This window comes from Heptranchias perlo, chromosome 11 (assembly GCF_035084215.1).
Source record: "Heptranchias perlo isolate sHepPer1 chromosome 11, sHepPer1.hap1, whole genome shotgun sequence".
Lineage (NCBI taxonomy): Eukaryota > Metazoa > Chordata > Chondrichthyes > Hexanchiformes > Hexanchidae > Heptranchias > Heptranchias perlo.
In genome coordinates this window covers 22,048,598-22,192,776 of record NC_090335.1, presented here as the reverse complement: position 1 = coordinate 22,192,776, position 144,179 = coordinate 22,048,598, and the positions used below count along the sequence as shown (strand labels likewise).

The window sequence follows — 144,179 nt, the reverse complement described above, 5'->3', positions numbered from 1 at the left end:
GGACTGCTAATCAGCTCAAAGCAGTGGGGATTTAGGGAACATCTTAGGAAAAGGTAAGAAATTGGCTGAAGGATAGAAAGCAGTCAGAAGAGTTATTTTGGGGTGGGGGGAATGTGGTAAGTACATTGCCCCAGGGCTTAATGTTGGGACCATTACAGATTCTAATTTACATCAATGACTTAGATTCAGAAACTCAAAAAAATTGGCTACATTTGCAAATGATACCAGACTAGGAGGGGCAATGGAATCTGAGAAGACAGGTCAGAAGTTATAAGAGGCATTGGACAAAATATGTTACTGGACAAAAAAATGGCAGATAAAACTTAATGCAAGCAAGTGAAAGATACTCTAAGATCTGTCACAGGCAGCCATTATACTATAATTTTCTCGTTGATACACATTGGAAACTGCTTCATGGCGATGTAACAACAGAAAGAGTAGCGATCACCTGGAACTCTCTCCCCTGGAGGCTGTGGATGCTGGGACACTTGGAGCTATCAAGGCAGAGATTGGTAGATTTTGGTTGGGTAAGGGTATCAAGGTATATGGAGCTGAGGCAGGTAGATGGAGTTGAGGTGCAGATCAGCCATGATCTAATTGAATGGCGGAGCAGGCTGGTATCGAAGTGGATCCAGACAGTACATATTTGGTGTCAACTGCCATCTCAGACAGCCCTTCTCTGCTTTTGCTTATCCTCTGCTATGTCAAGTGCCAGGGTGGGGGGCATTAAGAGCAATTTACAATGTAATGAACACTCTGGCAGCAGAGAATTTGTGAGACAGCAGCTTCTAAAACCCAACAAGTGAGAACCTTCCTCAGTTTGTCACTGGTGGATCACACGTATGATATGTGAAGATTGGAATTTCTGTGCCTGCCCCCCAAACAATTAATAGCCCTGAAAATAATGAACACAAAAGATTATGCACAATATAAGTGTTACAGCGCACCATGAACTGAACACTGCAGCAGCAATTCCAGGACAGGTGGAAACCAGGCGAGAATTGCCAGACTGCCCAAATTGATGGCAACTCACACCCAATTCCTGGCGGCATTAACCTTTACACTGACAGTTATTTCTAAAGCACCACTTGAAATATGCACCACACTGACTGATAGGTTTTGTCGAGCCTTGAATACAGCGAGCCAGAAGCAAAGAAATTGTAAACTAATTTGCATTTGTGAAATTCTGGCTGTTGGTTTCAATCTCTTGAATTATTCATCCACACCCTCCTATCATTCGGTTCCTTTTCATCGTAAGTTCCAACTTGTTCTCTCCGCTAGGCATTCAAAATGCTATCATGTACAACAGGTTTCATATCCACAATTAATTAGATCAAATCAGTGGTCCTCTTCCTGAAATACCATTAGTCTCCTTGATATTTAAAATAACATTTCAACAGCTTAAATTAATAGATTAAATGAGACAGTGGCCATATAAAGCTTGTATGCAATAAAAATATAACCCACAAATTTTTTAAAAGACATGGTTAAATTAGTAGAAACTCATTAATTTAGGAAATTAAAGGATATGATAGACAAATACTAATTTCACAATTAACCACGATTGTTCCAGTCCATTAAGCACTGCCACTGCACAATGCCAGGCACAACCTGCAATGCTGAACTGGATGAGAATGAAAGGAAATCAGAAAGGTCAGATTTCTTTGTGATTTGATGCACTGAAGGTGATACAGTATGCTGTGAAGCAAGACAGCCAGGCCATTGGTTTGCTCTGAATAAGATGGAATTTTACACAGAAAAGGCTGAATGAGAGGATTCTTCTAATTTAAATTGTAATTGGCAACACCATTAGTACAAGCACCACACAAGGCAATTGGAACTTACCCAAGCAGCACGTCCAACATTTCATTTTGTTGATGGTTGGGTCACTGACTACCATTACAGTCATATCTTTTCTCACTTAGGCTTCAGATGATCATATATAGTCAAATCACCCTGAGTACATGGGGGATGGAATTGCTCCTACTGATCATTGTTACTGGAAAAAGTCAGAACCAGGGACAAAGCAGGATGACTTTTTTCATGAAGTTATCCACGGGAAGCATTTTCCTTCCTGCCCCATAATACATATTTCAGTTATAAAATGTGAATCATGTAGGCATTAAGTTGCTATCCCATTATATAGAACAAAAAGCAAAATACTGCAGATGCTGAAAATCTGAAACAAAACCAGAAAGTGCAGGAGACACTCAGGAGGTCAGGTAGCTGCAGTCAAGAGAACACAAGTCAGTTGATGTTTCAGGTGCAGACCCTTCCTCAGAACTGAAAGATATCCCGTTATATATAACACTCTCTACAATATGAAGAGAGACAAAGATGGATATTGGGCATCATTTTAGCACCCGCTATCGGGTGCGTTCCTGGCGGGGGGGGGGCTCCGAAAATCGGAGAATCCCGGAGCGGGTCAGGAGCCCGGCTCCAACCCGCCCACTTCCGGGTTCCCCACTGACGCGCCGGCGTGCGCGCGCAGCCCCCGCTGGTGGGAATCCTGCAGGCCATTAAAGCCAGCGGGGTTCCACTTGAAGGTATTTATTTTGCTTGTTCAGGTCATTAACTGACCTGATTAAGGGATTATGTGAGGAGGGGTGGGATTTTATAGCAAACTGGGACTGTTTCCCACACTGGGGGAAACACTCCCAGTTGAAATGGACGTGTTGCAGCTATCAGCCTGTGGCAGTTGCAAAGGTCCATTTGACAGGTGGAGGAGGGAGACCCTCACTCATTGCAGGAGGCCACTCTGTCACTTGGGACAAAGTTTGGCCTCCACCACCCTCCCCCTGACAATCAAAGTCACCAACTTGCACACTTACCCCGGTGTCCAGACACATGTACCTACCTTGCGGACCCCCTCAGATGTACATCTTCCGGATGGGGGCCGCCGTAGCTGCAGTCATGACCTCCTCGGAGGGCGAACAGCATCACCAGCCTCACCAGCCTCGCCATCCACCTCTGACACGTGGAGCTCCACAACAGAGTGCTGTGACACATCCACCTGTACAGCAGGAGGGAGGGCTACCGCAGAGAGAGATGCATCGCAGAGGGCACTACCCTCGCCACAGGGTCCACAGACCGAGGCTCAGCTTCCTGGACCTCTCTGAGCAGCAGTGCACACGGAGGCTCAGAGTCACTCGACATGTAGTCGTGGACATCTGCAGCCTCCTTCATGCCGAGCTGCTCCCGGCTGGCCCGAGCACCATCTTCTTACCTGTCGCTGTCAAAGTCACAACTGCCCTCAACAGCTTCTCCTTCGTATCCTTCCAGGGTGCCACCAGGGACATCGCCGACATCTCTCAGTCGTCTGCACAAAACAGCCCTGCAAATACACCTACACCCACTCTGCAGTGACACAATGGGTGGCATCAGTTGTGGGTCTTCATAGTGATCCTCAGGAAAGGGCATTATTGCACAAACCAGACAAGGTTCGCAAAGACATGGCAGTAGTGGTGACAATATAATATGTAATGTGAGTTGGTCAGAAATTCAATATAAGTAACAACCATGACAAACCCTCAAACATCCTTGTGCATCCCCTTCATGCTCACGACACGTTTGCCTTACACTGCCTACTGCACATATGTGATGCATGCCCTGTGGCTGCAGCACAGGTAGTGGCAGGTTGAGTGAGGCTGACCGTGAAAGAGATGCACGAGAGGGTGAGTATGAGATAGAGCCATGAGATTGTATGAGGATTGGGTTGAGTGGTAGTGGCGGGATGAGTACTGGCGAGGTGAGTAAGTGCAGGTAAGATGAGGATGAGGTTTGAGTGGGTATGAGGGGTGATGTGACAGAGTAGTGTTGGCAGTGCAGAAGGAGGTGTGGGGTGGGGGCGGTGATGTGGCAGACAGAGTGTAGGGGAATGAGTAAGTGTACTGACTTTGGCTGACCTTCTGAGGTCATTGGAGCGCCTCCTGCATTGTATGCAGGTGGGCGATATGTTGGTGGTGCAGGTGACCTCCTCTGCCACCTCGAGCCAGGCCTTCCTGGTGGCAGAGGCAGGCCGCTTCCTCCCGCCCGCCGGGGGGGAGATCTCTGTCCTCCCCCTCCTCCTCACCCCATCTAATGATACCTGGAGTGAGGCATCATTAAACTGGGAGCAGCCTTCCCCCGGGGCTGCTCCATGCTGTAATTTTTTTCTATTTGTTGCAGCATCTGTCAGAGGAGGACTGCCCCTTTAAATAGAGCTCCTCCAGCTGACAGATCTTACTGCGCATGCGCAGCCCGCCCGACGCGCAGATCAGCAGCGGGGAACCCGGAGGAGCAGGTAAGTGGATCCAATTGGGCTGCGATCGCGCGCGGGGCAGACTAATTTCACCGGGCGGGTTACCCACGCGCCCAATAGCCCCCCCGCCGCGAACCCGCAGCCCTGCTAACATCGAGCCCATTGTTTCACATGCAGCACATATACTCACAGTCATAAAGCAGGATCTAAATAGTTCCAGGCTCTCTTGTGGTATTCTTGTGCTGACTGGTGACACCACTTTAATTTTTGGACATTTTTTCAAAGATAAAACACAGAGGGTAAATAAAGGATGAAAGGAAGATGGACAGAAAGGTCAGTGTGTGCAAGAGAGCCTCACCAGGGGCTGTGAGTTATGGCGAATAGTGACCAGTTGAACATAGGCAGCATTACTCAAAGGTTGTTGGAAGGCAAGAGAAATGTGGATGTAAACGGCTAGATTTTGGGGAGGTGGGGTTATTGTGTATCCACATTCAGGGGGAGTTATCGAACAAACAATGATTTGACCATAATACCAGGAGCACTGAACTGCAGATTACAAGTCATGTAGGTCATTGTACAGACCTATTGAAGGGTGCTTTGTGAAACATGGCTTTATAACAAAGTTTTACATGGGCAATCATAACATGACCACTTGCACATCAATGCAGAAAAAGCATCTCTGTTCAAGTAATTCTGCCTAGGGACCTGGATGGTCACATGGGGCCAATGAACCGTTCCCTGTACTTGGGAAATCCAGCAGTGCAGTGGAATTGGCCAACCCTGTCACACTTCTGCTGCTGTTAATTTTGTGGGAAGGCAGGCGAAAGAGTTGGCCTTGCTGAGCAATGCCTTAGTCATAAATCAATGGTAGTCAAATTGATTGATACTGCAGATGTCTCCTGTGCTAGTTTGTAAGAAGCCGAAGGCATAAAGGCTGAAAAAGTGGGGCTTGAACCCACAGCCTTCTGACTCAGAGGTGAGAGTGCTGCCACTGAGCCAAGACTCAGCCCTAGTTAACTATACAGGATGCCGTTTCTGACAGGCAGGAACCTTGTTGGTCTTTAACACCCATTATAAAAGGTCAAGCTTAGCACCTTGTATGTGCAGTGTGATAAAGCAGGAGTTTTATCAGCTCCCCCATTATCATGTGATTTGCACTGGATTTCTATTTCAAATGAAACTATTGGAAACACTGAGGAGGGAGTTTTAACCCCAAGAACAGGTGGGTTGGGAGGGGGCGGTGGGAAGTTAAAATAAATGAATTTTCCAGTGCGACCGCAGCCCGGCTCCAACATGCCCACTTACGGGTTTAACTGATGGGGTTTTTGGATGCATGTGAGTAACCCACTCGCCGCAGTGGAGTCGCTAATTAGTGCAGGCGGGTGGGTAATTATCGCAGCAATTAACATCCTTCTGAGACGTTAATTAGGTCTATTTAAATTGATTTTAACAGGCCTTCAAATTTAACACCCCCAGCGCCGGATTCCCAGGGCTTGTGAATCTCGCCAGTGAAAAGGAGGCGAGAAGGGCCCCCCCGATGTCCGAGATCCCCCCAATGTCCGTGACACCCCCGGTGTCCGAGGCCCCGGATGTCCGAGAACCCCTTGACGTCCGAGACCCACCCCGATGTCCAAGACCCTCCCCGATGTCCGAGATCCACCTCGATATCTGAGACCCCTCCCGATGTCCGTGAAATCCCCGATGTCCGACACCCCCGATGCCCAAGACCCCCATCCCCACCGATGGCCGAGTCATCCCCCACCGATGTCCGAGAATCCCCCCCCCCACAATGTCCCGACCCCAAACACTAACTGTATAAATATAATTATTACATTTCCTCACCTTCCAGCCCTCCAGCATTTCCTTGTAGTGATCTCCCTCTTGGCATCTGCTCCCCGGCTGCTTTCCCGCCCGACAGGCAGCCAGTCTGTCAATCAAGCTGGCTATCAGGCAGAAAATTAAAAAGATGTCCTGCAGTTAAATTTTGCAGGACATCTGGGAAACCCATACTTCCGGGTTTCCCATCCGGAAATCCTCCACCCCTTTACCCCCCCCGCGCCCCCCCCCGCTCTCTTCACAGCCCTGATTACATATCGGAGCCTAAGTTCCTGAATTTGTCTGTTTCCAGTCTCTGCTTAAACAGTTTCTGGCAATTTTTCTGGCAGGAATTTTCAGTCAGTGGAACTGTCTGAAAGACAAATTTCACAACTTTATCTCTGGTTGCTAGAACTTCTAAAATGGCTGGGCAAGACCCATACAGGCCGGGGATCAGCACAAAATAAAGACTATGCCATGTCACATCAGTGGATCATCTTACTTGACTTAAATGAGATGTCTTCTAACCTTTTTTCTCTCACCAAAGGCCCTGATAGCTCTCCCTTTAAGCAAGCCGCACTGCCCTTGTAGTGCTCTGTTTACAAGTCTGAATCTAGTGTCAGGTGTCAATGAGATTGACTATCTACGCTCCGCCAAACACAAAATCCATCAGCGTAACTTGGCAATGAACTGAATTCAAATGAATGTATTTGTTGCAACAGCAATGAGTATGAATGATCGCTAGAATGGTAAATTATCTTTCATTGTCCCAAGCTGGTTCAGACATCCCATTTGAATTGTTAACTACATCTCCCAGTTCTGCTGCCAATCGTAGCCAGAGAATCACCTGAAATGGCTTCTCTTCCCTCTCCTGCGTCGCTGCCTTTGGTGTCCCCCAAGGATCTATCCTTGGCCCCCTCCTATTTCTTATCTACATGCTGCGCCTCGGCGACATTTGAGAGTTTGAGAGGATCTTGGGTCCGAAATTACTGTATTAAACTTAAATGAGGGCAATTATAAAGGAATGAGGGCAGAATTGGCTAAAGTGGACTGAGTAAACAGATTAGATGGTATGATGGTGGATAAGCAGTGGCAAACATTTAAAAAGATATTTTATGACTCGCAACAAAAATATATCCCTGTGAGGAGGAAAGACTCCACAAAAAGGGTGAACCAACCATGGCTAACTAAGGAAGTAAAGGATGGTATCAGGTTAAAAGAAAAAGCATACAACATGGCAAAGATTACTGGTAAGCCCGAAGATTGGGAAAACTTTAAAAACCAGCAAAGGATGACTAAAAGAATAACAAAGAGGGAGAAAATAAATTATGAGAGTAAACTAGCAAGAAATATAAAAACTGACAGTAAAAGCTTCTACAAGTATATAAAAAGGAAGAGGGTAGCTAAAGTAAACATTGGTCCCTTAGAGGATGAGACTGGGGAAATAATAATGGAAAACAAGGAAATGGCAGAGGAATTGAACAGATATTTTGTATCTGTCTTCAGAGTAGAAGACACTAATAATATACCAATAATAGTAGAAAATCAAGGGGCAAAGGGGAGGGAGGAACTAAAAACAATCACTATCACTAGAGAAAAAGTACTAGGTAAACTAATGGGTCTAAAGGCTGACAAGTCCCCTGGACGTGATGGCTTGCATCCGAGGGTCTTAAAGGAAGTGGCTACAGAGATAGTGGATGCATTGGTTGTAATCTTCCAGAATTCACTAGATTCTGGAAAGGTCCCAGCGGATTGGAAAACCGCAAACGTAACACTCCTATTCAAGAAGGGAGTGAGACAGAAAGCAGGTAACTATAGGCCAGTTAGCCGAACATCTGTCATTGGGAAAATGCTAGAATCCATTATTAAGGAAGTAGTAGTAGGACATTTGGAGACTCATAATACAATCAAGGAGAGTCAACATGGTTTTATGAAGGGGAAATCATGTCTGACAAATTTATTAGAGTTCTTTGAGGAAGTAACGGGCAGGGTGGATAAAGGGGAACCAATGGATGTAGTATATTTGAATTTTTAAAAGGCATTCGATAAGGTGCCAAATAAAAAATTACTGCATAAGATAAGAGCTCATGGTGTTGTGGGTGACATACAGGCATGGAGAGAGGATTGGCTAACTAACAGAAAACAAAGAGTCGGGATAAAAGGGTAATTTTCAAACGGCAATCTGTAACTAGTGGGGTGCCGCAGGGATCAGTGCTGGGGCCTCAACTATTTACAATATATATCAATGACTTGGATGAAGGAACAGAGTGTCTTGTGGCCAAATTTGCTGATGATGCAAAGATAGGTGGAAAAGCAAGTTGCGATGAGGACACAAAGTGTCTGTAAAAGGATATTGACAGGTTAAACGAATGGGCGAAAATTTGGCAGATGGAATATAATGTGGGAAAATGTGAAGTCATCCACTTTGGGAGGAAAAATAAAAAAGCAAAATATTATTTGAATGGAGAAATACTACAAAATGTTGCAGTACAGAGGGATTTGGGTGTCCTCGTACATGAAACACAAAAACTCAACATACAGGTGCAGCAGGTAATCCGGAAGGCAAACAGAATATTGGCCTTTATTTCTAGGGGGATGGAGTATAAAAGCAGGGAAGTCATGCTACAACTGTACAGGGTGCTAGTGAGACCACAGCTGGAGTACTGCGTACAGTTCTGGTGCCCTTATTTAAGGAAGGACATATTTGCATTGGAGGCAGTTCAGAGAAGGTTCACTAGGTTGATTCTGGGTATGGAAGGGTTGTCTTATGAGGAAAGATTGAACAGGTTGGGTCTATACTCATTGGAGCTTAGAAGAATGAGAGGAGATCTATTGAAACATACAAGATTCTGAGGGGACTCGATAGGGTAGATGCTGAGAGGGTGTTACCTCTCAAGGGGGAATCTAAAACTAGGGGACATAGTCTCAGAATAAGAGATCGTCCATTTAAGATGGAAATGAGGAGGAATTTCTTCTCCCAGAGGGTCATGAGTCTTTGGAATTCTTTACCCCAAAAAGCTGTGGAGGCTGAGTCATTAAATACATTCAAGGCTGAGTTAGACAAATTTTTGATCAGCAAGGGAGTCAAAGGATATGGGGAAAAGGGTGGGAAAGTGGAGTTGAGGTAAAAATCAGATCAGCCATGATCTCACTGAGTGGCGGAGCAGGCTCAAGGGGTCAAATGGCCTACTCCTGCTCCTATCTCTTATGGTCTCTTATGGTCTTATGGACATCATCCGAAAACACGATGTCAGGTTCTACATGTACGCTGACGACACCCAGCTTTACTTCACCACCAACTCTCTCAACCCCTCCACTGCCTCTGATTTGTCACACTGCTTGCCCGAAATCCAGTACTGGATGAGCCGAAATTTCCTCCAACTAAATATTGGGAAGACCGAAGCCATTGTCCTCAGTCCCCGCCACAAACTCCGTTCCCTAGCCACCGATTCCATCCCTCTCCCTGGCCACTGCTTGAGGCTGAACCAGACCGTTCGCACCTTGCCGTCCTATTTGACCCTGAGATGAGCTTCCGACCACATAGCCGCTCCATCACCAAGTCCGCCTACTTCCACCTCCGTAACATCGCCCGTCTCCACCCCACCACAGTTTATCTGCTGCTGAAACACTCATCCATGCCTTTGTTACCTTTAGACTTAACTATTCCAATGCTCTCCTGGTCGGCCTCCCATGTTCCACCCTTCATAAACTTGAGCTCTTCCAAAACTCTGCTGCCAATATCCTAAATCACACCAAGTCCCGTTTACATATCACCCCTGTGCTCGCTGACCTACATTGACTCCCGGTCCAAGAATGCCTCATTTTAAAATTCTCATCCTTGTTTTCAAATCTCTCCAGGGGCTCGCCACTCCTTATCTCTGTAATGTCCTCCAGCCCTATAACCCTCCGAAATCTCTGTGCTCCTACAATTCTTGCCTCTTGCACATCTGGAATTTTCATCACTCCACCATTGGCGGCCTTGCCTTCAGCTGCCTAGGCCCTAAGTTTTGGAATTTCCTCCCTAAACCTTTCCACCTCTCTACCTCTCTCTCCTCCTTTAAGACACTCCTTGAAACCTATCTCTTTGACCAAGCTTTTGGTCACCTGTCCTAATATCTCCTTAGGAGGCTCAGTGTCAATTTTGTTTGATAACACAACTGCCTTGAGACATTTTATTACGATGATGGTGCTAAATAGATGCAAGTTGTTGCTATTAGTGTTTTTTGAGAGTGTAACTAGCAGGGTAGATAAAGGGGATGTAGTATATTTAGATTTTCAAAAGGCATTCGATAAGGTGCCACACAAGAGGCTGTTACACAAGATTAGGGCTCATGGGATTGGGGGTAATATATTAGCATGGATTGAGGATTGGTTAATGGAAAAAAATAGAGAGTAGGAATAAACAGGTCATTTTCGGGTTGGCAGGCTGTAACTAGTGGGACGCCGCAAGGATCGGTGCTTGGGCCTCAGCTATTTACAATCCATATTAATGACTTAGATGAAGTCATTACACTCGGTTCGAGTGTAATGTATCCAAGTTTGCTGATGGTACAATGCTAGGTGGGAAAGTAAGCTGTGAGGAGGACGCAAAGAGTCTGCAAAAGGATATCGACAGGTTAAGAGAGTGGGTGAGAAGGTGGCGGATGGAGTATAATGTGGGGAAATGTGAAGTTGTTCATTTTGGTAAGAAAAATAGGAAAATGGAATATTTTTTAAATGGTGAGAAATTATTAAATGTTGGTGTTCAGAGGGATTTGGATGTCCTTGTACACGAAACACAGAATGTTAACATACAGGTACAGCAAGCAATTAGGAAGGCAAATGGTATGTTGGCCTTTATTGCAAGGGGGTTGGAGTACAAGTGTAAGGAAGTAGTGCCGCAATTGTACAGGGCTTTGGTGAGACCACGTTTGGAGTACTGTGTACAGTTTTGGTTTCCTTACCTAAGGAAGGATATACTTGCCTTAGAGGCGGTGCAACGATGGTTCACGAGATTGATTCCTGGGATGAGAGGGTTGTCCTACGAGGAGAGATTGGGTAGAATGGGTCTATACTCTCGGAGTTTAGAGGAATGAGAGGTGATCTCATTGAATCATATAAGAGGGCTCGACAGGGTAGATGCTGAGAGGATGTTTCCCCTGGCTGGAGAGAACTAGGGGACAGTCTCAGGGTAAGGGGTCGGGCATTTAGGACTGAGATGAGGAGGAATTTCTTCACTCAGCAGGTTGTGAATCTTTGGAATTCTCTACCCCAGAGGGCTGTGGATTCTCAGTCATTGAGTATATTCAAGACTGAGATCGATAGATTTTTGGACTCCAAGGGAATCGAGGTATATGGGGACCGAGTGGAAAAATGGAGTTGAGGTTGAAGATCAACCATGATCTTAATGAAGGCTCGAGGGGCCATATGGCCTACTCCTGCTCCTATTTCTTATGTTCTTATGTTTTGTTGTTGTTGTTGCTGCCCTGTGTTGAAAGTAACCCCTTAAGTTTAGCTCAGTGGTAACATTTTTCTTTCTTTCTATATATTACACCAGGGTCCTCCTCCCTCTGTGGTGACATAACCAGGTCACAATGACAAATCACAAGATTTTGAACCCACTGAGCTAACACATCTCTAAATGACTGTAAATTACTTGCTTGTATTTTGCACTGAAATGCAACATTTTCATAAGTAAGACATGTGAATGACGATGGGATTTCATTTAAAATCAACCTCTGTGGGTTGTACATGCAGTGAGCAAACTGCACCAAAAGTCCATGAATGTTCTCCCATATAACCTACATATCGATATCATTGGTTTAAGAAATAGGAAACAATTTGAAATTCAAGTCAACAAATCTGCTGAATTAAAGTCCCGTTACATACGAACTGAAAGGAAAGGTTTTAAAGATTAACTCTATTTCTCACCAGTGAAGGATTCCTAACAGCACACTGGCATATTTTTGGATGGTGCCCTTGAGGTGCTAATGCATCCATGTAGAGTGTTCTGGCCTAGGGCAGGACCTAACGAGTCTCACACATGAGATTCTTGAGCCGCTTACGAGATAAGAGTAGCTGAGGTGATCTTCCGTCGCCATCCTCATTGTTTTTATCTTTGGAGTTCCTTCTCCCTAGGCGGGCTGCAACCATGGCTAAAGAGCCCACCTGCCCTTTACGTTGCGGGGTGGGGGCGAGGGGCACTCACACCCGTCAGATGGAAGTCTCCCCACTGAATGTCAACGCAGTATTCAGAGCCGGGGCCCCGGTCTCTGCTCACCAGGGCTGTCTGGAGTGGGGCCTGAACCCAACCCTTCTGACTCAAAGATGGGAGTGCTACTATTGACTAAACATTTTTCTTCTGCAGTCTCATTTTCTCTGTTTACCCCAATCAGTCCTTTTTCTATTCTCCCTCTTCTGTTTTTATGATAGTGACTTTAATTTTTTTTCTTCTATCTGATCGATCAATTCTTATCTTTATCTTTTCGTTCTGCTCCTTTTTGGCTCCCGATATCCATTTTGGAGCGGCGAGCAGGTTGCTAATAAATTGGGTTTTGATTGATTAAACAACAAACTCCAAAGGGCTGTTTTCAGCTAATGGATAGTCTAAAGTTTGTAGATTGACATGGCTGTGTGACAGATCAATCCCTGGCATGGAGAAGCATGTCAAAATAGGAAGATCTGCCAACAGGTACATAAACCCAGCAGTGTCCCAACAGAACCCTACTGTGCTTTGGATAGGTCTACTAAAGGTTAGAGGACACACTGTTATCAGCAGCAACATACGGCACTTCTGGCTCTGGAATATTGAATATCATGACAGTGCCACTGGCATGAAAACGCAGCATAACATCTATACATCCAGCCTGACGATACAATGACCCAGATATTTAAGGGGAGGTGGCGGGGATGACTTTTAGCAGCATTTAACGGCAGGACCTCATTTGAATTTTTTTTCTCTGTTTCCTGCCCGGCTGCCGGCCAGATTGAAAGGCTGTCAGGCTGTCGGGCAGGAAGGCCTGCGGTAGAAGGCTGCAGCCGGGGACCGGAAAGGGGGAGGGAGGGCAAGATCGCGGGAGGTGGTGGTTGGGGGGGGGGGAAGAGATCGCGGGGAAGGGGGGAGATCGCGGGTGGGCCTGGAGATCAGGGGTCGGCATTAGATCGCGGGAAAGGTCGGCCTGGAGATCCCAGGGGAGGTTGTTGGATTGCAGGGAGGGAGGCCGATCATGGCAGGTTTGCTTGGAGGGGCCGAGGGTGAAATGCTGCTGTTCCCCCCGGCCCACATACAGTGCTAGAAAAGCATTTACCTATTGAATCTGGCCATTCACTGTCCCACCTCTCGAGAGCAGGTTACTCGCCCGCTCCCCAACCCTCCCCAGTTAAACCAGAAGTAGGCGCATTCACGGTGGGTTGGGGTCGGGTTTCACATCTTAAGAATTTAACCCCCCCTCCGCCCTTCTCCCTCCCCCGTCCTGGGGGGTTAAAACTCCCCCCAATGAGTTGCTCCACAAACGTACTGGACCACAAAGTGGTTCATGCCTGTCCACTTGTTCCCAGTCACAGAGAAAGATAAAAGAAAAAAATAGAAAGACTCCCATTTATATAGCGCCTTTCATAACCTCAGGGCGTCCCAAAGTGCTTTACAGCCAATGAAGTACTTTTGAAGTGTCGTCACTGTTGTAATGTAGCAAACGCGGCAGCCAATTTGCGCACAGCAAGATCCCACAAACAGCAATGTGATAATGACCAGATAATCTGTTTTTAGTGATGTTGATTGAGGGATAAATATTGGCCAGGACACTGGGGAGAACTCCCCTGCCCTTCTACGAAATAGTGCCATGGGATCTTTCACGTCCACACGAGAGGCTGACGGGACCTCGGTTTAACATCTCATCCGAAAGGCAGCACCTCTGACAGTGCAACACTCCCTCAGTACTGCACTGGAATGTCTGCATGGATTTTTTTTGCTCAGGTCTCTAGAGTGGGGCTTCAACCCACAACCCTCTGACTCCGAGGTGAGGGTGCTACCAGTGAGCCATGACTGACAGCACCATTTAACCAATGATATTAATAGTGAATTCTTACAGTGCCATTGGCAGAAAGCTGGGAGCATCTCACCTGCCTGTGCTCTCAGCTGAGAAATGGTGTGTGTTACTACGGCAATCTGCAATTTAAAAAGCCAACAAATCTATCTGTAGCACTGAAGGCCTGATTTTAACTTCCGTCTGGGAGTCATGCTGGCGGGGGCTGAGAGGGTCTGTAAACCATCCAGACCTCTACTTTTAATGATTTTAACTTCCGGGCCTGATCTGCATAGTCAGACTCCCACCCAATCCTGGCAGAAAGTGCTAGCTGGCCAGCGGCCGTGTGCAGGTTTTCGGGTGCCAGGAAGTCTCCGCCAGGGATCCGAAGGAATAGCCCATGACACTCAGGTAAGTCGTTGGGAGGGGTTGGGTCAGGAGGGCATTGCAGTTGGGGGGAGGGGGAGGGATGCCCTGGGTAGTGGAGGCCTAAAGTTTCCTTATGAGGTCCAGAAGAGACCTCCTGCTCCTCCTGGCCCACGAGAAAATTTTTAAAAAGATAAGTACCTTCCTCGTCCACCAGTGGCCCCGGCTGCTCTTGCCACCAGGTTGGCCTGGCGAAGAGTCCACAACAACAGTCATGCCCCAATAACGTCAGCAGAGCCCAATCTGAATATTTAAAGAAGTATCTCACTGGCTTCTGGCGGGTGTCCCTTTACACCTGCTCAGAAGAACAGGTTAAAATCGCAACCCACAGGAAGGCAGCGAAATCGGTGCAGGTAAGTGGCACATGGCCATTTTAATTGCCCGCCTGTCTGGTTTCCACCGGGCGGCCTGGCTTGAAATCGGCCTTTAATCCCTCAACCTCCATTGTCGAAACCCGAGGAAAGCTAAATCCCAGATAAAGCTAAAGCTGAAAACAGTGGAGAAAAGCATCGCGAGTAACCTCCCTGCCGGCAAGCTTTCGAGTGAATTCCTAGGATTGAAAGAAGTTCGCAATAATGAAATCCCAAATTAAAGTTTTCAAATCTTCTGTTTTGCTGTTGATTGCAGGCAGAGCACAGAGGAATGCTAAAGCTGTATAGACAGGTGCATTCAGGCACTTCAGTAGACCTGCTGTGCATAAAGAAGAAATGTGAGTGTCACTTCAGATAACTGCTCATTCCCCATCAATTTGTCTAAAATTATAGTTATATGTGAGAGTCAAGGCATGCAGTAGTTAGCTATAAGTACAACTGATTTTAATCTGACAATTCTTTTACAAGGGAGGAGTGGAATTTACAATATTATCAATAATTAAAACAATAAACAGTGATGTCTTTCTTTGGTAAAATGTATAATTAATTTCATCCACTAAACATTACTGCAGCTGTGGCTTTGAAAAAAAAGCACTAAGTGTTCCTTAACCTCATGTTGTGTATTCCTTCTATACCAGTAATTACGAATCATTGCCTTTTATCTTTCAAACTCCAATCATATTAACATAGGCTGGACAGTACAGATAGATAGAGTGAAATCTTAAGACTGGCCACTGTAATAGAGAAAGTTTTAAGAATATAAAAACAAAAGCCTTACAAGAAAAAGAAAAATGTTTTACTTATCAAGCCTGTCTCTCCCACAGACAACATGCAATCTGCTCTATCATGGACTCTATGCAATTCATTAAATCTTCAGAGGGACATTCTGCAAAGTGTCTCCTTGTTCGCCCTCCCTCCCAAATAAAAGGGAAAATCCAGAATATCTATCAAAACTTACTCATCATTATCTTGCTGCCTTCTTTGGGCGGAGATGTTTCTCTTACAGATTTACAGATATGTAGAATAGACTTCAGCTAAAGCAGTTGCCTTTAAAAAAGAGCTCAATGATTATCTGCTGAGGAGTGGGATTGAAATTTATGAGGAAAAGTGCAGGTAGAAATGATCAAACGCTCTGTGCAACTTAATGGTCTTTAAGTTGTGACCATGGAGAATGACATAGAAAGTACAGCACAAAAATGTGCCTTTTGGCCCAGCCAGTCCATGCTGGTGTTTATCCTCCATACGAGCAGTAGTTCTAATTGCATGTGCTACCCTGTTCCCACATTCCTTTATCCCGATTTCCTCCAACCACCCATCTTAATCTATTCTTAATTGTTGACCAGGGGCCCGATGTTAGCAGGGCTGCGGGTTCTCGGCGGGGGGGCTATTGGGCACATGGGTAACGCGCCCGGTGAAATTAGTCAGCTCCCCGCGCGATTGTAGCATACAATCCACTAATTAGATCCACTTACCTGCTCCTCCGGGTTCCCCACTGCTGATCTGCGCGTCGGGCGGGCTGCGCATGTGCAGTAAGATCTGTCAGCTGGAGGAGCTCTATTTAAAGGGGCAGTCCTCCACTGACAGATGCTGCAACCAACAGAAAAAATCACAGCATGGAGCAGCCCAGGGGGAAGGCTGCTCCCAGTTTAATGATGCCTCACTCCAGGTATCAATACATGGGGTGAGGAGGAGGGGGAGGACACAGATCTTCCTCCCGGCGGGCGGGAAGAAGCGGCCTGCCTCTGCCACCAGGAAGGCCTGGCTCGAGGTGGCAGAGGAGGTCACCTGCACCACCAACATATCGCCCACCTGCATACAGTGCAGGAGGCGCTCCAATGACCTCAGTAGGTCAGCCACAGTGAGTACACTTACTCATTCCCCTACACTCCGTCTGCCACATCACCGCCCCCAACCCACATCTCCATTCTGCACTGCCAACACTACTCTGTCACATCACCCCTCATACCCACTCAAACCTCATCCTCATCGTACCTGCACTTACTCACCTCGTCAGTACTCATCCCGCCACTACCACTCAACCCAATCCTCATACAATCTCATGGCTCTATCTCATACTCACCCTCTCATGCATCTCTTTCACGGCCAGCCTCACTCAACCTGCCACTACCTGTGCTGCAGCCACAGGGCATGCATCACATATGTGCAGTAGGCAGCGTAAGGCAAACGTATCGTGAGCATGAAGGGGATGCACAAGGGTGTTTGAGGGTTTGTCATGGTTGTTATTTATATTGAATTTCTGACCAACTCACATCACATATTATATTGGCACCACTACTGCCACGTCTTCGCGAATCTTGTCTGGTTTGTGCAATAATGCCCTTTCCTGAGGATCACTATGAAGACCCACAACTGATGCCACCCATTGTGTCACTGCAGGGTGGGTGTAGGTGTATTTGCAGGGCTCTTTTGTGCAGACGGCTGAGAGACGTCGGCGATGTCCCCGGTTGCACCCTGGAAGGATACGGAGGAGAAGTTGTTGAGGGCAGTGGTGACTTTGACAGCGACAGGTAAGAAGATGGTGCTCGGGCCAGCCAGGAGAAGCTTGGCATGAAGGAGGCTGCAGATGTCCACGACTACATGTCGAGTGACTCTGAGCCTCCGTGTGCACTGCTGCTCAGAGAGGTCCAGGAAGCTGAGCCTCGGTCTGTGGACCCTGTGGCGAGGGTAGTGCCCTCTGTGACGCATCTCTCTCTGTGGTTGCCCTCCCTCCTGCTGTGCAGGTGGATGTGTCACAGCACTCTGTTGTGGAGCTCCACGTGTCAGAGGTGGACGGCGTGGATGGCGAGGCTGGTGATGCTGTTCGCCCTCCGAGGAGGTCATGACTGCAGCTACGGCGGCCCCCATCCAGAAGATGTACATCTGAGGGGGTCCGCAAGGTAGGTACATGTGTCTGGACACTGGGGTAAATGTGCAAGTTGGTGACTTTGATTGTCAGGAGGAGGGTGGTGGAGGCCAAACTTTGTCCCAAGTGACAGAGTGGCCTCCTGCAATGAGTGAGGGTCTCCCCCCACACCTGTCAAATGGACCTTTGCAGCTGCCACAGGCTGATGGCTGCAACAGGTCCATTTTAACTGGGAGTGTTTCCCCCAGTGTGGGAAACAGTCCCAGTTTGCTCTAAAATCCCACCCCTCCTCACATAATCCCTTAATCAGGTCAGTCAATGACCTGAAATACCTAAATAAATACTTTCAACTGGCATCCTGCTGGCTTTAATTGCCTGCGGGATTTCCACCAGCGGGGGCTGCGCGCGCACGCCGGCGCGTCAGCGGGGAACCCGGAAGTGCGCGGGTTCGAGGCGGGCTCCGGTCCCGCTCCGGGATTTCACGATTTTTGGGGCCCCCCCACCAGGAACGCACCCGATAGCGGGTGCTAAAATGCTGCCCCATAATCTCTGCTTCATTCACTAACTCCGATAATGCATTCCATGGCCTCACAATCCTCTGTCTAAATCTTTGTCCTAAATTTCTTAAATTACAGGCCAGGTGGCCTGGCCAATATTTATTCATCAGCCAACATAGCAAAAAAAAAACATATTTTCTGGTCATTATCTCATTGCTGGTTGTGGGACCTTGCTGTGTGCAAATTGGTTGCTGTGTTTCCTACATTACAACAGTAACTACACTTTAAAAAGTACTTAATTGGCTGTAAAGTATTTAGGGACGTCTTGAGGTCATGAAAGACGCTATATAAACGTAAGTCTTTCTTTTACATCTCAGTATTTTATTGAATTAGAGACTAAGGCCTAAATTGTAACCCGGAAGAACGGGTGGGTTGGGGGAGGGGAGGAAGTATAAATTTTAAAAGTTTGGAGCGGGAACAAATCCCGGCTCCATCCCGCCGATAAACGCTTTTCGCCCAGACGCATCTGGGTGCACGCGCACTTCAGAAACCCTGCCGGCTTACATTTAAAGGGGCAATTAAGATCGTTCAAGTAGTTAACTCAATAAAATTTTTGTGGATTGAGGCAGACGAATGATTTTAACTCCTACGTTATCTAAACGTGTCTCCCATGGCCTCTGAACTACGCCATGGAAACGGAGGCGAGTTGCAACCAGCAGCCATTTGGACATTTAAACCAGTGATTGACATTTGTGAAGAAAAGGTGAGTTTTTGGAGCAGGGCAATCAGTTCTTTCAGACAAACCTTTGGCTGGGAGTTCTTTGTGTTTAGACTGAGATTTCCTTGTTCACACTCAGAATTTTGTGTTCACACATATTGGGCCCCTTCAAACTGACACCATCAGGATGGGGGGGGGGGCGCAATGGATTATTCAGCAGCACATCTGAGGTGGAGGCAAATCAGCATCCGCTGAGAGGGCACTGGATTTCCACACTCTGGCTGGCTTCCAAAGGGTTCAGGACGTGCAGTTCCACAAGACAGAGGTGCGCCACAACGACTTGCAGAAGAGCAGAGAGGACCAACGGAGAGCCTGATGTCGCAGGAGGCACTACCCACGTGAGAGGGTCTACAGATGGAGGCTGAGATTCCTGGACCTCTCTGAGGAGCAGCGCCTACGAAGCCTCAGATTGAGTTGCCAGGTGGTCGTAGGCATCTGCGGGCTCCTTCATGCAGAGCTGCTCCCGGCTCCAGGGTGGCCACACATTGCCCGTCGCAGTTAAAGTCACCACTGCTCTCAATTTCTTCGCCTCCGGATCCTTCCAGGGCACCACCGATGACATCACCAGGATCTCTCAGTCATCTGCACATAAGTATATACAACAGGTCACAGATGGCTTGTTTGCCAGGGCATCCGACTACGTCAACTTCCCCATCGACAACATTTGCCAGACTGAGAGGGCAGTGGGTTTCCACTCTCTGGCTGGCTTCCCACGGATACAGGGTGCATTTGATTGCACACACGTAGCAATCTGAGGACCTGTACATGAGCCAGGAATGTTCATCAACTGAAAAGGATATCACTCCATCAATGGGCAGCTGGTTTACGACTATCGGAAGAGGTTTTTGTAGGTGTGTGCCAAATTCTCTGGCAGCTGCCATAATTCCTTCACTCTGTGCGAATCCAATATCCCGGCCCTCTTCCAAGCATAAAATAGACTTAAGGGCTGGCTCCTTGGAGACAAGGGATACCCCCTGCAGATGGGTCTCATGACAGCTATGAGGAACCCGACCAGTGAGGCACAGCAGAAGTACAACTGAGAATCCCTACGTGGTCAGTTTTCGGTAAAATATTAAGATGCCTATGTGGCAAAGAAGCAGAATGCAAAATGGTTAGAAAGTGTTAATTAGTTAGTAACTGAGATTGGTACAGGTGGCCTGGCCTCCTGCTGGGCCATATGTTTGCGTAGTCAGCAGGTTTGCATGGTCTTAGCAATGTAGAGTCTTTGATGTGATTCAAGGACTAGTCTGAATGTCTCCATGTTTATGGCAGATCAATATAGGTAACGAGCTTAGCCAAAGTTGAAAGACATTCCAGGTTGGGAGATAAGGAATAGAAGGAACAGGGAAGAACATTCCAAGTTGGAAGGTGAGGAAGTATCCCCTTTGATGTCTAACAGCAGCATGATCAGCACATGGACGATTTATGATTGGCCGGAAATAATGTAACCTCGCATGGCAACCTATGCCCGGCTTATGATTGGTGTTGACCCTCGTTAAGTATGTTCCAACCCCTATTGATTGTATAAAAACGTGTGGAGTTCTGTATGTTTTTGTTCTTGCTCTGCCAGCATAGAGGGACTCTATCAGGAGTCCAAATCAATGCTGCAGACTAAGAACCCTGCTATTAAAGTTGTGCTGAACTTTAAAATGTATTCGACTTCAGTTTTTACTGAACCAGACTGAGGGGAAAGAATCCGGATCGTCACAACGACAGTCACATCAGCACCAGGTCTGTCATTGAACAAGACAGAGGAATGCTGAAGATGTGCTTCAGGTGTCTGGATCGATCTGGAGGATCTCTTCAGTACTCACCAGTGAGGGTGTGTCGAATAATACTCCTGTGCTGCGTCCTGCACAACATCGCTCAACAGAGAGGGTTACTGGTGGATGAAATCCCATGCGCTTCACAAGCAGCCGCACCTGCCATCAACATTGAAGAAGAAGATGATGAGGAGGATGAGGAGGAGGAGGACGATGATGTGCGACCTATCGGCAGAGCAGCGTCTCACCTGGCTGCTTGTGATGCCTGGGAGACACTCATATTTGATAGATTCTCATAGGGAGATCTGCAAAGTGAAGATTGTGAAGTAGTCAGACCACACATGCACCCAATGTAAATGCACCCAATGGGTGGCATCAAATCTCGCCATTCATGATGAAGTACATGAAAGGGCGTTTTCACAAAAGGGGCTCAAGAATGGGCAAGACGTGGCAGTGGTGATGAGAATCATAACATTTAATGTGATATTAACATAAACCAAATAGAAATGAAAAACATGACAGTCTGTCAGTCACCCTTGTCCATACCCTTCGTGATTACAAGACCTTCAATTTCTTCTTCCTGCAGCTTCTATATGGTGCATCCCCTGTGGCTGCAGCAGAGATAGTGGCAGGTTGCTCAGATTCATGCGTAGACTGCTTAGGTGCTCTCGGCCTACAACCTCTGGGTTTTGGAGCCCGTGAGGGCCCCTCCAAAGACGGCTCCACCTGCACCTGTGCAGGGGCAGACCAGTTATCTGGAGAGGAGGCAGCATTGTTGGTACCGGTTGAAGTGGGGGAGGAGGCAACGGGTGAGACGTGGGAGCGCTTTGAGTGGCGTCCCCACTTCCATATCCACTTTCGCCATCATCCCTGTCCTGGGCCACGGTCACATCACTCCTACCACTCTGCTGGATAACAGTTTGGAGCAGATCTATGACACGTTCTAAGACCACGGCTAAAGTATCTGTCTGCCTGTTTAAGGTGGCAGACATGATTGCATCCAGAGTCCTCACGGCCATTGTCAGGGCCTGAATGAACTCATTTGTGAGCTGTGCTTGAAGCTCAATGGAGGCTGCCATTCCCTTCATCACAGACATTCCCTCACTTACCTGTGCCACCATTCCACTGATGCTGGAGGTGGACTCCTCCATCCTCTGCGTCAATGTGGAGACTGAGTGTCTTCCAGTACGTCACAAAGGTGCGTTTGTATCTCTATCATTCTCCTTTTAAAGGATGGCCCTGGAGATTCAGCATCTGTGTCAAGCTGAGCCGAGCTCGGAGAGGAGTGCGCCCACCAATACAGACTCTCCACCACTGCCCCTGCCACCAGTGTCTGCTCGTGCTCACTTGTGTGTGTTGATTCACCAGGTTGCAACCCAACAACCTCTCTAATAGGACCCACCGAGGTGTGAGTTTCTGTGTTGGTGCATGGCTCACTAAGATGTGACGGTGCGCCTTCAGAGGCAGGGAGCTCCTCTGAGGAATCCACTTCTTCAGTCCATGACGTCCCTGGAAAAGAACATACAGCAATATTAAGAATCATCGCAGAAATAATGTTGCGATGAGCATCCTGAGGTGAGCAACAGGTCAATCGTTGATAACATCAATCCATATTGTGTGTGAGGGATGTTAAGGTTCTGTCACCAAACGTTTGCGGGGTGCCAGTCTTGGCATCCCCGACAGCCAGACACTCCACCGCTCGGCTTATCTCCAAGGCCTCCTCCTCCGCCTCTGTGAGGGCCACCACTTGTGGAGGCCCCCCTCCAGTCCTCACTCTCTCCCTTGCATTTTGCACTCTCTTTTCCTACAAAGGGAGAAAGTATTGATCTGTGAGTGAGTGAGGGTTACAGGATCACTCGATGGATGCATGGCTTTGGGTCAGGATGACAATGAAGCAGATGCATCAGAGGGTGAGTATCAGACAGATTGCTCACATTGCATCAGGATTGGGGTGAGTGGGAGAGGTGGGTGCACAAATGGGGGGGGTGAAGAAGTGCACAGAAAGTGAAAGCAACTTGACATTGAGCCTTAAGTGGGTGTGAGGTGTGATATGATGGAGTAGGCTTCACAGGACAGTGTGAGGGGATGGTGGGGGTAATGTTCACCACAGAATGCAGGTGAATTAGTAACTGTACTCACTTTTCCTAACCTTGTTAGGTCATTAAATTTCTTCCTGCATTGCAGCCACGACTGGAACACTGTGCTCCCCTTGATGACCTGGTCAGCCACCTTCAGCCATGCCTTCTTTGTGACAAAACCATATTTTCTTCCTCCTGTCCGGTGGATATAGGACCTCCCTCCTGTTTCTCACAGTGCCCAGTAATGTCTCCATGGCCGTGTCTGAGAACCTAGGTGCTGGCTTGGCTCTGAGACATTGCTTACTCATTTTGCCTCCTTTCTCCTTCAAAATGCATTGTTGAAGTAGCCCTTTAAACAGTGGGCTTTAAATGCGTCATGCAGGTGCACAGTCTGCCCGCTGCGCAGCTTGAGGACGTGAAATCCGGAAGTTCAGTTATGTGGCTCCAATTGAGTCATGATTGCTCGGGAACACTCATGGAAATTTTTTCCGGGTTTCCCACCCGCTTATTGATCCTGCTGAGGTCCCACCTCATAGTTAAAATTTAGGCCTACAATTACCCCCATTGTTTGTTTCATTCTCCATTCACAATTATTTGAGAGGAGAGGCAGTATAAACGAAATGGTACAATTTTAAAGGGGGTGCAGGAACAGAGAGACCTGGGGATTTAAAAATCTTTGAAGGTGGCAGGACAAGTTGAGAAGACTGTTAAAAAGGCATACGGGATCTTTGGCTTTATAAGTGGACAATTGTAAACAATTTTACAACACCAAGTTATAGTCCAGCAATTTTATTTTAAATTCACAAGCTTTCGGAATCTTCCTCCTTCGTCAGGTGAACGATGTGAAAATTTTCACATCGTTCACCTGACGAAGGAGGAAGCCTCCGAAAGCTTGTGAATTTAAAATAAAATTGCTGGACTATAACTTGGTGTTGTAAAATCATTTATAAGTGGAGGCATAGAGTACAAAAGCAAGGAAATTATGCTCATCCTTTATAAAACAATGGTTAGGCCCCAGTTATAGTATTGTGTTCAATTCTGGGCACCACACTTTAGGAAGGATGTCAAGGACTAAGAGAGGGTGCAGAGGAGATTTACTAGAATACCAGAGATGAAAGACTTGAGTAATGTGGAGAGACTAGAGAAACTGGGGTTGTTCTCTTTAGAGTGGGGACGGTTAAGGGGAAATTTGATGTATAATTTTCTGATGCTATGATTCAATGGTTTTAAAACATGAAAGAGGAAATGAAAGCAGGAAGAGGGAAAAGAGGAACAGTTAACAAAGAGAATTTAACAAAAGTCATTTTATGGATTGGTTCTTTCCGAGATGGTTGCCTGTTACTTTTAATTAAGACTTGAATGAAAATCCAACCTGATAGGGACTGGTTTTAGTTCATTGCAACATAGATACAAAGGCCTAGAGTTTCCGTTAGTTTGCGCTGGACTGGCCAAACCAGCACAAAAGATTACAGAAACTCGATTTACACACATAAATCGAGTGTCCGTGATCTTTTGTGCTGGTTCAAAAATCATCGTGCTTATTGCAGAAACAGAATATGAATTACTTCCAACCTAGTTATCAGATATGATTTTGTTTCTGGAACTTTACAGTTCTGTAATGTGCTCAATATTTTTCCATATTCCCTTGGAGTCCTCTAACTCTATGGACCTGATTTTAACCAAACCCACTGGGCGGGAACAGGGCAGGAAACCCGACAGCCACCATTTTAACTCCCAAGCTGACTCGGAACAGAAACACATCGACCAGAAACAGGTGGGTGCCTCATGAATAAATTCAAATAGGGATCCAATGGCGTCATTTGGATCCTGACGCGTTTTCATCTGCATTTAAAGGGACACTGAACCTGCAGAACTCAGGTCATTAGGATCTGTGTGCCATTGTGAGTAGTGCATTTCCAAGCCAGTTCTGAGCTTCCAGTTTGCTTCTTTCTGATTTTTTTCCCCCTTACCTACCCTCATTAAGCACTCACCGTATCTCATGGCTGCTATTTTTGCTTCAATCTTTTGGATGGACCAACATTTGGAGGAAGGGGAGCAGCAGCAGCAACCTGAAGACCCAGGACAAGCAGCAACTGGGCCAGTTAGAAGACACCAGCACTTCACCAGCTAGGTTGTGGCTGACCTATGCTGGCCTCCCGGTACAGGCACATGCCGTCTACACCCCACTGGTTCTGCGCCAGAAGACGAGCCATAACCAATTCTTCGGCCCGAAAGTCTGGTGAGGAGACTCTTCCTTATCAGCTTCCACAGGTAACATTTCGGAGTTAAGACCAATCGAATCCACTCTGGGCTTCTTACTATGGTTAAGTTTATAAATGTGCCAGCAACAGAAAAGATGCTAAAGGGTCATTCTAATTTTTTGTTATTTTGACCCTAGTCATTGATGATACTATCCAAGGGGGCAATAGCAACGTGGATACAGAATCGGCTAAATGACAGGAAACAGAGTGTAGTGGTGAACGGTTGTTTTTCAGACTGGAGGGACGTGTACAGTGGTGTTCCCCAGGAGTCGGTGCTGGGCCCACTGCTTTTCTTGATATATATTAATGACTTGGACTTGAGAACACAGGGCACAATTTCAAAATTTGCAGATGACACAAAACTTGGAAGGGTAGTGAACAGCGAGAAGGATAGTGATCAACTTCAAGAGGATATAGACAGGCTGGTGGCATGGGCCGACACGTAGCAGATGAAGTTTTATGTGGAAAAATGCGAGGTGATGCATTTCAGTAGGAAAATGAGGAGAGGCAATATAAACTAAAGGGCACAATTCTAAAATGGGTAGAGGAACAGAGGGATTTGGTGGTATATGTGCACAAATCGTTGAAGGTGGCAGGGCAGGTTGAGAAAGCGGTTAAAAAAGCATACAGGGTCCTGGGCTTTATAAATAGAGTATAAGAGTACAAAAGCAAGGAAGCCATGATAAAACACTGGTTTGGCCACAACTGGAGTATTGTGTCCAGTTCTGGGCACCGCACTTTAGGAAGGATGTGAAGGCCTTAGAGAGGGTGCAGAGGAGATTTACTAGAATGATTCCAGGGATGAGGGACTTTAGTTACGTGGATAGACTGGAGAATCTGGGATTGTTCTCCTTGGAGCAGAGAAGGTTGAGAGGAGATTTGATAGAGGTATTCAAAATCATGAAGGGTCTAGACAGAGTAGATAGAGAGAAACTGTTCCCATTGGCAGAAGGGTCAAGAACCAGAGGGCATAGATTTAAGGTGATTGGCAAAAGAACCAAAGGTGATATGAGGAAAAACTTTTTTACACAGTGAGTGGTTAGGATCTGGAATTCCCTATCCGAGGGGGTGGTGGAGGCAGATTCAATCATGGCCTTCAAAAGAGAATTAGATAAGTACTTGAAACGAAAAAATATGCAGGGCTATGGGGATTGGGCGGGGGAATGAGACTAGCTGGATTGCTGGTGCATAGAGCTGGTGCGGACTTGATGGGCCGAGCGGCCTGCTTCCGTGCTGTAACCTTTCTATGATTCAATGATTCTATCCTGTGCTGGTAGCAGCATATTAAAACAGTGACTACACTTCAAAAGTACTCAATTGGCTGTAAAGTGCTTTGGAACGTCCTGAAGCCGTGAAGGCCGCTATATAAATGCAAGTCTTTCAAGTATTTTTATAAGTGAAGACACAGGGCCCGATTTTACCAGGGGTGCGGGTTCTCGGCGGGTAGGCCAGCGGGCGCGTTTTCAACGCGCCCGGTGAAATTAGTGGGTTGCCCGCGCGATCGTAGCAGGCAACACACTAATTGGATCCACTTACCTGCTCCTCCGGGTTCCCCGCTGCTGATCTGCGCGTCGGGCGGGCTGCGCATGCGCAGTAAGATCTGTCAGCTGGAGGCGCTCCACTTAAAGGGGCAGTCCTCCACTGATAGATGCTGCCACAAACAGCAAAAATTACAGCATGGAGCAGCCCAGGGGGAAGGCTGCTCCCAGTTTAATGATGCCTCACCCCAGGTATCATTAGATGGGGTGAGGAGGAGGGGGAGGACAGAGATCTTCCCCCAGGCGGGCGGGAGGAAGCGGCCCACCTCTGCCACCAAGAAGGCCTGGCTCGAGGTGGCAGAGGGGGTCACCTGCGCCACCAACATATCGCCCACCTGCATACAGTGCAGGAGGCGCTCCAATGACCTCAGTAGGTCAGCCACAGTGAGAACACGTAGTCTTTCCCCTACACTCCGTCTGCCACAACACTGCCCCCACCCCACATCTCCTTCGGCACTGCCAACACTACTCTGTCACATGACCCCTAATACCCACTCAAACCTCATCCTCATCTTACCTGCACCTACTCACCTCGCCAGTACTCATCCCGCCACTACCACACAACCCAATCCTCATACAATCTCATGGCTCTATCCCATACTCACCCTCTCGTGCATCTCTCTCACGGCCAGCCTCACTCAACCTGCCACCACCTGTGCTGCAGCCACAGGGCATGCATCACATATGTGCAGTAGGCAGCATAAGGCAAACGTGTCGTGAGCATGAAGGGGATGCACAAGGGTGTTTGAGGGTCTGTCATGGTTCTTACTTCTATTGAATTAAAGAACAACACACATCACACATTATATTGGCACCACTACTGCCATGTCTTCGCGAATCCTGTCCGGTTTGTGCAATAATGCCCGCTCCTGGATATCCCTATGAGGACCCACCACTGATGCCACCCAGTGTGTCACTGCAGAGTGGGTGTAGGTGTATTTGCAGGGCTCTTCTGCGCAGACGACTGAGAGACATCGGGGATGTCCCCGGTTGCAGCCTGGAAGGCTGTGGAGCAGAAGTTCGGGAGGGCAGTGGTGACTTTGACAGCGACAGGTAGGAAGATGGTGCAAGGGCAAGCCAGGAGCAGCTCGGCATGAAAGAGGCTGCAGATGTCCACGGCTACATGTCGAGTGATTCTGAGCCTCCGTGTGCACTGCTGCTCAGAGAGGTCCAGGAGGCTGAGCCTCGGTCTGTGGAACCTGTGGCGAGGGTAGTGCCCTCTGCGACACATCTCTCTCTGCGGTAGCCCTCCCTCCTGCTGTACAGGTGGATGTGTCACAGCACTCTGTTGTGGAGCTCCACGTGTCAGAGGTGGACGGCGTGGATGGCGAGGCTGGTGAGGCTGGTGATGCTGTTCGCCCTCCGAGGAGGTCATGACTGCAGCTACGGCGGCCCCCATTCGCAAGATGTACATCTGAGGGGGTCCGCAAGGTAGGTACATGTCTCCGGACCCCGGGATAAGTGTGCAGGTTGGTGACTTCGACCATCAGGAGGAGGGTGGTGGAGGCCAAACTTTGTCCCAAGTGACAGAGCGGCCTCCTGCAATGGCTGAGGGTCTCCCCCCCAACACCTGTCAAATGGACCTTTGCAGCTGCCATAGGCTGACGGCTGCAACACGTCCATTTCAACTGGGAGTGTTTCCCCCAGTGTGTGAAACAGTCCCATGTTTATCCAAAATCACACACAGTCCCTTAATCAGGTCAGTTAATGCCCTGAACAAGCAAAGTAAATACACTCAAGTGACATCCCGCTGGCTTTAATTGCCTGCGGGATTCCCACCAGCGGGGGCTGCCCACGCACCCCCGCACGTCAGCGCGGAACCCGGAAGTGGGCGGGATCGAGGCGCGATCCGGTCCCGCTCCGGGATTTCGGGATTTTCGGGGCCCCCCCGCCGAGAACACACCCGGTAGCGGGTGCTAAAATCGGGCCCACAGTGTCAGCTTTAATTAGCCCCGCTGGAGACTGTATAAGATTGGTTTAATCAAGACTCAGTGCAACCGATTAAAAAATATACAGGTTTAAATCCAGTATATGAAGTATCCCACCAGTACCTGGCCTAGTGCCGACATAGTGCTAGTATATTCCCCAGTGAAACTATGTCAACAACAGCATACAGTGATAGCATGCAGGAGGCAATGCCTAGTGCATTTCACATCAACAGGGCAGAGAAAACTAAAAATATCTAACAGAGCCTGTTTAAAATCAAGTAATCGGGAGTGTTTTTATAATCATGACATATCTCACACAGCATGAATGTGCATGGGACAATCTTCTGTCCGTTGATTGGACCAAATTTAATGGACGGAATGGGCTGTTTAGAAGAAATGGACGAAAGTTAAATATATTTGGGGTTAAGAATAGAAAATCCAATCTATTTTATTTGGAAAATATTTAAACTAGAAACCAGGGGAGAGAAGAGACAAGAAGCATGAAACAGAGAATAAGAAATATATAAGATGATAAATAGCTCTGAGGAGGGAAGCGAAGTGTTAAGAAACTGAGTGACATTAATAAAGAACCTAAAAGTAGGGATTATTATGATACTGATGAAGTTAAGTATTTATATTAATAAAGGTGAAAAACAAGATATTGGAGCTTGAAGGCTCGGTGTGTAGGTAAAGTTTGACAATAAACGAGGATGGACATGAGTTTTATATGGTTGGTTTGAAATGTTTAGAAGAGATTAGGGATTGGCAGCACTGCTAATAAGAGAGGATTTGGAAGTAATGAAAATAAATTTGTCCTGAGTTGAGAAGGGAAGTAAATCTATTTAAAATGGAAATCTGAGACCTAGATAAGGGCATGAATATTATGATGGACAACAAAAAACAACACAAGTGAAGAAAACTTCTCTTAGAAACCAGATACCAATGGAGCAAAAGGAGCTTCCTGGAGAGGCATATGGCTGCCTGGTGGGGATTGATGGCATAATCAGATTTAAGGTTTGAAAAAGGAAATTATAAATAAATAAGTCACCACTAGAAATATTCAGCTATTTTTAATATTAAATATTTGAAAATATTTCTGAATGGAAGCATATGGATTTTTGGGAGAGCGGACAGAGAAACTGACAGTGTTTTGTTATTTCTTCATTTCATGTTAGTCATGAATCTTCTCACCTTGTTATCTGTTTCGTTCTACGTCTGGTTTTGGGTCGGTAACTTATTGTCTTTCTTGGGGAAGGGGGGGGCGGGGTGGGTTAGCGGGGATGTAAACACAAGAAGAATATCTTTTGTTTGCTGCACAAGGTAGACTTTCCAAGCTTAACGCAAACACAAACCGAAACATCGCAAGTCTGCTGCCCACAATGTTTCATTCCACGCTTGCAGAGGACCAGGCACCTAGTCGCGGGCAAGGACTGGGCAAATCGACCTTTACACGTCAGCACTGACAGGGGAAGGAGAGACAAAGGGGGAGAAATTGGTCCCCCTGCAACCGATTTCTGGGCAAAAATAGGAATTCGGGGGGACCAATTTCCAGGCGCAATCTCCAGCACCTGATCTCCCCTGGAAGTGCACGACAGCTGGCAACTTCCAACAGCCAAGGGCACCTACCTAAATCAGGCATTAGGCCTCTTGAATATGCTAATCAGGGGCCTAATGCCTGTTTTAGGACCCGATGCCAAAAACTGGTCAGATCGTGCCCCGTGTATGTGCCGCTTAGTTTTTCCAGGTCTACAGCAAGTCGCTGAAGAACAGGTAAATCCTCCTGACTCCACAGCAATACTGCGGACCAATGCTGGCCCGCGCTCGGCCCCCGTCCATTCGCCGTCCCCACAGCCCCTACCTTCCCAGGATTTACCTGGGCCTAGATCCAAATCGGAGCCAGGCAAATTTTCCAGGGTTCTGACCAGCGAGCTGAATCGGGGCACCTGATAGGCGTCTGCAGCTCGCCGCTATTATGTGGATGAGGCCCGAATTCTAATTTCCAGCGAGCCTCGGGCCTTCATCTTCGGGTAAGCGTTGCCAGCGTGCCACCCTCTTTGCACAAGTTTTCAGCGTGAGACCAATTTCCCGGCCACAGCCTTCCCCCATATCATGTCGAAGCCACAAAATAGCTATGAAAACACTTCACGGATGAATTTGAGACATTGTTCATCACTAATTAATAATGATTTCAACTAATTTACTATCTGAAATAAAATGTCTTTTTTTATGAGATACTTGTGCTGGCAGTCTTTGGCTTTATCTGTGGATTAAGCTTCTGAAATCTGATGCATGGGTAATCTGATGCATCAAGTAATTACAGGCTAGTCACCCATCCTCGGTGGTGGGCAAATTATTGGAAAAGATTCTGAGGGACAGTATAAATCATCATTTAGAAAGGCACGGATTAATCAAGGACAGTCAGCATGGATTTGTTAAGGGGAGGTTGTATCTGACTAACTTGATTGAATTTTTTGAGGAGGTAACAAGGAGGGTCGATGAGGGTAGTGCGTTTGATGTAGTCTACATGGATTTTAGCAAGGCTTTTGACAAGTTCCCACATGGCAGACTGGTCAGAAAAGTAAAAGCCCATGGGATGCAAGGGCAAGTGGCAAGTTGGATCCAAAATTGGCTCAGTGGCAGGAAGCAAAGGGTAATGGTTATCGGATGCTTTTGTGACTGGAAGGCTTTTTCCAGTGGGATTCCACAGGGCTCAGTACTAGGTCCCTTGTTTTTTGTGGTATAGATCAATGATTTAGACTTAAACATAGGGGGCATGATTAAGAAGTTTGCAAATGATACAAAAGTTGGCCGTGTAGTTGATAGTGAGGAAGAAAACTGTAGACTGCAGGAAAATATCAGTGGACTGGTCAGGTGAGCAGAAAAGTGGCAAATGGAATTCAATCCAGAGAAGTGTGAGGTAATGCATTTGGGGAGGGCAAACAAGGCAAGTGAATACACAATAAATGGTAGGATACTGAGAGATGTAGAGGATCAGAGGAACCTTGGAGTGCATGTCCACAGATCCCAGAAGGTAGCAGGACAGGTAGATAAGATGGTTAAGAAGGCATACGGGATACTTTCCTTTATTAGCCAAGGCACAGAATATAAGAGCAGGGAGGTTATGCTAGAGCTGTATAAAACATTGGTTAGGCCACAGCTGGAGTACTGCGTACAGTTCTGGTCACCACATTACAGGAAAGATGTGATTGCACTAGAGAGGGTACAGCAGAGATTTACAAGGATGTTGCCAGGACTGGAGAATTTTAGCTATTAGGAAAGATTGGATAGGCTGGGGTTGTTTTCTTTGGAACAGAGGAGGCTGAGGGGAGATTTAATTGAGGTGTATAAAATTATGAGGGGCTAGATAGAGTGGATAGGGAGGGCCTGTTTCCCTTAGCAGAGAGGTCAATAACCAGGGGTCTATAGATTTCAAGTAATTGGTAGAAGGATTAGAGGGGAGCTGAGGAGAAATCTTTTCACCCAGAGAGTGGTGGGGGTCTGGAACTCACTACCTGAAAGGGTGGTAGAGGCAGAAACTCTCAACTCATTTAAAAAGTACTTGGATATATACTTGAAGTGCCGTAACCTACAAGGCTACGGAAAGTGGGATTAGGCTGGGTGGCTCTTTTTCAGTCGGCACAGACATGATGGGCCGAATGGCCTCCATAAATTTCTATGATTCTATGGAACGGGCTAGTTAATTCATTATTCTTACAATGATGAAAGATCAACAGGAGATAATCTCTAAAATTCCCGCACAAGCGGACTTTGAATTACAGTTTGATATAATGAAGAAGACCTTATTTTTAATATGATTTAGGAAGTCTCTGGCCTCTTTTGCATCCCCCTATGCTCCACCTTAAACAGCCATGTCTTCAATTGCGACAGTCTAGAATTCCCTCCCTAAACCCCTTCTTCTCCCTTTCTCCCTCTCCTTCTTTAAGACCCTTCTTAAAATACACCTTTTCGACCAAGCTTTGCTCATCTCTCCTAATAGCTCCTTCTTTGGCTCGGTGTTTATTTTTCTCTGATTAAGCCTCTGTGAAGCGCCGTGGGATGTTTTTCTACGTTAAATGTGCTATATAAATTCTGAGTTGTTGTTGTCCTTGAAGTGAGAACACAATCTAATTTATTTTAACATCTTTCAATCTGTTCCATCACAGCAGTAAGTCACTGTCCAAACAAACAATCATTGTAAAAGCAGCTAATGCGAACTCTGGCTGATAAGACCTCACTGCAGAAAAACAGTAATAAATTATGGAAGCGAGTTATAATGACCCAGAGGTTGAATTATATTTGTTGTCACAGTTAGGAGCACAGGTAAGAAATCAAGCCTTTACCCTGTGTCTTCTGCAACCAAGCAAAATTAGCTGTGAATATTGACAATTTAAATTATCCTTGTGCATGGATTAACTGCATAAACCTGCACCTGGGGGTGCAACTCCCTGTTCATTAATATGTTTAACAGTTGTCTCCCTTCATGTGTTCAGACTTAAGGGGGTAGAAATTCATTTGTGCTGCTAGGCCAGTGTGAACTGGGCACAGAGAACGATTTCTGTGCCCAACCATTTAGGCCTGATCGAAATTGGATAATTGTGGCAAACTGCCGGTGCCTGTCATGCCTTCCAGAGGCAGCTCGCCCATGTTGAGGGATCCAAAACAGCAGTGGCCCTCAGGTACCTGATGGGAGGGAAGCGGGGGAGGAGAACAGGAGGGAGGCGATTGCGGGCGAACTGTGGGCCTCAGGAGCGCGATGGAGCCATGAGGAGCCTCCCCCTTCCGCCCGGAAGAAGGGCAAAATGAGGTCCAATTTCGACCCCAAGAGTTTATTATTGAACAGGGACTGCAGCGCATTGCACAGGGAGTATCACTGGGACTCTTATTTTCTAATGGATGCCCACTAGGAATGCAAGTCTGCAAAGTGTGGGCCCACAGACCACATTTTCCATCCATTAATAACTGTTGGCCCCAAAGGTTTGTGATAATTAGAGATGCAGGAGAAAGATACATCTTTGTAAGAGACAGCAGGAGAGGTCATAAGAGTGAAAGAGAGCTTTTTGATAGGGGAGACAGATTATAACAATGTACTAACGGTACAGAGATAGGTCTTGATAGGGAAGTTGAGTTAATGCATCATATAGTGTACGGTCACTAAACAAACTATTAAGGTATATTGAGAGATAAAGAAATAGAGGGTGATTAAGAGAAAGAATTCCAGTACTGTCTTCTGCACCACCAATAAAGTAGCTGCAGCCTGGGTATCAGTGATCACAGTGCATAATTCGAACTGCCTGTGGATGGAGGGAGAAGAGTTTATGATATCTGTTCTAATGTATTGACCTCAATAAAAGCAGGTTCAAGTAGCACAGCTACATAACTCACCAGTAATTTAATTTATTTTGGGACTTGCTGTATTTATGCTGTAATTTGTTGTATTTACACCAGAATAATCTCATCAGTTCCAAACAACAACAGCAGCAACAACAACTTGCATTTATATAGCTCCTTTAACACAGTAAAACCACCACAAGGTGCTTCACAGGAGCGATTATCAAACAAAATTTGACACTGAGACACATAAGGAGATATTAGGACAGGTGACCAAAAGCTTGGTCAACAAGATAGGTTTTAATGAATGTCTTAAAGGAGGAGAGAGCGGTAGAAAGGCGGAGAGGTTTAAGGAAGAAATTCCAGAGCTTAGGGCCTAGGCAGCTGAAGGCACGGCCGCCAATGGTGGAGCAATGAAAACTAGGGATGCGCAAGAGGCCAGAATTGGAGGAGCACAGAGATCGCGGAGGGTTGTAGGGCTGGAGAAGGTTACAGAGATAGGGAGGGCCAAGGCCATGGAGGAATTTGAAAACAAGGAAGAGAATTTTAAAACTTTCTACAGTGCTACATACTGAACTGCAAGTGGTATAATTTTTCGACTAATTCTGAACGTTGAGATATGAAGCTGGGGGTAGCTCATAAGTTGGGAGAGGTCATCCTAAAATTATATCTGGCCTTGGTGAGAACACATGCACAATTTTGGTCTCCCTGTTTTAAAAAGGATATTAAGTTATTGGTGGGGGAGGGTCCAAAAGAAGACTACTGGATTAATTCCAGAGCTAAGGAGATAAAGCTTTGAGAAGAGGTCAGCAAACCTGAGACTTTTCTCACTTGGAAATAGAAGACTGAGGGTGAAGTATTTAAAATTATGAGCAGACTTGGGAAATGGATTCAGATACATTTTTCTGTCACGTACAAAATTCAAGAACAAGGGGTCATAATTGCCAATTAAGGATAACAACAACAAAAAAATGGCCCTAGAATTTCCTCAAAATGGATTTACGCTGCTGTTCTCTTTAAAAACTTTGCACATGCCAATGACCCTCAGAGAGAGTTACACACGGCTTTCCTGGGTCTTCTCATTTGCATTCATTAGTGCAGGCGTCGGCATAAAATCCATGGAAAATGAGTGTAAGCAACTGAACTGGCTGGAAACTTCTGCGCAGCCACTCTCTTCAGCAGTAGATTGGGGGACACAAAGGTAAGACAGCAATGATGCTCGGCTCTATTACTCCACTCTCTAATCAATTCCCTGCATGTCCTAGCAATATTATTATTAGATTTTGTACAGAATTATGATTGAGTAGAAACCATCTGCAACCAAAGAGCAGCAAATGGCACCAAGCCAGAGAAGAAGAACACACACCTCCAAGCACTCTTTGAGGATATCGAAGACAGGAGGCCCAAGGGCATGGGTGCATCAAGCCACATGGAACTGGCTGGAAGATGGCGGCATTGGCACTGAATGCAAACTCCCTCACCCCAGGTCTGCAGAACAGCAATGAAAGAAGTTCAATGACCTCACCAGGGCAGGCAAGGTAGCACACTGGGCACTCTCTCCTTTTCATCCTTGCCCATCCTGGGCACCAGTCTGTTCTTCACCTTCTTAGAGCAACACTTCCACAACTAATCCTTAACACTGCACTATGGGACAGTTCTAACTGGACACCTTGCACTTTGACTACCCAACTTCCCTCACAGCAGTTACTTTCAATACACAAACCTAAAACCCCTTCCTCCACTTTAACAGCCTCATCACCTTTCCTATGCAGGTTTATGAGTTGTGCTTGCAAGTAATTGCTGTGAGGGGAAACGGGTAGCCATAATGCAAGATGTCAAGTTGGAGCCATCCTTAACTAGAGTGTAGTGTGAAGGCTCGTCTTAGTATGCAAAATTTCTCTCTTTCTTCATACAGGCTCAGAATAGTGTAATCCAGCTATTCAGTTGCTACAGTAAAAATCAGATTGGAGGACGAGTTCTGCTAGACTGGCTAAGGATACTGCTTTCAGTTTCCTGTGCCAAGGCCTTTCTAGTGAGCCCATTTGTACCTCTTTGCTTTCTTCTGCTACTTCACATCACCAGAAAACTGCAGGAGTTTCAGTGCAAACTCTTGAAGACAGCTGTTATGGTGGATCTGAAGTGTCTTTTTTGGGGCAGGCTGTTGTTGGCAGTTCTAAAAAACTAAATCTGTCCAATAACTCCACCAAATCCCTTTCAATAACAGAATGAAAGTAAATTCAAATCTACTTTGGATGTTTTCAATTTGCAGAATGCCAAAGCTTTGATGGATAGCTAAAGAAGATTAAAATGGTAAATGAGGATTTTACTATTCAAATTTCTTTTGTAAAGTTACAGGCACTGCACATACAGATGCATGGTCTGCGAGAAAACCTATACACTGGTTAATATTGGTGAATGAGATAATAGGCCTGAATTTTCTGCGAATTCATACCATAGTAATGACATACGTCATTATTAATACATAAACGTTCTAGGAAATAATGGAGGAAGTGAGTTACACCATGAGTTGCGATGCACCATAGTTTGTTGGCAGATTCACTCCGCCGTTAGTCTCACCAAAGTCGATAAATGTCTGTTCTCGCTGTTCAGGCTACCATTATAGTCAATGCGATTGCCAATTTGCTGGATTTAATTCATTATTCGCACCACAGCCAGTTAGACTGAAAAATAATGATGTGGATGACCTGGTAATGACGTGATTTATGGCCGACACAGGACCCTCAGCCTGACAGACCAACAAAAGGACCATTAATGCTATGGATCCTCACCCCAGAAATCTGGAAATTGTTCTAAGAGTATTTTTGTCCTAAATCTCTCAGTTTTGTCAGATTATTCTTGCCAGCTTTGCCATCCAATGTCCAGTTAGTGTCTGTAGGCAATTATTTTCAGGCCCCCCACCTATTTCTACGTGTAAGGAAGGGGAAAGCATTGTAATGTCCTATTGACTGGGCATTCTCCTGTTCCTGATTATTATGGACGACCTGGAGTTGGAGCAGTGGGAGCAGGCTCATCGCTTGAGGCATCAGTGTCAGAGACTGAACCGATCTCGCTACTATCCCCCACAGAGAGTGTACAGGGAATGGATGTCATTTGAGGCACTGTCGGAGAGCTCTGCGTGCTCAGATTGTGTTTCAGCAATGAAGCAATTGGCCACCTATGTGAGATGATCCATGAAGACCCAAAGCTGCGGTTCATCTCATGCGGGGCTTTGTCAGTGACAATGAAGGTGATGACAGCCCTCGATTTTTAAGGCATTGGCTCCTTCCAGTCAGACAGCGGAGACTTCTGTAACATCAGGCAACCTCAGCTGTGAGGACCTGCATTCAACAGGTGACAGATGCTCTCTTCCAAAGGGCAGCTGACTTCATTAAATATGACATGTTCCCTGCACAGCAAAGTGACATCAACTTCCACAGGATCCCTGGCTACTGAATCAGAAAGTTGTGAGTTCAAGTCCCAATCCAGAAACTTGAGCACAAAAACTAGGCTGACACTTCAGTGCAGTACTGAGGGAGTGCTGCACTGTTGGAGGTGCCGTCTTTCAGATGAGATATTAAATCGAGATCCCGTCTGCCCTCTCAGTGGATGTAAAAGATCCCACGGCACTATTTCGAAGAAGAGCAGGGGAGTTTTCCCTGGTGTCCCAGTCAATATTTATCCCTCAGCCAACAGATCTACTAGTCGTTATCTCATTGTTGTTTGTGGGACCTAGCTGTGCACAAACTGGCTGCCCCATTTTCTACATTACAACAGTGACTACACTTCAATAGAACTTCATTGGTTGTAAAGTGCTGTGGGACGTCCTGAGGCGCTATATGAATGCAAGTCTTTCTTTTTCTTTACTTTTCGATGGGACCCACGTGCCACTGAAGGTTCTACTTGAGGAACCTGTCTCTTTTATCAACAAGAAGGGTTATCACTCTCTAAATGTGCCAATTGTCTCCAATGTCCAACTGAGGATTCTGTAAACTCAGAACATCAGGGAAGCACTCATGACACTAGCGATTACTTTTTAAAGCCTTTAAAAAAATGTTTTAAGTGTAATTAACTTTTTAAAGTTGATGTAGGTTGATTTCAGAAGTTGCAGCTCACTTACCTCCCAGGGCCACACCTCAGTCTGAGTCATGGGGGATAATTTTAACCCCCAAGAACGGGTGGGTCAGGGGGTGAGTGGGAGGTTAAAATAACAGCTTTTTGGAGCGGGACCGCATTCCGGCTCCAAGGCGCCCACTTCTGGGTTTGACCCAGGCGCGTTTGGATGCGTGTGCACAACAGAAACCCGGAAGTCCCGACAGCACTTAAAGCAGGCGGGCTGATACTTAAAGGGGCATTATACTTCATTGAAATAATATGGGTCAAATTGCCAGATCGATAAGGTGAGTGCCTTTATTGCACTGCTTGTGGGCCAGGAGGAGCAGGAGTGCCAGGACTATCTGATGCTGGAGCCCCCACCGATGCTGGGCCACCCGATCATCAAGGCCCAACCGATGGCGTCCTCATGCCCCCAACTCCCACCACCCCACCTTTGATTTGTTCCATGGCCCACGTTCTCTCTCCATCTCTCCCCTCTCTCTGATTAGTGGCTCCTTTCCCTTCCAATGAGCAGCCAGCCTGTCAATCTGCCTGGCATGTGGGAAACCCGGAAGCACCCGGAACCTTCAATTCAGTTGCGATCGCAAATTGCGTTGCACTCATTTGGCTTCCGGGTTCCCCACGCGAATGTCTACCGGCGTGCTGGGTTCCCCGTTCACAGCTAAAACCATGCCCCATGTCATCTATTCTCAGCTCTTTATAGTGCCATATGGTTGGTCTGTGGGGATTGTTAGCTGTGCCCTCCACGAGGTCCCTGACTTGCCATCGACCTCGCCTCGCCGGAGATGGATTGATGCTCCAGCAGATTATGGCATAAATATAGAACGATACAACAGGGAGCTAAAAAGTCCAAATAATGGCATGCATGACTCGCCATTCTAGCAAATTCATGCCCAATATGTACATGGGGCTTTGATAAAATATTGATGGATATAAGTCCTTGAGAGTAATTACATTGAAGCTTATAGCTCAGTTTTTTATTAACCTACATCTGTTAGACTGATACATATGGCAATATCTTACTTACTTAAATTAATAGTATCCTGTAGACAGAAAATAAAATCGGAGCCAGATTTTCAAAAAGGTTGCTACCCAGAATGCAAGTGTGGTGTTAAGATAAATTTAAACTGATAGGAAGAATAACAGTCTTCTATATGAATGGCTCACTATATAAGATTCAGTCAGAATGGGATAGGGTCATGGTAGCAAAGACCTTGGAATTATTTAAGAGATAGTTGGGTGCTGTCTTGGTGGACTGTGTTTCTTTAGATGGATGAGCTAATATGGTTCAAATGACCTTCCACAGATACTTATCTAGTCCTTCCTCTTCTTTCCTCTCTAGTTGTGAATGGATGTTTCTTATTGGCATAATAGTTGAAGGAATCTATAAAAATAATTAAATTTGATGGCGATGTATTCTTAAGATTTGTTTTCATTGGTTATTTTTTGTTACTCTAGTTGTTCCACTCTTGCAAACCAGGCTGAGGAAGTTCCACCTCCTTAAAAGGGTTTGCCTTCCTCTTTAATGTCAGGGAGAAGGAAGCATCTCTAATCAAAGAAAGAGGTTGGGAAGGAGAATCAGAAGCAGGCTTATGAGAGAAGAGAAAATTAGAGGCAGTTCTAGCAGTTGAGAGTCAAAGAAAGATTGTGAAAAAATAGCATCAAAACCCCCCCAGAGAACAGCACTGGTTTCTGATTTTCTACCCAAAGTTGTGCCAAAAAGATAATGACTGCAGGTGTGAGAAGAGTATTATTCATAAACCCATTACAAAATTAATTTATTTCATAATGTAATAGAAAAAAAGTACTATTTAAACTAGTAAAACAGCACATCCTCATCATATCAGACTGGAATAATTTCCTCGGCATCCATTTATTCCCCACTGAATGCTGGTTCAAAAGTGCTTAGAGTGGGATGATGTGTATTATAAAGGAGTCTGATGTGCATTATGAATGGGTACAGCAGCCTATATGCAGTCTCAGCTATTGATTGAGACAGCAATAAAAAGAAAAAAAAGAAAGAACTTGCATTTATATAGTGCCTTTCACAACCTCAGGACATCCCAAAGCACTTTACAGCCAATTAAATACTTCTGAAGTGAAGTCACTGTTGTAATGAGGGCAATAGAGAAAAGCTAAGGTCCAGGATTTCTCCCTTACAATTTCTCCAATAGCCAACACAGTCAAAGGCTAGTCCACATCTAATGTTCAGCAAATACCCATATTTATAACAGAAGTAGCAAGCATCTAGGATCCAGTGATTTCAATATCATTAGTACCGAAATGCTTACCATCAAATGCAGAAAGAACTGCACAGATATAGTGGTCTTTAAAACAGCAGGCTTTCAGGGAATGTGAAACAAGTTTTAAAACAGATTAATTGGACTACAAGAATAGTTTGGAGATATACAGCAGAAAAGTGGGAGATAGTTAAGGAATTGTGGCTAAAGCTGCAATTAAAATTCATTGAAGGGAAAGGAAAGCCAATGTGGTTCACTAGGGATGTAAAGAGTGATGCTGGGTATGAGCAGAAGGCTTTCAAAACATCCTGGCAACTAATAGCCAGGAGTACCGGGTAAATTATCAGGCCAAGGAGAACCAAGTAAAGAGACTAAGTTAGAGAAAGCAAGAGAAGCGGTGAACGTAAGATTACTGAAAATATCTCAAGTGGGTATAATGAGCTTTTCAAATGCTGTGCAGTAAACAAAGGGTGAAGTAATATATTGGTGCACTTAAAAAATGGCATGGTGGGAGAAGAAATTCAGAGACAGAGAAACAACAGAGTTGTTAAATAATTACTTCTCATACACTTTATTCAGAAAGAGGAAGGAATGATGCATAACTTAGGTGTCTGGGAAAAGCAGAGGAAGAGTAAAACAGTCTGCAATAATTACGGTTATAAAAGGTTAGTTGCTTTTAATATATGTAAAGCACCCGATTCAGGCAACTTGCATTCTTCATATAAAAAGAGGTGGGAACTGAAATTAGTGAAGCTTATGTATTGCTATATGAAGCTATGTTTCAAAGAATATCTTACAGCAAGTATTGTAAAATATGTTTTTCATCAGTTCTCCTAAGCGCCCAAGAAGAGAGGGCAGCAGAGCCCAGTGCATAGCCCCAAGAAAGCACCACACAGCACTCTGTGCCACCCACTCCACTCCTACAGATGCAAGCAGCATCCCTAATATGCCCATAGTGTTGCAGGTGAGAGCTGGAGGCACAGTGAGTGGGGAGGAACAAGTGCAGTGGAATTTCAGGAAACACAACCTGCTGACTGGCACATAGGAACATAGGAACAGGAGTAGACCATTCAGCACCTCGAGCCTGTTCCACCATTCAATTAGATCATGGCTGATCTGTATGTCCACTCCATTTACCTGACTTGGTTCCATATCCCTTAACTGGAGATCTAGTTTGAGGGATCCTTCATCTACTGAGCCCAAGGATTCAGACCTCACAGGATCTGGCTACAAATCCACTTTGGTAACTGAAAATCAACACTTTATGGAAACATTTAAGTGTGTGCCAAGCAGCCTATATAGTTTGGGTACATCTATGGATGAGTCCACAACACACATTTGTGCAGTGCTACATGACTACTTGACCAAGCTGCAGACTATCATGGAGAACATGGCCTCTCCAGGACCCTCTGCGACAAAGCCCTAATTAGCCATGTTTCTAAGCTCACGCCTGGCTTCAATCATGAATTCCCTGACTGGGAATCTGGAGACCTTAGGTTCCAATCCACAATAATGAGTCTTGTCTGGATTCAACTCTGTTGGGAAACCAAATAACACGGAGTGTCAGCAAACATTGCTGCCCCAGCAATCCATTCACACACAGATATCGGGCCGTGTAGAGGGGATGCCCAGTAGCAAGAAAATGGGAGGAGCTGGCACAGGTGAGACAGATGGTCTCTCAGGGCGACATCGCATCAACTCCTCACACTCAAATGACTAAGTCTCTAAGCATACAGACCTGGAGGCAGACACTGATATCGAGCAAACATCCAACTCACCTCCTCCTCCCACCAGAGGATTACTTTAAAGAGAACATACCGTTAGGAAGCAAACGACATACAGCACACTCTTTCACTAAGGGGATGCACTGGGGAGAGAAACACTGAACTTATCTGCATACACAACATAAGGATTAATGTGAGGAGTTGGCATTCCTGCACCTTTTATGTATTGTTTCCATCACTGAAGTCAAACCAGAACAGAAAAATAAACACTCGGCATGAAGCACAAATATACACATGTATATATAGAAACAGAACATACATAGGGGCAGAATGGAAATTAAATGCATTGGTTCTGGGCCCAAATACACAGTGGGTGATGTGCTCATCCCTGGCAGTGTAGAGATTATTATAAAATTGTGAACCAGTGCCAGGATGTGTCAATGCTCCCTAACAATCTAGTGAGTCAAATGCATGTTGCAATTACTATTGGAACTGGTTCTTCAGATTTGAATTATTAAAGACTCAAAAGTTAGAACTTGAATATCAAATTCAAAGCCAAACCTCTAGGAAAATCAAATTATCATCACTACACTTGATAACTGTCCTCCTTTTTCTATTAACCTATCAATTTATTGAGTTTGATGAGAAATGTGAGATCCTCTAGGAGCTCCCCCAAAGGAATAGTGAATGTCTAAATCAAATATGGGCCTTGCAAACATATCTGTACCAAAACAGCCCCCGCCATGTTGGTGAAGAAATAAAAATAGCTGCCCATGCCTGAAATTGGCGTTAGACCCTTTGCACATGTAAATATAAGGAATCTTACAACACCAGGTTATAGTCCAACAGTTTTATTTGAAAATCACAAGCTTTCGGAGGCTTTCTCCTTCGTCAGGTGAAGGTGAACACACTTCTATAACCTGGTGGTTGTAAGATTCCTTACATTTGTCAACCCCAGTCCATCACCAGCATCTCCACATCATCACATGTAAATAAGGGGCCTAACACATGTTTGAGGCCCCCTCTATAAGATTGGCTTGACTTGAAGCAGGAAGGTTCCTCTGAACCCCACATTTAAAGAAAGCGGGCTGTCGCTCCCCCCTACTCGGCCTCCGATCTTCACCCACGGCCTCCTAACCTCCGATCCCCGGCCTTCTAAATCCTGACCCCTGATTCGGATCCACCCTCCGGTCTCCTAACTCCCAATCCCCGGCCTCCTGCTCCTCGATCCCGACCTCGGATCCACCTCCCGGCCTCCTAACACCCGATCCCCGGCCTCCTAACCCCTGAACCCTGATCTCGGATCCACCCCCGGCCTCCTAGCCCCCGTTCCCTGGCCTCCTAACCCTCAATCCGCAGTCTCCCGACCCTCTACCTCGGATCCTCCCTCGGCCTCCTAACCCCTGACCTCGGATCCTCGCCCGGCCTCCTAACTCCTGACCCCCGACCTCGGATCCTTCCCCTGGTCTCCTAACTCCTGACCCCCGGCTTACTTAAGGGCCACTGTGATGCTAGCAGCGGCCCGATTTTGGTATCATCTTCGCCGACTGGCTGTTTGCTCCATTGAAGAGGCCTGATGCCCAACATTGGGGACGTCTCAGACTTCGCCATTCAGGTGCAGGGAATTTCCACCCCTATATGCTAATAGAAGCCAAAACTGTAATGGGGAGACGGAAGGTTTGGGATTCTGGAAGGCTGAGCCTTCTTCTTCCAATCCCAGCCTGCCATCATCTCCAATAGGATGGAAAGATAAGTCTGGCTCATAGCAGGGAGAGCTTGCTCTCTAAGAAGTCAGCCCACTCACTCCCTCTACATCTGTCAAAACAATAACTTGCATTTATATAGCGCCTTTAATGTAGTAAAACACTCCAAGGCTCTTCACAGAAGCGTCATCAGTCAAAATTTGCCACCGAGCCACATAAGGAGATATTAGGACAGGCAGCCAAAAGCTTGGTCAAAGACATAGGTTTTAAGGAGCGTCTTAACATAGGAACACAGGGAACATAGGAACAGGAGTAGGCCATTCAGCCCCTCGTGCCTGCTCCGCCATTTGATAAGATCAAGGCTGATCTGTGATCTAACTCCATACCATATCCCTTAATACCTTTGGTTGCCAAAAAGCTATCTCAGATTTAAATTTAGCAATTGAGCTAGTATCTTAAAGGAGGAGAGAGGCAGAGAGGTTTAGGGAGGGAATTCCAAAGCTTAGAGCCTAGGCAGCTGAAGGCACCACTGTCAATGGTGGAGCGAAGGAAATTGGGAATGTGCAAGAGGCCAGAATTGGAGGAACGCAGAGTTCCTGGAGGTTGTAGAGATGGAAGAGGTTACAGAGATAGAGAGGGGCGAGGCCAGGGAGGCATTTGAACTGTCGCACTCGTGTGGTGCACCCTCGAAAACACAAACTCCGCCTCCCTATCCACATAAAACAAATTACTTGCATTCATCAATAATTTCATCGGACAGTTCCCAGTGCAGAAACACCAGACTTCCATTGCTCTAACAGCTTGGGACTGAACTGGAGATTAAAGAGGGAGGGAAACAATATATCTCCAATGGAAGAAGTGCGAGTCTAAAAACTGCCTTCGAACATATTGATTCTGTGAAAAGCTTCTTAGAGATACTGGCCACACCACAGCCGGAGATCCTGACACTTCGGTGAGTGTGTCTGCCAGTTAGTTACCTGTGTGTGTGTGTGTGTGAGAGTGAGAGAGAGAAGGGGGAATGCTGGCTCCTGCTCAAGCCGATGATTTATTTCTCCAGTAGGTGGCTGGTTGGTCCGTGTATGGGGATAAGCTGTGCTGTTCTCATTGACAGTCCTTTTGTACACCGATTAAACGGCGAGAAGTGACGCCAGTGCACTAAACCAGCGCACGTCTGCTCGCTGAGAGCTCCCACTTTAAATATTGCCGCGACCATCTGTCCTCGCACAGCAAAGGGATACGAGGCAATGGGCGGAAAGGCGAGCGGCTCCCACCAGCACCAAAAGACTTCGCCCAGCTGCTGACACCGGGAAGTTCGTGCTTAAAAAGAAAACCCAATGGACTTGTCCAAAAAAGTTCTGCCCACCCTTCAGCTGATGACCACAATGGCACAATGACTGCAGACAACTTCTCACACTTGGACTGGGAGTTGCTCGAGTTGAACCAGTCCCTCAATGACAGCAGCCAGGCTCCAGACCCAGAAGCCGACGGCTTCACCTTTCTCTACGCCATCCCCGCCATCTACGGGCTCATCATCCTGGCCGGGCTGGTCGGCAACGTGACCCTCATCAAGATCTTCTGCACCGTGAAGTCCATGAGGAACGTGCCCAACATCTTCATCACCAGCCTGGCTCTGGGAGACCTGCTGCTGCTGCTGACCTGCGCCCCGGTGGATGCCAGCAAGTACGTCGCCTCTCAGTGGCTCTTCGGCCGGGTGGGCTGCAAGCTGATCCCCTTCATCCAGCTAACCTCGGTGGGAGTGTCAGTCTTCACCCTGACAGCGCTTAGTGCAGACAGGTAGGTCTCGTGGGGTGGATAGTCCTCCAGTATCTTCCTCTCTAAAGCAGTGGATTCCTTTAACTTCCATATTCCCCAAGTTTGGAATATTAAAGTGTATGATGGGCTGATTCATTCAGAAATTGTGTAAACCCCAATACTGCAAATGTACTTTCAGTTTAAATCCTCCAAAGTAGCGCGTTCCGTGTCCAAATTAGTGTTCAGTAAATATTAACTGCTCCAGTTTTCCTGTTTCAGGCTTTCCAACATCTGCAGTATTTTTATTTGTTATTGTTTTGCTGAACTACTCTATAATTGAAATAAAAGGGACCGTAAGGGGAGGTTGGGAACTTGCTTGGGGAGGTTAGAAAAGATCCTGAGAAATCCAGAGGTATTTTATCTAAATGAAGGCAGAGTGTTGTGTTTGGGGGGGATCGGGCTGTGCCCACTGGTCCAAACACCGGAGCGTGGCCGCCCGACAACGCTCAGGGACAGGGGGAGACAGGGAATAACATTCAGATGATATATTCATCTCCCATTTATTACCTCCAAATCTTTCAAAATGGGCCAATCTCACAATCTATTGTGCTGAGATTTTAATACGGATTCAGTTGGATCCGATGAGAATTTAACTAAAATTCCAGAGTCTAATCTTTGACATGAAAGATTCCCACCCTGTGCTGGTACCGTCAGTCCGTGTTGTTTGGGTTTCACTTTAATCTGTTTCACTCCATGGCCTGTGTTCAACAACCTGGTCATTCTAAAGCGGTTCTTTTTTCCACTTCCATCACAAATGTCTTATTAAAGAGCCATTTACTCCTGCATAATATGTACCACGTGAAGTGCGACAGATGAAGCACACGTGTTGTATTGTGCAGATCGTCCCTTACGTTGGATTGATGAGGATAAACCAGCAGTACTGCTCCCCCGTCAGCTCATTCCCTTTATTTAACACATGCTTGTTCTCAGGACCCGCTGTAACTGCCGCTTTCCCCCCAAAATCCAAACCTATGTGGGAACATCACCCAACAAAAAGAAAAACCCCTATCACTATCTGATGGTCTGCATCAACACCAACACCAGCTCAGTCCTCAATTCAGGCGTCCACAGTCCAAATTGTATCAATCTGGATTTAACCATTTGAAATGCTATACATTTTGTAAATCTGGAATATGGAGTGGACAATCGGTGCTATGGGGAGTAAGATTTGTGAAAATGCCTGTAAAATCACCTGGTAATCATAGTGAATAGGCTCCTGCAGCTCAAACTTGTGTTTTTGTTTTGTTTTGATTCTGTCACTGAACCATGCAGTGGATGGTTTACCAGGTAGATCCATTTGTTAGCCATATGCAAACGGTAGGAGAAAAGGGAAGCTAGTGAGTATGTCAAGGTGAGGTTAGTGGTGTTCTACAAGGCTCTGTGTTGTGACTGCTCTTATTTAAGATAAACATACACGATCTGCACTTCAGAATCAAGAGACCTATGTCAGAATTTGCTGATGACGAAATATTTCAATTGTAGCCTAACTCAGGTCTTGTATGAGTTCTACTGTACCTCTGCAGTTGGACAGTTGCACACAGTTTGAGCATATAAGACTAAAAGCAATGGAAAAGGTGCAGTGTAGATTCACTTGCCAGGGATGAAGGGTTACAGATATGAAGAGAGACTTCAGAAGTTAAGCCTTTTTTTCCCACTGAAACTGATGAGGTTGAGAGAAAATCTGATAAAGGTGGTCAAGATTGAAAATGGTTATAAGATAGATAATGATAGATTGTTTACACTGGCCAGCGAGATGGTAAAAGAGGATGTAGATTTAGAACACCACAACAAGAATTAAAGTAAGGCTAGAAATACTTTCTTTACACGGCGGGTATTTGCAAGAAGAATTGTCTGCCACAACTATTGTTGAAGGAGAGCCCATGAGTACTTTTAAAAAAGCGAATTAAATAGTTGCCTGTAAAAGAGAAATAATAAAAGGTGCATCTTTTATACCTCTCCTATTGACTTCAATAGAAATAAAAGTCAGGAGAGATGTAAAATGGGCTACCAACTCGCTATCACCCGTTTTACACGATCGCACAAAGTCAGGATCTACCCCTAGGTGTCTCATGTGGAAAAATGAGCACAGACTGAATGGCCAGTGTCTGTGCCATAACATTGTATGATTTACAGAAGTCCTGCTTATTTGTTTTATCTGCATTCGCTGACATTTTCATGCCATCCACGTTCAGTTGCAACAGCTTGTAAAGGGCAGGAAAGGTATCTAACCCGATATTCAGTTCTTTTTCCAGGCAGTTACAATTTAGCACCAAGGGCAGATTTTAACAGATTAATTTATCATAGTATCATAGAAGGAGGCCATTCAGCCCATCGTGCCTGTGTCGGCTCTTTGGTAGAGCTCTGCTCTTTCCCCATAGCCCTGTAATTTTTTTCCCTTCAAGTATTTATCCAATTCCCTTTTGAAAGTTATTTTCGAATCTGCTTCCACCACCCTTTCAGGCAGAGCATTCCAGATCATAACACTTCTCTGTATTAAATTTCATGTCACCTCTCATTCTTTTGCCAATCACCTTAAATCTGTGTCCTTCTGCCACTGGAAACAGTTTCTCCTTATTTACTCTATCAAAACCGTTCATGATTTTGAACACCTCTATCAAATCTCCTCTAACCTTCTCTGCTGTAAGGAGAATAACCCCAGCTTCTCCTGTCTTTCCACATAACTGAAGCCCCTCATCACTGGTACCATTCTAGTAAATCTCTTTTGCACCCTCTCTTAGGCCTTGACATCCTTCCTAAAGTGTGGTGCCCAGAATTGAACACAATACTCAAGCTGAGGCCTAACCAGTGTTTTCTAAAGGTTTAGCATAACTTCCCTGCTTTTGTACTCTATGCTCCTATTGATAAAGCCCAGGTGCCATATACTTTTTTAACAGCTTTCTCAACTTGTCATGCCACCTTCAAAGATTTGTTTATGTGCACCCCTAGGGGAATCTCTGTTCCTGCAGCCCCTTTAAAATTGTACCATTTAGTTTATATTGCCTCTCCTCATTCTTCCTACCAAAATGTATCAATTCACACTTCTCTGTATTAAATTTCATTTGCCATGTGTCTGCCCATTTCACCAGTCTGTCTATGTCCTCCTGAAGTCTGTTAGTATCTTTTACTTTATTTACCACATTTCTGAGTTACGTGTCATCTGCAAACTTTGAAATTATATCCTCTATACCCAAGTTCAGATCATTAATATATATCAAAAAGAGCAGTGGTCCTAATACAAACCCGTGGGGAACTCCACTGTACATGTCCCTCCAGTCTGAAAAACAACTGTTCACCACTACTCTTTGCTTTCTTTCCCTTAGCCAATTTTGTATCCACTTTAATCCCATCGGCTTTAATTTTGCTAACAAGTCCAAATTGTGGTACTTTATCAAATGCTTTTGGAAAGTCCATATACACAACATCAACCGCACTACCCTTATCAATCCTCTCTGTAATTTCATCAAAGAACTCAATCAAGTTAGTCAAACATGATTTTCCTTTCACAAATTCGTGCTGACTTTCATTTATTAGTCCATACTTTTCCAAATGCCAATTAATTTTGTCCCGGATTATTGTCTCTGATGTTAGGTTGACTGGCCTATAATTGCCGGGTTTATCCCTCTCCCATTTTTTGAACAGGGGTGTAAAATTTGCAATCCTCCAATCCTCTGGCACACTCCCATATCTAAGGAGGATTGGAAGATTGTGGCCCTAGCCTCCGTAATTTCTAGCCTCAGTAACCTAGGATGTATCTCATCTGGACCGGGTGACTTTTCTACTTTGTCTACTGCCAACCTTTTAAGTACCTCCTTTTTATTTATTTTTATCCTTTCCAATATCGCTGCTCCATTCTCCTTTACTGCTACAATGGCAGCATCCTCTTCTCTAGTGAGGACCGATGCAAAATATTCATTTAGTACCTCAGCCATACCCTCTGCCTCCTCAAGAAGAGCTGTTTTGTCCTTAATTGGCCCCACCCTTCCTTTGACTACCCTTTTACTATTTATATGTTTATAAAAGACTTTTGGGTTCCCTTTTATGTTAGCCACTAATCTATTCTCTCTTCAGCCCTCTTATTCCCTTTCTTTAGATCTCCTCTGTACTTTCTGTATTTAGCTTGGTTCTCTATTGTATTATGAACCGTACATTTGTCATAAGCCTCCTTTTTCTGTTTCAATTTAATCTATATCTTTAGTCATCCGAGAGCTCCAACTTTGGATGCCCTTCCTTTCCCCCTCATGGGAATGTGTCTACTCTGCTTAAGAATCAAGGTCTTGAAGGCCTTCTATTATTCAATTACTGTTTTGCCTACTAATTTATGATTCTAATCCACCAGGGCAAGATCCCTTTTTAACTCACTGAAATTAAATTTAACTCCAGTTAAGTATTTTTACGCTTGATTGTTCCTTGTCCTTTTTCATAACTATTAAACCTAATGATGTTATGATCACTTTCCCCAAATGCTCCCCCAGTGAAACATGCTCTACTTGCCTCACTTCATTGCCCAGAACTAGATCCAGCACTGCGTCTTTGCTTGTTGGGTTGGAAACACACTGATCAAGAAAGTTCTCTTGTATACATTTCGGGAATTTCTCCCTTTCTTTGCTCTTAACATTGTTACTATCCCAGTCTATGTTGGGATAACTATTCTATAGTTCTTGCGTCTTTCTGTAATTTGCTCCTTTATCTGCTTCCCACTATTTGGTGGTCTACGGTATACACCCAGTAGCATAATAGCTCCTCTATTGTTCCTTGGTTCTAAACAAATAAATTCTGTCTTTGAACCCTCAACTACTTCATCTCTTTCCTGTGCCGCAATAGTTTCTTTGATCAATACTGCCCCCTCCCCCCCCCACCACTCCTTTCTTACCTTCCCTATCTTTCCTGAATACCTCATAGGCAGGAATATTAAGTACTCAATCCTCCCCATCCTTGAGCCAGGTCACTGTTATTGCCACTATATTATAGATCCATGTGGTGACTTCTGCCTGCAGCTCACCAACCTTATTTACCACGTTACGTGCATTTACGCAAATGCACACCAAACTCATCTTAAACTGCCTCGCATTTGCTCCCTGTTTGAACCCTCCTATTTCTGAACTATTCTTTACTCTGGTACTATTTGTCTCTCCCAGTCTTCTGTGCGCCTTGTTTCTCCCTTCTAACCTTTCATCCTGGCACCCACCCCTCTGCCAAATTAGTTTAAACCCTCCCCCACAGCACTAGTTAACCTCCCCACGAGGTCATTGATCCCAGCTCTGTTGAGGTGCAACCCGTCCATCTTGAACAGATCCCTCCTGCTCCAGAACAGGTCCCAATGGCCCAGGAATCTGAAGCCCTCCCTCCTGCACCATTTTTCCAGCCATGCATTTACCTGTCTTATCCTACTATCCCTATACTCACTAGCTCGTGGCACTGGGAGTAATCCAGGGATTACTATCTTTGAGGTCCTGCTTTTTAACTTCCTCCCTACCTCCTGAAACTCTGACTGCAGGACCTCAACCATTTTCCTACCTATGTCATTGGTTCCCACATGGACCATGACTTCTGGCTGTTCCCCTTCCCCCCTCAAAATGTTCTGCACCCTCTCAGTGATGTCTTTTACCCTGGCACCAGGGAGGCAACACACCATGCAGGACTCACATCATGCAGGACTGTTGCAGAAATGTCTGTCTGTACCCCTGACTATTGAATCCCCCATAACCACTGCATTCCTACACTTTGTTGTGTCCCCTGTGCAGTCCTTTGCCCCACGTTGCCATGCACCGGACTGCACTCCTTTGAGGTGTTGTCGCCCTCACCCCAGTATTCAATACTGAAAACCGGTTAGTGAGCGACACACTCCCGGAGGATTCCTACACTGCCTGCCTCTTCCTACCCTGTCGGATGGCCACCCACTTACTGTCCTGAGCTTTCTGTGGCTGTGGGGTGGCCACCACCTGGAACATATGATCCAGGAAATTCTCAGCCTCCAGAATGCCCTGCAGTGACTCCAGCCGTTCCTCAAACTCAGAAAATCTGAGCTCGAGCATGAGCAACCAGAGGCACTTCCTGCACACATGGTCACCCAGGACACCTCATGTGTCCTGGAGATCCCACATGGTGCAGGAATTGCAGGCAGCGGGTCTCAGCCGTCCCTCCATTCTATTTAGCATCTACATATAGTATATATATATATATATATATATGCCTACCAGTTATTTAAAACAGTTTGTTTACCTTTAAGGCTATTTAACTGTTTAGCTAACACTAAAACACTAACCACTAAAAGCCACTAACCAACCACTAAAGACACTAACCACTAAACGCACTCACCAATAAACGAAATACTTACACTGAATTACCCTCGGTGCTCCTCCTTGTCTTGTGACGTCACTTTTTGATTGCTTGATTTTTTTTCCCCTGTCTGTTTCAGACTCGTCGCTCCTTATGAGGCCATTCCTCAGGCCTCTCGCGATGCTTTTCTTATATGGTCTACTCTTAAATCAATAGTTACTAAATCTGTAATTTGAAATTAAGTTGTGGAAAAATATAACCTTTTCTTAATTCAAGCTACCAGACAATTCACTTTTTTCAAGGAATAGAAGACTTTAAATTAACAGGAGTAGACTGTAAATGTCAAAACATCACTGGTGGGCCTCATCTGTTTCTCTATACCGATGGTTACAATTTACATGTTGCCATCAATGAAGTGAAATCATAAACAAATACTGCAGGTATGGTCTTAGAGTACGATGTTCAGCTACCAGACTCAAATTGTGCAGCTCACTGTGTCTCAGGTTGAACTTAGTGACAAGGAGCTTGTTGCTTGCAAACTTGGGAGTTTAAGCAGAGCTCCTTTCACTGTTAATATTAGAAGCATGTGTGCTTCTAATGGCGGCAGTGACCCTTTTCTAACACTAAGAGCATTGAAAAGTAAATTTATAATGTTTATTTCTGTTAAACTGTGCCCAATGTGAACCTAAAGTGATGTGGGACCACCTGTTGGGTTGATCACGTGACTCTTGCATTTAATACGCTGGGAGTCAGATCACTGACCTAACTCCTGAGTTATACTGCCTCCTTTTCCACACAGTAGTTAAAGCATAATATGTGCACTTATAATGTCGTTACACATAACACATGCCGTTACATAAAAGAAATTCTTCCTCTCTGCTATAAATACATACTCATGGTTTAAGCAGAGAATGGCTTCAGTTATACACCAGTGTGAAAGGGATTCAGATATATATCAAAGTGAAAGGGGCAGTATAACTCAAGAGTTAGATCATGATCATGTGATCATCCCCAACAGGTGGTCCCACATCACTTTACGTTCACACTGGGCACAGCCTAACTGAAATGAACATTATAAATTTACTTTTCAATGCTCTTAGTGTTAGAAAAGGGTCACTGCCACCCACTTGCTTCTAATATTAACAGTGAAAGGAGCTTTGCTTATACTCCCAAGCTTGCGTGCAACAAGCTCCTTGTTACTAAGTTCAAATAGAGACAGAGTGAGCTGCACAATTTGAGTCTGGTAGCTGAACATCGTACTCTAAGACCATACCTGCAGTATAAGTTTGTGATTTCACTTCATTGATGGTAACATGTAAATTGCATCAAATGGCAAGATCGTGCAGCAATAGGATGATTACACTGAACATGTTTATTGTTCAGGGATGCAGGATTAAAATAAAACACATACACACCAGCGTTACACACAAGACAGTACGATTTTGGAGTGATGAAGGTAGCCCAACGTCTGAGTATACGTAAGCAACAGATGTGAAACAACCTGTAGTGGGTAGTCTCATGCTGCTTGGAATATGCACTGGCTGCAGTATAACTTCAGACCGGTGGGCACTTTGCAAGCTAATTTCTCAACCTTTTTACCCACTCTACTAGGATTAAAAATTAGTTCCTCAGGGAGCTCAATGCAGTCAGCAGTATAACTTGGGTCTGTTGACAGAGCATTACACTTCACAGATATCAGTCTCAAACCAACATATTCTTAATGGTTTGGAAGATTCAACACTGGTCTTCTTGTCTTATCTGAGTCCTGCTCTTGAAGAGGAGTACATTGGAAGCTTTAGATGATGAATATTTTTGCATTCACATTCACTTCACTTCAAGCAGTACCCTTTCAAATATATATAAATATAAATATATGAATACATTTGGTCTTACACTGCTCAATTCATTATTTATATTCTGGAATATCTTCCTTCCATTATGCCAAACGATCTTGTTTACTATGCTTGTTATGAGCTTCCTAGAAAATATTGATGTAATTCAGAGCAGGAGCTTTATAGTTCATTGTAAAGACAAGCCAAAACTAGCTGGCACACTGAAAAACAGACAACTCATGCATAATAATCAAAGTATAGCAATTCCAAACGAGCATTGAGGATTCTTAAAAACATACACAGCTCAAATTAACTCCTACTGCACATTATATGTACATTTCTTAAAGTGTGAAGTACTTGTAAGAGCAAGTTTTATATATGCGAAGATCTCTCATTGATTTACATATCATTAAACACCTGATAAGAGTAAAGTGTTGGGATTTTCTGTTTTTTTCTGAATCCTGGCGTATCTTCAGCAGGATGGGCATTCTGTTCACCATGAGAATGCATCCCTGACCATAGCTGGTATTCCGAGTTCAAGGTCATTTGGACTTTTCCAGATGGGCTCCCTATCCTCAGCTGGGAAGACCACCTAGATAGTAGGGATGGAGATTGGTTGTGGCAGGTCATGAAACTCAGCTGCAGTGTAACGTGGCTAGCAGCCTCCGTATTGGCTGAAGAACTGGTACATTTTGATTGTACGGACTTTCTGGCCATTTAACTTTTAAAATTCCACCTGCCCTCCCCCAAATCCCCCACCATCAATACCCTGAGGGGGTCATCATTGACTAGAAACTCAACTGAACCAGCCATATTAATGCCGTGGCCATGAGGCTGGGTATTCTACGGTGAGTGACTCACCTCCTGACTCCTCAAAGCCTCTTCACCAGCTACAAGGCACAAGTCAGGAGTGTGATGGAATACTCTCCACTTGCCTGGGTGAGTGCAGCTGCAACAAGATTCAGGAAGCTCAGCACCATCCAGGACAAAGTAGTCCACTTTATTGGCGCCTCATCCACCACCTTAAACATCCACTCCCTCCACCACTGGCTGCAGTTTGTACTTTTTACAGGATGCATTGCAGAAAGTCACCGAGGCTGCTTTGGCAGCCTCCCCCACCCCCCCACCCCAAATCCGCAATCTCCATCTCCTAGAAGGACAAGAGCAGTAGGTGCATGGGATTACCACCACCACCAAGTTCCCGTCCAAGTCACACACCATCATGACTTGGATATATATCATCGTTCCTTCATCGTTAATGCGTCAAAATCTTGGAACACCCTGCCTAACAGCATTGTGGGAGTACCTTCACCACATGAACTGCAGAAGTTCAAGAAGAAGGCCCACCACCACCCTCTCAAGGGCAACAAGGGATGAGCAATCAATGCTGGCCTTGCCAGCGACTCCCATATCCCGAGAATTCATTTAAAAAACGGCAATGGGATTAGCTGACATCTTGCAGCTTGCATTCGCATGTTAAATACACTTCCCATCAAAGACAACCTTTATCGTGACAAATGCTTGATCAAACAGTAAGTGTAACTATAAGTCAGATAAATTGTGTCTTTTAGGTTCTTTGTTAAAATCAGCTGTACATGCTTCAGATTCTACATCTCACTGCCTCAGTGTTATAATCCTGGCACAGTTTGCCTCTGGCATAATTGCAAGAAAACTGCATATATTACCTGAAAAAGGGAGTGAGTTGAAAGTAGTAATTTATTCATTTGTTTCAGATAACATTAGTAAATTGTTTGAATTTTTCTTTTATGCTTTATGATGTAATGTGAGCCCCTTGACTGAAATAATAGCTCTGTATCTCCCTCCCAGCTGTTGATAAGTCCATGCACAGATTGCTTGCCTTGTTGCTGTTAAAATATAAAATTACCAAGAAATAATTCAAAGACCTGGGGCACACAACATTGCACTCACTTTGAGGTTTGTACAAAGGTGATTGTAACAGCCAGCTGACTGAATTTCCACAGTACTATGTAAAACATCTATTTGTTTTCATCATCTAACATCTACAAATATGAAATCTGATACAATTATATCACTGTACAGCATACTGTGGTAGGAAAATCCAAATATTAGCTTTAAAATCTATTCTGTCAAAAGAACCAAAGCCTGTGAGAAGTAGCATCTGAACAATTAATGGATTTCCTATTGTCTGCTTTGTTAGTGGAAGTGTTTAATGGATGAAGCAATTTCACACAACTGTATGCTAATATCGCACAGTATGATCCCAAGACTAAATGTTTTCTGATGAATATAATCACAAAGAAGCATTCATCACCACGAGAGAAAGTAAGCAATCTCTTAAACTTTTATCTTGCCTGTTTTTTCAGGGGAATGGGTGGTAATTTTATATTCGTCTCATGAATCAAACTACGCAAATTGTTCTTGCCGTGCGCAAATTGGCTGTCGCATTTTCACAAATTACAACAATGACCACACATCAAAAGGACGTCATTGATTGTTATAAGCTTTGGGACACCCTGAGGTCGTGAAATGTGCTATATAAATGCAAGTTCTTTCTTTTACTCTCAAAGTTATTTGATGATCCAAATACAACTAGGAAGATTATGCTTGTCAAACCTGATAAAGTTCATTGAGGAAATGATTGATATGGTGGATGGGGGAAATCCAGTGGTGTACATGGATTTTCAGAAAGCCTTTGACATGGTACCACACTGGACACTATCGGAGAAGATGAAGTGTTATGGAATTAGGGAATGTTAGCAAATTGGATTTAAAACTGGTTAGAAGGGAGAGTGTTAATTAGGGGCAGTTTCTCAGAATAGCTGGAAGTGTGTAGCAGTGTCCCACAGGATTCTGTTCTAGGACTACCCCTAGTCACTGCGTACATCAATGATTTCGATACAGCACTGAAATAGTAGGTGCAGTAAATAATTCTAAGGACACAGGGAGCTGCAAGAAGATGTTGATAAGATGGTGGAATGGGCAAAAAAGTAGCAGATGGAATTCAGTGTCAGTAAATGTGAGGAGGTTTATTTTCATAAAAAAAACAATAATTATACTTTGAATAGGGGAAAGCTGGATGATGTGGAAGAGTAGAGGGATTTGAGGGTTCATTTTCACAAGACTTTAAAAGCAGCAGCTCACGTAAATAAGGTTTAAAAAAGTTAATGGAATACACAATTTTATGGCAAGAGGTTTAGAATATTCTATACTAAAAAAGTCTATATAAAACCATAGTAAAATCATATTTGGAGTACTGTGCATTTTTTGGTTCCATACTATAGGAAAGATATTGCGGCAACAGAGAGGGTACAGTGCAGATTCACTTGCATGCTGCCTGGTATGAAGAAATACAAATACAATTTCATAAATTGGGACAGTTTTCATTAGAACAGGGGAGATCAAGGGGTGATTTGACAGATGCATCTAATATTATGAAGGGTTGGGACAAAGTAGATGGTAACAGACTGTTTCTAGTGGCTGAGGGGTCTAGAACAAGGGGACATAGATATAAGATTAAATGTGAGAGATTGCCAACTGAAAGTAGGAGAAACCTTTTTTTACACAGGGTCTTATGATGCTGTGGAATATACTACCAGAGTTAGTGATTGAAGCAGAGACCATGTCAACATTTAAGAATAAGTTAGATAGGTGATTGAAGGAAAGGGGAATAAAGGGATATGGGAACAGGACTACTGCTCATATGGAGGATAAGCAACAACACAGACTTGTTGGGCCCAATGGCTTGTTTCGGTGTTGTAATATTTATGGCATTCTATGTTATTCAATATAGTCTACTTCAATTTACTGTACATAATGCCTACAAGCATAATTCTATAAAATCCCCAACATTTCGGTGGGATGCAGTCCTGTTAAATGTACAATAAAGGTCATTTTTGATGAACTGTATAATTTTGCTTGTTGCCTTTAGTCTCGCTCCCTCAAATACACGTAGGTCATAAAAAAAGCGATAAGTTGATTATACATTTAATGGACTGCGCTGTATCATTAAAGCAATGAGGAGTTAAGGATCGCAGAATAATGTTATATGTGAATAATCTTTCAATGAGAAGAATATTGTAAGTTTTTAAAATTTGCTTTAAGGTGCCAGTATATCAGGGAAAGGGCCAATTTAGTTGCACATTAGATACTGAATTGAAGAATAAGAAGTTTCTGCATCGTTCATTTATTCATTTTAAGATGTGAGATGTAAGCGATTTTTCCATTTCAATTTCCTGTTGGTTTGTGCTGCTGACTGGTCCAGTAGAGAGGGTGGGTAACAGACCAAGTACAATGCCCCCACTAATCTTTAAATGCAGTCATTAGTCATCAGCAACATCCATTCTAACAGATTAGGTACATCAACTGAATTAATCTTTATTGTAGCTTTCCAATTTATGACAAATCAATAATACTTGAGTATTTTTCCTTGCAAAGACTTGATTAATTGTAGCTTTAAATTCAATATAGCAAAGGCTATCACTACTGATTGTTTTTCAAAAGCACCAAAGGAGAGAAATCTCTTCAGTCATTACATTTATCCCACATACAAATCGAGTGTTAGTACGGAGGAATTTTGTGACGTTCGCAGTAACCAAGCATTTGTTCCAATGTTTCTCCTAAAAGTCCTCTCTTGCATAAGCTGATGTAGCCAACAGTTGCGGGTCCCAGGGTGAGTACTGTTTAGCCAACGAACAGTACCTCATAAAATTTCTCATATTTAGAATCATAGAATCATACAGCACAGAAGGAGGCCATTCGGCCCATCATACCTGTACTGACTCCTTGAAAGAGCCATCTAACTAGTCTCACTCCCCCGCTCTTTCCCCATAGCCCTGCAACTTTTTCCCCTTCAAGTATTTATCCAATTCTCTTTTGAAAGCTTTCTCCATCCTTTCAGGTGATACATTCCAGATCATAACAACTCCCTGCTTAAAACAATGTCTCCTCATCTCTCCTCTGGTTTTTTGCCAATTACCTTAAATCTGTGTCTTCTGGTTACCGACCCTCCTGCCAGTGAAAACAGTTTCTCCCTATTTACTCTATCAAAACCCCTCAAAATTTTGAACACCTCTATCAAATCTCCCCTTAACCTTCTCTGCTCTAAGGAGAACAATCCCAACTTTTCTAGTCTCTCCACATACAGCTTCCCTTATACATCGCATGTATAGCACAAAATAAAAGCTGGTGCTAGAGCATGGAGGGAGATGACAGAGTTGCACCAGGGAACAGAGCAGCCACACAGCCATTGACACTGCATCAGTTTTGTACGTGCGATGGCGTGAGTACAGCATCCAGAGCCAAACTGACAGATATCTTAGAGGAGAAGGAGGATAAAGAACAGGGAAGTGTGGCCCAGGAGTTCAGAGGACACTGAAGGCAGACCAACAGGACTCAGCAGTACCACAACCCAGTGAGCTGAGTATCACATAGGATCAGTGAGTAGTGGATGCTGTGGCTCAGTAGAGAGGCTGTAACCGATAAGACCTGCAGGATGCAGTCCACTACCTGCACTGGTGGTGAAAATCATCATGGCTTTGAACCTATATTCCAGAAGGCCCTTCTTATAGTCACCAACAGGAGACATCTCTAGGGTCAGCTAGTTTACCAACAACAACTTGCATTTATATTGGACCTTTAGCGTAGAAAACATCAGACAGCTTTTTTGCGCACTTTCAGTGTGTGTGCGACACTATTTTGAGCCTTTGTTTGTCCTTCCATGCCTGCCGTACCCGTTGACTACCAGTGTCGTGGACTTGCAGCCCAAAGAAGCTATTTTTCCCCTTCCATCAAACCACCCACAAGAATTTGCAGGGCCTCTTTAGTAAGACAGGCTTTTCTTTGCACATGGTTGCACACTCCACCACAGCGAGATTTATCCACTGTACATGTTAATTCCAGTTAAGTGACTTGATCGATGCTTCATGAGTGGGTCAATGCGTTTATTGCTAAAGTGTTTTAATAGGTTAATCAGTGTTTCTGTAAAATCAATCTTGCAAGGATCAAAAGATTACATTCTTGTGAGTGTGTGACAAAAGCATACTGCTTTAACACAAATTCCACGTGCAAATTGCACCCCTCTCTGATGATGTAATTTAACTGATGTTTCAATAGTAACATCAGTGTATCATTAACTCTATGAAGAAGCTCTCATCACGGTGGTATTAGCAACGCATCAATATCAAAGTACAGCAGGCCTCTTTATAAATGCTGTCTTCAGGAGTTATGGAAACGCTTGATTTGCCCTCTCCATGTGTCTGTGAACCGTAGGAGTATACATCAGAGATGACAGGCCGACCACTCAACCAGCTATGTGTAAAATGGGTGGAATTCGGGTCAGTGCTTAGAATGGGAGTGCAGTTTTCTGCAGAGCTGACAAATCCACTTATGTTGCTGGCTTTAGAGCCTTGCACCTGCTGCACTCTTAGCAGTACTTTCTAATGTTGGGACTTAAAAGGGGGCAATTGAAGGTATGATGACAGAAGCAATAAAAAAGATTTGGAACTAATTTCATTGGTTTTAAGCAAAAGTGATCATCTCAGATAATCTCAACTGGACTCCATCGAATGAGATGTATATTGTTATTTATCCATGTGTCATTATTTTTGATCTAAATAGCACTATCTTGAGTATTACTACATACTGTTCATTTATTTATTTTGCAGGTATAAAGCCATAGTCAGACCGATGGATATTCAGACCTCCAATGCCCTGATGAAAATTTGTGTGAAAGCAGCCCTCATCTGGGTGTTTTCAATGCTGTTGGCTGTTCCCGATGCTCTATATTCCGATCTACACTCCTTCTATGACCCCCGTATCAATAAAACATTTAAGGCTTGTGCTCCGTACCCACATGGCAACGAACTGCACCCCAAAATCCACTCCACAGCGTCCTTCCTGATTCTCTACGTCATCCCACTCTTCATCATATCCGTGTACTATTTCCACATTGCCAAGAACTTGATCAGGAGTGCTTACAACATTCCAGCAGAGGGCAACCAGCACATTTTGAGACAGGTAAGCCGACAGGTTTCAGGCTGATGAGTTTCAGAGGTGATAGTACTGTATTATAATGTAATGAAGGCCATTTCGGATCAACACTGAGAGCATGGAAACCTGCTTGAAATCAATCATTTCACCTGGACAAATCAATTTCCGTTCACTGCATTGTAAAATGTCATGATCGCAGTAAGTACAAATCCTGCTTACAAATGAATATTTTAGACTGTACATGGGGGCCAGAATTCTTCATGTGACTTCTCATTCACCCAGTAATGCTTCCAATGTTCTCAGACATTCAGTCTCTTCAGTACAGCCAAATCTTGCCATCAATATCAAGTTATTAAGAAGTCCCACGGTGTCTAACATTAAAAGGGCAGCAGTCTGATGGAAAAGCTCCACATCCTGAAACTGGTGGAGTGTGGGATACTATTTTGGTGTGTCTATGAAGTATGGGGTATGTCCATACCATGGTTGGAAGGATGGTTGCAATGTCCTCACACATTATATGGAGCTCAGCGTGTCACTCATGAGCTCCTGGCATCCGTTGTTCACCTGGTGAGGGCTCAACCTCATTTATCTAATAACTAACTAGTGATTATCCTCCTGGGGGAGGGGTGGTACTCATGGTCTTTTTGGGGTTGAAGTGGCTCCATGAGGACATGCTGGGAATGGATTTGCTCATCAAATACGTGAACCAGGCAGGTCCGCAGTACTACTGATGATTGATTCGCTAGTGTGGCTTAATAATAGCACTAAAGAGTGACAAATCCCCAGGACCACATGGTTTCCATCCCAGGGTTTTAAAGGAAGTAGGTGAGCACATTGCAAATGCCCTAACTATAATCTTTCAAAGTTCTCTAAATTCAGGAACTGTCCCTCTAGATTGGAAAAATGCACATGTCACTACACTTTTTAAGAAAGGAGAGGGAGGGAAACCAGGGAATTATAGACCAGTTAGCCTAACATCTGTTGTGGAGAAAATGCTGGAGTCTATAATTAAGGATAGGGTAACTGAACACCTCGAGAATTTTCAGTTAATCAGAGAGAGCCAGCATGGATTTGTGAAAGGTGCCTGACAAACCTGATTGAATTTTTTGAAGAGGTGATTAAAGTAGTGGACAGGGGAATGTCAATGGATGTTATTTATATGGACTTCCAGAAGGCATTTGATAAGGTCCCACATAAGAGACTGTTAGCTAAGATAGAAGCCCATGGAATCGAGGGAAAAGTACGGACTTGGTTAGGAAGTTGGCTGAGCGAAAGGCGACAGAGAGTAGGGATAATGGGTAGGTACTCATATTGGCAGGATGTGACTAGTGGAGTCCCGCAGGAATCTGTCTTGGGGCCTCAATTATTCACAATATTTATTAACGACTTAGATGAAGGCATAGAAAGTCTCATATCTAAATTTGCCGATGACACAAAGATTGGTGGCATTGTAAGCAGTGTAGATGAAAACATAAAATTACAAAGGGATATTGATAGATTAGGTGAATGAGCAAAACTGTAGCAAATGGAATTCAATGTAGACAAATGTGAGGTCATCCACTTTGGATCAAAAAAGGATAGAACAGGGCACTTTCTAAATGGTAAAAGTTAAAAACAGTGGATGTCCAAAGGGACTTAGGGGTTCAGGAGCATCGATCATTGAAGTGCCATGAACAGGTGCAGAAAATAATCAATAATGCTAATGGAATGCTGGCCTTTATATCCAGAGGACTAGAGTACAAGGGGGCAGAAGTTATGCTGCAGCTATACAAAACCCTGGTTAGACCGCACCTGAAGTACTGTGAGCAGTTCTGGGCACCGCACCTTCGGAAGAACATATTGGCCTTGGAGGGATTGCAGCGTAGGTTTACTAGAATGATACCCGGACTTCAAGGGTTAAGTTACGAGGAGAGATTACACAAATTGGGGTTGTATTCTCTGGAGTTTCGAAGGTTAAGGGGTGATCTGATCGAAGTTTATAAGATATTAAGGGGAACAGATAGGGTGGATAGAGAGAAACTATTTCCACTGGTTGGGGTTTCTAGGAGTAGGGGGTACAGTCTAAAAATTAGAGCCAGACCTTTCAGGAGTGAGATTAGAAAACATTTCTGCACACAAAGGGTGGTAGAAGTTTGGAACTCTCTTCCGCAAACGGCAATTGATATTAGCTCAATTGCTAAATTTAAATCTGAGATAGATAGCTTTTTGGCAACCAAAGGTATTAAGGGATATGGGCCAAAGGCAAGTACATGGAGTTAGATCACAGATCAGCCATGATCTTATCAAATGGCGTAGCAGGCACGAGTGGCTTAATGGCCTACTCCTGTTCCTATGTTCCTATGTTCCTAATAATGGAACATGGATGGATAGACCTGTCAGTGGGGGCTGGGATTCTGTCCGCTTGGCTCCCTATAACCCTGTGCCAGTGCCCTAATGGGTAGGGTGGTTCTAATTGGACAAGCAGTAGAAAGCTTTTCAGTGTTTTGTACTGGTAAATGATTTGGCTTTAGCGGGTTAAATTTAAGCAGCCCCACTGTGCACATTTGGGGATCCCAAAACTTTAGGTCTGCCATCGTGTGCTAAAGCTCTCTGGAATTGGATATGTGGGCTCTGTCCCTATGGGGATAGAGTGTACACTCTCTGTCGGGCAAACAGAAACTCTACAGACATAGATTTCTCAGTAGCTTGGTTTGGAAACTCTAAATATGGTGACAACATTCCATGTGTCTTAGAAGCGCAACTGATCAAAACAAAATGGAAGTGTGCTTGGCATGTTTTGGATGGGGGGGGCGAGAAAAGAGTCAAAGGTCACTTTGTTATGTTGCCATCATGCAATATTGACAGTATGGTGATACTTGATGCAATTCACATCAAGAAGACAGTGGGTGTAATTTTGATTTTGGGCGATAGTGTAAAACAGGCAATATCGGATCAGCCACCTGTTATACATCTCTCCCCATTTCCATTTCCATTGAAGTCACTGGACATGAAAATGGGGAGAGATGTATAACAGGCAGCTGGTTTAAAATTGATTCCTTTTAAAAATCAGAAACAGCACTGTACATTCCAAAGGTGTAAAAATTAAAACCATAATCAAATCAATGATACGAGAAGAAGAAATTAGCAAAAAAAAATCTAAATGTGATGACTGGAGAGTACCACTGTTTAAGTGAAAATCTTCTCTGCTGGCCGAGAGTTTGGGTAGTTTCGGTCTAGTTCCTAGTGAATGTGAGCCCACAGTTATAATACTGTCCTTAATTTGATACTAACTGATACTAAATTGGCAATGTTACTTAGAGGCCACAGGATTGTGTGTAAAATGGAAAAAGTGAAGCAGAGGATGAGGTCAGGTCCATGATAAACTTTTCGGACAGAATACACTTTGTATTTTACCATGCTTTACTTGACCTGCAAGTGCTTGATTCTGGCACTGGGGGGTAAATTTTAACCCCAAAGATGGGTGGGTTGGGGGCAGGTGGGCAGTGAAAATTCTCCGTTTTGGGAGCAGGATCGCATCCCGGCTCCAACCCGCCGACTTCTGGGTTTGACCCAGACGCAACTGGGTGCAACCCAACCGGCGGGATGATATTTGAAGGGCGGATTGAGGTACTTAAAATGCTTAAAGATATTAAATTCCTGTGGTTTGAACTCCACAAGCCATTTTAATTGCTTCTGAACGTGTCTCCTGTGGCCTCTGAAGGACGCCACGAAAACGGAGGCAAATTGCAGCCGGCAGCCATTTGGACCTTTAAACCAGTGATTGACATGTGAAGAAAAGGTGAGATTTTGTAGCAGGGCAATCAGTTCTCTCAGACAAACCTTTTGCTGGGAGCTCTTTGTGTTTAGTCTGACATTTCTTGGTTCACACTCAGAATTCTTGTGTTCACACATATTTACATACATTTTGGACCCCCTCAAACTGACAACAATTCAGGATGGGGGGGGGGTGCACAATGGAATTATTCTACAGTACGTCTGAGGAGGAGGCACATCACCATCACAGGAACGGCGTGCAGTTCTGGGAATTACAGATGCACAAGACAGAGCTGCGCCACAAGGACCTGCAGATGAGCAGAGACAGGATACGCAGGGGCCGAGGTCGCAGGAGGCACCACCCACGTGAGAGGGTCTACAGACAGAGGCTGAGCTTCCTGGACCTCTCTGTGGAGCAGTGCCTACGAAGGTTCAGATTGAGTCACCAGGTGGTCACAGAATCTGCAGGCTCCTTCATGCAAAGCTGCTCCCAGCTGGGCCTAGTGGCCACGCATTGCCCATCGCAGTTAAAGTCACTACTGCCCTCAATTTCTTCGCCTCCGGATCCTTCCAGGGCGCCATTGGTGACATCACTCGGTCATCTGTATGTAAGTGAATACGACAGATCATGGATGGCTTGTTTGCCAGGGCATTCGAATACGTCAACTTCCCCTTCGACGACATTAGCCAGAATGAGAGGTCAGTGGGTTTCCACTCTGTGGCTGGCTTCCCACAGGTACTGGACACAATTTATTGCACAAACGTAGCAATCCGAGCACCTGCACATGAGCCAGGACTGTCGTCAACTGAACGGGATATCATTCCATCAGTGTGCAGCTGGTTTGCGACCACCAGAAGAGGTTTCTGCAAATTCCTTGGCAGCTGCCATGATTCCTTCATTTTGCGTGAATCCAACATTCCGGCCACACACAAGACAGAGTTAAGGGCTGGCTCCTTGAAAGGGAACATGGAAGTGGAGACTCCACTCAATGCGCTCCCACGTCTCAACCGGTGCCCGCAATGCTGCCTCATCTCATGTTGCTCAAGTCCCTGCCCTGACTGCTGAGATGCTCTCAGCCTATGCCCTCTGGGTTTTGGAGCCCGTGAGGGCCCCTTCACAGACTGCTCCACCTGCACCTGGCTCATGACACCTGTGAGAAACACCACCAGTGAGGCACAGCAGCGGTACAACGACAGTCACATCGCCACCAGGTCTGTCATTGAACAAGACAGAGGAATGCTGAAGTTGCGCTTCAGGTGCCTGGATCGATCTGGGGGATCCCTTCAGTACTCGCCAGCGAGGGTGTGTAGAATAATACTTGTGTGCTGCGTCCTGCACAACATCGTTCAACAGAGAGGGTGGATGAGGTCCCATGCGCTCATTAAGCATCCGCATCTGCCATCAACATTGAAGAAGACGAGGAGGGGGACGATGGGCAACCCATCGGCAGGGTAGCGGCACACCTGGCTGCTCGTGGTGCCCAGGAGTCACTCATATTTGATAGATTCTTATTAGGAGATCTGCAAAGTGAAGATAGTGAAGTACTCAGACCACCTGGAACCACCTCCAACACCAATACCAACACCAGCCGTCACCCACTCCGTTTGCAAAAAACAATCCTACCCATTGTAAATGCACCCAATGGGTGGCATCAAGTCTTGCCATTCATGATGAGGGACATGCAAGGGCGCTTTCATGAAAGGGACTCAAGAATGGACAAGATGTGGCAGTGGTGGTGACAAGTATGACATTTATTGTGAATGTAACAAAAACAAAGAGAAATGAGAGAAATTACATTTAGTCAGACACCCTTATGCATATCCTTGGTGATAACAAAACCTTCACCTTCCTCTTCCTACTACTTCTACGGGGGACATCCCTTGAGGCTTCAGCAGAGTTAGTGAGGTAGTGGCAGGTTGCTCAGGTCCTTGCCCTAACTGCTAAGATGCTCTCGGCGTACGACCTCTGGTTTTGGAGCCCATGAGGGCCCCTTCACAGACTGCTCCACCTGCACCTGTTGAGGGGCAGACTCGGCCACCTGAAGTTGAAGCAGCATTGCGGGTACTGGTTTGGTGGGGGGGGCACCAGGTGAGATATGGGAGCGCTTTGAGTGGAGTCCCCACTTCCATGTCCCCTTTCGCCATCATTCCTCTCCAGGACTAAGACCACATCACTCCTACCACTCTGCTGGACAACAGCTTGGATGACATCTGTGATGCTTTGTAAGGCCACGGCTAAAGTATCTGTCTGCCTGTTTAAGGCAGCAGAATGTTGGTCACCCTGAGTCCGAATGGCCATTGTCAGGGCCTGAATGGACTCATTTGTGAGCTGTGCTTGAAGCTCATTGGAGGCTGCCATTCCCTTCATCGCAGACATTCCCGCACTTACCTGCTTCACCATTTCACTAATGGTGGAGGTGGACTCCTCCATCCTCTCCGCCATTGTGCAGAATGTGTGTGGCATGACTTGCAGTACCTCACAATAATCATTCTCCTTTTCAAGGATGCTCACCCCCCGGGTTCAGCATCTGTGTCCAGCTGAGCAGAGCTTGGAGAGGAGTGCATCCACCAACACAGACTCTCCACCGCTGCCCCTGCCACCAGTGTCAGATCGTGCTCACTTGTGAGTGGTGAATCACCAGGTAACAACCCAACTAACTGTCTAATAGGACCCACCGAGGTGTGAGTATCCGGACTGGTGCATGGCTGCTATGATGTGATGGTGCACTTGACATTGAGCTTTAAGTGGGTGTAAGGAGTGATGTAATGGAGTAGGCTTTGCAGGGCAGAGTGTGAGGGAGGGTAATGTGCATCACAGAATGCAGATGAATCAGTAAGTGTACTCACTTTTCCTGACCTGGTTAGGTCATTGAAGCCCTTCCTGCACTGCACCCATGTCCTTGAGATGGTGCTCCTGCTGCTCACCTCCTCTGCCACCTCGAGCCAGACCTTCTTGGTGGCAGAGGCAAGGCGTTTCCTCTTATCAGCCGGGTACAATGTTTCCCTCCTGCTCCTCACACTGGCTAACAGCAACTCCAGCGAAGTCACTGAACCTGGGTGCTGGCCTCGTCCCCTGCTGCTCCATATTTGCAGATTTCTCCTTTCTTCCTCAAAACCCACGACCCTTTAAATAATCCAGGTCCCAGCACATCACTCAGGTGTGCAGTTCGCCCGCTGCGCAGCTTGCAGACGCGAAACCCGGAAGTCACATTAAGGACCTTCAATTGAGTCGCGATCGCTCGAGAAAATGCACAAAAAATGTTTCCGGATTTCCCACCTGTTTATTGACCCCTCCCCCCCAGCCCCCAGTTGAGATCCCGCTGCTATGTTAAAATTTACCCCTCGGTATCCAAAGGGGAGACTGTTCCATTCCCCAGCACTGATGAGCACAAAATTCACCAACATTTAAAAAAAAATTAGTCCCTTGCCTTAACTAAAAATCAATAGTGGAGTTAAAGCAAGATCCCATCGATGATTGAGGTTGAAATCACGTTGTGTAGGCATATTGAGGGGGAATTTTAACCACCCCATGTGGGTGGGAGAGGGTCGGGGGCGAGGGGTTAAATTGCTAAAAATGTGAAACCTGACCCCAACCCGCCTTGAACGCACCGACTTCCGGTTTAACTGTGGTGGGTTTGGGGCATCCGAGTAACCTGCTCCAGAGAGGCAGGTCAGTGATTAGAATATTTAAATACGGCAGCTTTCCTCAGATTTTGGGAGTCTTTTGAATTTAATGGCTGGGGGCTGGGTTTCCCAGGGCTCGGGAAACCCAACTGCTGAAGGGAGGCGGGAGCTGCCAGCTCCAGCACTGCTCATGGGCCAGGACGAGCAGGAGGAGAAGGAGTGCTTCACCCCCGCCCCTCGAGCAAACCTTCTGCCATGATCTCTCCACCCACTGCGATCCGATCAGTCGATCACCTCCTGCGATCGGTGGACCCACGAGCGATTGGCCAACCCCTACAATCTCTCCCTCCCCGCGATCTCTCCCTCCCCCGCGATCTCTCCCTCCCCCGCGATCTCTCCTTCCCCCCGCGATCTCTCCCTCCCCGCGATCTCTCCCTCCCCCCGCGATCTCTCCCTCCCCCGCGATCTCTCCCTCCCCCGCGATCTCTCCCTCCCCCGCGATCTCTCCTTCCCCCCGCGATCTCTCCCTCCCCGCGATCTCTCCCTCCCCCGCGATCTCTCCCTCTCCGCGATCTCTCCCTCCCCCCGCGATCTCTCCCTCCCCCCGCGATCTCTCCCTCTCCGCGATCTCTCCCTCTCCGCGATCTCTCCTTCCCCCCGCGATCTCTCCCTCCCCCGCGATCTCTCCCTCCCCCGCGATCTCTCCCTCCCCGCGATCTCTCCCTCCCCGCGATCTCTCCCTCCCCCGCGATCTCTCCCTCTCCGCGATCTCTCCCTCTCCGCGATCTCTCCCTCCCCCGCGATCTCTCCCTCCCCCACGATCTCTCCCTCCCCCGCGATCTCTCCCTCCCCCACGATCTCTCCCTCCCCCGCGATCTCTCCCTCTCCGCGATCTCTCCCTCCCCCCGCGATCTCTCCTTCCCCCACGATCTCTCCCTCCCCCGCGATCTCTCCCTCTCCGCGATCTCTCCCTCCCCCGCGATCTCTCCCTCCCCCGCGATCTCTCCCTCCCCCGCGATCTCTCCCTCTCCGCGATCTCTCCCTCCCCCCGCGATCTCTCCTTCCCCCACGATCTCTCCTTCCCCCCGCGATCTCTCCCTCTCCGCGATCTCTCCCTCCCTCCGCGATCTCTCCCTCCCCCACGATCTCTCCCTCCCCCACGATCTCTCCTTCCCCCACGATCTCTCCTTCCCCCCGCGATCTCTCCCTCTCCGCGATCTCTCCCTCCCTCCGCGATCTCTCCCTCCCCCACGATCTCTCCTTCCCCCACGATCTCTCCTTCCCCCCGCGATCTCTCCCTCTCCGCGATCTCTCCTTCCCCCCGCGATCTCTCCCTCCCCCGCGATCTCTCCCTCCCCCGCGATCTCTCCCTCCCCCGCGATCTCTCCCTCCCCCGCGATCCGTTCCTTCCCTGTGATCTCCCTCTCCCCGTGATCTCGTCTCTCCTCATGATCTCTTCCCTCCCTCCTTGCTGTCGAGCTCCAAGCCTCCGATCTTCTCCATTACCAGTTACCGTCCCCAGCGGTCCCCGGCTGCTGCCTTGTACCGCAAGGCTTTCCCGATTGGCCCTGGCCAGCCTTCAATCTGACCAGCTGCTGGGAGGGAAATGGATTTTAAAAATTCTAATGAGGTCCAGCCATTAAATTCAGCAGGACCTGCGTGTTCCTGGTATTTCCTAGTTTCCCGGCCGCTAAAACGTACCCCCGCTCCCTCCCCGCTTCCCCATAAATGTCGGGGCCAATGTGTTTATATGAAAGTCATCTGCAGGAAAAGCTTTCACCTGTTTATAATGAATGGGTTAAAGTTGTTGTTAAAGTAGCCGGCAAAGAGACTTCACACGATTCATTAACGTGTTAGTGATATCACCCAGTGCACTGTCAACTCCTATGTTTCTTCAAAAATCACATTTGAGATATAATATTAAAAAACTCTGCCAAGCAGAATTGGTGCTTCTTTTTCTTGACTCAATGTATAAATCACATGAAAAAAAATCAGAAAGCAATCTCAGCACTCCTTGTACTGAGTGCTATTCTATCACTGAGATATATCGTTGAAAGTGGAAACCTTCAAAAGAGCGTGACATTAAACTTTAAATGGTTTCCCATTGTGACGGTGCAGCCTATGACCCCAGTTAACCAGAATTGTCACAGTTTATAAATGAACGTAGGGAATCAGCTGGAGTAATGAGAATGTAATTGAAACAATTGGTTCTGACACATAGACATAAAAGTGAAACTTGTTTATAGAGAGCAATAAACCAGAATCCAAACATTCTTACACCTCTCCTCTGAGCCAAGAATACAATACTTGAACCTTGTATCTCTGAAACGTCTCAAGGCAGCAATTACCCTCGTTCTTGACATGCTAGAGCCATGGAGACCTCTAATGGCCATTACAAACTTACAAGATTATCGTATCAAAGAAGCAGTGCATTATTTCAGGAATACACGGCATAAATACCTTTTAATGAGCATATACCAAAGCCTTGCTGTATGAGAAACCATGGCCCACTAAGAAGCCTTGCAGCAGTGTTCAGTACTACGCTCAGTGGGCAGGAGGCCAGTGAGTTTAGGAACTCGTGATTTTCTGGGCCCCTCCACAATTCCCGTTTACAGAAGCATTTTTGGCAGCAGAAATTTCAAGATTACAGCACGGAAAGATTACTATGTTAGGTTAAAATTAGATTGCTTTAAAACCTAGGGCATGCAGTCGACAAATGGTTTGAGTGCTTTGCATGTCAATCACCGCTTATCCAGGTCCCCGAGGCAGCTACAATGAGTCTCTCAAGAAAAAGCCTGGAAATCTGTCAAATTAACCGTTTTTATGGTTTGAAATATGGTGACTTTTACCAGGGCTGTATTTTGTTAAGAAATACGCGAAAAGAAGAAAGGCTTGCATTCATATAGCACCATGTCTCTCGGAAACATCCCAAACATACAGTGAAGTACTGTGAATGCAGTGGTGCAGTGACGACTGTTATGTAGGCAAAATGTGGCGGCCAATTTGTAGCACTGATCCCACAACCAGCAATAAGATGAATGATGGCATTAGTTGAGAGAGGAATGTGCCCAGGATACCGGGAGAATTCCTGCTCTTCTTCAAATGGTCCCATGGAACATTTAATATCTACCTCAACCAGAGGCTTGGATTTAATGTCCCTTCCATTTTTAATCTTTCTCCCTCACTTCAGGCCCCAACAGCATGTGCAGTCTTCCAATTAACATGGTGAACAAGTGACTTTGTCACTGCCATTCTGTGACTGTCCACTAGGAAGCGCTCTAGAATAACATAGGCTGACATACCCAATGATTCTATTTTGTTTTCCCTGTGTAAAGTATTTCATCTCTATTTAAACCTTCCTCCGATGATCAGGAACTTAACTGCTTGATGTCCTGTGCACCTCCATCTTATCACAAGCTAGCATACTTAAGGCTGCCTGAAACAAAAACAAGAGTCTGGTCCCTATTTTAACCCAACCAGCCTGGCAAGGGTGGGCCAGATGAGCAGTTCAATTCACGAAAATTGACTTACTTCCCGATCCTGCCGGAAACCAGTCGAGCACAATTTTAACTCTGGAGCTGACTCAGATCGGAAACACACCTGCCAGAAACAGGCGCGTGCATCAGTAATAAATTCAAATAAGGGTCCGATGACGTCATTTAGATGTCGACGCAATTTTAACTGGGCGAGTCAAAGGTCCCCCGCAGCAGCAAATCCACTAATTAAAAGCTGGCAATGCAAAGGGGATTGGAGTTGGAGGAGGAACAGCAACAAGAGGTACTATTAGACAAGGAAGAATTGGATGAAGTTGAGGGTGAACCATAAGAAGGGGGAGCAGAACGCATTGCAGCTAGAAAGGCCAGGGAGCAGTTGATAGAGCAGCGCTTTTGGTGACCTCCTCAATCCCTTTACCTAAAAAGTCAGCAAAAGCCCCACAGCATTCACAGTCCTTGTTACCCCTTCACCATTAACCTTGATTCTGCATTACAGAACATTGAAAGCATTCAGCCAACCTCTATATCAATGACTTTCTGACAATGTAGACTAAGAAGCTATAATGAGAAGAAACTATAGAACAGAGTTACAAATTTAATGAAGGCGTTGATTTTAATTCCAAACACAATATTGTAGTGAATTCTTTTGTTACCCAAGTAATCAGCCCTTGGTGCTTTTTTCTTAAAAGAAGGTTTACTAACTTTACTGCTCCTACGAGGTGCTCCTCCAGTGGCTTTAGCAGATCAAGGCTGCTGTTGCTCATGTGGGGATGCTTGAGATGCTTGTGGCTGGCAACTTCTGGGAGCTCGAGCCTGTGAGGACCCGGTTGCAGACTTCGGCTACTGATGGGGCAGTGGCTTTCTGGCAGCGTTGTTGATATTAATCGAGGGGGTGGCGAGGGAACAAGACATGCTAAGACCCTGAGAGAGGGCAGCTCGTGCTCCTCCCGCTGTGACACTGTCTTCCCCCATGCAGCTGGGGCTCAGCACTTCCACTCATCTGCGAGTGGGAAGAGGAGTGTTGCCTTGAACGACACCAATCTCTCCAAGTCGGACATCAGCCACTTCAGGGCAGAGCACAGGATTGAGCTTAGAGTCCACATGGCAGTTCTTTGAGATGTAGCTCATGACGGTGCCTCCTCAGTAGTATTGTCCTCCACTGAGGTCTCTTCTCCTGCGGACTGTGGCTGTTGAGAGGGGCCTAGAGGAAAGAGAGAAGGGACAAGAGTTAGCATGGCAGTGAGAGGCTGGACAGTAGCAGGTGACAGACTTCACAATGCAGCTTAATGCAGTCAAGCTGCGCAATTATGCATTTGTCAGAGATTCATGAAGGGGTGCAAGTAACAGTCAGAGACTCTGTTCACAGAAGCTCCAGCTTTGAAATCTCCTATCTTTACAGCTCTGGAAGGGCCACTAATTTCCAGCGCATGCTGCTCGAGTTCGGAGAGGTTCATGATGTTGGGTGGTCCTTCCCCGGTCTTGCTCCTCTCCCTCGCGTTGTGTGCGAGAGTCAGTGAGTGTCTCTTACAAAGAAGAGTGGGGCTTCTGCTTGATTTGCAGATGCTGAGAGTGAGAAGAAGCAAATGGAATCTGGGTGGAGAGGTGTTGAATGGAACGCACGCGTGTGGAGTGAGGAGTGAGGAAGGGGCCAGAAGAGATGTTGGTGATTGTGCAAAGGTTACCAAGTGAGAAGAGAATGGTGCTAGTGGCTGCTGTGAAGGGAGAAAGAAAGAGGTGAGTGTGTGTTTGTAATGAGAATGAGAAGTGTTATAGTGTGGCCTTACGCTGGGTGGTGAAGGATGTGATGGAGGACAGGGAATTGTTGAGAGTGCTGGGGAGGGGGGAAAGGACTGTTGCCATGTGTTGCTGAGAAAGATGGAGAAGTTAAGACCTGCACTCATCCTTGCTACTCTTGAAAGGTAATTGAAGCACTTGTTGCACTGTATCCAGGTCCTGTGGGTGATGCTCCTGGAATTAGCAATCACCGCATTCTCTCTCCATGCTGGTGGACTTAATGTTTAGAGACCCTCCCCCACTGGCCGGAAAGAGAACCTCCCACCTCACCCTGACCTATTGCAGCAGGGTCTCCAGGGAGGCTATAGAGAATCTGGGGGTTTGCCTGTGACCCATGTTTATGCTGTTCCTTCCTCCAGCAGTCTAAAGCGAAATCTTGCAGAAGGGAATGCAACCTCACTTTAAAAGGTGCACTTCCACTTTAAATAGGCCAATGGATGACCCGCCAGAGACTGAGCATCGGTAGTGGATGGGTTTAGCGGTGCGTCAGCGAGGATTGGGTAGGAAACCAGCCTGTAAAATCCTACTGAGGCCTGGAGTTAAAATCGGGGCCGCTACCTCTTTAAGGGAACCAGGCGATGTATTTGTTTTATATAACCGAGCTCAAATCAACAGGAGTACTTTTGTCAGGGTGAGTGAAAGCTCATGCAGTGGACCTCTGATCTGACGCTGCAGACTGTGATCTTGAATCATTGCCCTGACTTGTATTTAAGCTTATGCCTGCTTTCTGCGTGAGTTTGAACAGTTTCCGACAGGGCTATTCAATGGATCATTTCACAGCAGCAAAGTACTTTAATTCAATCTGCGAGAAAACGGGCACCGTCAGTCTGGGTCGACCCAAAGGAGCGCACTTCCTGTTAATGAATCACAGAGCAGCACTGGTGGCAGCTATTGGGATGCCTGGACTCAGACTCTTCCATCCATTTAGCTGAAGGAGGGAATAGATAACTGGAGACAGCAGCTTATAGTGGGAAAAATGTACATCGAAAGTATTAGGTGGTTCACACTGATGTACAGTTGAAAGAGCAAGTAGACCAGGTCTTGATGGGGCACAAATGCCGACTAGTTTGATGTAATATTTATGTAACAAAGTCATAAATAAGTTCTACAGTTCAGATCATCATTGTGAAAACATGGCAACACAGTTATTGTAGGAATAGGATTGGAGATTACACGGATAAAAATAGACAGATTTAATCACACATTTCATGGATTGCAATGGTTCTGTGGAAAGCCATAACTGAAAATATGTGTGGCTAGAAAGGGAAATTCAGCATTCCCACACTCCTAGTATCAAGCTGCATTCGAAGGGCTACAACTCAATTTTATCACCCGATTCTTGAACCCGCATTCCAGTTGAAAGCAGCTTAATGCTGGGAGCACAGGAACACTGAATTTACCCTCTATAATCCACAGTGTTACTCCAATATACTGGGGATCAAGGAGAAACTTTGCAGAACTCATCATGAAGTTATTAAATAAATGATTAGAGTCACGATGAAGTAACGTGTACATGGACTTTGGAAAGAGTGGGCTCATTGGGCCAAATAACTTTTCCTTGTTCCTCGTTCTTATTGTCTTATGGTGGGTGTATTACATTGTTTGCACCATGCAAGTGCTAATCACACCAACATTTTCATGACAATAGCAATGCCCACTTCCCTCAATTTTCTCAACTTTTCCTTCCTTCTTCTCTTGAGCAGTGACTCTCACTGGGGTACTGTTCCATGGGTGCCATATCCTCATGGCTAAGTGGCTTCATGTGCGAGCCTACACAGTGAATGTTGGCAGACCATTTCATAGTGGAGGAGATCACAGCTGAGGCTGCTCCTGTCCTCCCATGACACCAACACTTTCCAAGAGTTGGATAGCACCAAGAAGCACCAAACATGGCTGGTGTCCCTCCGCCCACTCCTTGCCCAGAGAGTTTGAGGACATTTGCAAGACCCCACTAGCACTGACTGGGGCTGTCTTGCTTTGTATCGACTGAAAAATGACACAGTTTCATTAGGGTTTATCTCCCTTCCCATGGTATTTTTCTTTAGTTATTTATATGCTTTGGATTTATATAATGAAATACTACAATTGCTCCCTGTTATATATAGGGCTTGATGTTGTACATACAGTTACATCATTGCAGTGTCCTTTTTCAGTTCTATTTGGCGCATTGCCAAATTTTATTATTTTGGGTGCGATATCAGAAGGTGGGCGTTACCTGTCAGAATGTAGCCTTGATAGGAGTCGGTGCCTGTGGGAAACAAGGGGTGAAACCTGGAAGGGGGGAGATAAAAACAGGAGAAAGGGTAGGTGGCTTCTTTCCAATTTTCTGCCAATCCTGATTTTTAATGTGGCCACTCGGAGGTGCGTGAGCACGTGTTGCTTCCTCTTTGATTTATTCCTCTAATCTCCGTTTGCCTCGTGGCTCATTTGAGTTCAGGACTCACTATTAAAGATTCAGCTTGCACTTTCCACTCCACTTTGGCATGATGCATATCTGCACATTAAAAAGAAAATAAATCTTTGAAAGGCCAAAAGTGCACTTTGTTTCTTTGCACACGAGATCTGAGGATTTGATACTAGAGACCTGGCTCAGGGCTTTAGCCCATAATCGTTGCCACCTGGAAAAAAAGAGAGACATTATAACCAAGCACAAGGCAAAAACAAGGCAGCAAGACAGGATATTATTAACTAAACTGTCAGCCAAAAGCCAAAGCTCCACTATCCAATTATCTGCACAGGGATGACTGAAGCGATTAAAAATAAGTCATGACAAGAGCTAGAGAGACTGGCAAACACTCTTTGATGATATTGCAGATATCACTTGGTCATTTCATTGAATGGCACCATCTCTTAATGAAAGCAAATTAATTGATCAAAGATAGATTGAAAGGGGCATGTAGATTCAGTCCGAACTTCCCAGGAGGTAAAGAGATATTTCAGTAGCAAAATCCTGACATTTTGTTCTCAGCCATTTTTTTCGTAGGTTGAAGGGCATGGAGTCAAAGCTGCAAAATATACTTTGTCATTTCTGACTGCTTAAGTGGGTGGTGTCACCTACAGGCAAGGAACAAAATTCAACTTTGTTCAAAGGAACAAACAGTTTCTGCTTTACAGGTTATAGCTGTATAATTTTGATATAGACAAAAGGAGCAAGTTTTGTTTTTGTTGGTATATAATCTCAACTGTGATAGAGTTGCATGTCCTAGGAGTGTATTTTTTTCATCGAACCCTTGAGACTCCGAGAAGTTGGGGGGAACCGTAGAGCAGTTCAATGAAACATGTTAGGCCCAAATCCCCTTTCTTCCCCCACCACTACTGGTTTGATGGCAGCTCTTCCTCCTCGCTCTGCCCTCGGGTCTGGTACCGGGGAGTTAGAACATGGCCTGAAACCCCCACCCCCATGCCATTTTAACCCCCCCCCCCAATCAGTACCATTCCCGCCATCCCCCCATCATTTCATTTATTAGTTTGTCTTATGTTCTGTTGTGCTGTGTCGGTCGGGCAGCCTCGAAATACACATCCAGATCCAATTCCGTTCACAGAACCTCTGCTTCTCTCCGGGTGAAAATTCAAACTGACTTTTCATCCTGCTTAAGGTTCTTTTCTGTGTTTCCAAAATATGAACACAAATTGCGAGCGCAGCTCTAAATAAGGCTGAAAACAAGTTAACCGTGTAACATTTGCAAGAAAAAAAAGGCTGCCTTGTCTACAAAATCTGGCAAGCCAAAGTAAGGCAACAATAATAGGTTAAAGGATTTGAGGTCTTCTGTGGCAAACTGTTCGTAACGTACGTGTCCTGTTGCCATTATGACATGATGCAAATGTGGTGTGGCAGTTGGATTTAATGTCCAAATGGAGGAAAATTACTGCAGACCGTCCATACAGGGAATATTCAACCTGTCCCATTATTCTAAATTTACATTTGTAAGGAAATCACAGCATAGGTAGGTGATTCTCTAGAAATGGAGAGGGAGCTGTTACATGAGGAAGCTATCTGTACATGCACTGTCATTCATAGCCTGCCCCAAATATGCATTTCTTTGCAAGTACCTTGCGATGTTTTGGGTTTTGACTGCTAGGGTTAGTACATAATATAATGTAAAATGACAAATATGATCTTAACAGCATGCAAGGTGGGGTTAGATGTGGCGGAGTGACCATATGCAGAATGATGGAGAACAAGTTAATTTCTGTTGAGCTCCTGATCTCAGCCCTGGCTCTGAGGTGTGCTTTTGAATGGAGACAACAGACCTCCCTGCAAAGAAGGAGGGATAGCGGAGGAGAGGATGGGGATTGGGCGGGGGGGGGGGGGGTGCGGTGATGGGGGGAGACATCATCAAGCTACACCTGCTCAACTCTTAGTGACCGATTCAAAAGTGGTATTACCAAAGGCCTCAGAGCAGGGGACCAGGGACACCTGGAAAGGATTGGGTGAGAAATTAAACTATAAACCATAACCAATATAATTAAAAAACAGATGATCTGGTCATTTATTTCATTGCTGTTTGTGGGATCTTGCTGTGCCCAAATTGGCTGCTGCGTTTCCTACATTTGCAACAGTGCATACACTTTAAAAAGTACTTCATTGGCTGTAAAGTGCTTTGGGAAGTCCTGAGGTTGTGAAAGATGCTATATAAATGAAAATTATTCCCTTTCGTTCCTTATATATATAAAAAAAGATCCAGCTGCTTATAATGGACTGGTTTGTGTCTTATCTGTTACTGTCATTGTCTGTTACGTACAGCTTTCTGATGTAAATTTTCTGAATCAGAGTTTCTGGAACATAGCTGTGAATTCAGAAAATTTACCCTACTGCGAATACTTAAGCTTGGACACCAGGGCCAGATGGAGTATCAGCTGTATCTGTAGGGTGCTGCACAGCCAGACTGTGCTGGCAGGTTACACCTCATCCCAGCACTTACATTTACATTGCTATCCCTGTGCCAACAAGTTTCGATTTAAGCCAGCACGTTATTACGGCTGACCCTGTCCATCAAGTTTAAGTTTGTACGTCCCTGTGCCAAGAGATACCGCTCTCTTATAACTGAACCTCCCAGTGTGCTCAAGCTGATTTCATGATCTGAGATGAAGAATCTTGTAGGAAACTCAAAGGCCAGGCCAAATCAAGTAGCCACACGGGAAGCTAGTTTTCTACCTACAGCAGCAGTGCTGTGCATTGTAAGCAGTAGATTTACCATTGAATAGGGTTTGTTTGGGATTCATTGTTTTATCCTTTGTAAATTAGTTAGCAACCTGACAGTAAAGGAACATCTTGCAAATAGTGACCATAATATGATTGAATTAGGTTTGAGAGAAGGGAAAGTTACAAACCAAAGCTTTAAATTTAAGTGAGGCAAACTTCGAAGGGATGAGTAATGAATTGACCACAGTAAATTGGACTGAACTGTTAATGGATAAACCTATAAACAGTGGGAAGTATTTGGTACAATACAAAACCGGTAAAACACCTTAAAGGCAAAGGCTCTACTTGAGTAGTTAAGCAACCATGGTCAACAGATGAGGTAAGAGACAGTATCAAACTAAAAGAAAAGGGGAGAGTTTCGTCCAGCCTGAGATCTCACCTCCAGCCAGCATTCCATTCCAGGCCTTGTGTGTCAATTCAGTGCAATTCTCACTTTCCACCAGCAGATGGAGCCCCAATCTCTTAAAGAGAGGATGTTTCTTAGAAATCTCTTAAAGGTAGCTGGTACCTTTTATTTGCTGAAAATAACAGTCTGCTGTCTGCACGGAGTCTGAACTGAGATCAGACATCGCACACGTAAAACACAGATGCAGCCCCTATTTACAAACTGATGAGTTATGTTAAAACATTGAATAAAGGTTGCGCACTACTAAATCCCACATCCTCCAATCTGCATGCCAGACCTCACCAATCTGCTGATCTGAGTTTGTACCAGGCCTGCGAGAGTGCGTGCACCACGGTTCTCTGCTGATGCACTAGAGGCCTTGTTGCAAGAGGTGAACAGAAGGAGGAACATCCTATATCCGCAGTGGGGGGAGGGGGGGGGCAAGAGGCCCTCCAGACAAAAGGCAGTGGGAGGCAGTGGGGGACGAAGTCAATGCCAGGCGCACAGCATCATGAACATGGATGCAGTGCAGGAAGAAGTTCAGTGCTTTGACATGAGTGGTCAAGGTGAGTGAGGTCAACTGTCAAGTGGCGTCTCCTACCAATTAAACCACTAGCCGCATCCACTACACCCCCCATCACCCACCTATCAACAATCTCTTTCCATCAGTACTCAACTCTTCGAATCAGATGTTTCCTCTCACCCTTACACATTACCACTGTTGCAAGCCACCCACCCACAACTCACAGGTCACACTGGTGGCTATTCAACCATGACAAGCACATCACCCAGACACACGTCCCGTTTTCTTGCAGGAGAAGGTGGCGTATATCAGGAGGCAGCAAGTAACAGTGGCATTTAGCCCTTCGAACCTGTTCCGCCATTCAGTTAGATCCTGGTGGACCTGTGACCTAACTCCATATATTCGCCTTAGCTCCATATCCCTTAATACCCTTGGTTCACAGAAATCTATCAATCTCAGATTTAGAATTCACAATTGAGCTAGCATCAACTGCCATTTGCAGGAGAGCGTTCCAAACTCCTCCCACCATTTGCGTGGAGAAGCATTTCCTAACTTCACTCCTGCACAAAATGGCTCTAAATGTTAGGCTATGTCACCTTGTCCTAGTATTCAAGTCTAGGAGACCTCCAAAAACAGTTACAAATGAATCAGCAGCCAGAAGCAATAATCTAGCCACTAACCTGTAATCCTGCATGGTCCCTTTAAATAGCACTGGTGGGGGTCCTCTAGGCACTCTAAGACAGATTCAGATGGTCGGGGTTAAGACTGTGCATTGAGTTGAGCATTAAGTGCCAAAATGGTGTCTATCACTTTAAATCAGCATTGCACACTGATTGTTTCCATTTTCTCCTTACTTTACATGCAGCCGGCGTTCGTTATCTGCACCTGCACTAACTCCTATACCAAGATGGCGTCCGGCGCACGTCACATTGGAAACATGCGTACGCGCCCAAGATGCCATCTTGGATGTCGGAGAGGCCGTGTAGCGCCGAAACAATGGGCATTACACGGCCCAATTTAGCGCCCAAGGTTTCCACAAATGCAAGGAAAAGTGTAAATCCAGTGGTCTGGGTGAGCTATAAAAAACAACAAAGGGATGAAAAGAAACTAATAAGTGGTGAAAAAAGGGATCGGCCATGATCTAACTGAGTGGCAGAACAGGCTCAAGGAGCTGAATGGTCTCCTTCTATTCCTTTGTTCCTTCCCTTAGCTTGCAGACAAGATTGCAGACCTGTATATTCCTGCAGCGGCCCTTTAAATTCCTGCAGCTGAGCAAGCGATCCCAATGGCAGCCCACAAGGAAAGCGAGAGCTTACACGGAATAAATAATTTACACTAATATGGATGCTGGGTTAATTGAAATTTTCAAGACTGAGATCGACAAATTTTTGTTAGGTAAAGTTATCAAGGGATTTGAAGCAAAGGCAGGTAAATGGAGTTTAGGTACAGATCAGTCATGATCTAACTGAATGGCGGAATGGGCTCGAGAGGCTGAATGACCTACTTCTTATGTACCTAAACAGCTGTCCACTCTATGCGCATCCAATGTAAGTGGAGCTGATATTGCTGATCAACTCCTGCAAATTAACTTTGGAAATATTAAAATGCTGTAGAGATTGATAATAGCAATGCCACAAATTAAGCACAGAAAGACATGGGTCAGTGTAAACATAGTGCAAGATTTGGCTGTCACTGTGCATGACACTAAAGAAACAGAATGGCTACACAAAATATAAGTCAGTCCCATAGTCTTAATAGAGCTATTACCTATTTCCACCTTAAACCCATATCAATTATAACCAATCTTCTGAATGGATAGGCCTGCCTTTTACTCTAAACAGATTAACACCTCTATTTAAATAACAGAGAGAAGAAACTGATACAAGCTACTGATTATAGGAATAGGAGTAGGCCAGTCAGCCCCTCGAGCCTGTTCTACCATTCAGTTAGATCATGGCTGATCTGTGGAGTGCAGGTCACAAAATTGCAGATTCACAGCTCCTGATCTTCCAGTAATTTAAACGGATAGAAAATCAGTGGCTGTGGTCCCACGATTTCCTGACCTGTGCTCCTTGGGAGTGCCACTTTCCACTGGGAGCACCTAATTGAGGGATCAGCCCTTAAGCGTTTGTGCAATAACATCACCGACAGTAATCTTCAGTCTTTATACCCTTCACATTGCGTTAAATAAATCTGCAGTGTTTCTTGGCCATGCCATTTACAGCTCATCTAATTACTGCTCTGTCATGCGTGCTTTCTGTTACTGCAACCTCCAGTGACACTGTTGCATAATAACCTGCAGAGGCAAATTGTGTACTGAAGATTGCTCGAGCATTCGAAATTAAAAATCCAGGTTTCCAGACGCAGATTAAACTTAATCACTACAGAGATTCGACAGTGAAATAATGTTCCCAGAATTCTCTCTTTTGTGTCTTGCTGTTAATTCTTTTTGGGAAAGAGTGAATTTCTGTGCTCATCAGAAATTGTCTTAAGAATGGAGCACTTCCCATTGGCAATGGCATAAAGCATTCCCAGGTCAGTCATCACATGGGCTAACTTCAGAGTAAAGCTCCCTCTGCTCTGTCCTAACAATTCACCTTAATCCTGACTTCAGAACACCCCCCAGTGCCACACTGTGTATTTTCATTTCCCACGTCAGTTATTCTTGCCTTTCTGAGTGAATTAGCCAAATTAGAGCAATTAGTGTCAAATTGTTTGCAGCTTATGTTGTGTGCCCATGCCTACACCGAATTCTGTTCTGGTTGTATAAACTTCATGCAGAGCCCATACAGTCAGCAGAGAGAGAAGGTTTTCAAACTATTGGTCTGCATTTCAACCCGGGTCCTAAACGTGAAAGGACAGTGTTTTTACTGACTGCCTCACACTGTACCCAACCAGTTCGATTTAGTTACTCTTATAGAGTGCAGTTCATTTCTCTTTACATTTGAGCTGTCATAACATCTGTGTACATCTGGGTCACAAACAGCTCTCCTTGATCTGAGGATCAGGAAGCATTACGTCAGAGCTTTTCCTCAGGAGATTAAATGGGCAACGTACAGTCAAAATGGAGCAGATGACCTGTGCTTTGTGGAGGTATTAGATGTGAGGGTCTGACTGCCACGTGTCGATCTTATATTCTTACTATTCAGGGCCATATGCTCACTAATAACTGGAAAAAAATGATTTGACATAGCTGCTTGGAGTTCATCATTTTGTGGCACAGTTGTAATGTTGGGTCAGCTCTATGCAAAATAACTCGTACAAGAGAAAAGTACCCAGCGGCACCAGTAAGAGTTATCAGTAAACCTTGGCTCAGCTGATAGGGCACACTGGGATACATTGTAAGATTTGGCATTCCTGGCACAGAGCTTTGTACGACTGCTGCATCTATTTGGAATTTGGATGCAGAGATAAGTGTGTCTGACTCACAGCCTACCTTATTTTTTATCCATTCATTTTAATGAATAGAAAAATGCATGGGTTTTGATGAGATGTGCTAAGCTAGGAACATAAGGAACAGGAATAGGCCATTCAGCCTCTCAAGCCTGTTCTGCCATTCAATTAGATCATGGTGTTCTGCACCTAAACTCCATTTTCCCGCATTTGCTCCATATCCCTTGATAGCCTTACCTAACAAAAATCTATCTCCGTCTTGAAAGCTCCATTTGTTGCAGCATCCACAACCTTTTGAGCAAGAGAGTTACAAATTTCTACTACCCTTTGTATGAAAAAAGTGCTTCCTGATTTTGCTCCTGAATGGTCCGACTCACATTTAAGGTTACGTCCCCTTGTTCTTGGTTGCCACACCAGAGGAAATAGTTTCTCTGCAATCTACCCCATCGAATCCTTTTAACATTTTAAGTACCTGGATCAGATCTTAATCTCCTAAACTCAAGGGAATGCAAGCCAAGTTTATACAACCTGGTCTCATAATTTAACCCTCTAAGCCCCAGTATCATTCTGTTGAATCTGTGCTGCAGTCGCTCCAAGGCCAATATATCCTTCCTGAGGTGCGGTTCCTAAAACTGAACGCAGTATTCCAGATAGGGTCTAGAACATAAGAACATAACAAATAGGAGCAGGAGTAGGCCATCCGGCGCCTTAAGCCTGCTCCGCCATTCAACAAGATCATGGCTGATCTTCTACCTCAGCACCATTTTCCTGCATTATCTCCATATCCCTTGATGCCTTTAATATCTAGAAATCTATCAATCTCTGTTTTGAATGTACTCAATGACTGATCCTCCACAGCCCTCTGGGGTAGAGAATTCCAAAGGTTCACGACCCTCTGAGTGAAGAAATTTCTCCTCATCTCAGTCTTAAATGGCTAAACCTTTATTCTGAGACTGTGAACCCTGGTTCTAGATTCCCCAACCAGGGGAAACATCCTTCCTGCATCTACCCTGTCGAGCCCTGTAAGAATTTTGTATGTTTCATTGAGATCACCTCTCATTCTTCTAAACTCTAGAGAACACAGGCCCAGTTTACTCAATCTCTCCTCATACGACAATCCCACCATCCCAGGAATCAGTCTGGTGAACCTTTGTTGCTCCAAGGCTCTATACAACTGAAGTATAACTTCCACTCCTTTGTATTCCAGCCTCCTTGAGATAAAGGCCAACATACCTTTAGCCTTTTTAATTACTTTTTGTACCTGTCTACTGGCTTTTCATGATTTGCACAATTGGACTCCAAAAGCTTTTTTCTCCGATACTATGTGAACTCTAAATCATAAAATTTACTCCAATACTTACTGAACTAAAGAATGTAATATGTTTTATGTCAGATATGAAGTATTATAACCTTGCAGTTCTCGATACGATTTTCTCAAGTGTAACAAAACACAGCATTCACAATTAAAGTTATGCTTCACAGTTCCCTTATTGCCTCACTGGATAAGTGCATGGTGGACAACTGAGACTTATAGACCAGCAAAGTCCAAGGCTCAATCCCTGGTCTATGCTGAGTTACTTGATTTCAGCCACGATGGCAGTGAAAGTGCAATTCAATATTGATGCTGTCAGGCTATGGAGAGCAATAAATCATCTAAGGTTTCTGGCCTGTATCGCCAAGGGCATGTGTTGGAGAAAAATAGGATGAGACCATGATTGTGATTCCCCACCATGATTGAGTAGGCTGCCGAAACTCACTGCCTAGGGTCAAATGTGAATTGAGCAGTTTCTGGGATGTAGAAAAGATAAAGGGGAGAAATTTGAACAAAATAAATAGAAATCTGTCGTCCCCACTTTGGTTTTCTCAGACTTGTGACTAGCTTATTTGCCACAGTCAACAAGGAACTTTCAAGCATTCTTACCCAATTAGCTGTCAGAATGTTTAGACTTATTTTGTGATTTTCCGCATTATTTGAGTCTCTGCGATGACTCTTCCACATCTCTCTGTCTCTGTAGGTTTGAGCACGCTCACTTAATCACTTATAAGTTCCAGGAAACCTCCTTGATCAGAATGAGAACATAAGAACATAAGAACATAAGAAATTGGAGCAGGAGTAGGCCAATCGGCCCCTCGAGCCTGCTCCGCCATTCAATAAGATCATGGCTGATCTGATCCCAACCACAAATCTAAAGAACACAAGAAGTCGGAGCAGGACCCGGCCACATAGCCCCTGGGCCCTCTCCGCCACCCACAGGGCATTGACCGATCCGAACTCAGCTTCATGTCCAATTTCCTGCCCGCTCCCCATAACCCCTAATTCCCTTTACTTCTAGGAAACTGTCTATTTCTGTTTTAAATTTATCTAATGATGTAGCTTCCACAGCTTCCTGGGGCAGCAAATTCCACAGACCGACCACCCTCTGAGTGAAGAAGTTTCTCCTCATCTCAGTTTTGAAAGAGCAGCCCCTTATTCTAAGATTATGCCCCCTAGTTCTAGTTTCACCCATCTTTGGGAACATCCTTACTGCATCCACCCGATCAAGACCCTTCACAATCTTATATGTTTCAATAAGATCGCCTCTCATTCTTCTGAACTCCAATGAGTAGAGTCCCAATCTACTCAACCTCTCCTCATATGTCCGCCCCCTCATCCCCGGGATTAACCGAGTGAACCTTCTTTGTACTGCCTCGAGAGCAAGTATGTCTTTTCTTAAGTATGGAGACCAAAACTGTATGCAGTATTCCAGGTGCGGTCTCACCAATACCTTATATAACTGCAGCAATACCTCCCTGTTTTTATATTCTATCCCCCTAGCAATAAAAGCCAACATTCCGTTGGCCTTCTTGATCACCTGCTGCACCTGCATACCAACTTTTTGATTTTCTTGCACTAGGACCCCCAGATCCCTTTGTACTGCAGTACTTTCCAGTCTCTCGCCATTAAGAAAATAACTTGCTCTCTGATTTTTCCTGCCAAAGTGCATAACCTCACATTTTCCAATATTATATTGCATCTGCCAAATCTCCGCCCACTCACCCAGCCTGTCTATATCCCCTTGCAGGTTTTTATGTCCTCCTCACTCTCTACTTTCCCTCCCATCTTTGTATCATCTGCAAATTTTGATATGTTGCACTCGGTCCCCTCCTCCAAATCGTTAATATAGATTGTAAAGAGTTGGGGACCCAGCACCGACCCCTGTGGAACACCACTGGTTACTGGTTGCCAGTCCGAAAATGAACCATTTATCCCAACTCTCTGCTTCCTGTTCGATAACCAATCCTCCACCCATGCCAGAATATTACCCCCAATCCCGTGATTTTTTATCTTAAGTAATAATCTTTTATGTGGCACCTTGTCGAATGCCTTCTGGAAGTCTAAATACACTACGTCCACTGGTTCCCCTTTATCCACCCTATACGTTATATCCTCGAAGAACTCAAGCAAATTTGTCAGACATGACTTCCCCTTCATAAAGCCATGCTGACTTTGTCCTATTAAATTATTGTAAACAATTTTACAACACCAAGTTATAGTCCAGCAATTTTATTTTAAATTCACAAGCTTTCGGAGGCTACCTCCTTCCTCAGGTGAACGATGTGGAAATGAAGTCCTCGAAATGAAGTCGCATTTATAATTCACAGAACAATGCTGGTGATAACAGACAGTTTTTTCAACTGCCCGTTGCCAAGGCAATCAGTGAGCAGACAGACAGGTGTTACTTGCCAGGTCTCAGAATATACAAATCACCAAAAAAAACAACAAACAAAAAAAAACAGAGATAGAGAGGTAGAAACATAGAAAAGACAGCAACTGACCCGTTATATTAAAAACAGATAACATTTGTTCGCTGGTGGGGTAACGTGTAGCGTGACATGAACCCAAGATCCCGGTTGAGGCCGTCCTCATGGGTGCGGAACTTGGCTATCAATTTCTGCTCTACGATTTTGCGTTGTCGTGTGTCTCGAAGGCCGCCTTGGAGTACGCTTACCCGAAGGTCGGTGGCTGAATGTCCTTGACTGCTGAAGTGTTCCCCGACTGGGAGGGAACCCTCCTGTTTGGCGATTGTTGCGCGGTGTCCGTTCATCCGTTGTCGCAGTGTCTGCATGGTCTCGCCAATGTACCATGCTCCGGGGCATCCTTTCCTGCAACGTATGAGGTAGACAACGTTGGCCGAGTCACAGGAGTATGAACCATGCACCTGGTGGGTGGTGTCCTCTCGTGTGATGGTGGTATCTGTGTCGATGATCTGGCATGTCTTGCAGAGGTTACCGCGGCAGGGTTGTGTGGTGTCGTGGACGCTGTTCTCTTGAAAGCTGGGTAATTTGCTGCGAACGATGGTCTGTTTGAGGTTGGGTGGCTGTTTAAAGGCGAGTAGTGGAGGTGTGGGGATGGCCATAGCGAGGTGTTCGTCGTCATTGATGACATGTTGAAGGCTGCGGAGAACATGGCGTAGTTTCTCCGCTCCGGGGAAGTACTGGACGACAAAGGGTACTCTGTTGGTTGCGTCCCGTGTTAGTCTCCTGAGGAGGTCTATGCGATTTTTTGCTGTGGCCCGTCGGAACTGTCGATCGATGAGTCGAGCGTCATATCCCGTTCTTACTAGGGCGTCTTTCAGCGTCTGTAGGTGTCCATCGCGTTCCTCCTCGTCTGAGCAGACCCTGTGTATTCGCAGGGCCTGTCCATAGGGGATGGCCTCTTTGACGTGGTTAGGGTGGAAGCTGGAAAAGTGGAGCATCGTGAGGTTGTCCGTGGGCTTGCGGTAGAGTGAGGTGCTGAGGTGCCCGTCTTTGATGGAGATTCGTGTGTCCAAGAAAGAAACTGATTCTGAGGAGTAGTCCATGGTGAGCTTGATGGTGGGATGGAACTTGTTGATGTTATCGTGTAGTCTCTTCAGTGATTCCTCGCCGTGGGTCCATAGAAAGAAAATGTCGTCGATGTATCTGGTGTATAGTGTTGGTTGGAGGTCTTGTGCAGTGAAGAAGTCCTGCTCGAACTTGTGCATGAAAATGTTGGCGTATTGGGGTGCGAATTTGGTCCCCATGGCTGTTCCGTGTGTTTGGGTAAAGAACTGGTTATCGAAGGTGAAGACATTGTGATCCAGGATGAAGCGGATGAGTTGTAGGATGGCGTCCGGAGATTGGCTGTTGTTGGTGTTGAGTATTGATGCTGTCGCAGCGATGCCGTCATCGTGGGGGATACTGGTGTAGAGTGCCGAGACGTCCATCGTGGTGAGAAGTGTTCCTGGTTCAACTGGTCCGTGGGTACTGAGTTTTTGTAGGAAGTCTGTAGTGTCGCGACAGAAGCTGGGGGTTCCCTGTACGATGGGTTTCAGGATGCCCTCGATGTATCCAGAGAGGTTCTCACACAGGGTTCCGTTGCCTGATACGATAGGACGTCCAGGTGTGTTGGCTTTGTGTATCTTTGGGAGGCAGTAGAAGTCTCCCACGCGGGGATTACGTGGGATGAGAGTGCGTAGGATGCTTTGAAGGTCTGGATCGAAGGTCTTGATCAGTTTGTTGAGCTGGTGGGTGTGTTCTTTGGTCGGGTCTGCGGGTAACCGTCTGTAGTGTTCCTGGTTGTCCAGTTGTCGGTATGCTTCTTTGCAATAGTCCGTTCTGTTCTGTATGACTATGGCTCCTCCTTTGTCCGCTGGTTTGATGACGATGTTCCGACGGGCCACAGCAAAAAATCGCATAGACCTCCTCAGGAGACTAACACGGGACGCAACCAACAGAGTACCCTTTGTCGTCCAGTACTTCCCCGGAGCGGAGAAACTACGCCATGTTCTCCGCAGCCTTCAACATGTCATCAATGACGACGAACACCTCGCTATGGCCATCCCCACACCTCCACTACTCGCCTTTAAACAGCCACCCAACCTCAAACAGACCATCGTTCGCAGCAAATTACCCAGCTTTCAAGAGAACAGCGTCCACGACACCACACAACCCTGCCGCGGTAACCTCTGCAAGACATGCCAGATCATCGACACAGATACCACCATCACACGAGAGGACACCACCCACCAGGTGCATGGTTCATACTCCTGTGACTCGGCCAACGTTGTCTACCTCATACGTTGCAGGAAAGGATGCCCCGGAGCATGGTACATTGGCGAGACCATGCAGACACTGCGACAACGGATGAACGGACACCGCGCAACAATCGCCAAACAGGAGGGTTCCCTCCCAGTCGGGGAACACTTCAGCAGTCAAGGACATTCAGCCACCGACCTTCGGGTAAGCGTACTCCAAGGCGGCCTTCGAGACACACGACAACGCAAAATCGTAGAGCAGAAATTGATAGCCAAGTTCCGCACCCATGAGGACGGCCTCAACCGGGATCTTGGGTTCATGTCACGCTACACGTTACCCCACCAGCGAACAAATGTTATCTGTTTTTAATATAACGGGTCAGTTGCTGTCTTTTCTATGTTTCTACCTCTCTATCTCTGTTTTTTTTTTGTTTGTTGTTTTTTTTGATGATTTGTATATTCTGAGACCTGGCAAGTAACACCTGTCTGTCTGCACACTGATTGCCTTGGCAACGGGCAGTTGAAAAAACTGTCTGTTATCACCAGCATTGTTCTGTGAATTATAAATGCGACTTCATTTCGAGGACTTCATTTCCACATCGTTCACCTGAGGAAGGAGGTAGCCTCCGAAAGCTTGTGAATTTAAAATAAAATTGCTGGACTATAACTTGGTGTTGTAAAATTGTTTACAATTGTCAACCCCAGTCCATCACCGGCATCTCCACATCATGACTATTAAATTATGCTTATCTAAATGTTCCGTTACTGTCTCCTTAATAATAGACTCCAAAATTTTACCCACCACAGATGTTAAGCTAACTGGCCTATAATTTCCAGCCTTCTGCCTACTACCCTTTTTAAATAACGGTGTTACATTAGCAGTTTTCCAATCTGCCGGGACCTCTCCTGAGTCCAGGGAATTTTGGAAAACTATCACCAAAGCATCCACAATCCCTACTGCCACTTCCCTCAAGACCCTAGGATGGAAGCCATCAGGTCCAGGGGATTTATCCGCCTTGAGTTCCATTATTTTACTGAGTACCATCTCCTGAGTGATTTTAATCGTATTTAGCTCCTCCCCCCCGAGAGTCCCCTGTTTGTCCAGTGTTGGGATATTCTTAGTGTCCTCTACTGTAAAGACTGAAACAAAATATTTGTTCAGCATTTTTGCCATCTCCATGTTTCCCACCATTAATTTCCCGGTCTCATCCTCTAAGGGACCTATGTTTGCCTTAGCCACCCTTTTTCTTTTTATATAACTATAGAAACTCTTGCTATCTGTTTTTATATTTTTTGCTAATTTCTTTTCATAATCTAACTTCCCTTTCTTAATCAATCCTTTAGTTACTTTTTGCTGTCTTTTGAAGAATTCCCAATCTTCTATCCTCCCACTAAGTTTGGCTACCTTATATGTCCTTGTTTTTAGTCGGATACTATCCTTGATTTCTTTACTTAGCCACGGATGGCTGTCATTTCTTTTACACCCTTTTTTCCTCAGTGGAATATATTTATTTTGAAAGTTGTAAAATAACTCCCTAAATGAACACCACTGCTCATGTACCGTCTTACCCTTTAATCTATTTTCCCAGTCCACTTTAATCAATTCCGCTCTCATACCATCATAGTCTCCTTTATTCAAGCTCAGTACGCTTGTTTGAGAATCAACCTTCTCACCCTCTAATTGGATATGGAATTCAACCATGTTGTGGTCGCTCGTTCCAAGGGGATCCTTAACTAGGACATTATTAATTAATCCTGACTCATTACACAGGACCAGGTCCAAGGTTGCCTGCCCCCTTGTAGGATCAGTTACATACTGCTCAAGAAATCCATCCCTGATGCACTCAATGAACTCGTCCTCAAGGCTGCTCTGCCCAATTTGATTTGTCCAGTTAATATGATAATTAAAATCCCCCATAATTATGGCTGTTCCCTTATTACATGCCCCGACTATCTCCTGATTAATACTTCTTCCAGCAGAGTTGCAACTATTAGGAGGCCTATATACTACGCCCACTAATGTTTTTTTTCCCTTATTATTCCTTATCTCCACCCAAACTGTTTCATTATCTTGATGCTTTGTCCCAATATCATTTCTCTGTATTACAGTGATTCCTTCCTTTATTAACATAGCCACCCCACCTCCCCTTCCTTCCTGCCTGTCCTTCCTGATTGTTAAATACCCTGGCATATTTAATTCCCAGTCGTTGTCACCCTGCAGCCATGTTTCTGTAATGGCCACAAGATCATACCCAAACCTAGTTATTTGTGCCGTTAACTCGTCCATTTTATTACGAATGCTACGTGCATTCAGATAAAGAACTTTCAAATCTGTTTTGTGACGCTTAGTTCCTGCTTTTTCCTTTTTTAACACTTTACCTATTACTCCATACCTTCTGTCCCTTCCTGTTACGCTTTCCTCTCTCTCCCTGCTCAGGTTCCCAACCCCCTGCCACTTTAGTTTAAACCCTCCCCAACAGCACTAGCAAACACTCCTCCTAGGACAGCAGTCCCGGCCCTGCCCAGGTGCAGACCATCCGGTTTGTACTGGTCCCACCTCCCCCAGAACCGTTTCCAGTGTCCCAGGAATTTGAATCCCTCCCCCTTGCACCATTCCTCTAGCCACGTATTCATTTGAAATATCCTCCTATTTCTACTCTGACTAGCACGTGGCACTGGCAGCAATCCTGAGATTACTACCTTTGAGGTCCTATTTTTTAATTTACCTCCTAACTCCCTATATTCTGCTTTTAGGACCTCATCCCCTTTTTTACCTATATCGTTGGTGCCTATGTGCACCACGACAGCTGGCTGTTCGCCCTCCCCCTCCAAAATGTTCTGTGGCCGCTCCGAGACATCCTTGATCCTTGCACCAGGGAGGCAACACACCATCCTGGAGTCTCGGTTGCGGCCGCAGAAACGCCTGTCTATTCCCCTTACAATTGAGTCCCCTATCACTATAGCTCTGCCACTCTTTTTCCTCCCAGCCTGTGCAGCAGAGCTACCCGTGGTGCCAGGAAGTTGGCTGCTGCTGCCTTCCCCTGATAAGTCATCCCCCCCAACAGCATCCAAAGTGGCATATCTGTTTGAGAGGGGGATGGCCACAGGGGACCCCTGCACTACCTGCCTGCATCTCTTACTCTTCCTGGTGGTCACCCATTCACTTCCTGCCTGTATACCCTTTACCTGCGGTGTGACCAACTCGCTAAACGTGCTATCCACGAGTTTCTCTGCATCGCGAATGCTCCACAGTGAGTCCACCCGCAGCTCCAGCTCCGAGATACGATCGGTCAGTAGCTGCAGGTGGACACACTTCCCGCACACATGGTCGGCAGGGACACTGGTAGTGTCCATGACTTCCCACATCTTGCAGGAGGAGCATATCACGGGTGCGAGGTCTGCTGCCATGACTTGCCTTAGCTTAGTTACCCCTTTTAAATTACGTTGAAATTAGAAAATGTTAACTATACTAGGGACCTAGGTTCACTAAAAAAAAACACTATCTGCTATAAAACCTGCAGATCTTCCCTTTCTTATTACTTTACTTACAGTAAAATGGTAGAAATACTCACCTGAACCTACTCACCAATCAGCTGCCTCCCCTGTGCCGCGTCACTTTCTGACTGGTGACGTCACCCTGAACTCTGCCGCTGGTCTCAGAGTCTCGCTCTCAGAGTGAGCTCTGGTCTCGCTCTCTCCGCGCTGTTTATATCCCCGCTCTGGTCTCGCTCTCTCCCGCCGCTCACCGACTGAACTCTCGCTCTCTCCGCGCTGTTTATATCTCCGCTCTGGTCTCGCTCTCTCCCGCCGCTCACCGACTGGTCTCTCGCTCTCTCCGCGCTGTTTATATCTCCGCTCTGGTCTCGCTCTCTCCCGCCGCTCACCGACTGAACTCTCGCTCTCTCCGCGCTGTTTTTATCCCCGCTCTGGTCTCGCTCTTTACCGCCGCTCACCGACTGGACTCTCGCTCTCTCTGCGCTGTTTTTATCCCCGCTCTGGTCTCAATCTTTACCGCCGCTCACCGCTCTCAGGTCCACTACCGCTCTGCAGGAAAAGCAAGGCAAAGCAGCACCTCCTTCCCCCACTTTACCAAACTCGCACACGTACCGAACTCTCAGCACACTGTGTTGTCCTCACACCGTGCTGTCCGCACTGACAGGCCCCTGTATTTCTACAGTTGAGACTCAGATGAGTCAGGCCTGCCCCACCTTCAGGGACCAATTGAATCTAGCTAACCAATTAACTTGCTACAGCAGCTCTCTGCTGAAGCCAGACAGAAACTTAGAAATTTAAACTTTTAAATTGACCTTAAACAGTTGAAGCAATATGCACTAGATTTAAAGTTTGGTCTTGCTTCTATTCTTTTATCCCTAATACTGTTGCTACAAAGTTATGTTGGGTTTCTGAATGTCATGTCATTCAGCATTAATGTTGATATTACTGAGGACCATGTTTTGAATATTTGCCTGCAAAACCCAAAATTATCAACAGACAAAATAACATTCCATTGCTATGTCTTATTAAATGAATGGATCTGGATGATGATTATTTCAAATCATTTTGTGAAGTAGTTTATAATTCATAAAATGGAGGTAACACAACATCAAAAGGGTCTTATTTTACTTTGGACAAAGGTGACGTATATAAATTTAAGTACAAATGTTAGTTTTGTTTCATTAGGCCCTAGGCTCTGTTTCAGTACTGGTTGTATTGGATCAGGAGATTATTCTTAATTGTTTAGATCTCATAAAGGTCAGTCACTTTGATCTGACTCCATTAGTGACTGCTATCATGTCTCACTCATCTATATAATTAAACACCTGACGCCTAGTGCGCATCAGTCACAAGATCTTTCAAAGGGATCACACCTGAGAACGCAGGGGAAAGTTTAACTCTTCCCAATTGGCAGCAAAGGAGCAGGGGAAAGGTTAAATGGAGTGGCTCCATTTCTCACTCCGTTCCCGCCGATACCTCATTTTAATGCCATTGGTTTTGCTGCCGGATGAGGCTCCCGCTGGCGTTTGGCGAGAGCCTCATTGATAAATGGAAAGCAGGATCCCATGACATATATGGAACTCCAATGGCATTTTAACCTGCTCCTGAGCAGGCTGCCTGTCTCTGCCGCCTTGCCAGGTAAAGCTGTTAAGAAGCCAGTGGGAAAGTCCAGTGCTCTGCTGCCTTGGGCCCCCTCCCCCCCCCCCAGCCTCGAGACCCTCTCAATGCCCTCCACCCAGACTTACCTTACTACCAGCAGCCTTCTCTTGGTGCCAATGGGTGGCCTCTGGGTCGCCCAATCCCCCCCTCCCCCCAGTCCCCCTGCTGGCCTGCTGCTGCTTTCTGCCCAAACGGGCGGGCAGCCGACCAGAGGCATTCAAAAGAGGCTTGGCAGTTAAAATCTGCCAGGTGTCCAACAAAGACTCTCATGCGGGACTGTTGTCTGCTCCCCCCACCAGACTTAAAATTGGCCCTTGTGATGTTTGAGGCATCACATCTCAGCGTGTCACATGTCCAACCTGTCATGCCTCCACTGGACAAGAGTTACTGGTTGTCTCAAATATCTAATGATCTGTTAAGTTACAAGTTAAATATCTAATCGACTAAATACGAACATTTCAAAAGGTAGCAAAATAATGCTAATGAGAAACCCTGTTGTTTTTTGAATCAAGGAATAGATAAACCTAAAGAATAGTATTGGAACATAATAAATACATGAAACTAAAATAATAATTCATAAATAAAACTTTTGACTTTCCCAAAAATTGGCCTTCATCTGTTGGAAAACTGTTCAATAAGATTCGGCCAGAAGGTCTACCCTCTGTCAGGTTCCTTCCTCTTTCCTTTTTACTGCTCTACACTCTCTTTGAGCCATTCATCTTCATATCTTCTGGGGTTTGTGCAAATTCTGTGCCCTTCATTACTTCCCTATATTTCTGTGCATGCACAACACCAGCTCAATTAATGATATCCCAGCCCTGGAGTACAATCAGCAGGTGGCATAACATGGCCCACTCAGCCATGGATATGCCCTACTCTTCTACTCTGACTCCCAATCTTCTCTCAGGCTGACTATGTGCCTGATGTTCCTCACAGATTCAAGCTTGCACGCTCTTATTTGCAAAATGACTGCAATGTCTGATTCTATGCTAATCACACTGTAATATCCAGCAGAAACTTTTGCATGCCTGTTTTGTTTCCAGTAGTGGGACTTCAAACGAGCATCCCATGCTTCTCCTTTTCACACCGAGGGGAGAATCCTCGGTAACAACGTACTCTATCGCAATTTAAAAGAAAAGCGATCCCTTTCTGTTTTCATTTGGCCGCGCTGAATTATTTCTGGAGGTTTCAGTAATTCCCTGAACCAAATATTCCTGCCTTTGCTTCAGATAATCCACCTCCCTGACTTCCATCAAGACCACCTCCTTGCACCAGTCCAGCTTCTCCACTCTTCCTCCTGCTGTAGGCCCGATCCCAAGTGATGGGTAACATTTTTTACTCCCTTTTGGGCTGTCCCGGCCTTCTTGTGTTATCAGCTTCTGCCCCTGGTCTTTTTGCTCTCTCTTACGCTAGCCTCTGCACTTTCCTGGCCAAATCAACCCCCCACAAAACCTCTCCCAGGCAGAAAATACTCTAATTATTTCAAATTTTGGGTTGAAAAAGGAAGAATAAGTTGAAACTATAAGGTAGAAATTCATGGATGGGTGTGGATCTGGCAGGAATAGTAACCTGGGGGAAATTCAGATATTACATAAACTTTCTGGTAAAAGCAAGTTTCCATTCGCAGCAGGTTGCCTGTGGCAACTGACACAGGTTTATCTATAAATAATGACATAATCATCTCAATCATGGATTAAAATACAGTAATGTTGTATTACACATCTTCGTTCCAGGCACTGAGTTTTTTCACAATTGAGGACTTTTTTATTTGGGTATCTGAAATCTTTCTTCAATGTTCAAAGAATTAAAGGCCTCACAAGCTAGCTATGTCAAAACTTACCCTCCGCGGTGTTGTATTTGGAAAAGAACACAATTCTAGACTTTTACAATGAACTTTCAATGTTCTCGTGTCATGTGAGAACTGAGCTAAACCAAAAGGCATAACAAATTAATCAATATTTTTTAATTGACTGATAAATTAATTGATTCATAGATTCAAAATTGAAACTGATTTCACTAATTATTTAATCACAGCTCCTTACTACTCATACCTGAACTACATGACAAATAAATCCTATATTTTCCTATACTAATAGAGGAACTGAGATGCCCTTTCTGGGATTGGAAACAGCACCTGAGAGGTTTGACTTGGGATAAAACAGAAACTGTGACTCTCAATCTGGGACTGGAGATATGTGAGCTCTGAAGCCCGGGCTAGAACGGAGCAGAAGCTGTGAAGCCAGGCCTTGGCCTGGAAACATGGACTGAGAGAACAGCCTGTGAATTAACCTGCAAAGAGGCTGATATCACTGACGTAAGTCAGCCACCAAACTTTGCTTTCTATGTTGAAGTCATTATTATCTACAAAGATTGGTCTGTATCATAGCAGTCAGGATCAATGTTACCAGATGACAGTTCCTCTATCCCATTAAAAATAACATTTCAGAATCCAACAGGCAAGCTTACATCAGCAAGCTGAAGATAACTTGCTTACCGTTAGAACATCACGCGCTGTGTTGACTGTTCAAACTTAATCAGCGTCTCACTCTCAGAGCTAGATTTCAACGTCCTCAGATTTGTTCATTAAACTACAGTGGAACTCAGTTATGTTATTAATAACAATATTTGACAACTGTCCTGGTTTACTGCCATTTGCCTACTATCCTCATAAAAGGAGAGATTAATGGCACAGGCCAATTCTCATTTGATGAAGCAGTAATTAATCACTCACTTTGAAATGTTGCTCCTGAGTTGAAAGTCATCCTAGTCAACTGCTGTTACTGAAACACTTTGTCTGTTCTAGATCCCTAGATTGGTGTTGTTTAAGAAATAAACAACGGGAACGATGTCTGGCATTTGACTTACTTTAAATATTGGTGCCGTTTGTGCACTTTTAGCTTGTTAAAACAGTGGAGTCAAATAATGATGCAGATGTTGATGGACCAGCCATGCAATGATAGGATATAAATCCAAACCTATGATACCATGGGGGTTAAATTGGTTAACCCCTGAAAATGGGCACGGGGAATGCAGTGCGCAATTAACCCGCGCCCAGTCGTTGAGATGCAGGCAGCAATCATGTAGATTAGCATTCGTGCTGCCTGCTAATCTACATGATTGCTGCATGCAGCCAGCGCTACTTGTGCTGTGAGTGGCTGCACACACCAGCAGGGGGTCCCAATATGGGGAGTGGCTTGCACTACTTAAAGGCAGCCTGCACCCCTTAAAGGGGAGGTGCATTGTGGCTGCAGGAAGTGGTGTGAGAAGTGATTCCTGGGCTGGAAGATATTGAGGAATGGCTGCGCCTGCGAGAGAATGTGCACCAAGGTTCTCAGATGGTGCACTGGAGGCCCTGGTATAAGAGGTGGACAGACTGAAGGCCATCCTATATCTGCAGGGGAGCAGGAGGCCCTCCAGACACATCCTCAAGAGGCTGTGGGAGACAAGGTCAAAGCTAGGAGAATTGGTCCGCGCACATGGATGCAGTGCAGGAAAAAGTTCAATGATTTGACACGAGTGGTCAAGGTGAGTGCATTCAACTGTCAAGTGGCATAGCCTACCAACTTCACCACTAGCCTCATCCACTGCTCCACGCACTACACCCCCCGTCAACCACCTACCAACAAACTCTTTCAATCAGTATGCAACCCTGCAAATCAGATGCTGCATCTCACCCTCACACATTACCACTTCTGCAAGCCGCACACCCACAACACACAGGTCACACACACTGGCAGCTATTCAACCATGACAGCCACATCACCCAAACACCTTGCAGGACACTCACTGACACAATTCCCTCTTTCTTGCAGGGGAAGGTGGCGCACAACAACAGGCAGCGGGAAAGACCTGGGGCAGGACAGCCGTGCCTACACGTCCTCACCCCCATGGAGGATACCGCACAGGCAATCATTAGGCGGTCTGTCTCTGCGGCCGTGCCCACTGGCAGTGCTGGAGGTATCGACGATGAGGGTCTCTGCATGCCTAATCCTCCTTCTCGCTTCCCACTCCCACAATCTTTTATGACCCACGTGTTGCAGATAGTGTCAACATGCATGTCTTACTTTCTCCTCTCCCCTCACCATGACTCAACCCGTGTCCCTTTGTCATTTCAGATACCCAAGACCTGGAACCAGCACTGTCAGAGGAGGCAGAGAAAGACGACAGTGATGATGCAAACACACCATCACTCAATCTTACACTCGCAGCCACCAGTTCAGAGACTGACACTGCGCGTACTTTAGAGGCTAAGATAGAGGAGGGATCTGCACGTGGTTAGCCACCGGGCACAAGTGCGCAGGAGCCGGGGCAGAGGGAACAGATACCGCAGGTGCCAGCTCGCCCGAGGGCGAGGTCGCACATTGATTCTGCTGCCGAGCAATCAGATGATGACTTCAATGGGCCAGGCTACAGGAGAAGGCTGTAGCCTGGGTTGTGAATCTTTGGAATTCTCTACTTTAAAGGGCTGTGGGCGCTGAGTCATTGAGCATATTCAAGAGATCGATAGATTTCTGGGGTCTGGATCGGGTGGTCAAGTGGAGTTGAGGTCAGAGTTCAGCCATGATCTTATTGAATGGCAGAGCAGGCTCGAAGGGCCGTATGGCCTACTCCTGTCCTAATTCTCATGTTCTTAAGGCTGATGGGCATACACAACCAAATGCTAAGTGCTCTGGAAAGCCTGCCAGAAAGCCTGCACACAATATCAAGGGGCATGGAGGAGCCCAGCTCCAACTTGGCACAGGGATTATCGCAGAGCTTGAAGCCCATCCTTTCCCACATGGAACGGGTGGTCACCTCCATCAGCTGCAGACATTGCGAGGCATCAGGGAGGAAGTTACCTGGACACTTTGATTCAGGAGGCAGTCACACCCCTTAGACTAAATACTGTAGAATTGGCACGTGGTCAGGGACAGGAGGGTGTGACTGGGAGTGAGGCAGGTACGGGGATCCAGGAGGTAGCATTGCAGGAGCCTCAGCCTCTGCACTTGTCCAATAGATACAAGGTTCTTGCAGCCCTTGTGGACGAGTGCAGGGACTGCAGGGAGGATGAGCAAACTGGCCATTCAAGTGGGGGGGTAAAAAGGAATGTGGTTGTAGTAGGCGACAGTACAGTTAGTGGGATAGACACTGTTCTCTGCAGCCAAGAGCGAGAGTCCCGAAGGCTGTGTTGCCTACCCGGTGCCAGGGTTAAGGACATCTCCTCAGGCTGGAGAGAAACTTGAAGTGGGAGGGGGAGGATCCAGTTGTCGTGGTCCACGTAGGTACCAATGACATAGGTAGGACTAAGAAAGAGGTTCTGCTGAGGGAGTTTGAGCAGCTAGGGACTAAAAAGCAGAACCATAAAGGTGATAATCTCTGGATTATTACCTAAGCCATGAGCAAATTGGCACAGGATAAATCAAATCAGAGAGATGAATGCATGGCTCAAAGATTGGTGTGGGAGAAGGACATACTTGCATTAGAGGCAGTTCAGAAAAGGTTCACTAGGTTGATTCCGCGTATGGAAGGGTTGTCTTATGAGGAAAGATTGAACAGGTTGGGTCTATACTCATTGGAGTTTAGAAGAATGAGAGGAGATCTTATTGAAACATACAAGATTCTGAGGGGACTCGATAGGGTAGATTCTGAGAAGATGTTACCCCTCAAGGGGGAATCTAAAACTAGGGGGCATAGTCTCAGAATAAGGGGTCTCCCGTTTAAGACGGAAATGAGGAGGAATTTCTTCTCCCAGAGGATCGTGAATCTTTGGAATTCTTTACCCCTAAAAGCTGTGGAGGCTGAGTCATTGAATATATTCAAGGCTGAGTTAGACAAATTTTTGATCAGCAAGGAGTCAAAGGATATGGGGAAAAGGCGGGAATGTGGAGTTGAGGTAAAAATCAGATCAGCCATGATCTCATTGAATGGCGGAGCAGGCTCGAGGGGCCTAATGGCCTACTCCAGCTCCTATCTCTTATGGTCTTATGGTCTTATAGCACAACTGCGGAACCCACCATGATACAGTGTCTGATGACCAATGTCTCAGCTTCCATTGCAACACAAACAGCTGCGATCCAATGTATGCATGCTTCATTTGAAGCTCAGACTGCTGCTTTGGAAGCTGAGAATGCTGCATTCCAGGCTCAGACTGCTGCTATTGAGGCTCTGGGCACCACTGTGGAACTGGGCTTCCAGGGCATCACAGCACTCCGGCAATCTTCTCCAGCAGATCACCAGGAGTGTTGAGATGCCACCCTGGGAGAGTGGCAGTGGCTCCATGGAAGACGAACCTGCTGTCCTCTCTCAGAACGACAGCATTCCTGCTCCCACCCCTGCCACTCTGCCATGCCCTTGCTGTTGCCTGTCAGCCAGCCAGGCCAGACTGTTGCAGCCCAGGCCGAGATGTTGCAGTCTGAAGTGAAGTCAGGCCCTCTAGGCCCAGAGCTGCTTGAGGTCGTCCTCCAAGGCCATCAACTGAAGGTTGGGAGCCTTCCAGCACCCATGCTCCAGCCACTGGGGATGCACCTCGTAGGAGCACTACGAAAGGTAAAGGCACACGAACAACAGGCACTAAGGGAATGCACAAGGGTGAATAGTCTAATTTTGTTTGCTTTATTGCATATGTTAATTGATAAATATGGATTTGGATTTGCATTTTGTGTTGGCATTCATTTCTGCAATGAGCTGAGGGAGGAAGCAATGTGTACTCATAAGGAGGACGATTTGATGGTCATGTGGGAGAGAAAAGGTAAGGAGTGTGGGACTGTTGGTGAATGGAGAGGTGTCCTTGAGGTTACTGGTCTCGCTCATTAATAATCTGATCACTCAGAGCCTCAAGAAGCGGAAGAAGAGACAGAGCCTGTCTACCTTGTTGCCTCCCTGTCTCTTCCTCCACTTCCTGCTGCACTTCCTCCTCCCCCTCCTCCTCTCCCTCTTCCTCTGCCTGTTGCTCAGGTTCTCATGTGATAGGTGGTGGCAAGGGTAATGGCGAGGTTATGCAGCATACAATGACAAATCATGATACCCGCTCAGCTGAGTACTGCAGGGCTCCCCCCAGAGTGGTCCAGGCAGCGGAAGCATTGCTTGAGGATGCCTATGGTGTGCTCTATGATATTCCGTGTGGCAGCATGGCTCCCATTGTATGCCTGTTCTGCACATGTGCGTGCGTTGCGGACCGGAGTCATGAGCCACTTCATGAGGGGATAACCCTTGTTGCCCAGTAGCCAGCCTTTGACTGGTTGAAATATAGGTGGCACAGAGGACTACCCCAGGATGAAGGAGTCATGACTGCTGCCAGGATAGTGGGCATTGACCTGCATGATGCGCTGCTTGAGGTCGCACACCAGCCACACATTGAGGGAGTGGAATCCCTTTCTGTTCATGAATATGGCCGAGTTCTGATGTGGAGCACACATGGCAATATGCGTGCAGTCAATGGGGAAGCCTGCAATATGAGCATACCCTCATGCTCACTCATGCTCCTTGTCTCCGTGAAGAGGGAACATGATGAATCTGTTTTGGAGTATGTACAGAGCCTCAATGACCTCCCTTATACAGCAGTGCACTGCAAACTGCGAGATGTTGCTTATATCTCCAGCAGCAGCCTGAAAAGAACCAGGGCCATAAAAATTAAGTGCCACAGTTAGCTTGACAGCCACGGGCAATTCTGTTCTTACCCTGCTTCGAGGCTGCAGTTGTGCCTGCAGCAGTTGACAAATCTCAGTCACGACCTCTTTAGTGAACCGCAGCCGTCAGATGCACTGGTCGTCACTGAAATTGAGGGAGTAGAATTGGTCCCTGAAGGTCCTTGTTGGATATGGAGTCCTGCTGAGTTCCATGCTCCTCCTCCTCCTCCTCCCTCTTCTACCAGTTGGTCCTGCTCTGCGTGGCTTCTCTGCATGCTCCCTGCCCCAGAAGAATCCCTAGCAGGAATCAGCATTTTTCAGCACACTATTTTAAATGTCACTAACAGTACTGCAAGACCACTCTCTATAGAATATTACAATTTTCTCCAAGTATAGGAAACTTCCAAAAACACCCACAATTGTACCAGCAACCAGAATAGCTAATCCAGTAACTAACCTGTAACTCCAGCATGATACCTTTAAATAGCTGTTGGGGTGTCCTTCATGCCCTTTAACTCTTGTTCAGCTGTGTGCGATTAGTACAGTGCGTTGGCTGGAGCGGGGAGTTTGAAAATGTCGCCGGCTGCTTCAAATCAGTGTTCATGTTGATTTACCTCATAATCTCCCTACTCTACATGCTTCCAGCGTTCGATAAGCAACCACCTTTACCAAGATGGCGTCCTGCGCACATCACGCCGAAAGTGTGCGCACGCATCTCGGACACCATTTTCGTGCTTAGGAGTCTGCATAGCGCTGACACAATGGGAGCTACGTGGCCCAATTTAGCCTCTCATATCTCTACAATGCTATCAGCAGCAGGCACTAAGTGGAGGGAGACATTTTATCCCTCTGCCTCTCCCCACCCCGCCCCAGCCCCTGGTCCCTCAGCTCCAAGGAGCAAAGTAAAACTGACAGAAATGCAACTAAAGTTTTTATACCATTAAAGGACAAGATGACTGCTGAGAAATGGATAGGTTCACCAGACTGATTCCTGGGATGGCAGGACTGTCGTATGAGGAGAGATTGGGTCAACTCGGCCTGTATTCACTCGACTTTAGAAGAATGAGAGGGGACCTCATTAAAACATATAAAATTCTGACAGGGCTAGACAGACTGGATGCAGGGAGGATGTTTCCCCTGGCTGGGGGTTTCAGAACGAGGGGTCACAGTCTCAGGATACAGGGTAGGACATCTAGGACTGAGATGAGGAGAAATTTCTTCACTCAGAGGGTGGTGAACCTGTGGAATTCTCTACCACAGAAGGCTGTGGAGGCCAAGTCACTGAATATATTTAAGAAGGAGATACATAGATTTCTAGACACAAAAGGCGTGAAGGGATATGGGGAGAGAGCGGGAATATAGTATTGCGATAGAGGATCAGCCATGATCATAGTGAATGGCGAAGCAGGCTCGAAGGGCCGAATGGCCTACTCATGCTCCTATTTTCTATGTTTCTATGATCACTTTCCCAATTTGGGCACCCAGTCTCAACATCAAGCACTCGCAGGCTACAGCCGAGAGTAAAGCTCTCTCAGTCCTGCACAGTACTGTGTCTCACTCTCAACTCAGAAAAGTACCCCTCCTGCATCAGCATAACATTGTTATATTTCCCACACCAGTTACCCTTGTGGAGCTCTGATTGTGCTTCCCAGTTAGTACTGATTAATGTCAAATTAGGAGCACATTTGTGCTCTAGGTGTTAAAATAATATATCAGCTTGCACATGAGAATTTATAGATGTTCCTTTAATACCATTAAGAGTTAATGTTTCAACCTGAGTATTAGAATTTTGTTTACCCTGTGATGATTTAGCAAAAGTGGACTGGAAACAGCTACTTGAAGGTAAATTAATGTCAGAGCAGTGGGAGGCATTCAAGGGGGAGATTCAAGGGGTTCAGAGTAAACATGTTCTCACAAAGAAAAAGGGTGGGACTGTCAATTCTAGAGCCCCCTGGGTGACAAGATGCATACAGGGTAAGATAAGGCAAAAAAGGGAAGATTATGTCAGACACCGAGAGCTCAATACTGCAAAAAGCCTCAAGGAGTATAGAAAGTGCAGTGGTGAAATTAAAAAGGAAATTAGGAAAACAAAGAGAGGGCATGAAAAAATACTGGCAAGTAAAATTAAGAAAAACCCCAAAATGTTTTATAAATGCATTAAGAGCAAGAGAGTAACTAAGGAAAGAGTAGGGCCTATTGGAGACCAAAAAGGTAACCTGTGTGTGGATGTGGATGATGTGGGTACGGTTCTTAATGAATACTTTGCATTTGTCTTCACAAAGTAGGGGAACGATGCAGACATTGTAGTTAAGGAGGAGGAGTGTGAAATATTGGATGGGATAAACATAGTGAGAGAGGAAGTATTAAGGGGATTAGCACCTATGAAAATAGATAAATCACCAGGCACTGATGAAATGTATCCCAGGCTATTAAAAGAAGCAAGGGAGGAAATAACGGAGGCTCTGAGCATCATTTTCCAAACCTCCCTAGACACAGGCGTAGTGCCGGAGGAGTGGAGGACTGCTAACATTGTATCATTGTTTAAAAAGGAAGTGAGGGATAGACCGAGTAATTACAGGCCAGTCTGTCTAACCTCAGTGGTGGGCAAATTATTGGAATCAACTCTGAGGGACAGGATAAATCATCATTTAGCATGGCACGGATTAATCAAGGACAGTCAACATGGATTTGTTAAGGGAAGGTCGTGTCTGACTAACTTGATTGAATTTTTTGAGGAGGTAACAAGGAGGGTCGATGAGTGTAGTGCATTTGATGTAGTCTTTGTGGATTGTAGCAAGGCTTTTGACAAGGTCCCACATGGCAGACTGGTCAAAAAAGTAAAAGCCCATGGGATCCAAGGGAAAGTGGCAAATTGGATCCAAAATTTGCTCAGTGGCAGGAAGCAAAGGGTAATGGTCGACGGGTGTTTTTGTGACTGGAAGGCTGTTTCCAGTGGCGTTCCGCGGTGCTCAGTACCAGGTCCCTTGCTTTTTGTGATATATATTAATAATTTAGACTTAAATGCAGGGGGCATGATTAAGAAGTTTGCAGATGATATCAAAATTGGCCATGTGGTTGATCGGAGGAAAGCTGTAAACTGCAGGAAGATATCAATGGACGGGTCAGTTGGGCAGAAAAGTGGCAAATGGAATTCAATCTGGAGAAGTGTGAGGTGATGCATTTGGGGAGGTCAAACAAGGCAAGGGAGTACACAATAAATGAGAGAATACTGAGAGGTGTAGAGGAGGAGAGGGACCTTGGAGTGTATGTCCACAGATCCCTGAGGGTAGCAGGACAGGTAGATAAGGTGGTTAAGAAGACATACAGGATCCTTTCCCATAATAGCCATGGCATAGAATATAAGAGCAGGGAGGATATGCTAGACCTTTATAAAACACTAGTTTGGCCAAAACTTGAGTACTGTGTACAGTTCTGGTCACCACATTACAGGAAAGATGTGATTGCACTAGAAAGGGTACAGAGGAGATTTACGAGGATGTTGCCAAGACTGGAGAATTTTAGCTATTAGGAAAGATTGGGTAGGCTGGGGTTGTTTTCTTTGGAACAGAGGAGGCTGAGGGGAGATTTAATTGAGGTATATAAAATTATGAGGGGTCCAGATAGAGTGGACAGGAAGGACCTATTTCCTTCAACAGAGAGGTCAATAACCAGGGGGCTATAGATTTAAAGTAATTGGTAGAAGGATTAGAGGGGAACTGAGGAGAAATGTTTTCACCCAGAGGGTGGTGGGGGTCTGGAACTCACTGCCTGAAAGAGTGGTAGAGGCGGAAACCCTCATCACATTTAAAAAGTATTTGGATATGCACTTGAAGTGCAATAAACTACAAGGCTATGGACCAAGAGCTGGAAAGTGGGATTAGGCGAGGTAGCTCTTTTCAACTTGCACAGACACGATAGGTCGAATGGCCTCCTTCTGTGCCGTAAATGTTCTATGCTTCTATGTTTCTATAAGTGGCTCACCTCCTGACCTCTCCATACCTCTCCACCATCCAAAAGGCACCATCACCACAGGGATTCCAGGGGTCCAAAGAGATGGCTCACCACCAATTTCTCAGGAGCAACTATGGTTGGGCAATAAATGTGGCCTTGCCATATCTCAAACAAATTTTTTAAAAATTAGAATTTACAGATAGAATCATAGAATCATAGAAGTTTACAACATGGAAACAGGCCCTTCGGCCCAACATGTCCATGTCGCCCAGTTTATACCACTAAGCTAGTCCCAATTGCCTGCACTTGGCCCATATCCCTCGATACCCATCTTACCCATGTAACTGTCCAAATGCTTTTTAAAAGACAAAATTGTACCCGCCTCTACTACTGCCTCTGGCAGCTCGTTCCAGACACTCACCACCCTCAGTGTTTCAACTGGTTAGTGTAAACAATTTTACAACACCAAGTTATAGTCCAGCAATTTTATTTTATAACTGGACTATAACTTGGTGTTGTAAAATTGTTTACAATTGTCAACCCCAGTCCATCACTGGCATCTCCACATCATCAACTGGTTAGAACAGGACTGGAGAAGTCGGTAAGGGTCCAGTGGTGCAGAGATAATGGGGTAAATTTTATCACTAACCTGATGGGACAATGGATCAAACTGAGTGTGAAGGTCAATGCACCTGATTTATATATAATGTTTATGTAAGTGTGGCTCAGTGGTAGCACTCTTGCCTGTGAGTCAGAAGGTTGTGGGTTCAAAATCCCACACCAGGGACTTGAGCACACAATCTAGACTGATACTTCAATGCAGTACTGAGGGAGTGCTGCACTGTCAAGATGCCATCTTTCAGATGAGACGTTAAACCGAGGCCCCGGCTGCCTTCTCAGGTGGCTGTACAAGATCCCATGGCACTATTCGAATAAGAGCAGGGGAGTTCTCCCCAGTGTCCTGGCCAACAGTTATCCCTAAAAATAGATTATCAGGTCATTTGTTTCATTGCTGTTTGTGAGAGCTTGCTGAGGGCAAATTGGCTGCTGGGTTTCCTACATTACAACAGTGACTACACTTCAAGAGTACTTGGTTGTAATGCGCTTTGGAACATCATGAAAGGTGCTAGATATAAAGTGTTTATATAAAAAATGATGCGGTATTAATACCCTTCTTCTAGATATCATTAATATATTTAGTATGAACTAAAGCTGGGCACTTTGGTCATTTCCATTGTGTCTAATGGATTATCAAGTACAAATTAGACACTTGAATATATTACTACGGTTTCAACTGTTAGCCCTGAATATATAGGAGGACCTGAGGTAATTAAAATGTCTTTAACAGGAAACAGCAGTGTCTTATTTTTCATTTAACTTCCAATTTTTAAAACAGTGAGAGCGATTGTTTATAATCGCTCTCACTTTATTATTGCTTTCGATTTAAATATTGCAGCCTAAGCAGAGAGAGATGAAAATTGGAATTGAGTCCTCAGGGATCACCTTACAGTTTCAGCAACTCCTTTGCATCTCTGTAGCAGCAGTAAAAGAAGGCTAACTGATACCCCATTGCCATTGAAATCAGCTATCTGATTTCTTTGTTTCTTTCTGTGCTGAAGCTGTTGAATCATTTCTTACAGGGCTGTGTTTTAAAAAGAGATTGACACAAAGGGGGCTATTAAAATGAGAAAGTATGAACTTGGTTTGAGTAGAAATGAGGGCCTCGATATTAACCCTCCCACGACGGGCGGGAGAGAGTCGGGGGGAGATTAACAATTTAAAAATGGGGAACACGTCCCCAACCCACCGCTTAGGCACCCATTGCCATTTTTACAGTGGTGGGTTTCATGCCATGTGAGTGTCCCACCCTCAAGAAGCTGGACACTTCATTAACATATTTAAATCAGGCTCCCACAGTGCAGTTGGGGGCCTGATTTAAATTTAACCGCTGCCAGCCGGGTTTCCCAGGGCTCAGGAAACCCAGCAGCAAAATGGAGGCTGGAGTTGCCGGCTCCAGAGGGTAAGTGCTTTTTGTTGCACTCCATGTGGGCCAGGAGGAGCAGGAATGCTCTCCTCCGACCCCTCAAAGAAGCTTTTGGCTTCTCTTCTGCCGATCGCTGCCTCCCTCCAGGCACTGCTGCGATCGACGACCTCCCCCCTCCGGCCCCGATCTACAGCTCCCTCTCTCCCGATTTCTACTGTCTTCTTCCCCACCCACACCAAGCCCTGATCTGTAGCTCCCTCCCTCCCGATTGCCGGGTACTGCCCCCAAGGGTCCCTGGCTGTGACTTCCTGCCGCTGGTTTTCTCATCCGGGAGCCGGCCAGCCTGTCATTTTGGCCGGCTGCCGGGCAGGAAACAGAAGAAAAAAATGATAATGTGGTCCTGTCGTTAAATTCGGCAGGACCTCCACATCCACGGCCTTGCCGGGTTTTCCCCATGCTCCCTCGCACCCTCCCCAGCTCCCCATGAATATCGAGCCCCAAGAAACAGTTAAAGATATGAAAATTGAAGCCAAGCCTTGGCAATCAACCGCAGACATAAATGGGGGTCATTTTCAACTTGAGCGGGGAATCGAAAACTGACGGTACAGGACCGGCTGCCTATTATACACCCCGTTTAAAGGAAAATCAGGTGGGGTGTATAACGGGCGGCCATTCTGCTACTGCCGGTTTACTGCCACTCTTAAAGGTGCTTACAGAACCGTTTCCTAGGAGAATCAATAGTTTCAATGATAGACTAGTTTGCACATGGTCTGTTGAGGGAATGGGCTCGATGAGCTGAATGTCATTATTTTGTTTCATGCAGTGTTGTGCTTTGTTTAATTTTCTTATGCATACTGAACAATATTAATGGGGTCATGTTAAGTGCTCACTATAGTCATTACGTTTCACACAAAATATTTCCAGCGTTGCTGTTGCTGTGGAAAGTTTCAGTCTTTCTGTTTCATTCTATTCACAGATGGAATCCAGGAAAAGACTTGCAAAGACAGTGCTGGTGTTTGTAGGTCTCTTTGCTATAAGTTGGCTCCCCAATCACATCATCTACCTATATCGTTCCTACCATTATAGACAGGTGGACACCTCCTTAGCGCATTTGGTTGGCAGCATCTGTGCCAGGATTCTGGCTTTCAGCAACTCCTGCGTTAACCCCTTCGCCCTCTACCTGCTGAGCAAGTCCTTCAGAAAGCAGTTCAACAACAACCTGTTTTGCTGCAGGAGCCGTCTCCTCATCCGCTCGACCAGCATGGGCAGGAGCACCACAGCTTCACGGATGACATCGCTCAAAAGCACAAACCACTCGATGGCAAGCTTCAGTTTGATCAACGGGAACTTTATTCATCAAGAAGGTTATGTATAGGGGTGCCGAGCGGTGCCATTAAACGATGTACATTCTGCACTTTTTTCAGCAATTACAATCATGCCCAGGGGTCTCAATCTCAAAGAGAATGTAGAAGAGAATGATGCATGCATGGGTCGGTGGGGGAAGGTAGGAGTTCAGTTAGAAAGGGTGTAAGCTGTGTTTTTGCAAAAAAAAATGAAGCTCAAATTAAAACAGTTTCTTTTAAGATGTTGGGAACAGTCTTGACGTACAGTAGGCCCTCTCTATTCGCAGGGCAGCCATCAGGGATGCTAATGGTATACCAAAGATATACCACAAAAGTTGTGGTTTGCCAGACTCTCTCTCTCAGGGCAACTTGTGGGAGGCAATAAATAAAATTGTTTCAGTGAGAGGTGTGTTATGGAAGGAGAATTTTGGTTCTTCTATTAGAGAGTGGGCTATAAATAATGCGTGTTACAGCAGAGATTTTTTGTATGTTAGAGAGGCGCATTATATCTGATGCTATGGTATATCAGACATGTATATTAAATTGGAGGTTATGAAGCACAGTGCCATTGTGAGTTAGAGCACCAACCGATAATGCCACTGAGTGATGGGATGTGGATTGACACCAGTAGTCCCACACCGAGTTTTTAATTTGAGCAGAGTAGAGGCCAAAGGTTGCCCCAAAGGAGAAGGAGAAGGATAACTATGACCAGGCCATGTGCAAACCGAACTGTGGCTGGTGTTTTCCTGAGAGAACTGGGGAAAAGAGTGAAAATAACTTAAAGAAGAGAGGCTTATGCTCTCTTTAGGCAATTTTATTATATATGTAGCTGTAGTATATCTAGATCCTGATCACCATCCAGCAATTCCTGTTGGAAAGTGATCTTGTGTGGATCCTGAGTAAGGAAAAGCTTGGAGTCAACTATGATGGCCCCACAGTCAAACAGCACACTGACACTCAGCCTTCAGGCTCACGTATAATGAATAACCAGTTGTTCAGGTATCAGCTGGCTCACGTAATGGTAGTCCAACGAGACCTTCCGAATTCAAGGGAGAAGCAGTAAGAAAACTGGAAGGAAAGCTGAAAAGAAAAAGAATCGGTTGTGGTCTTTCAGAAAGCTGTATTTTATTTCCTGATTGTGGTATATCAGAGAGGTGTGTTATAAACAGGGTTTATAAAGTATCAGGCAGCATTCTAGTGAGGAGCTCTTGTATTGTGTCTCCAAAGATGCCACCTTGGCAACAAAGTGAATTGGGTTTTAGTTGTGGTTCTGCATCCAGTAATGACCAGGCAAAGTATGATTCCTAGTATTAGAGTAGGATTTACTGGGATCTGCCTTTCAGAGTAGGGAGGTACATTGAGTTGTTAAGACTCAGCATCATGAATGGTTAAGAAAAAAGTACTCTTAAGTGAAGCAGATGGATTTTCCAGTTGGCGGTCATTGGGAAATGTAAATAGTTATTGCCGCAGGTATTGTCCACTTCCAGCGTAAAGCTACACTTTCGAATATTTAACTATTCTACCAATGGTAATGTGCTATTTTTTAATGGCAGATATAAGGATTCTGCCAAAGCATGGATAGGAAGTCTGGTTTGATGACTAAATCATAAATAACTTTTAAAAAAAAATACAATGAGGAGAGAACTTCAGAAATACATGTTTGGAGCTGAGACTTTAAAATGAAGTATCTTTGGCAGTTCATCATAAGAATACTGCTGTTTCTGAAAAAAATTGGGAAATCACCCAGCAGCTAATAATTCCAACACCAGGCCCAGGGCTAGCCTATTCTGTTCATGTGGACACTAATGGAACAATGTTCTGATATGATGGATGCCATCGGTGCCAACTAAAACTCATGGAAGTGAAAACAAGAACCTGGTGGTATCCAAACTCCCCACTGGAAAACCCAACAGAAACCTTTACCAGATTTCGGGACACCCTGTTATGACCAAACATTGATTTCAGCCCAATCTACACAACCTTCAAAACACTATGGCCCTCCAGTTACACTGTGGATTGTAGTGGATCAACTGTTACGGTTTGAACCTAGAGATTAACCTTGTTTACTTTAAACAGGTTAATGTCTCCACAAAAATACCAGAAAGGAAAACTAGCATTCATCCGCACCTTTCCCACAGCATACTTTCAGGGACTATGACCTGTACCAGCTAACTAAAGTAGTAACTGAATATACAGTCCACTCCTATTAATTTGAAGTCTTTTTTTACTTGAAAAAAAATTTGAATTATCCATCAATTCAACTCAGTAATTTTAATTTCAATTTGATTTAACACATGATTCAAATTAAGTAACTTTGAATTAAAAGAGACTGTAATATTACCAGAACACACTAATAGAGCCCACAGCGGCCTTCAGTTCTTGTTTCATTTGGCATTGTATTCATTGATTAGGCAAAATATCAAATATCAAACAGAAAAAGAAAAAAAGGTAGATTCATGCTGGGAGAAATGCTTGGTCATTCCTTTTTCTGCTATTCGATGTGCTTTCATCAATGCTGAGCTTTGCTGTGTGTTTTGTTTTAAAGTCAATACAAAAATTATTTGTGCAAAGCACACTAGGGTCTGTTAACTAAATAGCAGGCACCCATCTTAAATACTGGTGGATCTGGATTTCAAAAAGAATATTTATGGTTTGTCGTCCTTGTTAAATTATGCAAATAACTTTGACATATATCAGACAGATAATCTGAAATAACTTAAACATTGGAAAAGGCAGTTATGGGAATCACTGAAGAACAATCAGAATTGGTTAAAGGCGGTCAGTGCTAACCATTTTTCCCAAGGGTTTATGGATGAAAAATCAGGAAGATATAAATCAAGGGTTTGTTTGACTCCTTGGAAACTTTACATCATCATATAATTTACAAACTTGGAAAACAAACCTACTAAACAAAATAACCCTTTCCCAGTGCAATATTCCATGTGTTTTGATACTTTGGATGTTATAAATGCATGACACAAACACACCATGCTTAAGTGATAACTTATAGTCCCTATTCCATTGCTATAAATCTAGCATTTTGGGAGTTTTCTGACATACCAGTACACTAAGTCGGTTGTATTACACTTAAAGGCCCAACAATAGCTTATCCTCCCATAAAGTGTGAGCAAGCTAATTTGGAGATTTTTAATATTTCACTGCTTACTTATATTCAAGTCATGGAGCTAAATAGTCACATTAATACCCTGCTCCAGTGATGCAGTAGCATTGGAGGGGCTGAGATACACCCAGGAATTAGTTCAAGGTTGGGGATTCTCAAAATGGCTGACGGTCACAGACGTGACAGGCAGCTCACCTGACGTAATGCTCATTCAAGATTTAAAAAAAACAAAACAGGTTTTCTCTGTAACAATTCCCACACTGTATAAGGAGAATATATGATGGAAAGAAGTATAGTGCCTTGTTTAATCCCTTTGTGAGGAAGGCCTTCAAAACTCTCTTGTGCCTTTGTGCCTTGTGAGTTCTGAAGCTAGTCCATCACTTCTGGAATAAATTGTATATCCCTCCAGTACACTATAGCATTTGGAAAATTTCAAAGCTGAAAAGAAAAATTGTGTTTCCTTCCTTGTTCGTTGCAAAGAAACAATTTATTGAATTTTTTTGCACAATTTATTAATTTTTCTTTAAACAAAACTGATATTTTGTTTATTCCAGTTATTGCTGGAATACTATGTGCTATCATTTTAATTTAAGTTTACAAGTTTGATCCTGATACAGTCAGTCTCACTTGAGCAAACAAAAGCATTAGCATGCTCGGTTCTCAACGATGTATATTTTTTAACATCAGTTTGCCAGCCAGTTAATAATGACAATCTATATGTCTGCTGCATATGTCTATTGTGATAATCTGTAAATAAACTGTATGTATTTGACTGAAATAAGTTCAGGTGAAGCTGTTTTAGTGCAATTTATGATAGTAACGTTTGCACAGTTGGACCCAACAACCACCAAACAACCAAAAGTATAATTCTGTCATTTTCTATTTGTATTTCCAAATATTACAGATACATGATATTGTAAAGGTAATAGTGAATCCCATTGTTCTTTGTAAGTGTGAAGGATCCACGTCTTGCCTGTCAGTGCTGTGAAATGGAAAATATAAACCATGTTTGTAAAAGGAACTATTTTCTTTCAAAAGTAATGTAGGGAGTTCTGGATGGCATAACAGATTACACGGTCCTTTCCCCAGCCTGATGAAATGAAATTTTCCTGTTAGCTTCATGGGTCTTTATTGAAATGATGTCAGCCTTCGTCCCTAATGGACACAAGTCCAAAGTACACAGATACTCTGTGACTCAAACAGCTCCTGGACTCACTTGCCCTCCACATCTGCCTCTGAACCCGAACATTAGTTTGTCGGTGCTCCACCCTATCTACAAGTCAACTTCATCCCACCACAAGATATCTGACTTTAACTTTGGACTCTCTCTTATTGGCTCCTCCCTATCCCCTGTTTACAACCGGGACATATTTATCTTAATCCTTACCATGCCTATGTAACCTGAATTTCCTCTGTGTTCATTTGCATGCACATTTTGACTGCCGCTCCAGACCTGAGCCCATTACTTCTTTCTCCCTTTTTCTTTCTCTTCTCTTTACCCCTCTTGAGCCCTTCTCTCCTGTCTCCTCCTTTTCTTGGTTACCCAGTCATGCCTCCTTTCATTCTCCCCTCTCAGATACTTTGCCCCCCCAAATCCCTACCCCAATTCTTCACTATTCCTCTACGTTCCTAGTCTCCTGCTGCCATCCCAGGCTAGACACACTCTTGGATGATAAGTCCACAGCTTCCCCCTGTTTCTCTCTCGACTTTCTCCAGAGGGTCCATCATAGAATCATAGAATCGTTACAGCACAGAAGGTGGCCATTCAGCCCATTGAGCCTGTGCCAGCATTTTGTAAGAGCAATCCAGTTAGTCTCATTCCCCCACTCCTTCCATGTAGCCCTGCAAATTTTTTCCCTTCAAGTATTTATCCAATTCGCTTTTGAAAGCCACGATTGAATCTGCTTCCACCACCCTTTCAGGCAGCGTATTCCAGATCATAACTACTCGCTGCGTAAAAAAAGTTTTTCCTCACTTCATCTTTGGTACTTTTGCCATTCACCTTAAATCTGTGTGCTCTGGTTCTCAACCCTTCCACCAATGGGAACAGTTTCTCTTTATTTACTTTATCTCAACCCGTCATGATTTTGAACACTTCTATCAAATCTCCTCTCAACCTTCTCTGCTCTAAGGAGAACAACCCCAGCTTCTCCAGTCTATTCACATAATTGAAGTCCCTCATCCCTGGAACCATTCTAATAAATCTTTTCTGCACGGCCTTTACATCCTTCCTAAAGTGCGGTTCCCAGAATTAGACACAAGACTCCAATTATCACCACCTCCTTACAATGCACTAACCCTCCTCATCCATCTCAACCTCTTTTGTCACAGATGACCATGCCATCTTCCTCCAATGTCTCTCCTCCGTTGTCCAGCTGAATGGGACTGCCCTCGCCTGGTTCCACTCTTAAGTATCCAGTCATAAGCACAAAATCTCCTGCAATGGCTTTTTTTCCCACCCTTACACCGTTACCCCTGAAGTCCCCCAAAGATCTACCCTTGGCCCCAACATATTTCTCATATTCATGCTGCCCCTCGGCGACATCATCCGAAGACATGATGATGTCAGGTTCCACATATACGCTGCCGATACCAGATCTACCTCACCACCACCTCTCTCGGCCCCTCTACTGCCTTTGTGTTATCAGCCAGCTTATTTGATATTGAGTCGTGGATGAGTCACAATTTCCTCCAATTAAACAGTGGGAAGACCAAAGCCACTGTCTTCAGTCCCCGCCACAAACTCCGTTCCCTAGCCACCGATTCCTCCCCCTCCCCAGCCACTGTCTCAGGCTGAACTAGAATGTTCGCAACCTCGCGTCTTATATGACCCTAAGCTGAGCGTCTAATCCCATATCCTCTCCATCATAAAGACTGCCTACTTCCACCTCCATAACATTGTCCGTTTCTGACCCTGCCTCAGGCAATCTGCTGCTGAAACCCTCATCACACTTTTGTTGCCTCCAGACTCGACTATTCCAATGCTCTACTGGCCTGCCTCCCATCTTCAAACCTCCATAAACTTCAGCTCATCCAAGACTCTGTTGCCCGTATCCTAACTCGTACCAAGTCCTGCTCATGCATCAAGCCTGTGCTCGCTGACCTACATTGGCTCTCGGTCCATCAACACCTCAAATTTAAAATTATCATCGTTGTGGTCCAATCCCTCCATGATCTTTCCCCTTTCTAACTCTGTAACCTCCTCCAGCCCTACAACTCTCCAAAAACTGAGTTCGTGCAACTCTTCTGCATCCCCCCTCCCTTCATGCACCATTGGTGGCCATGCCTACAGCTGTCTTAGGCCCCAAGCTCTGGTATTCTCTCTCTAAACCTCTCCGCCTCTCCATCTCTCCATCTTTCTCTCTTCCTTTAGGATCCTCCTTAAAACCTACCTCTTTGCTAAGCTTTTAGTCACTCCATCTAATATCTCTTTCCTTGGCCTGGTGTCAATTTTTGTCTGATTGCGCTCCTGTGAAGCACCTTGGGACATTTTTCTTTGTTAAAAGCACTGTAAAAATGCATTTTGTCTTGGTTATTGTTGTTGATGTTACAAGACTGACTTCTATTTAACACAAGTTGGCACCAAAATTACTGGCTTCATTGAAAAAGGTCATTAGGTTGGCTGATGCAGGAGGTGAAGATGTCCAACTGGTGGAGTAGGGAGTGCTCTTCCATTGTTACGTGGAAGATACACGATTGCAGCAGAGTGAAGGAAGCTTTGCAATGCCTCTGGCCCAGGCTATACCTGCACTGGGGATGTATCAGTGCTGATACGGGGTGCCAAAAGCTAAAAATTGTTCTATTGTCCAGAACTCACATCCTTTCCTTTCCACTGCAAGTAAGTCCATTTACTGAGAGCCCTCTTCCAAATTTGCCAAACTATCCTGAGCTAGTTTATAATGTAGCCCACCAAGTTAAGCTGTAAATACACAAGTGTTTCATTGGAAGAGAGACACTGCACAACCAACCATGCCTGTGCACAGTCCTGATGGCAATGTCAATATTTGACACTGTGAGTGATATTCTTCTTTTAATGAATGACAGGAGATTGGCCATTTTTCTCCACATTTATAAAAAAGCTGCTGGCATACTTGAGGGAATGTGTAGCTTTGAAACATGCGATTTCCGAGAAAGCAGATCATCAATTGCAGAGACGAAGAGCCAAAATTCGTTAGAAGAGAAATATCCTCCTCCCCATCTTCGTCTGTACAGGACAGGCAGCTTTGTAAAATGAATCACTGGTTTATGTTCCACTTGTTGTATTTTGTACAAGGTAGCCTCCAGGATGAAAAGGGTCCAAAAAAATTTCAACCGTTACTCATCATTCCAGGAAGGCAAAACCTCATTCATAATACCTCCAACTATTTATTCTCGTCATTTGCTTCACTGATCTTTTACCAGAGGGCGCTCGAATGTGACAAATGCAACGTGATTGTATTGTGCGTAAATGGATAGTTTTATTCTGCCACAAGGTTTAGATGAACAGACAGAAGATGAATGTTATTTTAAAAAATGCAGTAATATATTGTAGGTTTGAGATTCAAGGAATGTTATGTCTGAGTTTAGATTTCTTACGTCACACGGGCAGGGATTTACAACAATAGCTAACAGTCAAAGGGTTGTGGGCTGAATTCTTTCACCCCGCATCTCCTGGTTGCTTACGATTTCACAGACACTAACTTTCCTCCTCGTTCCAGAAATTTTAACTGTCTAGTTCCTTCCTCGAATTGCTCCAGGTTTGCTCCTTACTCATTCGCAACTTTCCATTAATCTTCCTGAAGCGTTTTTTCCCTGCACTGCCCTCCATTGATTCTAGTTTCATCTTACAGAGCTCTCCAGTGTGAACAGGCAAGTTTGTAGTCATAGATTGAGCATTGAAGAACACTGACGAGCAATTGACTGTAGTACGAAATACTGAACATAGGATAATGCAAAAAGATTTTAAATAATGGCAAAGAAATGTGTTATATTTTATAATAAGGGCACCAGGACATATGATATAAAAACCATGCATGGCAGGATAGTAGTAGAATATGGAAAGCAAGCCAATTGTGATGTGTTGTTCATGAGTTATGTGGACACATGTCACTCAAATGGATTTATCGTCTGTGATTCATGAATTCCTGCTGTGTCTGCTTTACCTCTTGTTCTTTGTGGTTTAACACAGAGATCAATGCTTAAGACTGCTATGGTATTCCAATTCTCAAGATGGCATGAATCTGATGGCATCCCCTGACGACCGTGCATAGAATGGGAAAAGCTACCAACACAAGTCCCTCCCCTTTGTTTTTTTTCCCCAAAGATTACTGGTTGCTAAAGACATTTATTTTTTCACTGCAATCAAAACTGCAAATATAATATAATATATATAAATATATATATGGAGAAATATTACCACCAAGCACCTTCAATGTTTAAAAAAAAACTACGACAAAAAAATATTTATTGCCATGAACAATCGTATACATGTCGTAGGTGAGGTGGTTATTGTCATACAATAGTGAATCAGTGACATTGCATCTGACGTGTGCTTATTATCTTAGAACTGTTTGCACTGAAGTGACGCAGAATGCTTTGTATGCTTTCTTGTCTACATTATGCCTGCCGCTTTGTTTTTTTAACAATAAACAAGATAACGTTACGTGAAGTGACACTCATTTGTCATTTTGTTCTTTCTTACCACTCCTACCGTTATGGTGAGAATGTTGTTTCTCTCCCCTAATCCACGAGATTCCAGTATTCCCATCTGGCCACTGGGAATTTTCACACATTCTCCCAAAGTTCCCTATATGGACACATACTCCCTAATAATAGAATTTTAGCCTTAGGTGATGCATTTTTCATTCACTGTTAATGGGACTCCGATACTGTTATAACCTGTCAAATCTTAGATCGCCAACAACTCTAAAGAAACAACTGCTCCCCTAAGCCAGACAGCTTTGTGAGTTTTCAACTTTACACAGCTCAGCACTGAAATAAATACTGATCTCGCAATCAAAAGTACTGCGGATACTGGAAATCTGAAGTAAAGACAGAAAATGCTGGAGAAGCTCAGCAAGTCTGGCAGCAGCTGTGGAGAAAGAAACAGAGTTTAACGTTTCAGGTCGAAGACCTTTCATCAGATATAACTGATATCGCAATAGCAGCATCAATCAAATGTCAGAAGTAGCTTTATTACTGTATTAATTGCACAGATATAAAACATAATTTTAACTAAAACTAAAAAAAAGGTAAACTCTTGCATCTGGAATTTCTTCAGGGCTTCTCCCACTGTGCTGCCCTCACTGCAGCGGAGGTTCGGCCGAAACCTTGTTTATGTGTGTAAATGGGGTCTGCACCAAACCTCCACTGGAGCTTCGGCAGCGAAGTGGGAGAAGTCGTCAGGGAATTACCGACACTAAATTCTGCATTGCCCTGTCATCCTTACCTACCTCCATTCTTTCTTTTTCTCCCATTCTTGCTGCACTTTTTTAAAAAACTTTAGTTTTATTTTTATTATTCGTAGATTCATACAACACAGAAGGTGGCCATTCAGCCCATCATGCCACTGCTGGCTCTTTGAAAGATCTATTCAATTGGTCCCACTCCCCGCTCTTCCCCCATAGCCTTGAATATTTTTCCTTTTCAAGTATATATCCAATTCCTTTTTGAAAGTCACTATTAAATCTGCTTCCACCACGTTCTCAGGCAGTGCATTCCAGATCACAAAAACTTACTGCGTAAAAAAAATGCTCCTCATCTCCCCTCTGGTTCTTTTACCAATTATTTTAAATCTGTGTCCCCTGGTTACCCCCCCCCCCCACCCTCACCCACTGCCAGTGGAAACAATTTCTCCCTATTTACTCTAAACCTCTCATTAATTTGGACACCTCCATTAGATCTCCCCTTAACCTTCTTTACTCTAAAGAACATAGGAACAGGAGCAGGCCATTCAGCCCCTTGAGCCTGTTCCGTCATTCAGTGAGACCATGGCTTATCTGTATCCTAACTCCATCCACCCGCCTTGACTCCATATCCCTTAATATCCTTGGCTGGCAAAAATCTATTGATCTCAGATTTAAAATTATTAATTGAGCTAGCATCTACTGCTTTTTGTGGGAGAGAATTCCACACTTCTACCACCCTTTGCGTGAAGATGTGTTTTCCAACTTCTCTCCTGAATGGCCTAGCTCTGATTTTAAGGTTATGTCCCCTTGTCCTAGACTCCCCCACCAGCATAGAATCATAGAATGGTTACAGCACAGAAGGAGGCCATTTGGCTCATCAAACCGGTGCCAGCTCATTGTAAGAGCAATCCAGTTAGTCCCATTCCCCTGTTCTTTCCCGATAGCCGTCCAAATTTTTTTCTCTTCAAGTATTTATCCAATTCCTTTTTGAAAGCCACGATTGAATCTGCTTCCACCACCCTTTCAGGCAGTGCATTCCAGATCATAACTACTCGCTGCATAAAAAGTTTTTCCTCATGTCGCCTTTGGTTCTTTTGCCAATCACCTTAAATCTGTGTCACTTGGTTCTCAACCCTTCCGCCAATGGGAACAGTATCTCTTTATTTACTTTATCTAAACCTTTCAAGATTTTGAATGCTTCTATCAAATCTCCTCTTAACCTTCTCTGCTCTAGGGAGAACAACCCCAGCTTCTCCAGTCTCTCCACATAACTGAAGTCCCTCATCCCTGGAACCATTCTAGTAAATCTTTTCTGCACCCACCCTAAGGCCTTCACATCCTTCCTAAAGTGGTGCCCAGAATTGGACACAATACTTCAGCTGTGGCCAAACCAGTGTTTTATAAAGGTTCAACATAATCTCCTTGATTTTGTACTCTATGCCTCTATTTATAAAACCCAGGATCCCATATGCTTTTTTAACTGCTTTCTCAACCTGCCCTGCCACCTTCAACAATTTGTGCACATATACCCCCAGGTCACTCTGTTCCTGCACCCCCTTTAGAACTGTACCATTTAGTTTATATTGCCTCTCCCAATTCTTCATACCAAAATGTATGACTTCGCACTTCTCTGCGTTAAATTTTATCTGCCATGTGCCCGCCCATTCCAACAGCCTGTCTGTCCTCATGAAGTCTATTACTATCCTCCTCACTGCTTACTACACTTTCAAGTTTTGCGTCATCTGCAAATTTAGAATTGTGCCCTGTACACCCAAGCCCAAGTCATTAATATATATCAAAAAAGCAGTGGTCCTAGTACCGACCCCTGGGGAACACCACTGTATACATTCCTGCAGTCTGAAAAACAACCGTTCACCACTACTCTCTGCTTCCTGTCACTTAGTCAATTTCAAATCCATGCTGCCACTGCCCCTTTTATTCCATGGGTTTCAATTTTGCTGACAAGTCTATTATGTGGCACTTTATCAAACCTGGTTACCTGGGGGTTACCTTCTCTGTTACCTAATCAAAAAAGTCAAGTTAGTTAAACACGATTCACCTTTAACAAATCCATGCTGGCTTTCCTTTATTAATCCACACTTGTCCAAGTGACAATTAATTTTGTCCCAGATTATCGTTTCTAAAAGCTTCCCCACCACTGAGGTTAAACTGACTGGCCTGTAGTTGCTGGGTTTATCCTTACACCCTTTTTTGAACAAGGGTGTAACATTTGCAATTCTCCAGACCTCTGGCACCACCCCCATATCTAAGGAGGATTGGAAGATTATGGCCAGCATCTCTGCAATTTCCACTCTTACGTCCTTCAGCAACCTAGGATGCATCCCATCCAGACCGGGTAACTTATCTACTTTAAGTACAACCAGCCTTTCTGGAACCTTCTCTTTATCAATTTTTAGCCCGTCCAGTATCTCAACTACCTCCTCTTTTACGGTGACTTTGGCAGCTTCTTCTTCCTTGGTAAAGAAAGATGCAAAGTATTCATTTAGTACCTCAGGCTTGCCGTCTTCCTCCATGCGTAGATCTTTTTGGTCCCTATTCAGCCTCAGCACTCCACTTACTATCCGTTTACTATTTATATGCCTATAGAAGATTTTTGAATTCCCTTTTATGTTAGCTGCCGTTATATTCTCTTACCCATTCTTTGCCCCTCTTATTTCCTTTCTCACTTCTCTTCTGTATTTTCTATATTCTGCCTGGCTCTCACTTGTGTTATCAACCTGACATCTGTCATACGCCCCCTTTTTCTGCTCTTTCTTCATCCAGGGAGCTCAGGTTTTAGTTGCCCTACCTTGCCCCCTCGTGGGAATGTATCTAGACTGTACCCGAACCATTTCCTCTTTAAAGGTCACCCATTGTTTGATTACAGTTTACCCTGCTATTCTTTGATTCCAATTTACCCGGGCCAATGTTTCTCTCTATCTACCCTATCAATTTCTTTCAAGATCCTAAAAACCTCAATCAAATCACCCCTTAACCTTCCATATTCCAGAGAATACAAGCCTAGTTTATGTACTCTCGTCTCTAAGGAGAACAATCCCAGCTTCTCTAGTCTCTCCACATAACTCAATTATTCTTATTCCACCTATTGTAATTCACTTAGAATTGAAATTCCACTGAGGACTATTATCAGCACTTGTATAAAATTCCTAAATGCATCATTTTCATGAAGATGTTAATCTAAAATTTAGCGCATGTAGGAATTTTACACAAGGGCGTTAACCAGCACTAAACACAATGCTCAGTGGAAAACCAACCCCTTAATCTTTTCTAATCCTATTCTAAAGGCTATTGTTTTTAGGCAGTCGAAGGACAAGGTCTGGAAGTTGGACAAGCTTCTACACCTCCAAATGGGAAGAGGGTCCACTGACAAGTTAACCCATCATTACTTCCCAGAGTCCAAAAGTGATTGTCAAGCTGCCTGCAGCACTTTAATGGTTAATCCTGCTAATGCCACTAAATAAATATCTTGTTACACTAACCACAAATATAGATCAACCTGCAGGTTTTTTCAGCCTTGGCATGTCAAATGGCATTTGCCCAGCCCTTCATGACAGCAACATTGCTCGATACAGTGAAGAGCCATTAATAATAGACCAGACAATTTGGCACTGATTAGACAGCTTCCATATATTACTATGATGTAATTTTACAGTATGACACATGATGAAAACTGAATCGACACTTCCAAAGCTTCAAAAAGTAGCATCTGCTCAACTCTGCTAATTCCCATCAAACCTCAGACAGGAGGAAAAAGACAATTAATTAAAAAAGTCTACAAATTCAGAATGATGAATGAAGCCACTCTAAAACCCCTTTTGAGGATAAACTTTCTTCTTTCAATGAGTATAGGGTTGATAGCCCTTATTTTGTAGAATTTCACAGATTCGAATCAAGATAGTGGGCTCACACTATTTTGCTTCTGAACTTCCTGTTCAATCAGTGTAAAAGAATGAACCCACCTGTGATAACTCCACTGTCACACTTCTCAAGCACCACAGTTAGCACCTAGCCAGCAGGAATAGGGAATATTTTGTTTGCCCAGCTATGAAGTGAGCAAAAGCTTAATTGGTTTGGCCCAGTGAAGATTTTGCAAAGTCCTTTGGTCTGTTAGATAGAGTGATGCATGGTGAGTGTTTTGGGCTGGCGTGGGCTCACTGACAAACATCGACAGAGCACAAGGAACATGGCCGTAAATTACTGCCAAGTTCAACTCAGAGTCCACAACTATGAAAAGTTGAGTTGACGTCTGCAAAAAGTTCTACCATCTGAAAGGATGACTAAGGTAAGGCAAGAAACTCAGTCTACCTTAGTATGGAGAGGAAAGACATACATGGGCCATGAAGATAGAAGTGGGTTTTTTTTAAGACATATGAATGAAATACACAACATAGACACCCAAAGGAATAAACTTTCAGCTAAGAAGTCAGCCACTCTTAATATGGAGAAGATGGGCATAGATATGTATTTTATAAATGTTGTGTACCGCCTATGCAATCCCAGGCTGCCCTCGTCTCTTCCTATTGTTACCTATGAAATATCCAACAATAGCCACTATATATACGTTCTGTACTAGTCATTTATTTTTTTTCCGTGATGATACTTCAAAATCTGAGCCTTTATTAGTATAATTAACTTTGGTCTTATTTGAATTTAAATAATTCAATTTCAATTCTCTCCCACCCTCAGTAATTCAACAGATTTTTTTTTTCATGATTTGCCTTTAACCAGGCCTTAATGGGTTAAAATATTTTCCCCTCACTTTTCATCAGGGCTAGTTTAAGAATTCTCGGGGCTCTGGTTGCCAAGTATTTTTGGGGGTCCTGTTCACCTCCTGAACAATTCCCCCAATCCATTAAAACACAACTGAGGGAGGGAGGAAGGAAGGAAGGAAGGACTTGCCTTTACATAGGAACACAGGAACAGGAGTAGGCCATTCAGCCCCTCAAGCCTGATCCACCATTCAGTTAGCTGATCTGCATCTTAACTCCATCTATGCTCTTTGGTTCAATTGACCTATCCTCAGTAGCTTTCTGGGGAAGAGAGTGCCAGATTTCCACCTCCCTTTGTGTGAAGAAATGCTTTGTTGTGGGTGAAATTGGTTTTGGGCGGTTGCACAAAACAGGCGTTAGCGAATCAGAAGCTTGTTTTTGCACCCCGCCCAATTTTCTTTCTCATTGACTTCACTCCTGCTCTTACTTGACTACAAGAAAAAATGCCTGGGTGGGGGGGGGGTAGTTGTTGTAAGAGTGGTCTCAACACTGACACCATGATGATGACTGTCCTGCTGTCTCAGCTGAAAGAATTTGTCAGCTGACCAACACCAAAAGTTGCAGAACGAGAGTGAGAGAAAATCTGGGATAAAATAATGGGCATGAAAATGTTAGCATTGTCCTCAGATAGTTATTTGGTGCATGTGAGGGAGAATTGACTCGACAGTTCCTGTCTAGACGTACATTTGGGCTTTCAGATGAGAACCCTAAGTTAGTAGAATTTCTCACGTGGTGGAAGACGTGAAGATGTACTTTGCTTCATCCATCAGGTAGTTTCATTTCCCATGTGTTTGTCCATTTTCAGAACCTGATACACGAGAATGTCAATATACCAACACAATGTGTGACAAAAGTTTGACATTTTCACCATTAAGAAATTCCAGGAGGTAGAAGCCCACAGTTTGACAATACTTCGGCTTTCCAATATGTTTTGTGATGATAAGGAAAAGGTTCACTGAATGCGACTGTGATGTAAAGATATTGCTTGCTGTATTCTGGTTCACTTCTGCATATTATTTTTCTGTCTCTGATAAAAAAAAATTCTGCCTATCATCTGTTACCTCAATCACTCTGAAGCATTCAAAATGAACTTCTCTGCTCATTACCTCCGTAGAGCTATGAACGTAACTTTATTGGAAGAAGCTGATGATTCCACTCTACATTGACTACTCTGCATTAGCCAACTTCCTTCAGAATGCATGCCCTCATACACACTGTCTCAATTCTTCCCGCAATACAATGATTGAGTTATTAAATCTTAATCTTCTCCCTAACCCTCAACAGGACAATGAAGAACTCATTTCTTTATATCTCTAGGAAATCCAGCCAATAGCTCCAGAAGCTTGTCTCAGAAAACATCCCCTAATGTGCCAAATACTTTTTCCTCTATAACTCTTAAGTCTCTATAGAGCCTAAACTCATCCAAAAACTTATGCACTGCTCCCATTTCCCCATCATAACCTTTCTTGTCTCTATTATATTGATATTTCTATGGTCAGTGATCCGATATGCTGTCCTCTCTTATTCCTCCTAAAATCTAAATATTCTCTCTACATTGTCTTCCTTCTTCCTCTGTACTCAGAGCTTTGAAGTCAACATTCATCACACCATCAGATACCCTCATTCTTTCCCAGGACCTCAGATTTGTAGAACTCCTTTCCTTCTACTGTCTACAGGCTTTTAAAGCTATTTCGCACCACTTTCTTTCCTACTCTTTTTAATATTTCTGCTGTCCTGCACTATGGACCTTGACTGCTCAATTAGGTCTCTGAGCATTAAAAAAGCAAATGGGAAATCAAAACCAGGATTGCTACAGTAGAAGCCGACTTACTTAAAGTGTTCTTTTTATTTGTTTCTTTTGAACAATCGCTGTAGCAATAAATGGGAAATTAATTGGTGTTTGCACAAAGGATTGGACTTGGTTAAATGCTAGAGTAGAGAAGAAGAAAGAAAAAATTTGCATTTATATAGCATCTTTCACAACCTCAGGATATCCCAAAATGCTTCACAGTCAATGAATTACTTTTGAAGTGTAATCACTGTTGTGATATAGGGAAACGCAGCAGCCAATTTGCACACAGCAAGGTCCCACAAACAGTGATGAGATAAATGACCAGATAATTTGTTGTACAATGATAGAAACATAGAAAATAAGAGCAAGAGTAGGCCATTCGGCCCTTCGGGCCTGCTCCACCATTCAAAATGATCATGGCTGATTGTCTAACTCAATACCCTGTTCCCGCTTTTTCCCCATATCCCTTGATCCCTTTAGCATTAAGAAATATATCTATCTCCTTCTTGAATACATCTAATGACTTGGCCTCCACTGCCTTACACAGGTTCACCACCCTCTGAGTGAAGAAATTTCTCCTCATCTTGGTTCTAAATGGCATACCCTGTATCATGAGACTGTGACCCCTGGTTCTGGACTCCCCAACTATCGGGAACATTCTCCCTGCATCCATTCTGTTTAGTCCTGTTAAAATTTTATATGTTTCGATGAGATCACCTCTCATTCTGGTAAACTTTTGTTGCACTCCCTCCATGGCAAGGACATCCTCAGATAAGGAGACCAAACCTGCACACATTACTCCAGATGTGGTCTCACCAAGGCCCTGTATAACTGCAGTAAGACATCCCTGCTCCTGCACTCAAATCCTCTTGCAATGAAGGCCAACATACCATTCGCCTTCCTAACTGCTTGCTGCACCTGAATGCTCACTTTCAGCGACTGGTGTACAAGGACACCCAGGTCTCGTTGAACCTCCCTTTTTCCCAATCTGTCACCATTCAGATAATAATCTGCCTTTCTGTTTTTACAACCAAAGTGAATAACCTCACATTTATCCATGTTATACTGCATCTGCCATGTTCTGGCCCACTCACCCAACTTGTCTAAATCACATTGGAGCCTCTTTGCATCCTCCTCACAGCTCACATTCCACCCCAGTTTTGTGTTGTCTGCAAACTTGAAAATGTTACATTTAATTCCCTTATCCAAATCATTGATATATATTGTGAATAGCTGGGGCCCAAGCACTGATCCCTGCAGTACCCCACTAGTCACTGCCCGCCACCTGGAAAAAGACCCGTTTATTCCTACCCTCTGTTTCCTGTCTGTTAACCAATTCTCAATCCATGCCAGTATATTCCCCCCAATCCCATGTGCTTTAATTTTGCACACTAACCTCTTGTGTGGGACCTTATCAAAAGCCTTCTGAAAATCCAAGTACACCACATCCACTGGTTCTCCCCTATCTATTTTACTAGTTACATCCTCAAAAAACTCCAGTAGATTTGTTAAGCATGATCTCCCTCTCATAAACCCATGCTGATTTTGTCCAATCCCGTTAATGCCTTCTAAGTGTTCTGTTATCACATCCTTTACAATAGACTCTAGCATTTTCCCCACTACTGATGTTAGGCTAACTGGTATGTAATTCCCTGTTTTTTCTCTCCCTCCTTTTTTAAATAGTGGGGATAGTAGTGATGTTGATTGAGGGCTAAATTTTTGTGAGGACAGTAGGAGAACTCCCCTGCACTTCTTTCAATAGTCCCATGCGGTGTTTCACGTCTGCCTAAGAGGACAGATGTGGTTTCAGTTTAATATCTGATCCAAAAGACGAAAAATGAAAGAACAAAATAACGCCTTTGTAGCAGTCAGGCAGCTAATGCAGATTATTTGAAACCTATGATACAAATAAATACAAAAACCACATTTTGAAAGTACACACTGCAGGCAGTAACCTAATGGTTGTTGCACTGTAAACTTGCTGCAGTGGCTAATGTGGTGTTTCTATGGCAGAGTTTTCCCACAGAGCTTGGGAAGACCACCTTCATGTGAATTGCAATACACTGATTCAAGAAGAACTAGCAAGTCAAGAGATATAGCCCAAGATATATTTCTGCAAGAGCACGGAGCTGTCAATCAACTTGCTGCCTCAGAACACCCTATGAGATTTCCCCTGGAGTATAGCCAGATTATTAAATCGAGGCCCTGGTCTGCCCTCTCAGGTGGACGTAAAAGATCCCACGGCACTATTTCTAAGAAGACCACAGGTGTTCTCCCCAGAGTCCTGGCCAATATTCGTCCCTCAACCAACATCACTAAAAAACAGATTATCTGGTCATTATCTCATTGCTGTTTGTGGGATCTTGCTGTGCGCAATTTGGCGGCCATGTTTCCTACATTACAGCAGCGACTACACTTCAAAAGTACATCATTGGCAGTAAAGCGCTTTGGGAAGTGCTGAGGTCATGAAAAGTGCTACATAAATGCAAGTTCTTTCTTTCTTTCCTTGAGTTCAAGTGTTTCATTTATTCCCAGAACAAAGGGAATCAAACATATATTTTCACATTTGCATACAGTGCCACAATTACAACAGAATTTCAAGCACAGAAGATGCATGCTGACCAGGACCTCACACCTTCCGATGTGTCAGCAGATTTATGTTGACTGGATCAGATTAAACTGCTTCTCCGGCTGAGAGATTTTACATCCTCTATTGAATAATTACCTAACTTCATTACTTGCAGGGCAAAGCAATAGCTTTGTTAAGTGGTACTTAATTTGAGTTATATCCACCTTTATTAAGTTTGGCCTTGCAACACGGTTATAAAAGAAGAAAACCACACTGACATTTAGGGGGTCATTTTAACCCCAAAGAACGGTGGGTTGGGAGACGGGTGGGAGGTTAAACTAAAAGCTATTTGAAGTACGACCGCAACCCGGCTCCAACACGCCCACTTCCGGGTTTTACCCAGGTGCGATGCACGTGCGCATCCGAATTGCAGAAGTCCAGTCCCCATTTAATGCCAGCGGGCAAATTGTTAAAGGGGCAATTTACCTTATTGAAATAGTTGAGGTACTTAATTTTTTTTTGATTGTAAGCCTGAAACTAATTTAACCTTATCTGCATGGGTTTCCCATGGCTTCTGAACTCGTCAGGTGAAAGGAGGCGAGACAGGCCTATCCATGATGTAATTGACTTTATTGCATTGCTTGTGGGTCAGGAGGAGCAGCAGTGTTCCCCCCAGGCCCAACAAGCTCACCTGCCGCAATCGGACCCCCACGATCGGCCGACCCCCCCGCCGATGTCCGACCCCTCCCCACCAACGATGGCCGAGAACCCCCAATAATAGAATGCACCTCACCCCTGCCAATGGTTTAGACTCCCTGATGGTCGACCCCTTCCCCCCAATGGCCGAGACCCCCCCCGATGGTAGACTCCCCCCAGATGGCCAAGACCCCCTCAATGGTAGACCCCCCCTAGATTGCCAAGACCCCCCCGATGGTAGATGCCCCCTACATCCGAATCTTCTTCCGATGTCTGACCTCTGACAGCTGATCTGGTCACCTCCCTGCCCATGATCTTCTCCAAGGCCCCCCCCACCCCCATCACCGATGTTCTCCAAGGCGCCCCCTCACCCCACCTGCACCCCCGTCCTCTACGACCCACTATCTCTCCTTCCCTCCCTCCTCACCGATTCCTGGCTCCTTTCCCTCCCGACAGACAGCCAGCCTGTCAATCTGGCTGTCGCACGCAAAACCCGGGAACAAAAATAATTACCTTTAATTGAGTTGCGATCGCAGGTGACGCACTCACTTCACTTCTGGGTTTCCCGCCTGAAAATCTGCCCACCAGCTGAGTTCCCAGCTCCAAGTAAAAATCATGCCCACGTCTGATAAATGGACATTAAAATATGTCGACTTGCAATGCAATAAAACGGGAACATTTCTGAACACATTATTGGTACAGTGTTCGAGAGGCAGTGTTCACCAGCTGGTATCTGTTGGGGCAGGGCCTTGGACATTTAGAAAAGTAAAATCCCTGTGATGAATAACACAATTCATCAGACATATCCTCTCGTCCAACTATCATAATTGATTTTTAATCTCTTATGCAAATCCATTAAATCTAAACTCTCTATAATTTTGAAAACCTGAATTAAATGTCTCTCTCTCTCTCTCGCCTACTTTTTTCTAAAGTGAATAGCTCTGTGATCCCAGCCTCATAACAAAGTGATCTAAGTTTAGATAATTTCCGTGCTGCCCTTCTCTGCATTCAAGATTCATCACCATATGTAGGAGCAAAGATGGACACGGTGCAGACATACCAAGATTGAACACAATAGTAGAGTGATCTAAATTACAAATCAGAAAATATAACCAGTTTTAGAAACAGGAAATAGAAAATATGGATTGTTGTTACTTCCTTAAATTCTTCACCATATTCCAATACCATTAACTATTTTATGCAGAGGGTGGTGAGTGGACGGAATGGACTGCCAAGGGAATTAGTGGGGAGTGATTGGATCAGCAAATTCAAGAGAGAGTTGAATAAGTTCCTGGTGAACAATTGATCGAGGGGAATGAGAGGTATTGTGGGATATCATCATTGCTAGACACTGGGCCTAAAGGGCAACAACGCCCTTTCCAGTCCTGTAAATTCCTGACCTTTTTTATTCCAATACTAACAGGGATGCCCTCTGACCTGGTGTGGAAGTTACTGCAAGGGCTCAGGATTGTCACTTTTTGCCAAGTCCAAAAACAGACATGGAGCAGGATAGCATTGGGGCAGAGTGTGAGATCATGGCACGAGTTCTGAAGTTTGTTATGTAGACGATAAAACATAATTTAAAAGCTTAATAAGCAAAATAATGAATGCCTCCAAATCAAGACAAGAGGCAAGTGGAAAAAATGGACTTTATTTTAAAAAAACAGACTCTTCGGGGAGAATTCCCCTCTGCGATCCAGCCCGAAATCAGGCAAGGTTGCGGCGAGAATTTCAGAAAATTTGGGCGATGAGGCCTACTGCTATCTCATCACCTGACCGAGGTGTTCCTCCCTGCGCCCTTGCAGGGACTGCCGCTATCCACTTCTTCCCCACCCACTGCATGGCAGCGGGGAGGTGAGGTCTGGAGTCCTGGCAGACCTCCCTGCTGTCTCTTACACTTACCGCCACATTTAACCACCACGCCCCTCCTCTCCCCCCAGCCCCTCATCCAGGTAGCCCCAGAGAATTAGTGCTGAAGACCTAGGTCTCAGCTGAGGCCTTCAGTGGAGACCTCGTTCCGGTCTTCAGAGCACTTTACCCCTTTGAAGTCCCTCGTCGGATTTCGCGTCCTGCAACGGTATCTCCGGAGTCTCCTGGCCTGCACTGGTGGGCTCCCACCTGATGGCGGGAATCGACCGAGAGCCCACCTTGCACGCGTATTGACAGCCGACCCAGGAAAATGGGCCGGGGTGGGCTGGATTTGGAGGAACAGGTGGAAATACTGCCTCCCAAATCTCTGCCCTGAGGAAATGATCCAGGCCTTTATGTCCAATTTATATTCTAGAAATTTCTAATGCAATGCAATCAAAATCTACACATTCTAATCCAAATCCAAAAAAGATGACAAGCCTAATGAAAAGAAATCTGGAACAAAAACAGAAACAGGCTCTTGTTTATGTTTCATACAGATATGTAAGCTGGCCTGTAGCATGTGCAGGTGTCAGGACATCAGTGAAGGATCTCCTGCAGATCGTCTGGCCCTATTATAACATCTCTGATTGGCAGTATCACTAAAAGACTTGTCCTGAGACTCCTCCTGGCCATCTTCTGTTTCTCATTGGGGTTAGCTCATCAGCTTCCAGCACACTGCAGTGCTGAGCCTGGCAAACACAATAATCAGGATCCCAAACCCTCTGCACAGCAATAAGATACTTCACTGTGGGCAATTATTAGATTCACACACTACAAAGCATTTTGCGGGGATACTATTGCCTCTGTCATGTCCTGCACCCTGAGGAGGAACAGCAGGATCAGATGTTATGTGGAGGCATAAGAACATAAAAGCATAACATAAGAAATGGGAGCAGGAGTAGACCATAGGGCCCCTTGAGCCTGCTCCGCCATTCAATCAGATCATGGCTGATCTTCGACCTTAATTACCCTTTCCCGCCTGATCCACCAATCCCTTGATTCCCTTAGAGTCCAAAAATCTGTTCATCCCAGCCTTGAATATACTCAACGACTGAGCATCCACAGACCTCTGGGGTAGAGAATTCCAAAGATTCACAACCCTCTGAGTGAAGAAATTCCTCCTGATCTCAGTCTTAAATGGCCGACCCCGTATCCTACGACTCTGTCCCCTAGTTCTAGACTTTCCAGCCAGGGGAAACAGCCTCTCAGCATCTACCCTGTCGAGCCCCTTCAGAATCTTATATGTTTCAATGAGATCACCTCGCATTCTTCTAAACTCCAGAGAGTATAGGTCCATTCTACTCAACCTCTCCTCATAGGACAACCCTCTCATCCCAGGAATTAATCTGGTGCACCTTCGTTGCACTAAGGCAACTATATCCTTCCTTAGATAAGGAAACCAAAACTGTACGCAGTACTCCAGGTGAGGTCTCACCAAAGCCTGTACAATAGTAAGATTTCCTTACTCTTGTACTCCAACCCCCTTGCAATAAAGGCCAACATGCCATTAGCTTTCCTAATTGCCTGCTGTACCTGCATGCTAACTTTTTGTGTTTTGTGTATGAGGGCACCCAAGTCTCTCTGAACACCAACATTTAATAGTTTCTCACCATTTAAAAAATATTCTGTTTTTCTAATCTTCCTACCAAAGTGAATAACCTCACATTTCCCCACATTATACTCCATCTGCCACCATCTTGCCCACTCACTTAACCTGTCTATATCCCTTTGCAGACTCTTTGGGCGCGATTTTAAAATGAAAGTGCGGGTTTGTTGGGGGCGGGGGGGGGGCAAAGAAATTATTCTGTTTACACATATTTACCAACTTTTCGGACCCCCTCAGGCGTGCACTTCCGCCACTTGCAGCTCCACAACACAGTGCTGCACACAGGCACTTGCACAAGAGCACAGAGGGGAACAACAGAGGGAGCGACATCGCAGGAGGCACTACCCTCGTCAGAGGGTCTACAGACCGATGTTGAGCTTCCTGGACCTCTCTAAGGAGCAGTGCATATGGAGGCTGAGAGTGAGTCGCCAGGTGGTTGCAGACATCTGCAGCCTCCTTCATGCCACACTGCTCCCCGCTGGGCCTGGCGGCATCTCATTACCCGTCGCAGTTAAAGTGACCACTGCCCTCAACTTCTTCACCTCTGGATCATTCCAGGGTGCCACCGATGACATCGTCGGGGTCTCTCAGTCATCTGCACACAAGTGCATAAGGCAGGTTTCGCAGGGCCTCGTACTACGTCAACTTCTCCGTGAACGACCTCAGCCAGACGGAGAGGGCAGTGGGATTCCACGCTGTGGCTGGCTTCCCACGGGTGCAGGGTGTAATCGATTGCACCCATATAGCAATCTGAGCACGTCCACACGAGCCAGGACTATTCATCAACAGGAAGGGGTATCACTCCATCAACACACAGCTTGTTTGCGACCACCGCAAAATAATTCTTCACGCATGCACCAGTTTTCCTGGCAGCTGCCACGATTCATTCATGCTGAGGGAATCCAACATCCCGGGCCTCTTACATGCACCGACACCCTTAAGTGCTGGCTCTTTGGAGACAAGGGATACCCCCTGCACACATGGCTCATGACACCTCTGAGGAACCCCATCAGCGATCAATAGCATCGATACAACGATGGCCACATCGCCACCAGGTCTATAAATGAACATGCGATAGGACTGCTGAAGATGTGATTTCGGTGCCTCAATCGTTCTGGGGGAGCGCTTCAATACGCACCAGTGAGAGTGGGTTGCATTATAGTCGTGTGTTGTGTCCTGCACAACATGGTGCAACAGAGAGGGGTACCGGTTGATGAGGTCCCATCCCCTCATCCACCATCCACATCTGCCATCAACATTGAGGAGGAGCAACAGCAGAAGTAGCAGGAGGAAGAGGAAGAGGAGGAGGAGAAGGAGGAGGAACCCATCGACAGAGCAGCGGCTTACCTGGCTGCTCGTGAGGCCAGGGAATCATTAATATGTGAGCGCTTCTCATAAGGAGATCACAAAGTGACAATAGTCCAGTCCTCAGACCACCTGGAAAGTGCAGAGCATACACCATCCACGCCCCCCCCTCCCCCCTCCCACACAAAACAGTCCTTCAACTACACGTACACCCACTGGGTAAAGTCACTGGGTGGCATCAAGTCTCGCCGTTCTTGATGAAGCACTTGAAAGGGCGCTATCACAAAAGGCAATCAAGAATGGACAAGACGGGGCATTAGGAGTGAGAATGATAACATTTAATGTGACTTTATCAAAAAACAAATATAAATGAAAAACATGACCATGTGTCAGACACCCTTGTGCATTCCCTTCGTCTTAGCCTTAGTCTTTTTCTTCCTACTGCTTCTACGTGGTGCATCCCCTGTGGCTGCAGCAGAGGTAGTGGCAGGTTGCTCATGTTCACGCCCTGACTGCTTAGATGATTTTGGCCTTTGTCTTCTGGGTTTTGGAGCCTGTGAGGACCCTGCCAACGACTGCTCCACCTGCACCTGTGCAGGGGTAGACTTGGCCACCTGGAGAGGAGGCAGCATTGCGGGTACTGGTTGAGGGGGGGGGGGCAATGGGTGAGATGTGGGAGTGCTTTGAGTGGCGTCCCCATTTCCATGTCCCCTTTCTCCATCGTCAAACCATGCAGAACTCTAGTCAGATTGCACCTTGAGTACAGCATCCAGTTCTGGTTGCCGAGAACAAAGGGAGACGTTTAAGGGGAGTGCAGAGAAGAACCACAAGGCTGATCCCTAGTACCAGGGTCTGAGTTATAAGGAAAGACCGGAAAGACTTGGGCGTTTCAGCCTCGAAACAGGCACATGAAAGGTGATCATGCAGAGGTATGGAAGATAGTAAAAGTATATAGAAAAAGGTTTATCTGGAATACTACTTCAAAATAAACAGTGGGAGCCGGACAAAGAGACAAATAGGTTCGAATTGGTAAGAGGTAACTTTAGAACTGATATCAGGAAGTTCTTCTTCACGCAGAGAGAGATCAATACTTGGAATGGACCTGGGCAGAGTGGTGGAGCCAAAACCGGGGAATTATTTAATAAAAAACTAGATGCAGCAATGGGGGGAGTGTAGGGTTGTTCCAGATGGATGGACGGGCGGGATGGCCTTCCTCACCTGCACGGATCTTGTCATCTTATATCAAAATGCATCAAGAAATAGTGCTTTCTAGCATTTTTCAGCCTACTGTAATTGTGATTTTCAGTCAAAAAATAACAGCCCAGAAATTGCTTTTAAAATAACAGTGTACCTAGCAGCGCTCACAGTTATTAAGGGTGAAATCGAAGAACAAGTTCCGACGACCGCTCATGCGCAGCTAAATCTGGAAATCTGGAACATGCTTTTCGTGGTTTGTCGGCGATGTAACAGATTCACCTTAAAGGGACCTCGCCGGCTACAGTCAATGGAATCAATGGACCAGCGTCAACTTGCTCCCCTCCCCAGCTGGAAATGAACTAAATGCGCCACAGAACAGGTACGCTCAGTTTTTTTAGGTCTAAACTAAGTTTTAACACCATGGTAAGTCTTAATGATTGCCAAGCAACCTCTCTGGCACTAAAAATTAACTTTTAAAAATGTGGAATCTCATTACTCTTGATTTTAATCGTTTTTGGACATTTAAGAAAAAAAATTTAAATTAAAAAATTTAATTTTTTTTTTACTTTTACCTTCTAGTTCTTTTAATCTTATCCTCTCTTTATTTTGCTTTCTCTATGTCATTTTATTATACATTTACTAACCTTATTGGGCACTTCCAGGTTTTTAGTCTGCGCTGTTTGTCTACGAACTGCACTTCTTGATTCTCACAGTGTGACTTGCTTCAAACTGATTGGTCGAGGGGCCTTAGAGATCCTTTCACCGCTCACACAGCCTGGGGAAAGGACGTTGATGTTTTTTGAAGTCGCAGCTCAAGGAAGTTGCCGCCAAAAAGGACACGGTAATTTAGTGGGTGAATTTAAATCTAAAGAGCGGCGAGCACTGCTGGTTCACCGCTCGGAGCAATTTACGGCCCAACTTCTATTAGAAGGGCTGAAAGTGCCTCAGGATGTCTCAAAGTGCTACACAGCCGATGAGTTACTTTTGACGTGTAGTCACTGTTGTTTTATAAGCAAAATAGATATCGTAATTATGAAAATAAAAGTAATTGTAGAGATTTCAGTACAAATTTACAGCACCCCATTCCTTTCATTGGAAATCCAGCCTCAGTAATATCCAGGTTAGTTTATGAGCTGAAGCCTTTGACACCTACGGTAATCCAAAGCAGCAGCGCATTCCACTTGCACAGGACAAAACTGACTCACTATCACATCTGTCCCTACCCCAAACCTCATGGCAACCCAAAGACAGGCAGGGGATTACCTGAGGTGAGTGTGTGCTGATTTAATTATTTTAAGTAAACAGCTTTTATTTAGCTTCAGAAGGGAGAAGGGTAAGTCAGTATCGCCAAAGCAAAAACTTTACAATGCAGTTACGATGAAGGTTCACAGCCAGACATTTCAGATAGCAATCAACCTGCTGTGCATTTTCTATATTTAAAATCTTAAAACACAGGACTAAAAATTACTATTGATGCTAGTAGCAGATATATGCTTAATACATTCACATGACATCCCTCACTCTTCTATTTTACTGCTGGCATTTAAATAACCCATTTAAAATAAATGCTTCCATTTAAATCGTAACCTTCAGGAAAAGAGGTCAGGGCTGAGGCAGACTTGGAGGGTTACTACTCTGATGATAGAGTGCCACATCAAGTAATTACCACTCCACAACACCGATGTAATATTTTTTAATTTATTCTCAGGATGTCGGCATCACTGGCAAGGCCAGCATTTAGTACCCATCTTGAGTTGTCCTGAGAAGGTGATGGTGGGCCTTCCTGAACTGTGGAGTCCATATTTTTTTTTATTCGTTCATGGGATGTGGGCGTCGCTGGCGAGGCCGGCATTTATTGCCCATCCCTAATTGCCCTTGTGAAGGTGGTGGTGAGCCGCCTTCTTAAACCACTGCAGTCCGTGTGGTGAAGGTTCTCCCACAGTGCTGTTAGGAAGGGAGTTCCAGGATTTTGACCCAGCGACGATGAAGGAACGGCGATATATTTCCAAGTCGGGATGGTGTGTGACTTGGAGGGGAACGTGCAGGTGGTGTTGTTCCCATCTACCTGCTGCCCTTGTCCTTCTAGGTGGTAGAGGTTGTGGGTTTGGGAGGTGCTGTCGAAGAAGCCTTGGCGAGTTATTGCAGTGCATCCTGTAGATGGTACACACTGCAGCCACAGTGTGCCGGTGGTGAAGGGAGTTAATGTTTAGGGTGGTGGATGGGGAGTCAATGAAGCAGGCTGCTTTGTCCTGGGTGGTGTCGAGCTTCTTGAGTGTTGTTGGAACTGCACTCATCCAGGCAAGTGGAGAGTATTCCATCACACTCCTGACTTGTGCCTTGTGGATGGTGGAAAGGCTTTGGGGAGTCAGGAGGTGAGTCACTCGCCACAGAATATGTTGCCATTATACGCAGAACTATAGGGCCTCATTATCCTTTAGTATTACATGCATAAGTTGCTTGTTTCAATGATGAATTACTTCTCATTCATTCATTCATTCACTCAATCATTCAATGAATTTACAACTATGCAGCAACTTATTTGGAGCTGGGAGAGCAACTTTTTGCCCTGTTGAACCCCAAAAAAGGAATGGTTTTGGCCACTGAGTCTAATGTTACATTTGTCCATTTTGCTGCTACATAGAATCAATAATAGAGTGGGCTTTAGGCACCTACAAAACTCATAGCTGTGAGGGCCCCACATCTGTCTGGAAATGAAGCAGTCTGCTGATAAATGAAGTCAGTCATGAACCATGACTGTGAACTGATGGAATTGAAGGTTATAGAAGGAGAAATTCAGGAAATGACCAGGCAGCTATCGTGATCAGTAATCAGTGATGATAATAATAATGATACACCAATATTCTTACAGCAGCATTTTTATCAGATGAAAGGTTGCACTAAAATGGGATTTATAGCTGCGTATAAATTCTATCAGTTGTACCATAGCCTGGGATCCATCAATTTTATTTAATGCATCTACTAAAAGAATGTAATCTGCATTGAATGTTATCCAGACCCTCGTACACCTCAACATGTACTGATAAAACCATGTATTATTCATTTTTTAAAATCCATATTAATATTTTCAGATATTGTATTGTCACTGATTTGACCATCTGACGCAGGTTGTTTGATTTTGTTTTTGAACTTTACAGAAAGGAGAAAATATCGGTTCCAGAATTTATGCTATCAATATAAAACAGAGCTGGAAATTCTTTCTTAACATAAACATTCATTTCATTATTAGACAATAAATTATATTCATGCACTTACATTCCTATGCATCGGTGGGCAATATGGAATCCCCCAGATAGAGAGGCTCAACATAATTTCATTGTAGCAAATCAAATGGTGCTCACGCTATTTTAAAAAAGAAAGACTTGCATTTATATAACGCCTTTCACTACCTCAGGATGTCCTAAATTGCTTTACATCCAATGAAATAGGGAGGGGAGAGGTCAAGTCAAATACAAATAACTGTGGGATAGCGGAGCATCTATATTTTACCAAAAATGCATAGAATCATAGAAAATTTATGCCACAGTAGGAGGCCAATCGCTCACCGTGCCCGTGCTGGCCGAAAATGAGCCACCCAGCCTAATCCCACTTTCCAGCACTTGGTCCGTAGTCCTGTAGGTCACGGCACTTCAGGTGCACATCCAGGTACTTTTTAAATGAGTTGAGGGTTTCTGCCTCTACCACCCTTTCAGGTAGTGAGTTCCAGACCCCCACCACTCTCTGGGTGAAAAATGATTTCCTCAGCTCCCCCCTAATCCTTCTACCAATCACTTTAAATCTATGCCCCCTGGTTATTGACCTCCCTGCTAAGGGAAATAGGTCCTTCCTATCCACTCTATCTAGGCCTGTCATAATTTTGTACACTTCATTAAATCAACACTCAGCCTCCTCTGTTCCAAGGCAAACAACCCTAGTCTATCCAATCATTCCTAATAGATAAAATTCTCCAGTCCTGGCAACATCCTCATAAATCTCCTCTCTAGTGCAATCACAACTTTCCTGTAATGTGTGACAGAATGCAGTACTCAAGCTGTGGCCTAACTTAGTGTTTTATACAGTTCCAGCATAACCTCCCTGTTCTTATATTCTATGCCTTGGCTAATAAAGGAAAGTATCCCTTATGCCTTCTTAACCACCTTATCTACTTGTCCTGCTACCTTCAGGGATCTGTGGACATGCACTCCAAGGTCTCTCACTTCCTCTACATCTCTCAGTATCCTCCCATTTATTGCGTATTCCCTTGCCTTGTTTGCCCTCCCCAAATGCATTACCTCACACTTCTCCGGATTGAACTCCATTTGCCACCTTTCTGCCCACCTGACCAGTCCATTGATATCTTCCTGCAGTCTACAGTTTTCCTCCTCACTATCAACCACACGGCCAACTTTTGTATAATCTACAAACTTCTTAATCATGCCCCCTACATTTAAGTCCAAATCATTAATATATAGCACAAAAAGCAAGGGACCTAGTACTGAGCCCTACGGAACCTCACTGGAAACAGCCTTCCAGTCACAAAAACACCCGTCGACCATTACCCTTTGCTTCCTGCCACTGAGCCAATTTTGGAACCAACTTGCCACTTTTCCTTGGATCCCATGGGCTTGTACTTTTTTGACCAGTCTGCCACGTGGGACCTTGTCAAAAGCCCTGCTAAAATCCATGTAGACTACATCAAACACATCACCCTCATCGACCCTCCTTGTTACCTCCTCAAAAAATTCAATCAAGTTCGTCAGACACGACCTTCCCTTATCAAATCCATGCTGACTGTCCTTGATTACTCTGCCTTTCTAAGTGACAGTTTATCCTGTCCCTCAGAATTGATTCCAATAATTTGCCCATCACCGATATTAGACTGATTGGCCTGTAATTATTCGATCTATCCCTCGCTTCCTTTTTAATCAACAGGACAATGTTAGCAGTCCTCTAATCCTTCGGCATCACGCCTGTATCCAGTGAGGATTGGAAAATGGTCAGAGCCTCCATTATTTCCTCCCTGGCTTCTTTTAACAGCCTGGATACAGTTCATCTGGCCCAGGTGATTTATCCACTTTCAAAGATGCTAATCCCCTTAATACTTCCTTTCTCACTATGTTTACCCCATCCAATATTTCACACTCCTCCTTAACTACAACGTCTGCATCATCCTTCTCTTTTGTGAAGACAGATGTAAAGTATTCATTAAAAACCATACCAACATCTTCCGCCTCCACACATAGGTTACCTTTTTAGTCTCTAATAGGCCCTATTCTTTCCTTAGTTATCCTTTTGCTCTTAATGTAGTTATAAAACATCTTTGGGATTTCCTTGATTTTACTTGCCAATATTTTTTCATGCCCTCTCTTGGCTTTCCTAATTTCCTTTTCAATTTTATCCCTGCACTTTCTATACTCCTCTAAGCTCTCTGCAGTATTGAGTTCTTGATGTCTGAGATAAGCTATCCTTTTCTGCCTTATCTTACCCTATATGCTCCTTGACATCCAGGGGGCTGTAGAATTGACAGTCCCACCCTTTTTCTTTGTGGGAACATGTTTACTCTGAACCCCTTGAATCTCCCCCTTGAATGCCTCCCACTGCTCTGACATTAATTTACCTTCAAGTAGCTGCTTCCAGTCCATATTTGCTAAATCACTCATCAGCTTAGTAAAATTGGCCTTTCCCCAATTGAGAACCTTAACCCCTGTTCTATCTTTGTCCGTTTCCATAACTATGCTAAATCTAACTGAATTATGATGACTACCACCAAAATGCTCTCCCACTGCTATTCTTCATCCTGCCAAGCTTGATTTCCTAAAACTAAATCCAGAACTGCCCCCTCTCTTGTTGAGTTTGCTACATACTGGCTAAAAAAGTTCTCCTCAATGCAATTTAAGAATGCTGTGCCCTCTATACCATTCACACTATTTATCCCAGTTAATATTAGGGTAGTTGAAATCCCCTACTCTGACTGCCCTATTGTTTTTGCACTTCTCCAATATTTGCTTTTCTATCTCATTCTGACTGTTTTGGGTCTATAGTACACTCCCAGTAGTGTGACTGCCCCTTTTTTGTTCTTTAGCTCAACCCATATGACCTCATTTGATGATCCTTCTAACATATCATCCCTCCTCACAGCTGTAATTGTTTCTTTAACCAAAATTGCCACCCCTTTTTTATCCCCCTCTCTATCTCGTCTGAAAATCCTGTAACCAGGAACATGGAGCTGCCATTCCTGCCCCTCTTTAAGCCATGTTTCTGTAATAGCTAAGATGTTATATTGCCACATGTCTATCTGTGCCCTCAGCTCAACTGCCTTATTCACCACACTCCTTGCATTGAGGTATATACCTTTGAGCACTGCCACAATCCCTTGCTGTTTATTTTATAACGTATGTTTCCTCTGCCTTCCAAACTCACTTACTAATTTTCTGCCTTTCATTTCGTTGTGATTCTGTCCCATCTGAATCTACGCTCAAGTTCGCATCTCCCGCCAAGCTAATTTAAACCCTCCCCAACAGCACTAGCAAACCTCCCCGCAAGGATATTGGTCCTGGCCCCGTTGAGGTGCAACCCGTCTGGCTTGTACAGGTCCCACCTCCCCCAGAACTGGTCCCAGTGCCCCAGGAATCTAAAGCCCTCTCTCCTGCACCATCTTTCCAGCCACGCAATCATCTGTTCTATCCTCCTATTTCTATACTCACTAGCGCATGGCACTGGGAGTTATCTGGAGATTACTACCCATGAGTTCCTGCTTGTTAATCTCTTTCCTAACTCCTTAAACTCCGCCTGCAGGACCTCATCCCTCTTTCTACCTATGTCGTTGGTACCGATATGGACCACGACCTCTGGCTATTCACCTTTCCCTCCCAGAATGTTCTGCAGCCGCTCAGTGACATCCTTGACCCTGACACCAGGGAGGCAACATACCATCCTAGAATCACATCTGCGGCCGCAGAAACGCCTGCCTGCTCCCCTAACTATGGAATCCCCTATCACTATTGCTCTCCTGACCTTTCTCCTGACTATTCAGAACTGAATACTGGTTAGAGAGTGAGATACCCTCTGGGGACTCCTGCACAGGATGTGCATTCGACGGGTCTGAGCTGCCCTGCCATTCCTCGATTTAATAGATTAACTAAACTAAACTTAACTGGAAATAAACCAAAGCCTTAAAAAAGATACTCAACAGAAAAAGAAACACTCACCAGCTACCAATCAATCAGCTCCTTCTCTTCTGCTGACATCACTTTTGATTTTCTTACCTCTCTCCCTGAAGCCACTCGCTCTTTATCTGATCCGGTGATCTGACACTCCGCCCCGAACTCCAAACAGGTCCACTCACCTTATCTCAGGCACTCTGATTGAGGCCTACTCCCAGGGCCTCGCTCTTTATCTGATCCGGTGATCTGACACTCCGCCCCGAACTCCAAACAGGTCCACTCACCTTACCTCAGGCACTCTGATTGAGGACTACTCCCAGGGCCTCGCTCTTTATCTGATCCGGTGATCTGACACTCCGCCCCAAATCCAAACAGGTCCACTCACCTTACCTCAGGCACTCTGATTGAGGCCTACTCCCAGGGCCTCGCTCTTTATCAGATCCGGTGATCTGACACTCCGCCCCGAACTCCAACCAGGTCCACTCACCTTACCTCAGGCACTCCAGTTAGTCTTTCTCTGATAGATTTCACTCTTGATTTATTCTGTGTGGGATTGTTGAATTACCCGTTACAAGGCCAGATGACTTGCATCTCTTTTTCAGCTATGCCCTCTTCTTTTCGGTCAATGAAAAGAAGAAATTAAGCCTGTCCTGAAGCTCATTTTGCTTGAAAGAATGCAGAGGCTTACACCAGGATGGGACTTGGCCATATTTACATCTCGTAATCACTCCTTCTAAGCCACATGTGGCTTTTTTGCACCGAAAGATAAAAATATGTCCCAACGGGAAATAGAGACCAAGATTTTCTGTTATAAGTGCAGGATGTTGCAAAGGAACATAGACGGATTGGGGGTGATTTTAAACCCCAAGAACGGGTGAGTTAGGGGCTGGTGGGAATTGAAAATTGTTTTTTTTTGGATCACAACCGCAAAATTTTCAGACCTTGCACTCCCAGTGGGAAGCCTGTACTTTTACGGGCCGACGTTAAACCCGGAAATAAAGACAGATAGCGGGCACGACCCAAAAAACAACCATTTTCAACTCCCACCCACCCCCAACCCGCCCATTCTTGGGGTTTAAAGTCACCCCCATTAAGTGAGTGGGCAAAACTATGGCAGATAGAGTTTAGTATGGACAAGTGTGAGGTCATCCACTTTAAGAAAGTTAAATCGGATTATTTTCTAAATGGTGAAATATTAGAGACTGTAGAGGAGCAAAGAGATTTGGGAGTCCAAGTACACAAATCATTAAAAGCTATTAGACAGGTACAAAAAGCAATCAAAAAGGCTAATGGAAAGTTGGCCTTTATCTCAAGGGGGCTAGAATAGAAGTGATGCTTCAGTTGTATATAGCCTTGGTCAGACCCCATCTGGGGTCCTGCATTCCGTTTTGGGGACTGCAACTCAGGAAGAATATATTGGCCTTGGAGGGGATACAGCATACATTCATCAGAATGATACCGGGGCTTAGGAGATTATATTATGAAGACAGGTTGCATAAACTTGGCAAAGCTGGACTGGTTCCTATAGTGTGTATGATGACAGGAAGAGGCATTTTACTGTTTCAATAGATGGAAGGAGTTGTCAGGGGAAGCAGCACAAGGAAGGTGCAGTGAAATTTTCCCTGCTTCCCTTGGGTACCACAGGTAGTTTCCAAGGACACTTTCCCTTTCACCTCCTCCTTTCCCACTATCCAGGGCCCCAAACATTCCTTCCGGGTGAAACAGTGAATTACTTGTACTTCTTCCAATTTAGTATACTGTATTCGCTACTCACGATGTAGTCTCCTCTACATTGGGGAGACCCAACGCAGATTGGGTGATCTCTTTGCTGAACACTTCCATTCAGTCCGCAAGCGTGACCCTGAGCCTCCAGTCCCTTGCCATTTTAATTCTCCATCCCACTTCCACTATGACCTCTTAGTCCTTGGCCTCCTACACTGTTCAAATGAAGTTCAACACAAGCTCTGTAGGGCAGGGGTTAAAACCTCTTGAACATTGTGAATTCAAAACCTTTTAAGATATTTGGACCTTTGGAAAGAAAGGGCTAACATTATCCCTTTGGACGGTATAAATTTAAAACTGCAAATGTGCAGAAACTTCAAGATTCTTTGGTTTTTCAACAACTGATAAGAGCGACAGCTGAATAGGAGCTTCAAGAAGGTTCGAACGAAACAATTTCTGTTCTCATAACAACTTTGGTTCTCAAAGCAATTAATTTGGAAAAACTGTGCTGAGATAACATGAGATAACAAGAAATCCTTGAGAAAGATAACTGCACCTGGATTCACACGGACAAGAAGCCAAAGCAGGATTCACACGGTTTTTGAGTGGTCCAGTCACCCATCCATCACTAATACAAATCTGGATGAGTGACTAAAATGGGATTTCTCGTAACTTTGAATACACCCTAACTGAAAAAAAATTATGAAGATAGGCCACTGTAGCAGCTTCAACAATCAATAGTTGGCGAGTCCACAGTTGGAGGAGCTGTAGCCAGGTGGAGCCCAACAAAGCTCACCTCGAGGAAGGACCAACAACAAGAAGACAAAGAGCCTCAAGACACTGGAAAGCTGATCACCTTGATGATAAACTGCCTTGATGAACTGCCTTGATGATAAACTCTTGGTTTATAAAAGGTTGTATGTATTGCTTGCTTGCTTTGCTTCATGAATGTTTGTATTAATTGTTGATTCATTAAATAATTACATTGCGAACCACCAGGTGTTTATAGGTAGAGTAAGAGCATATGTATTGATTGATTTTGCTTCAAGTTTGTATGCACTTTTCAAATGATTAAATAATCACTTTGATTAATAAAACTATCGTATAAGGGTGACTTTCTTTGACTGAA

The 144,179-nt window shown here is 44.9% G+C and overlaps 1 protein-coding gene across 1 annotated transcript; it reads left to right on the top strand.

The window, feature by feature from the left end:
• Nucleotides 1-44,857: 44,857 nt before the first annotated feature.
• grpr (gastrin-releasing peptide receptor) lies at nt 44,858-108,893 on the top strand. Its single transcript, XM_067992290.1, has 3 exons — nt 44,858-45,460; nt 60,231-60,582; nt 108,429-108,893. Exons 1-3 carry the CDS (start codon nt 45,057-45,059, stop codon nt 108,825-108,827), a joined length of 1,155 nt encoding a protein of 384 aa, XP_067848391.1. The 5' UTR covers nt 44,858-45,056; the 3' UTR covers nt 108,828-108,893.
• Nucleotides 108,894-144,179: the final 35,286 nt, after the last annotated feature.

Bases quoted from the DNA above. Each gene is read 5' to 3' on its own strand.
- grpr (XM_067992290.1), top strand. From the start codon at position 45,057: ATGACTGCAGACAACTTCTCACACTTGGACTGGGAGTTGCTCGAGTTG. The intron at 45,461-60,230 runs GTAGGTCTCGTG...TTTATTTTGCAG, and splicing joins ACAGCGCTTAGTGCAGACAG to GTATAAAGCCATAGTCAGAC. The intron at 60,583-108,428 runs GTAAGCCGACAG...TTCTATTCACAG, and splicing joins ACCAGCACATTTTGAGACAG to ATGGAATCCAGGAAAAGACT.